We start from the raw sequence: 125,000 nt of genomic DNA, 5'->3' as shown, positions 1-125,000 counted from the left end.
GTCTGGAGGTTATGAAAGCGTGAATGAGTGTTTCTGCAATGGAGGATGAAAGAGTGGGTCGAAGGCGAGCAATGTTACGGAGGTGGAAGAAAGATATTTTGGTGGTGTTCTTGATGTGAGATTTGAGGCGGAGAAGTTGATTTTAGTGCAGTACAAGATTTGGCAGTTGACACAGTGGGGTTAAAGTCTGAGAGGAGGTGAAGGCACTGAGATTGATAATTAGGACAGTCTGATCACTTCCATTTTCTCTCAGCTGCCTGACACTCTGCTCTATAAGCCTGCAAAGATTCGGACAGCGCTGATCGCGGATCGCGCTGGTCTAGTGGAAGGGAGAAAGGGAGTCCAAGGAGTAGGAGAGGGAGGATCAGGGCCAGCTCTCGGCATAGGCGACCTAGGCGATCGCCTAGGGCGGCAAATGCGTTGGGGGCGCCCTCTGGTGGCGCCCTTAATTAGTCAATTAAAATATACGAAACAAACGGAGAAGGGAGGGGGCGCGGGAGCAAATGCTAGGGAGCCCTGAAACCGTCTCCGTAGTACGTAGGACAATGCAACAACAGTTGAGTGCAACTTCTCTGGCAGGATGTTGATGTCGCCCAGGATAAAGAGTGGTGTGCCATTTTCCGGAAACGCAGCTGAGAAGAGCATACATGTCATCGTAGAAGTCGCAAATGGGACCTGCAGGACGATAGATCACCACAATGTAGGGCTTGATAGGAAAGTAGAGAGTGCCAGCGTGAAGGTCAGATGCAGATCTGGTTAGGTATTCCAGTGGAAGGACCTGGTAGGATGAATTTTGCGAGATGAGGAGTTCTGTCCCTCCTCCTCGCCCCGATGGTCTAGGGGTGTGTGAGAACGAGTAGGCGGTGGAGAGGGCAGCTGGGGTGGCAGTGTTCTCTGGAGTGATCCAAGTCTCTGTAAAGGCTTGGAAGTGGAGAGTCATGAGGGATGTGTTAGGGAACCGAACGCGTAGACCAAAGTGCTGGACACAGGGAGGCGGAGACAGGGCGAGGGCAACGGGATTTACTGATACAAGCAAGGCGGGTAGTCAGGCAGGCGGGGGGTCTGGTGCCGGGCGGAAAATCGGGTAGGCAAGGGCTCAGCGATGGACGGGTAGTCAGGCAGGCGAAGGTCCGATAACGGGTAGGCAGGCAGGCAGAAGGAGAACTAGAGAGGGAGAGATGGGATTACTAAGTTAATGATGTGTGGATACGCTGAAAAAAGTAGTTCTCTTAGTTTGACAATATTACATTGTTATTTTTTATAGTTTCTTTGTAGGGAGGCGAGAGACTATCAAGATAAAAGAAAGTCTGTTGAATCTGGTAGTGACATCTGCCAATTGTTGGTTGAGTCGGTTGTATCATAACGTTGACGTTGATTAACGTCTACCTTGAACTGACTAATTGTGTGGTGGTGCTTTAATCTTACTGTAAAAATGTAATATAAATGTTATCCACATAACCAAGTTATATTGATTCAACGCATGGTCAAATTGCTGTTGTGAATATGTGTCGTTTCCTGACATGACGGTGCCCAGACAGCTGTCAAGGTGACCAGTTTTTAAAAAAATGTTTGTTGGACTTTTATTTGACAATATATGTATAAGATGTGTGTAAGGTTGTTACATATACAGGCCACCGTGTGGCGCTGTTTTACCGCGATTTGCAGGGTATACCTCTTGTGTGCCACCGTAGTTTAAGTTTGTTCGTGCAGGTGCCATGTTGTTTCAATGTTTACTCTTTGCTGAATACAAGGTGATCAGTGTTTTAGTTGTCTTGCACAATCTTGGTAAATCTAAGTTTAAAACCACCCATCCGGTCAGATTGTTTAGTCTACATAAGATGTTAATTTACCTGTTGAATGTTATCTGGGATGTGTGCTGGCTTTTTATATGATTATTGTGTCGGGTAATGGTTAGCATGGCAATCCTTGAGATACACGGTAAAACAGTGGTGTATGGATGTCTACTGCTTAATTTAGTGTTTTCGTCCTTTTCTTATTTTATTTGCATCAGAATATATTTTTACTAAAGATAATGTTTATTTCATTATATAGTTTATCGTTTAGATGTATTTATTTTTTTTCCATTTTTACTGTAACACAAGTATTTTATGCGTGAATTTATTTGAGCTGCTGATAAGAGTATTTTCTTCCTCTTGTTTCAGCGCCTCTTCCACAATCCAGAGTCCTGGATTGTGAGTTCCACAATCTGTGTCCTGTGGTCGTTCTTTACCCATAACACCAATACAACACAACGCAGAGTCCCAGGGTTTATAGAGCGGCAGCGGGATATTTGGGTTACATGTACATAACTGCCAAATTGACGTTGGTCAAAAACAGGTCTCGTCGTGGCCTGACGTCGTCAAGACATCGGTCCTGAGAGCAGTTTTTAAAAATGTTTGTTTGCCATTGATTTACAATATTAGTAATATATATATATATATATATATATATATATATAATTTACATATCATCGAGTTTGATATATTTAACATCCAGCGATACTGGACATGACATGACGTCCATGGGACCTGGATCTTCGGCCGTGGTCTTCAAAATGTTTGGTGGGGACCTACAAAGGTGTGGCGTGTGATAGTACTTTTTTTTTCATTGTAATACAATTCATTTTGGCAAATTGGCATTTTGTTTGCCAAGTATCTTCAGAGAGACCATGGGTATGCATGATTTTTTTTGGGAAGCTTTCACAAGCTATAGCAACTTCATCTACCTGTTCATTTAAAATAAATTATGTGGTAGGGTTTGATGAAATCCATTCACTTTGCCTCCAGAAATCTTCAGAAAAATGGAAACTGTTGAAAAACATTATAATTGTCATGGTTCAATTTGAATGTTGTTCTCAACTGGCCAAATATCCCTCGACTCTTGGAGTGAATCCTTTGGTGATCAAATGATATGTCTTAATGACCCTACACATGTTAAGCTCTTTATCTAATACTGATAGGCAGGGTTTATGTTTTAAATGGCCTTATTGTTTGGTATTGACATGGTACAAAATAAACCAAGGACACTTTTTGCCGAGATGGACTTAAAAAATATCTGTACAAATTTAAACACAAATTAATTTTAACAAATATTTTTTTCCATTAAAATACCACACCAAAAAGGTGTGGTCCTTCTGTCTCTCTTTCTCAATACATCCTGCCCGTCAACATTGTCCATGTTGCCATTCACAGCTCTTTCCTTAGAGATTGTGGTTGCATCTGGCCACAGAGTCCAGGGAAATGGCCCAGTCAGAACATTGGCTGACTGTTTTGACCCTGTCGTCATCTTGGAATGACAACATATATAAAGCCCATCCTGCTAGTATCCACTGAGTATACCTCTGCAGCTGACTGATGTAAGTATGCTTCGACTTAATCGCTGAGTTTAAATTTGATAAATAAGCGTAATGGAAATGGTTACTGAATAATATGGTTCTATCAACACTAACTAGTAAGTGATGTTCCTTAAATAGGACAGGTTATAGATTAAGTAGTGATTTTATTTGTAGGAGACACAATAATGCATGGACTGTAAAAACAGTGCAGCAGAGACGTGCAAGTTCATTAGAAATAGATTGAAATACAGTTCCTTTACCTCTTAAGCAGTATGTCATTTTGTTGTTTTTTATAATTAAGTATTAATATAATAAACTATTTTTATTCCTCATTCATAGGGCAAAAAAGTCATGCCAGTTCCCCAAATTCATGAAGCTCTAATGTCATGTTGTAGCTGTTTGTAATTAAATACTGTGGTGTGGCATGACTTTTTTGCTCTCTGAATGATAGTCATTAGCAACTTGTGTAAGCACATATGTTGGGTGTGGATACGATTATAACTGCATATTGTCGTGACTGTAGCCAATACGATGTGCCAGATATTATTATATTATATTATAACAGTCAACCATTAGTTATTTCTCAATGAAACAAAAAGAAAATGCATTCTATTATTTGTAATAGTATATTTGGTAAAGTCTATCAAAGCTTTTCCTGATAAAATATTTGGAGATTGTACATTTCTCTGTATTTATGAATAGAAACAAAACTAACATTTAAACTAAGAAGTGACCGTTTACTAGTGATTGCATGGAATGGATAGAACTGGATAAAAGAGATTCTTCTGTACCACATACGCCTCGTCAACTCGATAATGTAATGATACAAGCTTAGGTCAAGGCCTACAATTAGATATATAAGAATGTGCTGTCTATTTAAAACGCTGGCAAAGGTCTCCAAAATCCTCTTGATTAATGGCAGAAAAATTACACGATACAAATATTTTGATTTTTGATTGTTGATAGCGCATTATTAAATGCGCTATCAACATCTGATTTTTAACCAGTTCTATGACACATGATGTTTCTGCATATCATTTAAATGTCTAATGTATGTTTTGCCTCAGGTCCTTTGCAGATCCCCCCCATCCCCCTACTTTGCTTGTATGATATAAAAATGACTCTTTCAGGTAGCGGAAAGAATGACCTCATTTACTAAAAACCTGTCTCCCCCGGCCCTTCCATTCCACCCTCCTTTTCTTTACTCCCTCCCAGCCTCCCTCATCCCCCCCACACAGGCCGATGGAGCCGGAGTTCTGCTACGGGAATGGCTCGTGTCTGAGGACGGTCTACCCTGTTGCTGTCCGTGTCACCCTCTACTTGACTCTTGGGTCTGCGGTGGTCCTCACGGTGCTGGGAAACCTCTTCGTGATCATCTCCATTTCTCACTTCAAGCAACTCCACACGCCCACCAACTACCTGACCCTATCTCTGGCCATGTCCGACTTCCTGCTGGGGGTTCTGGTCATGTTCCCTGGCATGATCAATGCTGTCGAGACCTGCTGGTACTTTGGGGACATGTTATGCAAGCTATATACCAGCTCCGACGTCTTGCTGTGTACTGCTTCTATATTGAACCTGTCCTTTATATCCATCGACCGCTATTATGCCGTGTGCCACCCTCTGCTCTACCCCCGTAAGATAACGGTTCACACGGCAGTCGTCATGATCCTGGTCACATGGTGTGTCTCTGCTGTGGTCGGCTTTGGGATGATCTTCCTCAAACTGAATATTATGGGAATGGAGGAGTTCTACTATAACAACGTGGTGTGCGAAGGAGGGTGCATTCTGTTTACGACTGGGGTGGCCAGCACACTCTCGGCCGTTATCGCCTTCTACATCCCCGGGGTCATCATGCTGGGCATCTACCTGAAGATCTACATGGTGGCCCAGAGACAAGTGCGCACCATAGCCCTACAGAACAGCCGCTCCTCCAAGCTGGACAAGCAACAGAGGAAAGCCACAAAAACGCTGGCCATCATTATGGGCGTGTTTCTGTCCGTCTGGTTGCCGTTTTTCCTCTGTTTCATAATCGACCCCCTCATCGGCTACTCTGTACCGCCCGCTTTGTTCAACACATTCGTGTGGCTGGGGTATTTTAATTCCACTATCAACCCATTGGTTTACGCCTTCTTTTACAGCTGGTTTAGGAAAGGTTTTCAAATTATCATTTCCGGTAGGATCTTTCGGTCGGACATGTCGGACACAAAACTGTTTGCAGATTGACAGTGGTTTCATGTTTAGGACTCCAAGAAGATGTGGGGCCATGAATTTTGATGTCAACTGATTGGAGGAATTTTAAAAATCCAAACGTTTTTCCCCATTATGTTTACACGTCATTAAAATAACCATATTGTGTTTCATGAAACAACAAATCCTGAAATTTATTGTGGTGTCCTTTTATGGGTACTTTGCATGCTTTGTTACAAAGTGTGAAAATGGTATGATAACCCAAAATTAATAAAATAAATGTCTGATAGGATGTACACAAAGCACTGAAAGGACACAAAAGAGAAAATAAAATACAAAAAAATGTAATACAACATATCCAGTACATTGTCCTGCATGATAACAAGTCCATGGAAGATTATGTCAGAGAAATATATATTAAATATTAAATAACGTTTTGTATAAAAAAAGTCCTCCTCAAAACAGTGAATCTATTTTTGGGGGGGATTTGCTGTCCTGCTCATGAATATGACACAAAAATATAGAATAACTAAAATGCACAACAAACTCATGAGCTACAATTCTACCACATGTTACGGACAATATTGACTGATAAAGCTGTGTGTGTGTGTGTGTTTGTGTTTGAATAACAACAATTGATTTTTAAAAAGCATTTGGTTTGATGGATCATGATCATGGTAAGACACACATAAACCATATACCCATATACTAATCATCTTCAGATACACAATGGGTATACAGGATTCCTAATTCTAAACTTTCCCAAGCAATAGTAACTTAATGTAGCTGTTAATATAGGATCAATTATGTGGCATGGTTCCACCAAGTCCACTCTCTATCTCCAGAAACCTCTAGAAAAGTGGAAACCATGAATAATGGTTGTCTTCAAAACAATACCACTAGGGTACTACTAGAAAAGATTTACATTGATGGAAAACATTGATGTTAAAAATATCCCTTATTATTCTCACAATGTTCATTTCTGCAAAAACAATTTCAGCATCTTTCAAAAACGTACTGTTCTATTTCATTCCTACTGACTGCCAGAGGCAGTACTTTAGCACTGGATGGATCCCTCTCGCACACGCACAGGTCAAGTGTGTATACCAACGTAGTCACGTTGTCCATTTCAGTCTGGATTTTGAGCAAAGCACAGCACAGAGACTGCCTTGGTGAAGGTAACGAAAGACGTTGCCTTCACCAACAGTGTGTCCCACAGAGCCTTTTTCCATCGCAAGCCTGCGCCCCTCCAACTATATCACCGACCTCCTGGAGAACTACACCCCTTCCCGCTCGCTGCGATCCTCATCAGCTGGTCTGCTCAAGGTACCCAAGATGAACCTCAGCACCATGGGAGAGAGAGCGTTCTCCCACACAGCCCCAAAGCTATGGAACTCACTTCCAAATGACAACAGGCAGTGTGAATCCACTGCCCAGTTTAAAGAGGAACTGAAAACCTATATCTTCAGACTAGCCTATTGTCTATGATATGGCTAAATGGACTATATATTCTTGATAATCTTTCTCAATTTCTGATATTTTTTCTCCAATTTGTTTTATCTGTGAAGCGACCTTGGGTGTCCTGAAAGACATTTTTTAATAAAATGTATTATTATTGTGACCCTGGATGACGTAGGCTGCTATCCGCCCAGTTATCCTGAAGTTTGTCCCTTCTCACTTCTTGCAGAATTTCAGGATTACAGGTGAAGAGTAAACAAATCATTCCAAAACGAATAGTTTGAATAGCTTGTAGCTCTTCGCAATAGAAAACCCAACCAGAAGGTTGGGTCTTTGGATAATTCGTCCTCTAGAGGCTGCAACTTGCCAACCAGCTGCGATTATTATTGTTGGTTGGGTTGCTACTGCAAGCACATGTACTGTTCTTCTTAAGTTTTCTTTATTCCGTTTGCCAGTTTTTTGCGCAGTTAACTGCTCCTGCATACTTCGAGCTACAGAAACCATTCAACTATCAAAACGTTCAACTCTTTAACGACATGATGGCTATATCTTGGCGTTTTTCAACTCTTTAAACTTTTTTTTTTTAAGTATTAAGCTTTTTCGGCTTATTTTTTTACATTGCAAGTCAATGGTCAGAGAGATTCTCTGACACTTCAACTTCTTCAGACATGTTTACTTGGTCAATTTTCAACGTTAACCCTTGTTCAAACCATTTAACAAATCAACACACTTGTATCTTCAATAATCTGAAAACCGAATTTCGATGACCTTTATACCTTTTTCAGAATCACAGTTTAAGTTCCATATCGGCTTCAGTTGGTCTCATTGATTTACACTGAGAGCGTGGAGGACGTGCAGGCAGTGTTGCCAGATTGGGCGGTTTACCATTTGCAGTATTTTAGCAAGCACACTATCGCAGTTCGTTAGGACAAAACGCATTCTAGCTTATTATTATTTCCCAGCGGCGGCTTGGCAATAAATGAATGTATCACCCTAAAGGGAACAAGTTGCCTTGGTTTATTATCATGGGCTTTGCTAGAGTGAACACCAGGTAGCGTTGGTCTAGCCCCAGCAGACTGGTAAGTGACTTATTTAAGACAATCGGAGTTGGTGGGAACACCCTGGTCTTATATTATTGACAAAGATAGTGTGGGCTTCTTTAACAGTGTTTTTCCGTGGACTGCAAAAGAGCCGGCTTCGGCATAGAGTGTTCCCCGCTCGTAGACCGTAAGGTAGCCGGCTCGGCAAAGAGTATTGTTGGCCCATAGACCATTATGGTGGGCTTTGCTAGGGTGTTTTCTCGCTTGCGGACCCCCACTATCAGATCTCGAAAACAGCCAGCTTTAGCATCAGAGTGTTTCTGATTGCGCCCACAATCCGATACGGTGGGCTTGGTATTGCTCCCGTCTGGTTATGTTGGGGTACCATTTGGGAAAATCCTGCATGGCCCCACTTCAGGCAGATAATGGCCACGTGGATTGCCCAGTATGCCTCGGTGTGGAACACCTGAGGAAGGGGCTTTCAGACAGGGCATGCATGAACTGCAGTTTCATGCCAAGGGCTATGAAGTTAGCCAGGCTTGCACAGCCTCTTCCTCAGGGTGACCAGCATGCTAACAACGGCCTCAGCAGTGGTAACACTGGGCCTTCTCCAGCTGCGTCCTCTCCAGGTATGGATGAACGGACTACAGTTGGACCCCAGGCAACACAAGCACAGGAGGGTCAGGGTTTCCAGGCAGTACCTCAACGTACCTCCATGCAGGGCGTATCTGACCACGGGGGTTCCCTTAGGTCTGATCCCCTCCCGTCGAGAGGTCGCAGTAACCGACGCCTACGCCTCTGGTTGGAGAGTGGTTTGGTGGCACAGGAAGGTGAGGGGACTGTGGAGCGCACAGCAGAGGCAGGAGCACATAAATGTGATGGAACTTCGCACCATATTCCTGGCTCAGGCATTTTTTGTCCATCCTGAGGGGCCAGCATGTCCTCATCCGATCAGACAACATCTTGGCCGTCTTCCATGTAAACCACCATGGGGTACAAGAGCCACCCTGGCTGCGGGTGGCACGTCAGCTCCTCTTTTGGACCTTTCTTCACCTGGAAAGCTTAAGGACAATCTACCTCATGGCGGACCTTCTCTCCCGCCAGGGGGCCCCAAGTTTGTAGACACGATCTGGCACAGGTATGGCAGGGCAGAGGTAGACCTTTATGTGTCAGAAGCCTCGACTCAGTGCCCACTTTTGTTTTCCCTGAGGGAGACAACCAGCCCCTTCGGTCAGGATGCTGTGGTCCATCCTTGGCCGAGCAGCCTTCTTTATGCCTTTTACACCAATCCCCCTGATATGGCTGACGCTACACAGAGTCCAACAGGGCAGCCACAGGCTGCTGCTGCTGGTGGCCCCTTATTGGCCAGGGAGACTTTGGCTACCCAGGCTGTACAGGCTCATCGACAGGGAGCCATTGGCCCTACCGAGGAGGCGTGAGCTGCTCTCTCAGCTGGAGTGTCGAATTTGGCATCTGAAACCAGAACACTTGCGGCTGCGCGTCTGGACCCTGAAGGGCCAGACCCATTTTTAAAAGAGTGTGACCAAGCAGTGGTCAAGACAATTTTAAACTCGCGGGCGCCATCCTTCAGGTCCCTCTAAGCGAATAGATGGAAACTGTTTTGAAATTGGTGCAGGGTGCAAGGTGAGGGGCTCGAGCACTGATCGGTTCTCATTATATTACGGTTCGTACAGGACCGGTTAGACGGAAAGCTGGCAGTCTCTATCCTGAGTGTCTACGTGGCTACTATTATATCACAGCACGTTAGGGTGGGGAACCAGAAGGTGAGGTCACACAGCCTTGTCACCAGTTTCCTTAAAGGGGCTCAGTGCAGACACCCACACAATTAATGAAAGTTCCCTCATGGGACTTGCCGTTGGTGCTGGAAGCCCTATGTCAAGCAACTTTTGAGCCCTTGGGGCAATGTGAATCTTAATGTTTTAAAATGCTTCCTGCTAGCGATTGCGTCAGCAAAACGGGTGGTAGAGCTCCATGTCCTGTCTGTGAGTCAGGCTTGTATGAGCTGAAACCCTGATAGTTCAGGGGTGGCCCTGTGGCCATTTTTACCCAAGAGGATGTGTCATGCAGGGTCACTATGTGATTACGTTGTATACACACTCAACCTGTACATGCGTAAGAAGGATAAATCCATTACTTTAGAACTTTGGTATCATTCGTAAATCTTTTTGACCGCAAAACTGAAATATACATATTATCCACATAAACAGGTTATATTTATTCAACATACCGTCTGTTCTGAATATGGATTGTGTCCTGACGTGACATCGCCCAGACAGCTGTCCGGCGACCAGTTTTCAAAATGTTTGTTGGACATTTATTTGACAATATTTGTACATAATGTTCACAAAATCTATTAATTCCTATTCAACAAATTGCCAAATTCAAAGTGGTATGGGTAGCATCCTGACTTGACGTTGCCCACATCACGTCACGTCCAGTTTTAAATGTTACAAACTCTAAATCTCACAGGGTTATAAAAACATGAAAGCCTAGAAGTCTAATTTTACATCAATGTAAATCAATATATGCCTACACAAGTGGCTTAGTTCCGAATCTTTGGGCCTTCAGGTTTTTGTGTGTACAAAGAAATGTAATAAAATATTATTGATAATAATTATAAATGTTTAATTGTAAGACACTCAATGGTGGCAAAGTCATTTGTTTTCATTGGGGATCAGGGGAAGACAAACTTGCAGCATTTACCAAGTATCTCCCAATAGATAATGGGAATATATGATTACTTTTGCTTTGACATCATGGGCAGTAACATCAAAGGATTTAGGTCTGATATTAACAAAACTAGGGTCAGGGGACTGATCATTGGAAGCCATGTCTGGAGAGGCCAAGTTTATGTATGCACAAGAATGTATGTGTATGCAAGAATACGTGTGTGTTTGTGTTTATCTGCTTTTCAACTGATTCTGCACGTCTTTGGTCATCAGCACACACCCTCAGACCACCAAAGACAAAGATCCGCACCATGGGCGATCAGGCTTTCTCTACTGCTGCCCCAAGACTATGGAACGCCCTCTCTGACCACCTGAAGGCCCCACAAACTACAGCTGTTTTTAAAAAAAGGGTTGTACTTTGAGAATTCTGAATGTCAAGTGCTCTACAAATTAAATATATTATTATTATTATCATGAATAAAACTTAGTATAACTATGTACATTGTAAATGGATTATATGTCGAAAACACATTTAATACAATAAAAAACGTATTGTAAGGGACATTGTGTTCATTTTATTTTAAAACAACGCTGACAGGCATAAACATGAAAACATTTCCCCAAAGGAAGTTTGTTGTAGTAACATCTCTATGTACTTACCTGATTGGTTCACTAGTGTTCTGAGAGATGTATATATATATCATGCTCTGTGAGGCTTAGACACGCTGCCCTGCCCAGATGTCAGGCTGAGCTGGAATGAGTGTGTGTGTCTGTGTATGTTAACAATGACTGATAGAATAAATCAGGTGGAGCAGCAGCTATGCTACCCGGGCTCCAACACCTCGTGCCCTAGGGCCGAGTTCGATCTGGGGGCCCAGGTGGCTCTGTACACGCTGTTTGTGTTGGGCATGCTGGTCACGGTGGTTGGAAACGCCGTGGTCATCCTGTCTATAGCTCACTTCAAGCAGCTGCACACCCCCACCAACGTGCTGGTCCTCTCCTTGGCTCTGACTGACCTGCTGCTGGGGGTGACCGTGATGCCGTTAAGCACAGTGCTTGCTGTCCAGGGCTGCTGGTTCTACGGCGACACCTTCTGCCTGCTCTACTCCGCATTCGACATGTACCTCACCTCCGTCTCCATCTTCCACCTCATCTGCATCGCGGTCGACCGCCACGAGGCCGTGTGCAAACCCCTGCACTACTCCCGCAACATGACCATGGCCGTGGCCTGGCTCATGGTGTCTGCCAGCTGGGCCCTGGCCGCCCTCTATTCCTTCTGTCTGATATACTCCAAGGCAAACATCCGAGGTCTAGAGGATTATCTGGCATCCATATACTGCCTGGGAAGCTGTAACCTGCTGTTTAACAAGCTGTGGGGGATACTGGACACCATCATTGCATTCTTCGTCCCATGCACCGTCATGGTGGGCTTGTACGCAAAGATCTTCCTCGTGGCCAGAGAGCACGCGAGGAAGATTGACGACTTGGGGGGTCACGGCGGGACGTTGAATGGTAAAGGCACAGGCGGGCAGACCAAGCGTTCAGAGCACAAAGCGGCCAAGACTCTGGGTATTGTGGTAGGAGCGTTCATCTTTTGCTGGGTGCCGTTCTTCCTGAACTCAATCGCCGACCCCTACACAGGTTTCAGCACGCCTGCGGCCGTCTTCGAGGAGTTTGTTTGGCTGGGTTACTTCAACTCAACCCTAAACCCTGTTATTTATGCCCTCAATTATCCCTGGTTCAGGAAAACCTCTCGCCTTATTTTCACCCTGAAAATATTTACCAGTGACTCCTCGTCCATGAATGTGACTGTGAATTGAATGTTAGGGTTTTTGTTAATCTGTCTGCTGTAGTATACATTGTATATTTATTGTTATTTCCTTTTGATTATCCATGTATATTTCTTGGTTCAGGTTGTTCCAGTGCAATGCTTGTCAACCTGTATATCTATTAACAATCGTAATGTATTTATCAAAATTTCTGCTCCTACTATTTAATTGAACCAAGGCCAAATCCTTGCATGCTGTATTTTCTCTATTTTGTATATAATTTTCTTTCCTTTTTTCTAATACTAGGTAATGTATTCATTAATGTATATCTGTTTAAAAGAAAACATTATTGTTGCTGCATGTTTGCTTGTAGATCCAGAGGATTTACTTACCTGTTGATATTCAATGTGCAAGGATGCCTTTCATCGATCCCCGAGAGAAAGTCACATTTGGCGTCTCGTCCCTTTGGTGGGACTGAAATATTTTTGTCCGTTCTTTGGAAGGGACTGCTTCTATTCGTTCAGATATTATATTCAGCACATTGAGTATTCCCTATAACCCTTACTATTAGATAAGATTTGTTAAATATATGTCCTATATTTTCTCAAGGGAACTGCTATTTAAATAACACTTTTGTCATGAGGCAAAGATTGAGAGCAAGTGCTGGGAGAATGGAAATAAATACATTTTGCAGATGTTAAACATTTTGGGAATAAACAAATGAAAACATTGAGAAATAAAATACCTTTTTTCATGAAAATAATCTTTCATTTGCATTGCACAATGACATTATAAAGATTTTCCCCTATATTAATGAGAAGCGTGTAGACATTGTGTAGACATTAGTGTGTAGACATTATAATACTGGATATAAAAATGGTTTCAGTTCGGAATACATATACAATAACAGTTTTTAACAATCATCTACATACATTGACCACAATCTATTACAAAAAAATGTAAAATACATAGGAAAACAGGTAACACAATGACATCACAGCCAGCTTGGAAGGCAGACGAAAGCGTCTTTCACATTTTAAGTTTGTCGCACAATATTAGAAGTTTCTTATGCCTGTGAGTGTGGGTTCACTGTATGCTTTACATAAACTTTAGGTTTAGGTTGAGCATAAGAAAGCGATAATATAAATGGAAATAGGTAGGTTTGTGAGTTAAGTTTTGGCAATGTTTTTGTTTGGTTAAAATCAAATTTTGCCTCTGCTTTATTTGATAGTAATTGTTTAATGAAATAATATTATTATAATATATTATATACAATAATACAACATGAAATGTATCTATCCTGCTTCATAGAAACAAAATTTAAAACAGAAAATCTGTCCTAAAAATCTAAACAATACATATTTAGATAATTTGCACAATCCCTCTGAGTCACACAAAATGTGTCTGAGTCTGAATGTGTTTGAGTCTTTATTCTATATGTTTGTTATTCTATGTTGAGAATTTTCTTATAATTCTATATTTATTTAATAGTATAATTTAACATTTAAACATACGTGTACGGTTATAAGTTTAAAACATTCAAAAAAGAACCAAAATATCAACAGATATTTGAAGAAATTACCTTTTTCAGGTTACGTCAAAGACGTGTGTCGCAGAGATATTTGCTTAAGTTAGCAGCTAGCCCCACTAGCACCAGCCGATATCGTCTTGTAATACAACTTTAATCCTCAAGATGTCACCGCCACTGCAGCGTCCAGTCTGCCCGCAGTCAAAAGTGAGAGGATGAGAGTAGCTTCCCAGAGGGCTTATTCTAACCTCTTGTCCATAATGTCAAAGAAAATAAATGATATAAACAGAACATTGGAAATTAAGACTTAATAGACTTGCTGTTGCTTTCCATTGCTTGAGTAAGCTGTTGATGAGTAAAGGAACTAAGTTTGATGCTGAACTCAATGCAACATTTCTAATAAACTGAGAAGGGGAAAACAGTTAATGGTGCGGTTGGCTATGTAGCATTAGTATATGCTACACGTGAACCTCCTAAGATGGTGCAATTTGATTGATTCGCTATCTCGGGATATTGGGCAATATCCCATGATTGAGATCTCAAACTCGGGATATTGTTTTAACCGCAAAATGTCTGTCTCGTCACGCTTATAAAAACAAATAAATCCCGGCAGAAAGTGTCATCTTGTTTATTTTTGGATTGTCCACGTGTAGTATATACTAAAACAATGATTCACCTTGGGTCTCGGGGGCTATTTCCCACTATTCACTTCGCCTTCGGCGAATAATTGTTAAACAGCTTATGATGGTAGCTACTTGCATAATTGTACTGACCCAATACAAATTTAAAACAGTCAAGTATCAAGAGGGGAGATTGTTAAGTTAAATTAGTTGACGGTAGCAGGTAACTAATTAGTTACGGTAGCAGGTAATCGACTTGTGTGGACTTCCTGGTAACATGGACCTACCGGTAAGGCACAGACTTGGAAAACAGTCTTTTTTAATAAACTTGCGGTACGCTAACTAAGTTGTTGATGCTTTTTATTATGTGTAGGGACCCTAATCATGCTACTGCAGAGGTTTGGTGCTATTTTTAGCAAAATTAAAGTGGTTATAAAAATGCTGATTTGGAAGCGTTCGCGGTGCACCTAACAAATAACATGGAAGCCAAACATTGCGCCGGGCAAAATCAATACTCGATTTTCAAGTATCTGGAGGGCTTATTTGATGGGTATACATGCCAAAACAAAGACCCTGGGTTAATTTTTTGCCGCAATTACACTTTAAGACCCACAATCCCCAGATAGACTGGGGAACTGGACGAGTCATGTGTTGGAGCACACACTGTCTGCACTCCGCCCAGTCTCCTCGGGCGCCGGAGCCTGCTTCCGCACCTCCTAACCTGTCCTCCGTCCTGGAGGAGTACCACGACCTCTGTGTGTTCTTCAGTAAATCCCACGCCCTGTCCTTGCCCCCGCACCGCCCTTATGATTGTGCTATTGACCTCCTTCCCGGGTCCCCCCTCCCTAGCAGCCGCCTGTTCAATCTCTCCCGCACTGAACGTGAGTCCATGGAGGAGTATATCGGGGAATCCCTCGCCGCCGGAATCATCCACCTGTCCTCTTCACCTGTAGGAGCGGGATTCTTCTTTGTGAGTAAGAAGGACCGCTCTCTCCATCCCAGTATCGACTACTGCCAACTGAAAGACATCTTCTTCAAAAATAAGTATCCCTTGCCCCTCATCAGTTCCGCCTTCGTCCCCCTCCACGGAGCCTCCGTTTTTTCAAAATTGGAACTGCGCAACGTGTACACCGTGGTCCGCATCTGGGAGGGAGACGAGTGGTAGACTGCGTTTAGCACCCCATTGGGCCACTACGAATATTTAATTATGCCCTTCAGGCTCACCAACGCCCCCGCTGTCTTTCAGTCCCTGGTTAATTATGTCCTCCGGGACATGTTGAACCACCCCGTCTTCATCTACATTGACAATATCCTGATCTTCTCGAGGTCCATGGAGGAGCACGGGTTCACGTCCGACAGGTCCTGCAACGGTTGCTCGAGAACCTACTGTACGTCAAGGCGGAGAAGTGCAAGTTCCACGTCCAATCCATCTCCTTCCTGGGCTACATTATTAGCCAAGGCCAGGTAAGGATGAATCCATCCAAGGTCTCTGCGGTGGCTGAGTGGCCCTCTCCCCCTACCCACAAGAGACTGCAAAAGTTCCTAGGCTTTGCTAATTTTTACCGCCACTTCATACGCGGCTACAGCCAAGTCGTGGCACCCCTTATGGCCCTTACCTCCTCCAAGAGTCCCTTCTCGTGGACGCCGGGGGCCGAGACCGCCTTTCAGGGTCTCAAGGAGCGGTTGGTATCCGCGCCTGTCCTTGTTCAACCAGATTCCTCTCTCCAGTTCGTGGTGGAGGTCAACGCCTCTGACACCGTCGTTGTTGTGGTTCTCTCCCAGCGCTCCCCCTCCAACCACAAGCTCCACCCCTATGCCTTCTTCTCCCGCCGGCTGTCCCCGCCAAAAAGTAACTATGACATCGGCAAACGCAAGCTCCTGGCGCTAAAGCTTGAACTGGAGGAGTGGCGACATTGGTTGGAGGGCGCGGAGCATCCGTTCATCGTGTGGACCGACCACTGCAACCTGGCCTATATCCAGTCTGCTAAGAGGTTAAAATCCCAACAGGCAAGATTGGCCATACTCTTTGGCCGTTTTAATTTCTCCCTTACCTACCGTCCCAGATCCCGGAATGTTAAGCCGGATGCCCTGTCCCACCTGTACTCCCCCGAGGACCCTTGTCCAGACCCCGAATCTATCCTGCCACCCGCTTGTCTTATTGCCACACTCACCTGGGAGGTTGAGTCCCACGCCTGTCTGACTATTCTGCCAGTTCCTGATCCCCCAGGCGGGGATCAGGAACTGGCAGAATAGTCAGACAGGCGGGGATCAGGAGCAGGCAGGATAGTCCGACAGGCAAGGATCAGAGAGCAGGCAGGATAGGTGGTAGGTCAGGATTTGAATCGCGGGAAAGCACTGTGAAACACAAGAGACAATCTGGCAGGGAATGTTTGGGAGGAAAGGACTGAAAGGAGAAACACAGGTGAAGGTGGTTGGGTTAATTGGGAGTGATCAGGGTGGCAGGCAGGTGAATGGGAAAACCAGGGGCGGATCATGACAGTACCCCCCCCCGGCAAGGGACGGCTCCAGACGTCCTAAATCGAACAGGGAGGGTGGAGGGGGCCCGGAGGAGGGTTATAATTCCTCCGAGGCCTCAGAGATTGCGTCCTCCGAAGAGGAGGAGGACGCGACATCGGAGTTCCTTCTTCCCGGCAGGTCAGAGGAACCACTCGCCGGTGGAACTGTAGCGGGCGGGCGGGAGGACGGGGCAGGTTGGTCAGGCTGGGATCGGTGGAAGTCAGAGATAAGACGGGGATCCATGATGAAGCGAGCTGGGATCCAGGAGCGCTCCTCCGGACTGTACCCCTCCCAGTCCACCAGATACTGGACCCCACGTCCACGGCGGCAGGAGCGGAGGAGACGCCGGACGGTGAACACCGGACCCCCGTCAACGAGCTGAGGGGGAGGAGGGGGCGGAACGGGGGGAGCCAGAGGGCTCTCCTGGACAGGTTTGACCTTGGAGACATGGAAGGTGGGATGGATCCTCATGGAACGAGGGAGCTGAAGGCGTACCGCCACAGGGTTTATGATGCGGATTATGGGGAATGGTCCAATGAACTTGGGAGCCAGCTTGCGATTCTCCACCTTGAGAGGTAGGTCACGGGTGGAGAGCCAGACCTTCTGGCCAAGTCGGTAGGCAGGAGCCGGCGTGCGGTGCTTGTTGGCAGCAGAAGCGTGGCGATCTGCAGCCTTGGAGAGAGCAGTGCGCGCCCGGGTCCAGATGCGTCGACAACAACGGATCAGGGCTTGGGCCGAGGGGCAGGAAGACTCCTTCTCCAGGTCGGGGAATAGGGGTGGCAGGTACCCGTAGGCGCACTGAAAAGGAGAGAGACCGGTGGATGAACAGGTGAGGGTGTTATGCGCATATTCTACCCATACCAGTTGGTCAGACCAGGAGGCCTGGTTACGGTTTACCAGGCATCGAAGGGTGGTCTCCAGGTCCTCATTAACCCTCTCAGTCTGTCCATTTGACTGGGGATGGAAGCAGGAAGATAGACTAATGGTAGCCCCGACTAGGCTGCAGAACTCCCTCCAGAAGGCTGAGGTGAACTGGGGCCCCCGGTCAGAGACGACATCGGTGGGTAACCCATGGAGGCGGAAGACGTGGTGGAGGAGCAGGTCCGCAGTCTCTCTGGCAGAGGGGAGTTTAGTAAGGGGGATGAAATGGGCCAGCTTACTAAACCGATCCACAAGGGTGAGGACGACAGTGTGGCCCTTGGACGCCGGAAGACCGGTCACGAAGTCCAGAGAGATGTGCGACCAGGGACGATGGGGAATGGGCAGGGGGTGCAGGAAGCCGGCAGGGGGGCGGCGAGAGGTCTTACTCTGGTTACACACGGGGCATGCGTTGATGAAGCCCCGGACATCCTCCTCCAGTGACGACCACCAGAAGCGCCGTCGCAGGAAGTCCTGGGTCCGCTGGATGCCGGGATGGCAGGTGAGTCGGGAAGCGTGACCCCACTGGAGCACGTCGGAGCGGAGGGAGGCTGGAACGAACAGGCGGTCAGGGGGACAGGAACTGGGGGCTGGCAGATAAAGGGAGGCGGCCCTTACCTTCTCCTCAATCTCCCAGGTGACAACAGCAACAAGGCAGGAGGCCGGGACAATAGTGGAGGATTCAGCCGTCTCATCAGGGAACTCGGGGAACTGTCGAGAAAGGGCATCTGGTTTAGTGTTCCGAGAGCCAGGGCGATAGGACAGGGTGAAGTTAAACCGGTCGAAAAACAATGACCAGCGGGCCTGTCTGGAGTTTAGTCTCTTGGCGGTTCGGATATACTCCAGGTTTCGGTGGTCAGTCCAAACCAGGAACGGAACCCTGGTTCCCTCTAGCCAGTGCCGCCACTCCTCCAGGGCCAGCTTCAACGCCAGAAGCTCCCTGTTTCCAATATCATAATTTCTCTCCGGGGGGGTTAGGCGACGAGAGAAAAAGGCACACGGGTCGACCTTCTGGTCGGAGGATGAATGCTGGGAGAGGATCCCCCCTACTCCCACACCAGATGTGTCCACCTCCACAATGAACTGACGTTCGGGGTCGGGGATCTGGAGGATGGGGGAGGTGGTGAAGCGGGTCTTGAGGGCTTCGAAGGACTCTTGAGCAGCGTCAGACCAACGGAAAGGAACCTTGGGTGAGGTGAGGGCCAAGAGGGGGGAGGCGATGGAGCTGAACCCTCGGATGAAGCGCCGATAAAAGTTGGCGAACCCCAGGAAACGCTGCAGCTGCTTGCGTGTCTCCGGGGTAGCCCATGATGTCACAGCAGAGACCTTGGCCGGATCCATCTGAAGACTGTCCTTAGCAATAATATACCCTAGGAAGGTGACAGAGGGAGCATGGTACTCGCACTTCTCCGCTTTGACGAACAAGGAGTTGTCCAGGAGGCGACGGAGAACTGAGCGGACGTGGGTGACGTGTTCCACGAGATTGCGGGAGAAAATCAGGATATCATCCAGATAAACAAAGACAAACTTGTCAATCATGTCCCGCAGCAGGTCGTTCACTAGCGCTTGAAAGACTGCCGGGGCATTGGTCAAGCCGAAGGGCATCACGAGGTACTCGTAATGCCCCGTTGGGATGTTGAAGGCCGTCTTCCACTCGTCTCCCTCTCTGATACGGACCAGGTGGTAGGCGTTCCTCAGGTCGAGTTTGGTGAAGACCGTTGCCCCCTGGAGCAGCTCAAAGGCGGAGGAGAGTAGTGGAAGGGGGTAGCGGTTCTTCACTGTGATGTTGTTCAGACCTCGATAGTCGATACAGGGTCTCAGGGACTTGTCCTTCTTGCCCACGAAGAAGAACCCGGCCCCAGCCGGTGACGAGGAGGGTCGGATGATCCCAGTGGCTAGGGAACTCTGGATATAGTCCACCATGGCCCCTCGCTCAGGGATAGAGAGGGAGTACAAGCGTCCCTTGGGAGATGAAGTGCCCGGAAGTAGGTCGATGGCACAGTCGTAGGGACGGTGAGGGGGCAAGGAGGTGGCCCTGGCCTTATTGAAGACCTCTCTGAGGTCATGGTAAATGGCAGGGACCCCGGAGACGTCCGAGGCTGGAGCAGGAGCGAGAGCAACAGGATTCGGTGAAGAGATCCTGAGACAGGATTGCTGACAGGTGACTCCCCATTCTCGGATGGAGCAGTTGGACCAGTTGATGTTGGGGTTGTGTCTGCGAAGCCAGGAGTGACCCAAGATGACCGGCTGGTTGGGTGTGGGCAGGAGCATGAACTGAATGGTCTCCCTGTGACCTCCAGGCAGGAGCATGTACACAGGATTTGTCCGGGAAGTTACCCTCCCCAGCACGTGTCCATCCAGGGCTCTGGCGGAGATCAGCACTGGCAGTCTCTCTGGATGGAGTCCCAGCCGAAGAGCGAGGGACCGATCCATGATGCTCTCGTCTGCTCTTGAATCGACAAGTGCGGTTATGGGATGGGAACCGGAGGGCAACAGAAGCTCACCGGAGAGAGTGGGTCTTGTGGAAGAGGCAGAGTCAGAGATGGAGCTCACCAGTATGCCTCTGGTTACTGGGGAGCTCTGGCTTTTACCGGGCAATGATCGGCGATGTGTCCAGGCAGACCACAGTACAGGCAGAGGTTCAGCCTCCGTCTTCTCTCTTTCTCATCCGGGGAAAGATGGGTGTGACCCAGCTTCATTGGCTCCGGATTCCCCATTCTCAGGGAAGCGGTTGGGGTCTGCGGCAGGAAGGCAGAGGTTGCCGGGAACAATGGGTGAACAGGGCTGCGTGGCGGAACCTCAGAACACCTCTCCCTCCTGCGAGCCTGGATTCGGAGGTCGAGGCGGGTAGCAAGCTCGATCAGAGCTTCCAGTGATGATGGTGGGTCGTAGGCAACCAGCTCATCCTTGATGTACCCAGCCAGTCCTTGTAGGAAGACATTGCGGAGAGCGGCCGGGTTCCAATCACAACTGGGGGCCCTGGTGCGGAAGTCGATGGCGTAGTCCGAAACTGAACGACGTCCCTGGGACAGGGCTAACAACTCCCGCCCGGCCTCGGTTCCCAGAGAACCGGCTCCGAAGACTCTCCTGAGCTCTTCGGCAAAGGAGTGGACGGAGCGGCAGGCGGAAATACCTCTCTGCCATTCAGCGGTGCCCCAAAGACACGCCCGTCAGGAGAGATGATTTACGGCGTAAGCCACCCGGGCTTCTTCGGAGGTGAAAGTGAGTGGCTGAAGGGAGAAGAGAATTGTGCAATTGCACAGGAAGGCGTTGCAGGTGGTAGGATCACCATCGTAGCGTTCGGGGACTCCTACACAAGGCTCACGGAGTAGAGGAGCCGGAGTCTCGGTTGCCGCTGGGGCAGGAGGTGAAGCTGTGGCGCCGGTCTTGACATTCGCCAATTCCTGGCGGATTCAGGTCTTGCTGTCCCTGAGCCGTGACGTCCATCATCTGCTGTAGCGCGCTCTCCATCCGGGAGATGCGGTCGTCTATCTGGGCTGGGTCCATTGTTGGCCAGATTGTTCTGTAACGTGAGCGTTTGGCTGAACCCAAGTGCACAGACTGGCGAAGAGCGTGGAACAGTGTCAATCGTTTATTCGGATTCAGGATCGGCAGGCAGAATAGTCAGACAGGCGGGGATCAGGAGCAGGCAGGATAGTCAGACAGGCGGGGGTCAAGTATGCCCACAACACCCTAGCCAACGCATCCTCTGGTCTAACCCCTTTCGTGGCGTCGCTGGGATACCAGCCACCCCTGTTCCCTGAATTAGGCGCTCGATCGCGGTTCCGTCGGTCCAGGCCCACCTCGCAGATGCCAGCGCACTTGGAAGCGTGCACGCGCTGCTCTGCTCCACGCATCCTCCAAGCGTTGCCTACCGGCTCCCCAGTACTCTCCCGGACAAAGGGTTTGGCTCCGTGCTAAGGACCTTCCCTTGAAGGGCGTCCCCCCCACACTCTCCCCCTATTTAATTGGACCTTTTGAGATCGAGACTGTTATCAACCCCTGTGCTGGCTGTCTCAGACTCCCCCCATCCCTCCATGTACACCCAACCTTTCACGTCTCCCAGGTCAAGCCCGTCTCCACCAACCCGCTGTCTCCCCCCGCTCCGCCCCCACCTCCACCCAGGATCATCGACAACCATCAGGCGTGGACGGCCCATCACCTTATAGATGTGCAGCGCTGCGGCCCGGGGCACCAGTACCTCGTCGACTGGGAGGGATACGGTCCTGAGGAGTGCTCCTGGGTTCCCCGGAGCCGTATCCTGGATGCCTCGCTCATCCGGGACTTCCATAGACATCACCCGTCCGGTGTTCGGCATCCGCCGAGAGGCGTCCATGGGGGAGTACTGTTACGCCGCCTCCGGCTATGACGTCCAATACCCCCATCTAGTTGTCACTTGACTCCAATGGCCCTCATTCTCCCGATACACCTGCCATCAATCTCCCATCTCCACTCCCTACTTCAGCCGGGATCTCCATTCAGCCGGCACCTGTTTGTTGTTTACAACTAACCAGTCAGTATCGGCTCTAGCAGTGAATTGCAAAGATCTGCTGGTTTTCCCTGTTCCTCCTAGTAATCCTCTTCCCACTCCTTTAGTTCTCCGTCCGTCACCCTGCTTACCTGTTGCCGAAGCCTTGCCTGCCTGACTACCCGCCTGTCGGTGAACCCTTGCCTGCCTGACTGACTGCCTGTCGCTGAAGCCTTACCTGCCTGACTACCCGCCTGTCACCGAGCCCTTGTCTGCCTGATTGCCTGCCTGCCGATTAACGAACACTTGCCTGTCCGACCATCGCTTGCCTAGCCCTGGCTAGTCATTTACACCTGTCCCAATAAACCCCACTTCCTTTTAGTCCATCTCCGCCTCCCTGTGTTGAGCATGGGTCCCCTCGTTTTGTCCCCCTAACAACACACAAACTAGTTGGCCTAGATGCAGGTGCATTCATCAAGATTTCTCGATAAAAAGGAGACAAATTGATAACTTTCCATCAAATAAGAAAATTCCCCAGTTGAAAACATTGTATTGGGGGAATAGTAGCCTTTTATGGAAGACCTTAGGATGGCGGGTATGAATTTAGTGCGTTGTGTCTCTGGAGATTCTGTACCACTCACACTTGCTTCATTGATCACATCTCAATGACCTCTTAGTCATGAGGAGCAGGTCACTCCTCTGATCTCACCTGGCGATAGTAATCCCTTAGTTCTGAATCTTTGGGCCTTCAGGTTTGTGTGCAAAATATTATTAATAATAATAACAAATGTTTTATTTTGAGACACTAAATGGTGGCAAACTATTTAGTTTTCATTTGGGATCATGTGAACCTTGCAACATTTACCAAGCATCTTCCAATAGATAATGGGTACACATGATTATTATTGTTTTGACAACTTTGACATCATGAGCAGTAACATCAAAGGATTTAAGTCTGATATTAACAAACCTAGGGTGAGGGGACTGATCATTGGAAGCCATGGCCGGAGAGTCCAAGTTTATGCTTGCACACACACGAATATGTGAGCAAGAATACGTTTGTGTTTTTCTGCTTTTCAACTTATTCTGCTCATCTTTGGTCAAAAATAAAACAAGTACAACTATGGACATAATAAATGGATTATATGTCAAAAAAACATTAAATACAATAAAAAAACGTATTGTAGGGGACATTGTGTTCATTTTATTTTAAAACAACGGTGACAGGAGTACGCATGAAAACATTTCCCCAAAGGAAGTTTGTTGTGGTAACGTCTGTATGTATTTACCTGATTGGTTCACTAGTGTTCTGAGAGATGCATATATATCATGCTCTGTGAGGCTTAGACACGCTGCCCCGCCCAGATGTCATGGTGAGCTGGAATGAGTGTGTGTCTGTGTATGTTAACAATGACTGATAGAATAAATCAGGTGGGGCAGCAGCTATGCTACCCGGGCTCCAACACCTCGTGCCCTAGGGCAGATTTCCATCTGGGGGCCCAGGTAGCTCTGTATACGCTGTTTGTGATGGGCATGCTGGTCACGGTGGTTGGAAACGCCATCGTCATCGTGTCCATAGCTCACTTCAAGCAGCTGCATAGCCCCACTAACGTGCTGGTCCTCTCCTTGGCTCTGGCCGACCTGCTGCTGGGGGTGACCGTGATGCCGTTAAGCACAGTGCGCGCCGTCCAGGGCTGCTGGTTCTACGGCGACACCTTCTGCCTTCTCCACTCCGCCTTTGACATGTTCCTCACCTCCGTCTCCATCTTCCACCTCATCTGCATCGCGGTCGACCGCCATGAGGCCGTGTGCAAACCCCTGCACTACTCCCGCAACATGACCATGGCCGTGGCCTGGCTCATGGTGTCTGCCAGCTGGGCCCTGGCAGCCCTCTACTCCTACTGCCTGATGTACTCCAAGGCAAACATCCGAGGTCTGGAAGATTATCTGGCATCCATATACTGCCTGGGCAGCTGTAACCTGCTGTTTAACAAGCTGTGGGGGACACTGGACACCATCATTGCATTCTTCTTCCCATGCACCGTCATGGTGGGCTTGTACGCAAAGATCTTCCTCGTGGCCAGAGAGCACGCGAGGAAGATTGACGACTTGGGGGGTCACGGCGGGACGTTGAATGGTAAAGGCACAGGCGGGCAGACCAAGCGTTCAGAGCACAAAGCGGCCAAGACTCTTGGTATTGTGGTCGGAGCGTTCATCTTTTGCTGGATGCCGTTCTTCCTGAACTCGATCGCAGACGCCTACACAGGTTTCAGCACGCCTGCGGCCGTCTTCGAGGTGTTTGTTTGGCTGGGTTACTTCAACTCAACCCTAAACCCTGTAATTTATGCCCTCAATTATCCCTGGTTCAGGAAAACATCTCACCTTATTTTCACCCTGAAAATATTCACCAGTGACTCCTCGTCCATGAATGTGACTGTGAATTGAATGTTAGGGTTTTTGTTAATCTGTCTGCTGTAGTATCCATTGTATATTTATTGTTATTTCCTTTTAATTATCCATGTATATTGCTTGGTTCAGGTTGTTCCGGTGCAATGCTTGTCAACCTGTATATCTATTAACAATCGTAATGTATTTATCAAAATTTCTGCTCCTACTATTTAATCGAACCAAGGCCATATCCTTGCATGCTGTATTTTCTCTATTTGGTATATATTTTTCTTTACTTTTTTAAATACTAGGCAATGTATTCATTAATGTATATCTGTTTAAAAAAACATTATTGTTGCTGCATGTTTGCTTGTAGATCCAGAGGATTTACTTACCTGTTGATATTCAATGTGCAAGGATGCCTTTTATCCATCCCCGAGAGAAAGTCACATTTGGCGTCTCATCCCTTTGGTGGGACTGAAATATTTTTGTCCGTTCTTAGGAAGGGACTGCTTCTTTTCATTCAGATATTATATTCAACACGTTGAGTATCCCTATAACCCTTACTATTAGATAAGATTTGTTAAATATATATATATATATGTATTTAAATAACACTTTTGTCATGAGGCAAAGATTGAGAGCAAGTGTTGGGAGAATGGAAATAAATACATTTTGCAGATGTCAAACATTTTGGGAATAAACAAATGAAAACACTGAGAAATAAAATACCCTTTTTCATGAAAATAATCTTTCATTTGCATTGCGCAACGACATTATAACGATTTTCCCTTATATTAATGAGAAGCTAGAGTGTAGACATTATAATACTGGATATAAAAATGTTTTCAGTTCGGAATACATATACAATAACAGTTTTTAACAATCAACTACATACATTGACCACAATCTATTACAAAAACATGTAAAATACATAGGAAAACAGGTAACACAATGACATCACAGCCAGCTTGGATGGTAGACAAAAGCCTCTTTCACATTTGATTTGTGTCACACAATGATGGAAGTTTCTTATGCCTGTAACTGTGGGTTCACTCTATGCTTTACATAAACTTTAGGTTCAGGTTGAGCATAAGAAAGCAATTATATAAATGGAAATATGTAGGTTTGTGAGTTAAGTTTTGGCAATGTTTTTGTTTGGTTAAAATCTAATTTTGCCTCTGCTACATTTGATAGTAATTATTTAATGAAATAATATTATTATAATATATAATATACAATAATACAACATGAAATGTATATATCCTGCTTTATAGAAACAAAATTTAAAACAGAAAATCTGTCCTAAAAATCTAAACAATACATTTTTAAGTAATTTGCACAATCCCTCTGAGTCACACAAAATGTGTCTGAGTCTGAATGTGTTTGAGTCTTTATTCTATATGTTTGTTATTCTATGTGGAGAATTTTCTTATGATTCTATATTGATTTAATAGTATTATTTAACATTTAAACATACGTGTACGATTATAAGTTTAAAACGTTCAAAAATGAACCAAAATATCAACAGAATTTGAAGAAATTACCTTTTTCAGGTTATGTCAAAGACGTGTGTCGCAGAGATATTTGCTTAAGTTAGCAGCTAGCCCCACTATCACCAGCCGGTATCGTCTTGTAATACAACTTTAATCCTCAAGATGTCACCGCCACTGCAGCGTCTAGTCTGTCCGCAGTCAAAAATGAGAGGATGAGAGTAGCTGCCCAGAGGGCTTATTCTAACCTCTTGTCCATAATGTCAAAGAAAATAAATGATATAAACAGAACATTGGAAATTAAGACTTAACAGACTTGCTGTTGCTTTCCATCGCTTGAGTAAGCTGTTTGTGAGTAAAGGAACTAAGTATGATGCTGAGCTCAATGCAACATTTCTAATGAACTGGGAAGGGGAAAAGAGTTAATGGTGCGGTTGGCTATGTAGCATTAGCATATGCTACACGTGAACATCCTAAGATGGCGCAATTTGATTGATTCGCTATCTCGGGATATTGGGCAATATCCCATGATTGAGGTCTCAAACTCGTGATATTGTTTTCATCGCAAAATGTCTGTCTCGTCACGCTTATAAAAACAAATAAATCCCGGCAGAAAGTGTTATCTTGTTTATTTTTGGATTGTCCACGTGTAGTATATACTAAAACAATGAAACACCTTGGGTCTCGGGGTCTATTCCCAACTATTCACTTCGCCGTCGCCGAATTAATGTTAAACAGCTTATGACGGTAGCTACTTGCATATTGTACTGACCCAATACAAATATAGAACAGTCAAGTATCAAGAGGGGAGATTGTTAAGTTAAATTAGTTGGCCACTCTATTATATTTACTACGGTAGCAGGTAATCGACTTGTGTGGACTTCCTGGAAACATGGACCTACCGGTCACGCACAGACTTGGAAAACAGTCTTTTTTAATAAACTTGTGGTACCCTAACTAAGTTGTTGATGCTTTGTTTTATGTGTAGGGACCATAATCATGCTACTGCAGAGGTTTGGTGGTATTTTAAGCAATATTAAAGTGGTTAAAAAATGCTGATTTGGAAGCGTTTGCGGTGCCCCTACCAAATAACATGGAAGCCAAACATTGCGCCGGGCAAAATCAATGCTTGATTTTCAATGAAAAAAGTATCTGGAGGGCTTATTTGATGGGTATACATGCCAAAACAAAGACCCTGGGTTAAATTTTTGCCGGAATTACACTTTAAGACCCACAATCCCCAGATAGACTGGGGAACTGGACGAGTCATGTGTTGGAGCACACACTGTCTGCACTCCGCCCAGTCTCCTCGGGCGCCGGAGCCTGGGACCGCTTCCACACCTCCTAACCTGTCCTCCGTCCTGGAGGAGTACCACGACCTCTGTGTGTTCTTCAGTAAATCCCACGCCCTGTCCTTGCCCCCGCACCGCCCTTATGATTGTGCTATTGACCTCCTTCCCGGGTCCCCCCTGCCTAGCAGCCGCCTGTTCAATCTCTCCCGCACTGAACGTGAGTCCATGGAGGAGTATATCGGGGAATCCCTCGCCGCCGGAATCATCCACCTGTCCTCTTCACCTGTAGGAGCGGGATTCTTCTTTGTGAGTAAGAAGGACCGCTCTCTCCATCCCAGTATCGACTACCGTGGCCTGAACGACATCATCGTCAAAAATAAGTATCCCTTGCCCCTCATCAGTGCCGCCCTCGTCCCCCTCAACGGAGCCCCAGTTTTCTCAAAATTGGACCTGCGCAACGTGTACACCTTGGTCCGCATCCGGGAGGGAGATGAGTGGAAGACTGCGTTAAACACCCCATTGGGCCACTACGAATATTTAATTATGCCCTTCAGGCTCACCAACGCCCCCACTGTCTTTCAGTCCCTGGTTAATAATGTCCTCCGGGACATGTTGAACCACCCCGTCTTCATCTACATTGACGATATCCTGATCTTCTCGAGGTCCGTGGAGGAGCACGGGTTCACGTCTGACAGGTCCTGCAACGGTTGCTCGAGAACCGACTGTAAGTCAAGGTGATGAAGTGCAAGTTCCATGTCCAATCCATCTCCTTCCTGGGCTACATTATTAGAAAAGGCCAGGTAAGGATGGATCCATCCAAGGTCTCTGCGGTGGCTGAGTGGCCCTCTCCCCCTACCCACAAGAGACTGCAACAGTTCCTAGGCTTCGCTAATTTTTACCGCCACTTCATACGCGGCTACAGCCAAGTTGTGGAACCCCTCATGGCCCTTACTTCCTCCAAGAGTCCCTTCTCGTGGACGCCGGGGGCCGAGACCGCCTTTCAGGGTCTCAAGGAGCGGTTCGTATCTGCGCCTATCCTTTTTCAACCCAATCCCTCTCTCCAGTTTGTGGTGGAGGTCAACGCCTCTGACACGTCGTTGGCGTGGTTCTCTCCCAGCGCTCCCCCTCCGACCACAAGCTCCACCCATATGCCTTCTTCTCCCGCCGGCTGTTCCTGCCAGAACGTAACTATGACATTGGCAAACGCAAGCTCCTGGCCCGAAAGCTTGAACTGGAGGAGTGGCGACATTGGTTGGAGGGTGCGGAGCATCCGTTCATCGTGTGGACCGACCACTGCAACCTGGCCTATATCCAGTCCGCTAAGAGGTTAAACTCCCGACAGGCAAGATTGGCCATACTCTTTGGCCGTTTTAATTTCTCCCTTACCTACCGTCCCGGATCCCGGAACGTTAAGCCGGACGCCCTGTCCCACCTGTACTCTCCCGAGGACTCTTGTCCAGACCCAGAACCCATCCTGCCACCCGCTTGTCTTATTGCCACACTCACCTGGGAGGTTGAGTCCGCCGTACACCTGGCGCAGGCGGAGCAGCCAGACACCCGTACAGGTCCCCCCAACCGCTTGTTCGTCCCAGACGCTGTGCGGTCCAGGGTACTTGTCTGGGCTCATTCCTCCAGGTTCACCTGCCACCCAGGCATCACCCGCACTTTGGACTTCATCCGCCGGCGACTCTGGTGGTCCACCATGGACGCAGATGTCCGCTTTTTCATTTTGGTGTGCGCAACCTGCGCCTGGAATAAAACCTCGACCCGTCCCCGTTCCGGTCTGATACGACCACTACCCATCCCCAGCCATCCTTGGTCACACAACATCGCCCTGGACTACGTCACCAGCCTGCCCACGTCCGAGGGCAACATCACCGTCCTATCCGTGGTTGACCGTTTCTCTAAGGCCGCACACTTCACAGCACTCCCCAAGCTTCCGTCCTCAAGGGAGACCGCAGATCTCCTGGTAAGGCACGTGTTCCGCCTGCATGGCATCCCAGCGGACATCGTCTCTGACAGAGCCCCCCCGGTTTAACTCCCAGGTTTGGCATGCGTTCTGCGTGGCTCTGGGTGCCACACCCAGACTCTCCTCCGGGTTCCACCCCCAGTCAAACGGACAATCTGAGCAGGCCAACCAGGAGGGGCTACTGTTACGACGCCTCCTGCTACACCGCCCAATACCCCCATCTAGTGGTCGCTTGACTCCACTGGCCCTCATTCTCCCGATACACCTGCCATCAATCTCCAATCTCCACTCCCTACTTCAGCCGGGATCTCCATTCAACCGGCGCCTGTTCATTGTTTACAACTACCCAGTCAGTATCGGCTCTACCAGTGTATTGCAAAGATCTGCTGGTTTTCCCTGTTCCTCCTAGTAACCCTCTTCCCACTCCTTTAGTTCTCCGTCCGTCACCCTGCTTACCTGTTGCCGAAGCTTTGCCTGCCTGACTACCCGCCTGTCGGTGAACCCTTGCCTGCCTGACTGACCGCCTGTCGCTGAAGCCTTGCCTGCCTGACTACCTGCCTGTCACCGAGCTCATGTCTGCCTGACTGCCTGCCTGCCAATTAACAAACACTTGCTTGTCCGACCATCGCTTGCCTTGCCCTGGCTAGTCATTTACCCCTGTCCCAATAAACCCAACTTCCTTTTACTCCGTCTCCGCCTCCCTGTGTCGAGCATGGGTCCCCTCGTTCTGTCCCCCTAACAACACATAAACTAGTTGGCCTAGATGCAGGTGCATTCATCAAGATTTCTTGATAAAAAGGAGACAAATTAATAACTTTCCATCAAATGAGAAAATGCCCCAGTTGAAAACATTGCATTGGGGCAATAGTGGCCTTTTATGGAAGACGTTAGGATGGCGGGTATGAATTTAGTGCGTTGTGTCTCTGGAGATTCTGTACCACTCACACTTGCTTTATTGATCACATCTCAATGACCTCTTAGTAATGAGGAGCAGGTCACTCCTCTGATCTCACCTGGCGATAGTAATCCCTTAGTTCTGAATCTTTGGGCCTTCAGGTTTGTGTGTAAAATATTATTAATAATAATTATAAATGTTATATTTTGAGACATTCAATGGTGGCAAACTATTTAGTTTTCATTTGGGATCATGTGAACCTTGCAAAATTGACCAAGCATCTTCCAATAGATAATGGGTATACATGATTATTATTGTTTTGACAACTTTGACATCATGAGCAGTAACATCAAAGGATTTAGGTCTGATATTAACAAACCTAGGGTGAGGGGACTGATCATTGGAAGCCATGGCCGGAGAGGCCAAGTTTATGCTTGCACACACACGAATGTGTGTGCAAGTATATGTTTGTGTTTTTCTGCTTTTCAACTTATTCTCCTCATCTTTCATCAAAAATAAAACAAAGTACAACTATGGACATAGTAAATAGATTATATGTCGAAAACACATTAAATACAATAAAAAAACGTATTGTAGGGGACATTGTGTTCATTTTAATTTAAAACAACGGTGACAGGGGTACGCATGAAAACATTTCCCCAAAGGAAGTTTGTTGTGGTAACATCTGTATGTATTTACCTGATGGTTCACTAGTGTTCTGAGAGATGTATATATATCATGCTCTGTGAGGCTTAGACACACTGCCCCGCCCAGATGTCATGCTGAGCTGGAATGAGTGTGTGTGTCTGTGTATGTTAACAATGACTGATAGAATCAATCAGGTGGAGAAGCAGCTATGCTACCCGGGCTCCAACACCTCGTGCCCTAGGGCCGATTTCCATCTGGGGGCCCAGGTGGCTCTGTACACGCTGTTTGTGATGGGCATGCTGGTCACGGTGGTTGGAAACGCCATCGTCATCGTGTCCATAGCTCACTTCAAGCAGCTGCACAGCCCCACTAATGTGCTGGTCCTCTCCTTGTCTCTGGCCGACCTGCTGCTGGGGGTGACCGTGATGCCGTTCAGCACAGTGCGCGCCGTCCAGGGCTGCTGGTTCTACGGCGACACCTTCTGCCTTCTCCACTCCGCCTTCGACATGTTCTTCACCTGCAACTCCATCTTCCACCTCATCTGCATCGCGGTCGACCGCCACGAGGCTGTGTGCAAACCCCTGCACTACTCCCGCAACATCACCATGGCCGTGGCCTGGCTCATGGTGTCTGCCAGCTGGGCCCTGGCCGCCCTCTACTCCTACTGCCTGATATACTCCAAGGCAAACATCCGAGGTTTGGAAGATTATCTGGCATCCATATACTGCCTGGGCAGCTGTAACCTGCTGTTTAACAAGCTGTGGGGGACATTGGACACAATCATTGCATTCTTCTTGCCGTGCACCGTCATGGTGGGCTTGTACGCAAAGATCTTCCTCGTGGCCAGAGAGCACGCGAGGAAGATTCACAACATGGGCGGTCATGTCGGGACGTTGAATGACAAAGGCGCAGGTGGGCAGACCAAGCGTTCAGAGCACAAAGCGGCCAAGACTCTGGGTATTGTGGTTGGAGCGTTCATCTTTTGCTGGATGCCGTTCTTCCTGAATTCAATCGCCGATGCCTACACAGGTTTCAGCACGCCTGCGGCCGTCTTCGAGGTATTTGTTTGGCTGGGTTACTTCAACTCAACCCTAAACCCTGCTATTTATGCCCTCAATTATCCCTGGTTCAGGAAAACCTCTCGCATTATTTTCACCCTGAAAATATTCACCAGCGACTCCTCGTCCATGAATGTGACTGTCAATTGAATGTTAGGGTTTTTGTTAATCTGTCTGCTTGAGTATACATTGTATATTTATTATTATTTTCTTATTATTATCCATGTATATTGCTTGGTTCAGGTTGTTCCGGAGCAATGCTCATCAACCAGTATATCTATTAACAATCGTAATGTATTCATCAACATTTCTGCTCCTACTAGTTAATTGAACCATGCTATGATATCATTTCAAGACAGTCAAGAAGTTTATAAGGCTGTAAGGCCATATCCTTACATGCTGTATTTTCTCTATTTTGTATATATTTTTCTTTACTTTTTTTGATACTGGGTAATATATTTATTAATGTATATCTGTTTAAAAAAAAACATTAAAAAACATTGTTGCTGCATGTTTGCTTGGAGATCCAGAGAATTTACTTACCTGTTTATATTCAATGTGCAAGGATGCCTTTCATCCATGCCCGAGAGAAAAGTCACATTGGGCATCTCGTCCCTTTGGTGGGACTGAAATATTTTTGTCCGTTCTTAGGAAGGGACTGCTTCTTTTCACTCAGATAATATATTCAACACATTGATGATTCCCTGTAACCCTTACTATTAGATAAAAAAAATTAAATATGTGTCCAATATTTTCTCAAGGGAACTGCTATTTAAATAACACTTTTGTCATGAGGCAAAGATTGAGAGCAAGTGTTTTGAGAATGGAAATAAATACATTTCACACATGTTAAACATTTTGGGAATAAACAAATGCAAACACTGAGAAATAAAATAAATCTTTTTCATGAAAATAATCTTTAATTTGCATTGACAACGACATTATAAAGATTTCCCCTTATATTAATGAGAAGCTACAATGTAGACATTATAATACTGGATATAAAAATGGTTTCAGTTCGGAATACACATACAATAACAGTTTTTAACAATCAACTGCATACATTGACCACAATCTATGACAAAAACATATAAAATACAAACGAAAACAGATGAAACAATGACATCACAGCCAGCTTGGATGGTAGACAAAAGCCTCTTTCAGATTTTAAGTGTGTCACACAATACTATAGTTTTGTATGCCTGTGAGTGTGGGTTCACCGTATGCTTTACATCAGGGGTCGGCAAGTTTGGCCTCGGCCAATTTTTTTTCCAGCCAGTAGTTGGCGGGCCAGAACATTATCAAAGGCTAGTTCAAAGAATTGATTGATGAAAGTGCATCTGGAACTGCGACACAGGCCTGTCAGCTGGCTTAGTCATATGCCTACCAAGCACTAGATGACATTAAAATAAGTACATATAAACAAGTGTATGCCCTAAATGTCATGACTGATCACGTTATAAACAGCAAACGCGATTGTGATTATTGCATTAAAAAATAAAAATAAGTTATTTCATAATGTAGCCAAGCGGGGGACATCCCGTTGGTATTTGAATGACTTTATTTGCTGATTTCCTCCCCCAATAACTCTTAGTCCTAACCCTAAATATGAAGATAAAGTGAAAAAGTTGTGCAGTTGTCAGCCTGGTTCTCCAGCGAAGTCTGCCAGGTAAAAGTGTCCTTAGTAAGGGTCTCATTGTATGTATTGGGAAAAATAGTCTGCCTAGTTACTTGAACAGATAAACTGAGACGGAGAGGAGATAAAATTGTCTGCACAAGGGCCTCAGATTTATTTAGTAAGGTGAAAAAGGTTATACTGAGCTATAGAGCGCAAGAGATCGATCGAGCGAAAATGTCTAAGTCCCTCACAGCACTGAGGTCGTCCGGAGCTTCGCCTCTGTAGAGGTTCTGCTTCAAATGAGCATAATGTCCTTCAGAGTGTATCAGTCTTATGTGTTTTCTTCTAGCGAATTGTGTGTTGCGAGTTGTGTGTGTCAAGGCTGGTGTGGGGGTTTCTCGAGAACACCTGCCTGGCCTTGAGCACCCCGGGCTGTGGCCGAGTGTTATAAGCAGATAGATTCGAATGAGTGTGTGCATTGTGTGAGCATCTGACGGCCTCTATTGTTGGGACATGTCTTCACCATGGGCCTTTACGTGTGCCTATATCTGTACTGTATATGTGGTGTGTTTGTTAGGTTATTTTGGCCATCATATGCAAAGGCCACACGTCAAGCCGCTCCTCCTTTCCTGTCGGCATATTTGGCGGTGTATATGCCGTCTTATGCATGCCTTTTTCGCTGCATGGTCCACACGTTTACACTGCCGAGGTAAATTGCCTGCTTGAGCTAGCACCCCAATTTACCCTCCCGGGTACCTACACATATATGCGGTTTATTGGGTTTCATTCTGATGTAAATGTGATCTACGAGAGAGACGCAGAGGAACTGTCCTTACGAGGCTTTTGTCGGGATAAAAAACAAGTGGTCAGCAAAATAAAGAATATGTTGGCGTTTTTACACTTATGAATAGTTTATCGCGTTTGTAGCCTACACTCAGATGTGAACTCATTCTTGCATGTGGGTGTCTTCATTTTTGGAAAATGAAAACATTCAGGAACATACAAATTATTCCAAAGAGGTCTAGACTCCATGTGCAGCCCCGCCTTCTCCAGTGAACCAAGAAAGCCTGCGCCGTGACAAACGGTGGATTTTACCCCTCGGTTTTACACAGGAAACTTGAGATAAGACGGTGAAATCGCCGGGCGTGCCAAGCCTCGACCGGCAAAACGGCTTGGCAGTGTAGAAAGGCCTTATGGTGGAGAGAGGGCAGTAGTGCGCACCTAAAAAAGCAGCCAACTATTCTTAAAACACTTCACACAACACAACATAACACAACACACACACACTCACACACACACCACGGCGGGTGCTGAGTGCACACACACACACACACACACACACACACACACACACACACACACACACACACACACACACACCACGGCGGGTGCTGATTGACTGCGAGCACACACACCCACAGGCACATATACACACACCATGGCGGCTGCTGACTGACTGCGCACACAAACAAACCTCTGTTCCTAGCCTACTCACCGCTAGAAGAGGTGTTGGTGAAGTATCCTCATAAGAGACTCTACTTGCGTTAAACAGCAAAGTCTCAGAGCTTGGCGTCTTAAATGTTTTGTGGACTTTTATCAACAACTCCTGCCTTTCTCTGGCAGTACCACACAAAAATACGTAATGTTGGGTCGCAATGGTTGTTGTATATAGGCCTATAGAGCAGGGTTCCGTTTCATTGAATATTGCATAGTTTCCAATAACTCCCGCTCAGCCCCTCGCAGCTTATGCATGACCATGACGAGTGTGTCTCTAACCTTCCGGGAGTAGTAGCAGGATTTGATACATTTGAATTCAAAAACGTTCACTACTTATTACTTTACTTTCCCGTTTCTTAATTTACTGTAGATACATGGACAAACATCATAGCCCTATCATCACTTAGTGTTTATTGTATAAATCTATACAAAATAGCATATAAAACCCTCTGGAAGAACAATTTCCCTGTCTGCACAAAGAAATACCTCACTGTAAAATCCACAAACAACAGGATAAAGTAGGTCAATCAGTAGCAACACACAAGTTTCAAAACACAGGCTTTGGGAAACATGAGAACAAAAATTAAGTGGTCAATGAAAAATATAAAAAGGTCACTTTGTCCCATACAATTAAAACAGAAATGCACTTAATGCACGGTGACACATGCTGTTACTTTATGTTGTCCAAAGGCTGAATGAACCTGATCTATTTCGCAAGCTATGACATCGTAAGTTTGTCTTCCTCTCACCCTCTTGCAGGCAAGAGCAACCTTCATAAGCAGTTTTAAAGTAATGCTGTCTATCCAGTGTCATTCCTTATGAGGCACCGAAATTTACGTTACTGTTCGATCTCGTTACAACCGTTTACGTCGGAACCGGTTCCCTACTGGAACCGAGTTTCGGTGTTCAACCCTATTCCTAAGTAACTTTTGTTGCTGGCGGACCAAATTTTGTCCGCGGTGGTGGACACATGATTCAGGAAGGATTTTAAAATTATTTTGAGCTTCGATTCCATGTCGGTATAACACTTCTTCAGGTAGGCTAATGGGAAAATATTTTCCTGTCGGATGTTGGCTTGCGAGTCCGGGTATTTTATCTAGTATTTTTCTAAATCTGGGCGACTCAATAGTCGACAAGGAAAGCTTGTCTTCTACAATGAACCCTGCAACCAGCCTGTCTTGCTGTGTCACCAAAGATATTTTAAATGTAATGTGTTACTTTACTTCGTTACCCAAAAAAGTAATACCGTTACTGTAACGCATAAAGGGCCAGCATTAGCGTTACAAAGTAACGCGTTACTTTGTGACGCCAATGCCGAAAAAGTAACGCGTTACTTTGTAACAACACTGCCGGCCCATTACATTTAATCTAACAGATATAGATATTCGATATTCTTAAAAAATAAAAAATAAAAAAACAAAAATGTATATATATATAACTTCAAAATAATCTGGCGGGCCAGTTAAGGCCCACAAGACACATAACTGAACATTTAAGACATATAACTTGAACATTTTAACATTTTTGTAAGATTATAAGTTTAAAAAATGAAAAATGAAAATTAACTTTAATATCAACAGAATTTGAAGAAATAACCTTTTTTCAGGTTACGTCAAAGACGTGTGTTGCAGAGATATTTGCTTAAGTTAGCAGCTAGCCCCGCTAGCACCAGCCGGTATCATCATGTAATACAACTTTAATCCTCATGATGTCACTGTCACTGCAATGTCCAGTCTGCCCGCAGTCAAACATGAGAGGATGAGAGTAGCTGCCCAGAGGGCTTATTATAATGCTGCTATCCATTTGGATGGTACGCTGGTACGTGCAAGTGGAAAGTGGCAAATCTCCAAGCTTTCTTGCGGCATTTCACTAAGGCACGCCCCCTTTTGGTCGTAGTATCTCGTCGCTTTCAAAGTAGAGCGAGCAGAGCTGTACAACTCGCAAAGAAGATGGCTGCGCCCATAGTTAATGGGGGTAGAGATGTATTCTCTTTGTATTTGTACCATGTTGGTGGATTTAATGTCTTTTTGAAGTCCTCTTACACACTTGATTTCATTGTTGCTTTAAACCGGTCAAAGAAAATAAATGATGGAAACAGAACATTGTAAATTAAGACTTAAAGGGGAGCTATGCAACTTTTTTGGCTTAATTTACCTCAACATAACAGGTTAAGAGTCATTGTGATGGCTCTATAACACTTTATGGGTCGATTGGTCGCTGTTTCGACTCCCCCTAGCGCATCTTAGCGGAAAAAGGGAATATGCACATTTCTGCCGGTGACCCGCGGCCCACTCTCGCGGGAGTCTCGGGTCTCACGAAGCACCGAATTGCTTTACAGCACTACAGACCCACAAACTCGGAACCGGCTCGATATAAACACACGTAGCGAAGGGATTGTTACATTCATCATGGATGACTTGCAGTGGCTGTGTTGCTCTTGAAATTGTAAGTACCCTTGGGTGAACTTTGTCCTCTTTCTATTGTGGTTTCTTGATGTTGATAGTCTCTGTAAAAATGTGTTTGCTCGACCATTTTGTTGAGCCCTGTGTGTTTCTAGCTTGCTTGCTTGCTGGGGTGTTAGCGTACTCACTACCAAACACGTTTGTTTTCATGGTTGTTTTGCTTTTCGTCTGTCTCGTCCCCCAGATACAGGCTAAATCCCAGAATTCAGGTTATTGTTTATTTAGATCACTAGACCACTATTCGAATGCCTCCGATTTTTCTAAGAGTGTATAGCCTATATCATGTGATATGTCCGGCTGGCCATATAATGCAGTACCCTGCACGAGAGCTGCTAGTTAGCACATATTCATCGGTAACAGAACTGTTCCGATGCGGGAACCTCCAGTATAGCTTTAGCCATGTTATACCTTTGGTGTAGGTCCCCGCTTGTAAACATGTTTGTAAAAAGATTGCTTTGTAATTTTTCTTAGTTACAAGCGTTGGCAAACAGCATTGTTATGAGGCTTGAGGCTTGATGACCCAAGACGGCTCAGCCTGCCTGCCCCGGTACAGCCACCACCCAAATCCGAACTTGTGCGGGTACAAGTGTCACGAGGAAGTCCAGAGAACCCTCAAGAAGATGTTACACAGCAGCCGTAAGGAAAAAAGCAAACCATGAAGAACTGTCACTTGCAATCTTTCAATATCCAAAATAAATATTTTGCTAGCTGAAGTGTGTATTATTGAACAAATGAAAAAACGTGGTGCAAACATCTGTTATTTAAAAAAATGGAAACATTTTAAAACCATATACAATTATATTTATTTACAATGTTTATTTGCTGGTGTGACCTTCGTAATACTGCTTCTGCTGATATTTGAATTAACCTCAGGAGGACAGGTTGGATGGAGCACTGGACTGGCTTCATTTCTTATATCTGCAACATGGGACAGTAAACACGACCAGTGTGCAATTAACGGAAAAGCCTTGCAGTCTGTTCTTGCGCGTGCCTCAGAGCGAGGACTTACTCAAAACACATCCATTATTACAAGCCTGTATGCCTACTTGCCTTATGTCAGCACATATCACGACTAGCATCTGCTGAAGAACTCGCCTCTTGCGGCTTCTCAGACTCATTTGTCTTCGATTTCTTTATAAATCCGAAATTTGCGCCCCCACGCTTCAATGGTGAGGCCAAGAATTGCATGCAGGACGGTATCTTTATTAAAGGGAAATAGTGATGGATCACCCTCATGCGCAAATCATACATTAAAAATAGCCTAATTTTGCAAATGATCTATGATTATGACAATACAAAAAAAAAGGAAATGCATGGGAAAAAACAGCATTTTGCCAATATTTTAGAGACCCCCCCAAAATTTCACTAATCATGTTTACAGGGGAGCTCATGTCTCATTAAGGGCTCCCCTGTAGTTCGCACCCTGCTTATAAATAAAATATAAAAACATAAAAGATCCTAATGGTCTGTAATAGTGAGTAAAAGTCAATAAATAAATGTTATTATTTGTATTGACAACATTCAGAATTAGCTCAACTTACATAACATTAGTCTAACATCAAAACAGAGCATTCACATTTTTGAGCATCACTCAGTTTTGCAATCACAAGTCCAAAATAAAGCCTATACTGCCACCTCATGGCATTAAAACATAGCAGCCATGCCCAAAACACAAAGAAAAATCCAGTGTAAAAGAGCACTCACATATTAACTACACATAACAACATTGCATATAAAACAGTACAAATAAACATACCTGCAACAAGGGACAGTAAACACGACCAGTGTGCAATTAATGGAAAAGCCTTGCAGTCTGTTCTCGCTCGCACTACTAAAGAGGAGCTTGGCACTAGCATATACAGGTCACGTACACCTCGTGCTGAAAGTAGCTAGCTAAAACATTCCTCACACATGTTGGCAGCTAGCCCAAAGACTATTCACACACTACGGCAACAATTCGTCACAAAGCAATAAAACTACTGGTTTTAAAAATGCCTCATTAGTCAAGCATGTTATACAACAAATGCTGATAGTTTACACCTCATATGAACCGTAGTTTTCATTTATAACTGACTTTATGTCAGAGCGAACAGAACATCAACTTACCCACAGCGTAACAGCATTTTACTTCTGAGCGCAAAACAAAATGCTCAGCATCAAAGGAGACATATTATGATGTTTTCCCAACAAGTAAACATAGTATTTAAGGTTCCAGAAAACATGTTTTTGAAGCTGTTTGCTGGAAATAGCTTTTAGGAAAAAAAAATATTGTCTACCGCTATTCCCCTCTGTTTCAGTCCCTTCAGAATGCGCTGTTTCTGGTGTCTGTAGCATTGATGCAAATGAGCTGCTGCCCATTGACCAATGAGCTTTCAGACTGAACCACAGCATGTAGGAGAAAGGATTGTTGCCGTTTGCTGACTCCTGGAGCTCTATATCTATATAATATAATATAACATAATAATATTGTATACTTTTGTATTTATATAATATATCTAATATCACGGCCAAAAGCTATGTGCGCCTCGGATGATATTATGAATAATAAAGACTGTGTCTGACGTCTCTGGTACTTCCACAAGTAAAGACTCGTAGTGGGGGATATCTCGGCCATGGTTGAGAAGAATTGGGGGGAAGGTATCATGTATTTACAAAGTTATATGTTTTATATTTTGGTAGGCAGTGCAAAACTTGCTTGTCTTTGTCCAGAAAGACCACGTTTTAAATTGTTATTAACTGAATGGATAATATATCATGAATTATGACAAGATACCGTTTCCTTAAATTACAATTGAATGTGATACAATATAATATGATGTAGGTTATTTTTACCACTTTTTATGGTTTTACGATAACACTGAGGCCACATTGGCCAGCTGTATTACAACTAACTTAGCACAGTGCAATTTTTAACCAATGCTACTCCACCACTTAACAGACCAGTAGAGTGAAGTCAGGACAGGCACTAATGTTTTAGAGCAGCATTGTAACAACCAAACATTGAATACCTGGCAAATAAAAGTCCCCGACTTATCCGGGGCACAACACAGATTGAACCCGAATCCGACGGCCTCTCTGTCCAGAGCACACGGCCTGGGGCCCGAGGGGGAGAGGAGGTTGTCCCTGTCGTCAGGTCGGTTCTGGTCCTCTTTTATGTCCTCATCAGAGAACAGCACGGGGTTAGGTCCAACTGTCATGATGGAAAGAGTATGACAACATCGTATTTTAATACACATAAACTAGTTGGCCTAGGTGCAGGTGCATTTTCCAAGTTTTCTCAATAAAAAGGAGACCAATCAATAACTTTCCATCAAATGAGAAAATGCCAAAGTTGAATATATTGCATTGGGGGAATAATAGCCTATTATGGAAGACCTTAGGATGGCGGTTGTGAATCTAGTGCTTTGTGTCTATGGAGATTCTGTACCACACACACTTGCTTTGTTGATCACATCCAATGACCTCTTATTCATATTGAGCAGTTGACTCCTCTGATCTCACCTGGCGATAGTAATCCCTTAATTCCGAATCTTTGGGACTTCAGGTTTGTGTGTAAAATATTAATGATAATTATAAATGTTTTATTTTGAGACACTCAATGGTGGCAAACTATTTATTTTTCATTTGGGATCATGTGAAACTTGCAACATTTACCAAGCATCTTCCAATAGATAATGGGTATAGATGATTATTATCGCTTTGACAACTTTGACATCATTGGCAGTAACATCAAAGGATTTAGGTCTGATATTAACAAACCTAGGGTGAGGGGACTGATCATTGGAAGCCTTGGCTTGAGAGGCCAAGTTTGTGCATGCACACACACACAAATGTGTGTGCACTGCTTTTCAACTTATTCTGCTCATCTTGGTCAAAAATGAAACAAAGCGCCACTATGGACTTTATAAGTGGATTATGTGTCGAAAACACATTAAATACAATAAAAAAAAACGTATTGTAGGGGACATTGTGTTCATTTTATTTTAAAACAACGGTGTCAGAAGTAAGCATGAAAACATTTCCCCAAAGGAAGTTTGTTGTGGTAACGTCTGTATGTACTTACCTGATTGGTTCACTAGTGTTCTGAGAGATGTATATATATCATGCTCTGTGAGACTTAGACACGCTGCCCCGCCCAGATGTCACGCTGAGCTGGAATGAGTGTGTGTCTCTGTGTATGTTAACAATGACTGATAGAATAAATCAGGTGGAGCAGCAGCTATGCTACCCGGGCTCCAACCTCTCGTGCCCTAGGGCCGAGTTCCATCTGGGGGCCCAGGTGGCTCTGTACACGCTGTTTGTGTTGGGCATGCTGGTCACGGTGGTTGGAAACGCTGTGGTCATCGTGTCCATAGCTCATTTCAAGCAGCTGCACAGCCCCACTAACGTGCTGGTCCTCTCCTTGGCTCTGGCTGACCTGCTGCTGGGGGTGACCGTGATGCCGTTAAGCACAGTGCGTGCCGTCCAGGGCTGCTGGTTCTACGGCGACACCTTCTGCTTGCTCCACTCCGCATTCGACATGTTCCTCACCTCCGTCTCCATCTTCCACCTTATCTGCATCGCGGTCGACCGCCATGAGGCCGTGTGCAAACCCCTGCACTACTCCCGCAACATGACCATGGCCGTGGCCTGGCTCATGGTGTCTGCCAGCTGGGCCCTGGCCGCCCTCTACTCCTTCTGTCTGATATACTCCAAGGCAAACATCCGAGGTCTAGAGGATTATCTGGCATCCATATACTGCCTGGGCAGCTGTAACCTGCTGTTTAACAAGCTGTGGGGGACACTGGACACCATCATTGCATTCTTCTTCCCATGCACCGTCATGGTGGGCTTGTACGCAAAGATCTTCCTCGTGGCCAGAGAGCACGCGAGGAAGATTGACGACTTGGGGGGTCACGGCGGGACGTTGAATGGTAAAGGCACAGGCGGGCAGACCAAGCGTTCAGAGCACAAAGCGGCCAAGACTCTGGGTATTGTGGTAGGAGCGTTCGTCTTTTGCTGGGTGCCATTCTTCCTGAACTCGATCGCCGACGCCTACACAGGTTTCAGCACACCTGCGGCCGTTTTCGAGGTGTTTTCTTGGCTGGGTTACTTCAACTCAATCCTAAACCCTGTTATTTATTCCCTCAATTATCCCTGGTTCAGGAAAACCTCTCGCCTTATTTTCACCCTGGAAATATTCACCAGTGACTCCTCGTCCATGAATGTGACTGTGAATTGAATGTTAGGGTTTTTGTTAATCTGTCTGCTGTAGTATCCATTGTATATTTATTGTTATTTCCTTTTTATTATCTATGTATATTGCTTGGTTCAGGTTATTCCGGTGCAATGCTTGTCAACCAGTATATCTATTAACAATCGTAATTTATTAATCAAGATTTCTGCTCCTACTAGTTAATCGAACCATGCTATGATATCATTTCAAGACAGTCAAGAAGTTCATGAGGATGTAAGGCCATATCCTTGCATGCTGTATTTTCTCTATCTTGTATTTTTTTAATACTAGGTAATGTATTCATTAATGTATATCTGTTAAAAAAAAATGGTTGCTGCATGTTTGCTTGTAGATCCAGAGAATTTACTTACCTGTTTATATCCAATGTGCAAGGATGCCCGAGAGAAAAGTCACATTGGTTGGACTGAAATATTTTTGTCCGTTCTTAGGAAGAATGCGTCTATTTACTCAGATATTATATTCAACACATCCATTATTCCCTATAACCCTTTCTATTAGATACGATTATTTAAATATATGTCCTATATTTTCCGGAACTGCTATTTAAATAACACTTCTGTCACTAGGCAAAGATTCAGAGCAAGTGTCGGGAGAATGAAAATAAATACATTTCACAGATGTTAAACATTTTGGGAATAAACAAATGAAAACACTGAGAAATAAAATATTTTTTTATCATGAAAATAATCTTTAATTTGCATTGCACAACGACATTATAAAGATTTTAACTTATATTAATGAGAAGCTAGAGTGTAGATATTATAATACTGGATATAAAAATGGTTTCAGTCCGCAATACGCATACAATAACAGTTTTTAACAATCAACTACATACATGGACTACAATCTATTACAAAAACATGTAAAATACAAAGGAAAACATGACACAATGACATCACAGCCAGCTTGGATGGCAGACGAAAGCCTCTTTCACATTTTAAGTTTGTCGCACAATATTAGAAGTTTCTTATACCTGTGAGTGTGGGTTCACTCTATGCTTTACATAAACTTTAGGTTTAGGTTGAGCATAAGGAAGCGACTATATAAATGGAAATATGTAGGTTTGTGAGTTAAGTTTTGGCAATGTTTTTGTTCTGTTAAAATCTAAGTTTGCCTCTGCTACATTTGATAGTAATAATTTAATTAAATAATATTATTATATATTATATACAATAATACAACATGAAATGTATATATCCTGTATTATAGAAAAAAAATTTAAAACAGAAAATCTGTCCTAAAAATTCTAGTCCATACTTATTTAAATAATTTGCACAATCCCTCTGAGTCTGACCATGACCTCAAATCAACATCATCAGCATCACATATAAATATAATTTTCAAAAGACAGAAAGTCTGTTGGTTTTCAATGTGTTTATGTGCTGTTGGATTGGATGATCGTTGGGGTCACGTCATGTTTTCCTCACAAAAAAGCATCGGTTGCCTTCACGGAAACCTACAATGCAGAAGATAACTATTAAAACTGCAGTCTGTAAAATACACATGCAGATTCATGTAAAACCCTAAAATAGCATTATTTTCACTTTTATCAATTTCAGACAGAAAAAATAAATACAGAAAATACATCTTCCCAAAATACATGTGTAGTAGCATGAAGGAAAAGTGGTTTCATCTGACTTTTTGAAGCCAGACGTAAAGAGAGGAAGCAAGGACAACTGTAACACAAACATTACTGCAGTATCAGGAATCTGCAGTACTTTCAACAGGCCCCACAAGGAGAACCCCTAGGCCAAGGCATATTCTTTTAGTGTTTATGTGTGGGTGGCTGTGAATGTGTGTACATATGCCCAACCTGTGCCTCTTGGGGTCCGTTCCTCCTGAGGTGTTCACCTTCTGTCATCTCCCTCACCAGGAGCTTGAGCGGTGTCAAGCCAGCTTTGACCAATGCCCCCACCTCCTCCAAAGACCTGTTCTCCACATTCTGCCCATCCACCTCCACAATGGCGTCCCCCCGCAGCAGACCAGCCCTCTGGCCAGAGCCCCCCGGTGCCACCTGGGTGTCACGAGGAAGCAGGACAGGAACTCAGGATATAAAAGTGAAGCCAATTGTATTGAATCAGTGGTATGGCATGACACACAAAATGGGTCGTTAGTGTGTTATTTATTGTATACGTTTGAGTCTTCATTCTATGTTTAATTTTATGCTGAGAATTATCTTATATTTCTATTTTGATTTAATAGTATAATCAGTGATGCTTATACTTTTTTTCAGTAACGAGTACTTTAACGCATTACTATTTCCAAACCAGTAATCAGATTAAAGTTACTCATCAAAGTCACTGTGCGGTACTATTTTTTTTTTTTTTTACCGGATCACCGATTGGCGTTGAAAGCGATGGAGTGGTGTGTGTGTGTGTGTCTGTCTGTCTGTCTGCCTGTCTGTCTGTTTGTGTGAGAGTGCGTGTGCGTGTGAAGCGTAAGTCTCCAAAGACTTCAATCTATCAGAGGCGACGGTCGACCTTGACTCTCCAGAGTCCGCGCCACCAGTTGTTATTAGCGGCGGTATTAGTCACGCGGTGCTGCATGCGTGTGTGTGTGTGTGTGTGTGCGCGCGTGTGTGTGTGTGTGTGTGTGTGTGTGTGTGTGTGTGTGTGTGTGTGTGTGTGTGTGTGTGTGTGTGTGTGTGTGTGTGTGTGTGTGTGTGTGTGTGTGTGTGTGTGTGTGTGTGTGTGTGTGTGTGTGTGTGTGTGTGTGTGTGTGTGTGTGTGTGTGTGTGTGTGTGTGTGTGTGTGTGGAGCTGCGTCCGGTGATCGCCCCGTAAAGCGTGCGGGGATATTTTACTAACAAAAAGTTAGTATTGGCAAAACCGGTTGTAATTTTTTATTTTGAGGCAGCAGGGGGTGTTGTCGCAGCTAAATGTAATAAAGTAACTTCTAACTTAGTTACTTTTAAAATCAAGTAATCAGTAAAGTAACTAAGTTACTATTTTAAGGAGTAACTAGTAATCAGTAATCTGATTACTTTTTCAAGGTAACTGTGGCAACTCTGAGTATAATCGATCATTTAAACGAACATGTACGATTAAAAGTGTGTTGCAGAGATATTTCCTTAAGTTAGCAGACGTATCGTATTGTAATTCAACTTTAATCCTCAAGATGTCACTGCCACTGCAGCGTCCAGTCTGCCCTCAGTCAAACATGAGAGAATGAGAGTAGCTTCCCAGAGGTCTGATTCTAACCTTTTGTCCATAATGTCAAAGAAAATAAATGATAGAAGAAGAAATAGAACATTGGAAATTAAGACTTAACATTGGCGTTGCTTTCCAGTGCTTGAGTAAGCTCTTGATGAATAAAATAACTAGGTTTGATGCTGAACGAAATGCAACATTTCTAATAGACTGTTAAGGAAACAACAGTTAATGCTGCGGTTGGCTATGTAGCAATAGCTTATGATGGTAGCTACTTGCATAATTGTACTGACCGTGTTGATAAGTTATTATTTGTTTGTTGATTCGCGTTCAAACTGGTTAGAATACTTGCTGCCCCTATTTGTTTGAAGTGTGGAGGACTATTTCGGCCAAATCTAACATGTTGCACGATAATAATTTACTATTTCCATCTATTTATATTTATTTAAATATTTATGTATTTTGATTTTGTTGGGCAATGGAACCTTGCCCTGTCTGTGTCCAGAAAGACCCTGTGTTAAATTGTTAATTTTCTGAATTAAAAACATACTGACTGAATGGATAATAAAGCGTGGATTATGACACAAAACCGTTTCCTTAAATTACAATTGAATGTGGTACAACATAATATGTTTTTTTTACAACATAATAATAATTTTTTTACCACTTTTTATGGTTTTAAGATAACGCTGAGCCCACATTGGCCAGCCGTATTACAACTTAATTAGCACAGGGCTATTTTTAACCAATACTACTCCACCTCTTAAAAGTCCGGTAGAGTGAAGTCAGGACAGGCACTAATGTTTAAGAGCAGCATTGAAAAAAACAAATATTGAATACCTGGCCAATAAAAGTCCCCGGCTTATCCGGGGCACAACACAGGTTGAACCCGAATCCGACGGCCTCTCTGTCCAGAACACACAGCCTGGGGCCCGAGGGGGAGAGGAGGTTGTCCCTGTCATCAGGTCCGTTCTGGGCCTCTTTTATGTCGTCATCATAGAACAGCAGGGGGGATAGGTCCAACTGTCATGTTGGAAAGAGTATGACCACATCATATTTTAATACACATAAACTAGTTGGCCTAGGTGCTGGTGCATTCATCAAGTTTTCTCAATTAAAAGGAGACAAATCAATAACTTTACATCAAATGAGAAAATGCCCAAGTTGAAAATATTGGATTGGGGGAATAGCAGGCTATTATGGAAGACCTAAGGATGGCGGGTATGAATCTAGTAGGATGTGTCTCAGGAGTTTCTGTACAACATCCTTTGCTTTGTTAATCACATCTCAATTACCTCTTAGTCACAAGGAGCAGGTCACTCCTCTGATCTCACCTGGCGATAGTAGTCCCGCCCCTTTAAGGTGATGGTGGTGAGGCTGACTCTCTGACCGCTCTCCCGGATCTTGTGGACGATGAGCTCATGCGCTGCGGTCTCCAAGGCCTCCCCGTTGATGGCCAGCACCAGGTCCCCATCCTCCAAGCCCGCCTGCTCCGCTGGGCTCCCCGCCTCCACCTCTCGCAGCAGGTGCACTGGGGCACAAGGCAGGATGGAGGGGAAATACCCTTTATTTTCCCTTTTTCTTTATTCTTCTTTTTAGTTTCAATTTTTTTTATTGTTAAGCATATTGTATTACATGACAATATTGTTTATGATTCCAGCCATTTGAACCAATTGCAACCACGCAAAATAGTTATTTCAACCTCGTCAATAATTGCAAGTAAACTTATCAACTAAAGTATGGTAGGCACTAGGCAATTCTGAAGGCTCTTCTTTAAACAATCTCTCCGTAAGATTAAGATATGAACAGAATAAAGTTGATTTGTGCCATGGTGAAAATCTAAAATGTTCAATCGGTGTTGAGTGCAGTAGGAAAGGCACAGGCCACCTCTCTCTGGTATACCTATACGTCCCGAGACACCCAGCTTTTCCTGTCGCAGCAGGAACCCGTATCCATCCGGCCCTTGGACCAGGTGCAGGGTCTTGGGCCTGTGAGCCAGGCTGAGGCACTCTGCCAAGTCCGCCACCACAGGGATCCGCTGCTTGATGCAGACGGACTCACTCTCTCTGTCTATGACCAGCAAGGTCACATGGATGCTGCTCCTCTTAAACTGAGATAGAGGGAGGAACCACATGGGGGAGAGAGTCATGGGGGATTCCAAAAATATTTACGGTCATGTTATGTTCATCTCTAAGTGCTTCAAGTGTCTACATTACGGGCTTCTGCTTTATTACAATTTACAATTTAGTAGATATCCATCCAACACATTAAAACAAATACTGAAAGAGATAATTAAGGAGCAGATATTTGTTCATACGAATTGACCCTTCCAGAAATTGCTATTTGTATTATTTCCTTCGGAATATCCATCAGTTATATCGTTGAAAAATGCCATATTGACATGCCAGTTGTATAAGGCACAGCAACAGTAACCAACAGGGGCAGGACATAATATCTTTGTGTGTGTGTGTGTGTGTGTGTGTGTGTATGTGATGAGAGCAGTAGATACATACTATTTTGTTGAGTGCTGAGAATGTGAGGTTTGCGACTGTGACGCCGTTGACCCAGATCAGTTTGTCTCCGTTGCGGACGCCGGCTCTCTCTGCAGGACCGGCTGTTAATGTGCTCAGGTAGTACATGCCCTTTTGACCTGGATAATATACAATAGGTTACCTTCACCCTCTAGTCTAGACATACAAGCATTCGATGAGGATATTGTTTCAGAGATAGGTTTCATAGAGGTTTCTACGGTGGGGAAGTTTCCAAAACCTGGTTTACATGGTTACCCTCTGCATTTAAACATCTTTATGGATTATACTTATTTCTTATCCACAATTCATAAGCTACAAAAAAGGGTTTTAAACTTTTGAGTAATGAAATGACAAAAAATACAATGTACTCATATCATATCGGACTGACCTCTGCTACAAATGACTGAAAAATAACTGGCAATTCAATGCCCTTTTAAAGACAGAAATGTGAATGTCTTGTGATGGAGATGTCATAGCTGAATAAGGGATGACCTGGGTGAATGCATGTTTATGCACTACCTTGCACATGGCGGATGGTGATGCCCAGGCCCTGCACTGGGTTCCGGGTGACGTGGCAGAGTCTGGCTTTGTGGTCATGGTTGTCGCCCCTGTTAGACCTTGCCACCTCCTGCAGGTCCAGACACCAAGACACAGCCTGCAAAAAGACCCTATAGCGTCAACATACCATCAGTGTGTGAATAATGTATGTATACTGATGACTTATGTACACGGCAAATGGACTAGAGGTGTCATCTACATTACCTGCTCATATTCCTCTTCTCTCAGCACCAAGAGAAAGACCCGGAGGCCACACCGCTGGATCTTCCTCAAAAGCTACACACGCACACATACACATACACAAAAGAAAGGGAAAAGTTGCTCTTTAATATAATTTATTATTATATTATTAATTTATTATATCATATATTTTTGACTCTGTATCTGATGATCACTTAACATTTAAGCTAATCACAATATAGTCCTGTTCTACCAATCTCTAAACACTGCATAGGTGGTTGTGGTTAACCTGACCTGCAATGTAACATTAAACATGAACTACACTAGATGCACTTCCATTTTTAATCTCTGAATCCCCAAAACGTTTTTATCATGTTAAAAACAGCTGTTGGTGCATTCCAGACACAGTATGAGGGACTGTAGGCTATTATGGAGTGAGGGATGGAACCACTTATGTCATCATGTTAATGAAATCATGTGACTTGCAAATCATCGTGAATTAAAGGCCTTACAAAAAGCACTGGTACCACTGTCTGACGCCTAAGTGGCAGGCCGACGAGGCTGAACTAGAGAAGGAGGTACAGGTTACTACAACATCACACTGGTACCACTGTATGACGCCATAGTGTAAGAGCGATGAGGCTGAACTAGAGCAGGAGCTACAGGTTACTACAACATCACACTGGTACCACTGTATGACGCCATAGTGTAAGAGCGATGAGGCTGAACTAGAGCAGGAGCTACAGGTTACTACAACATCACACTGGTACCACTGTATGACGCCATAGTGTAAGAGCGATGAGGCTGAACTAGAGCAGGAGCTACAGGTTACTACAACATCACACTGGTACCACTGTATGACGCCATAGTGTAAGAGCGATGAGGCTGAACTAGAGCAGGAGCTACAGGTTACTACAACATCACACTGGTACCACTGGCACCATCATAGTCTCAGCCTCTTCCTTTCATTTACACCACATCCTCATGGGACCTGTCCTGAATGTCTGATACCGAGAGCAAAATGTTACCATGTGACCCGTCCAGAACCTCTGATATCTAGAGCGCTACGTCACCATGTGACCCGTCCAGAACCTCTGATATCTAGAGCGCTACGTCACCATGGGACCCGTCCAGAACCTCTGATATCTAGAGCGCTACGTCACCATGTGACCCGTCCAGAACCTCTGATATCTAGAGCGCTACGTCACCATGTGACCCGTCCAGAACCTCTGATATCTAGAGCGCTACGTCACCATGTGACCCGTCCAGAACCTCTGATATCTAGAGCGCTACGTCACCATGTGACCCGTCCAGAACCTCTGATATCTAGAGCGCTACGTCACCATGTGACCCGTCCAGAACCTCTGATATCTAGAGCGCTACGTCACCATGTGACCCGTCCAGAACCTCTGATATCTAGAGCGCTACGTCACCATGTGACCCGTCCAGAACCTCTGATATCTAGAAGGCTACGTCACCATGTGACCCGTCCAGAACCTCTGATATCTAGAGCGCTACGTCACCATGGGACCCGTCCAGAACCTCTGATATCTAGAGCGCTACGTCACCATGTGACCCGTCCAGAACCTCTGATATCTAGAGCGCTACGTCACCATGTGACCCGTCCAGAACCTCTGATATCTAGAGCGCTACGTCACCATGGGACCCGTCCAGAACCTCTGATATCTAGAGCGCTACGTCCCCATGGAACTACGTTAAGCCATGCAGAGTCTTGAAGAGACTCGACTAGATTCTCATTGGCTGTCGGCATTGTCACTCATAGGAATGTAGAATTAGCTCCAGGGGAATCAGGTTGAATTAATTGAACACCACTGAGTAATTGCTATTATTGTTATTACTTGCAATCACATTGTTAATGTTGTTAACCTAGAAGAACTGTTCCCGGCATAGGGTCTGTGATTGGTGGTCAATCAAGACCGCTCCTGACAAAGTGGTGGTTTTTCAACCCAGTGAAGCCCTCGTACTGCCATAGTGTCAGAGAGATGAGGCTGAGACAGAACAGGGCTAACTACCTCAGGGAACTCCATGTTATCCACGTATTCCTGGTTCACCTCCAGCACCCTTTGGCCGTCCCTGAGGCCCCCCACCTCTGCCGGGCTGAGGGGCTCTACCTCCCTGACCACGTGCCCACGCTTCCCCTGCACCCCCCGGAGCACGAAGCCAAAGCTCTGGCCCTCGGCACGCTTCAGCTCGCACAGACGAGGCACCGGGCACGGGTTGGGCTCTGGGGGGAGGAGGGGACAGAGGGAAGAGTATGACCTTCAGTGGTTCTGTTCAATACTGAACAGTCCATTGTTAATACAACAATATCTATTAAGATCAGGTAAGGAACGTTGTACTTTATCATCTTGAGTTCAATAGGTTCTGTTATGTTTTAGAATACCTTTTTGAACTAGACTACAGCAGTGTTGAATTGGTACAGATGTTATTATGACCAATGTATGGAATTTGAATTAATTGTTTTCCCCGTATCCTGGAATGTGGTTTGTTGGGATTCATGCCAAAGCCAAGTCTTATAAATGAGACCAATATTATTTTCTTATGATGCGTGCATGACACGTTGGCAGCGGAATTTAGGCCTTTAGACCTTACCCGGGTCGTCAGAGATTACCAGGGCCGGGTTGTCGATCCCTTCCTTTGGGTTGAAGGTAAACCTTTGAAAGAGAAAGATACAAATCTCTTGTGAATTTGAACATTAGTGTGAAATGAAAGTGATGAAAAAGATGATATTGAATAATTCCAAGAATATCTAATAAAAGCCTTGATTTGTACCACTGTAGACTGTGCTGCCTACTTTGCTATGACTTGCCTGTTCATATGGTTTGTTTGTTGTTCGTCAGTCTGACTTGTCCATTTCAATATATATATATTTATTTTTATCACAATCCCCGTTCCCACATGAGGTCTTTGCATCGAGCTAGGCCAATATTATAAATGCATTATAAATAAAGTTTTTTTCTTTCTCAGATTTCTTGGTCAAATAAGAGTTGTTGACCATGATGATGATGAGTTATATCGTTGTTGACGAAGGTAGGACTCACCGTGGATATTCCATCACATCCTCAATACCTGGGGGGGAGGGGTAAAGACAAGAAACGTTTCACATTAAGATCCTTCACTCAAGAAGATCAGGCACTTATTTTACCTGAGGTTAAATCAATGAACAAGGTTTCTCTATTCCCTCCCCCAAACAACTGAGCTGGAAAAACCAATAAACCACTCTTTCCAAACTAATCTCTTCATTAAAACATCCTTCAACAGCACTGCACAACTTGAGGCAAAACACCCATGTGGTAACTTGCATCACAACAACAGGTGCCAACTGCATTTATTTAAACCCGGCGCATATGATGCACCATATCCAGAATGACACACTTACTAAGGTTGTGTCACCCGAACAAACGACTGCACATAAGTCAACCGTACAGCTGCCTGCACGTTTGAGCATTTGTCAATGGTGCACACATAACATCATTTCACTGCTTTCGCTTTTGCCTAAACTCCCACACTTCCTCATCTAAGGAATGTGTTCTGTAACAGGGAGTCGGAGTGAAGGTCGAAACATCTCCCAGATGAGTTTACTCATTCACCCTTCTGTCTCTTCTTTCCTGACACACACATCTAGAAGACAATCTGGAAAAGATGGGGGTTAATGATTCATTCATGCTGCTGTTCATCTCGCTCCCATGTAAAGGGTGAGTTCCTGTATCAGACTAGAAAGAATGGGTGGCAGTGAATCATGGCTGTATAACCATGTTATGGATATCTGCAGATGGTTGTGGCTGGAGTCACCTTCAAAGGCTTCCCACGGCTGACTTGAGAAATGTAACAACACTAGCCAAGTGTTGGATATACTGAAAGAGAGGTGCTCTGGAAAACCCTGGGCTGTGTTTACACCTTGCTACCACCCCACATAGGCTTTATATACACGACAACAGCGCTCACTAAAAGCTTTCTGAAGATTTCCATGACAAGCATATACCAATGCCAAAGACTCCCTTTACCTCCAACCCATACTCATCCCCCCCACCAAAACACAACAACAATACAAGCAATACACTCTCCTCTCTACGCCATCACACCTTATTTAGCTGCTTCAGTAGCCCATTGCATATCTTTACTTTTGCAAGCAGATAAAACGTATAATAAACCAGTAGTATTGTGTGCATAGATGTGTCAGCTGTAAATAGTGGTGGTGAAAGGAGAGCAGAACTGACCTGTGTTGCTGTACTTCATGTTGTGTGGTGGTGTTCCAGCTCCTCATCCAAACACAAACACTGGCTGGGCTATACAGTCTATGGCAGTGTGAAGGTGCAAGGTACACAGTGAAGAAGGGCCATAAAAGAGAGAAAGACCTGATTGTCGTCAACAGGTGAGAATTTGGCCCTGTGCTCTCCTTAGGCCCGCCCCCCAGCTTAATGTTTAATCTAGTTTAGTGTGGCGGAGAAGGCAGGCACAGTGTCAACTCTGAGCCTTTGTCATCTTTGTTGCTGTAGGAGGAGTTTGCAGAAACAAGCTAATTGTGCTTGTGGATTCGAAAAAGTCAAGTAAAGAAAAAGTGTAAAAAGCCTTTCTACTCACTGCCTATGGACTGTTATGTACAGTGGAACAGCATTAGGAATACTCTAATGCTGTAAGAGTAGAGGCTGACACATCAATCAATAATTGGTTAGGTTAACCAAAATGATTTTTTACTTTACTTTATTGGTTAATTACTTGGTAATTAACTATTATTAAATAAATAGTGGCCTGAATAACAATTAAGTTATTACTGTTTATAATCTTAGGATTCAAACTTCACTATTAAGTTAATCATTCATGACTTCATTGATGTATAACATATATAAACATGATATATCTTCATTTAATTTGGCCTTTGAATGACAATTAACATGAATTAACGTCAATTGTTAAGCTTACTCTCACTTACACCACTACTAACACCTACTTCTGTTCTGCTGCTGACTAATCTGTTAAATGGGCCACAATAACTACATTTTGCATGTAGTTTTCAAATAAATAGTTCATTCATTCATAATTTTTTTACCTTCTCAGCCACCACTCCTGGAATTCTTGTTACACAATCAAAGTTAAAACCCGGGGAAAAGCATCCCCTGGTAACACTGCACCACATGCATTTAAAGCTCTGCCATTAATCAGAGAAAGAGGAACAATGCCATGCACTTGTTTGTCAGGTCTTTATTTTATCAGGAACAGACACAGGTTACAGTGTTATATGACAGAACACGGCCTTGAGGTGACACATATTATAGTAGGCAGACAGGCTAATGTTGAATCATCCTAAAACACAACACACACACACACACACACACACACACACACACACACACACACACACACACACACACACACACACACACACACACACACACACACACACACACACACAATTCATTTTTTTTGTTTTATTTTCAATCCAACTTGAATGATGAAGTATTTAATGACAGGCAACAGCTAGGTTGGAATCAAATTGTACATAACACTAACCAAATTAAGATTTTGGTAAATCAAAACATATTTTGTTGAATCAAGTCTTCCAAGTTTAACTTTACGACTTTATCTTATCCAAGACAATTGGTAAAACCATGCAAAAGTGCATCAGTTCCACCTGCCAGTTATGAGATCAGTTCAAAAATAAACATTTCAAATAATAATAATTTGTTCCAAAGGCAAAACCTAATTGTTAAATTATCTAATTTCAGCCTGTTTTCCGTTTCAAGCAAGACAGTAGAGGTTTGACCTCACGTCTATGATGTCGATTAAATGAAATAAAGGCACAACAATTCTGATATGACAATAACTTGATTGATTAAAAACATTTGATTGACAAATTGAGTTTTTTTTTTTAAATACTAGACTAGCTATTAAAGAAGGTGTTTCACACTGCTCCCCATCTCCATCTCCGTTATGTTTGCACTCACCAGCAAGCATCTATATTTAATTGCCACAATTGGAGTCGTGCATTGCTACAGGGTTAAATAGCAAACTTGATGTAACCATTAATTATTTTAGGGTTCTGCACATTTCGAAAACCTAGCAGTAAAGGCCTTATAAAAAGGTATAAAATACCTTTATAGTGATACAGCTCAAAGCAGCTGATTTTTATGATTGCGCTGGCCTCCAAACACAATTGAAAACACAGCTGTGGAGCATGTGTGGTTGAGGGCTAGTTTAAGCAGCCACATCTGTCTCCAGTCAGGCTGATTACTCTAGAGCTACATAAGGCTGCAACCCCTGTGGTGCATCGGGCCACTCAGGGCCCACACAGGATCAACCAGCCATCACCACACAAGCTCTAGGGAGAGCTCTGATACGTCAAGGAAACACCTCCTCTGCATTTACCACGTTGTGACTTGCTAATAAACTGGGTTTGGAAGACATCCACCTGCATCCTGGTCGTCAGAGTAGCCCGGCAAAGCCAGTTAGCTGGCTTGTGGCAGGGTCTTCTGCCACAATAACAGTTAATATAGTCAATATAATAAAAAAGGTATAAGCCAGTTGCATTTGAAACATGCATATTTGCTTTGAAAACAGGTTTTGACACACAGCGCCTAGTGGCCATTTCCTGAATGTTGTCCTTGTTGGTTTGCTTCCCTTGGTGTCCCTTCAGAGTCTAAAAGCCAGGCATACGCAGCCATCCTCTTCCCTGAGCGTTTGTGTTGCCAGGCTGATTTTACTTGGCATTTCTTCGGGATTTAGGGGCAGCGTCTTTGTCCATCCTTTGCAAAACCTCCCTCACCCCTTTCTCCACCTTGCGGAAGTGCATCCTCTTCCACCAGCTGGGCTGCTGCTGCCGGCCCCACTCCAGGTCCCTGAGGAACACCTGGGAGGGACCACAGGGCCGCCACATTGAGCACACAACATATCTGTCCCCCTGTCCCCCTGGCCCCTTCCCACCTAGGTCCTGATACTCGTAATATTAGAGCACTAGGGGCCACCTTGGTTCTAAACACTGGCTGGGTAGAGGAACTGAATGCAGAATTCTGCATGGAACCAAGATGGCCGCTAGGTGTAAAGGTGTTGCACACCACCTCAACAGACACCAACACCCAACTTTAGAATCAGATACCATGAGCAAGGCAGAATGGATACGCATGGTGTACAAATTCTCTATTTAAGCACCTGGACCTGGATTCATCTTCATGACCTCACGTTTGTGGTCATAATTATCTAAATTACATTCCCCGCCACTAGCACGACTTTCTCCTTCACAGAACTTTAGGATCTTTGTTGAAATTGTCAGACACCAATTCGCCTGTTAGTCAAAAAGAAACTTCACCTAAGTTTAATAACCACCAACGGGCACGGTGATGTTGTCTGAAAGCACCTTAAGGGAAACTGTAGGGCTTTTTCCACATAGACCATATTTTCCAATCATTTTGGGTGTAAGGGACTAATGCAGACTAACATTTTTGAGATAGGTCCAGTATTGAGCTAGAACTCTCCAGCTGTAATCCGTGAAAAAGGTTATCTTTTGGAGCAATAGCGCCCGTTGCTTGTTTTTGCCACTGTCAAGGTCTTATTATATCCTATCATTATGGAAAGGATCCATACAGAGAAATAAAAAATATTTATTCATTTTTGCTTGATACAGTCTGTTTGTCATTGTGTCAAACCAACTCTCACTCAAGGGGAAGACTCACTCTTAAATCTCTCTGTTGGGTTGTTGCAGGATATTTCCCTAGTGTCGTTAAAGGCGCCTTCTGTAGTCCAACAAAACTAACTCTCCACTCTCCAACTCTCACTCACGTTTCCACTGTTCTGGTCACAGAACCATGACTGAGTCTTTGTAAGTTTTATTTCTAACCCATAATAGTATATTATAATCGGCAGTGGAAAAAACAAGCACTTTTAGAGGAAGTACATTGATGGGAACTTTTGCCCCAAAGGATCACATTGCAGCCGTTATCGCGGACTACGGCTACAGAGTTTTCGCTCAATCCTGGACTAATCTCATATCCACGCCGTGCTGCTATGTGGAAGGAACAAACATAACTAAACAAATAAATTGTATGAAGCAATCACCATCAAGCTGGGTAAACTGGCTCTGTAAACAAATTAGAGGGATTTGAGGTAACAGACCTCAGGGCATCCATGACTATACCTATATGAGGAAGGACTGGCTGATCCACACATTCCTATTCCACACTGCACACAGACACACACACACAAACACTCACACACACACACACACACACACAGAACGTACCTCCAGCTGCTCGCGCACGCGCTGGCTGTCCCAGGTGGAGGCGTTCTCCGTGATGACACTGAGGATGGGGTGCCAGGACTCGGACAGGTCCGAGCCCTCGGTGACGGACGCCAGCACCTGCACACGGCGGCCGGTGCCCCCATGGTCGGTGGGCAACCCGCGCACGTACAGGGACTGCTTCCCCACGTTGCTAAGGGGGTTGAGGTACAGGCTGGCCACAGGACAAACACAACATAAGGCAGTGTGAGACCCTTTACACAGAGGCGTCATCGTAGGACAAACACAGGTCTCATGACACGCTCGATCTGGTTCACACACACACATGTGTGACATCAGAGTAACACAAATGCTATTTTACTGCCCCATTAAGTTCATAAAGTTCACATTAAGTCCTCTTTCAAACAACACATATATTCATAGTAGGGGTAATAGTGTAGAAAATAAACAAATATTATAGATCTTATATTGTCAATGGTCACCAATGGCCCATTTAAGCTAATCAAAGGTGACGCATGCAATAGCATGTGTTTAGCCTATAGTGGGAGGCAATCTACAAGTGGTGCTGTGGTTTGGTTCTCCTTTTGTATTATCGGGATTCATCGCCTTCAATGGAATTGTGACACATACGTGGTGATACACATGTTTGGTTTCGCCAACACACGCCCCTGATACTGCTACTACTGCTTCTACTGCTACTACTGCTTCTACAGCTACTACTGCTACTACTGCTTCTACTGCTACTACTGCTACTACTGTTACTACTGCTACTCCTGCTTCTACTGCTGCTACTGCTACTACTGCTTCTACTGCTGCTACTGCTTCTACTGCTGCTACTGCTGCTACTGCTACTACTGCTTCTACTGCTACTACTGCTACTACTGCTACTACTGCTTCTACTGCTACTACAGTTACTGCTGCTTCTACTGCTACTGCTGCTTCTACTGCTTCTACTGCTTCTACTGCTACTACTGCTTCTACTGCTTCTACTGCTACTACTATTACTACTATTACTACTGCTTCTACTGCTGCTACTGCTGCTACTGCTTCTACTACTGCTTCTACTGCTACTACTGCTTCTACTGCTGCTGCTTCTACTGCTGCTACTGCTACTACTGCTACTACTGCTACTACTGCTTCTACTGCTTCTACTGCTACTACTGCTTCTACTGCTACTGCTGCTACTGCTGCTTCTACTGCTACTGCTGCTTCTACTGCTACTGCTGCTACTGCTTCTACTGCTTCTACTGCTACTACTACTTCTACTGCTACTACTATTACTACTGCTTCTACTGCTGCTACTGCTGCTACTGCTTCTACTACTGCTTCTACTGCTACTACTGCTACTACTGCTTCTACTGTTACTACTGCTACTACTGCTTCTACTGCTACTACTGCTACTACTGCTTCTACTGCTTCTACTGCTACTACTGCTGCTACTGCTTCTACTGCTGCTACTGCTTCTACTGCTACTACTGCTTCTACTGCTACTACTGCTACTACTGCTACTACTGCTACTACTGCTACTACTATTACTACTATTACTACTGCTTCTACTGCTGCTACTGCTTCTACTACTGCTTCTACTGCTACTACTGCTACTACTGCTTCTACTGCTTCTACTGCTACTACTGTTACTACTGCTACTACTGCTACTACTGCTTCTACTGCTACTACTGCTTCTACTGCTTCTACTGCTTCTACTGCTTCTACTGCTGCTACTGCTGCTACTGCTGCTACTACTGCTACTACTGCTGCTACTGCTGCTACTGCTTCTACTGCTGCTACTGCTTCTACTGCTGCTACTGCTGCTACTGCTTCTACTGCTGCTACTGCTTCTACTGCTTCTACTGCTGCTACTGCTACTACTGCTGCTACTGCTTGTTCTCCTATGCGGTGGGGCTTACTGCACGGTGTGTAGGTTGGGGTGCTCCCTGCAGGCGTCCACCAGGGTCATGGCGGCGCTGTCCCCGATGTTGTTGTAGGCCACGTTGAGCTCCTGGAGCCGCGCGTGGTGGTGCAGTATGGAGGCCAGCTGCCGGGCCCCGGCGTCCCCCAGCCCTGTGTGCATCAGGGACAGGTGCCTCAGGGACTGGTCCTTGGGCAGGGCCTCCAGCAGGGTGCGCACCCCGGACTCCTGCAGGGGGTTGTCGCACAGCCTGGGACCCCAGGTGGGGAGGGGGGGGAGGAGGGTGAGGTGGGGAGGCTTAAAGAGCCGCTATCAGGTTGGTCTCCCCAGGTCATCAATGTAAAGGATGTAGATAATAGGTTTCAAAATGATTTCATGTAATTTGCATTTTATGAATGCTAATTGCTAACTCACATGTGATTCTAATTGCAGTCCACTCTAGCTCTGGTGTTTTTCTTACCAGAAGTGAAGTCATGCTCAAGTTACTCTTTTGGACTGCGCGCACATGATGCTTGACAGAGGCATGTCCGGTTGTAATTCTTAATAATTATTCTATTTTATTATTTGATACACACTTTCCCAATATGAAAGAACTGGGGATGCCAACCTGCAGGTCGCTCTGTTGGATGAAGTGAAGAAACAAATGATGTGTACGAATCATGTTCTGGTTTAGCAATCCAAGCAAGCCATCCACAGATATGCAAAATGCATTATATTAATAGCATTCATGGGCAAATATTAACAGATACATTTACCTACTGTTTAAGTTACTTTTTTCATGCACCTCCCCATGTATGAACACATGTTGTTGCAAGGTTACTTTTTAGTTTAGCACCCATGTATGAACACATTTCAGAGTGAGTGAACTGCTTAGTTTAGATTAGCAAGAGGTGAAAAGGATGTTAGCAATGTCACTAAAGTTACATTTACGGGCTCACATTTAACACCTGGCAGTGGCTTTCCAGTGCTGAACCTCTTAATCAGTAGTGCTTCAGGGCAATCAGGTTTATCCTCCCATTCAACCCAACAGTTTTCTGTCTTAAGCACTTAGCCCCTCCCCCCCGAGAGTATTAGCATATGAAGCACAACACCGCCCCCTACTGCTTTAAAAGTATGTTGATCTATCTAATATTTTACTTTTAATATACTTTATCAGAAACATGTAATTGTTTGAATTTATGTATTTTATGGACTGTTCAAGTAGAAAAGAGATACCAGTCTCAAAAGGTAAAATAAAATATAGGTTTGTGTTTTCATGATCGTATGATGCACCTAAAGCAGCATGTATGTGTAGTAGATACACAATCTTACTGTAGTGATCTAATATCACTCTTGGGGTCAAGCAGAAGGTCGCTCAGGAAGATGCAGGACTCTGGGCCCAGGCTGTTAAACTGTAGACTGATGTAATGGGGAGGGAGAGCGAGAGAGAGAGAGAGAGAGAGAGAGAGAGAGACCACAATCACAAAAGTCACAAACTCACATCCAGGCGGTTAGGAGTGTATGTCATCCAGAGATCATTCAGTGCAAAACAGCAACAGGTCAACAACAAACAAAAATTTACAGTTTACTACATTAGTCACTGGTCTAGCTAAATGGCCCTTTCATATGCCTCCCCTATTTCTGTAAATGAACAGAATAAAATATTATCATTATGAATAAAAGGGACAGATAATAAAGTATACAAAAACCAGATTGCTTCAATCCTGTTCCATAAGACATAGAGGGAGACAAAAGGTGGCCACCGCCATCATGTCAGATCTTGCCCGAAGTAGTAAGGGCTATTAAGGCTTAAGTTCAACTGGAAATACAGAATATTACAGGCTCCCTCGCAATTATTTTGGTAAACAATCCACATGGGGGTTGAATCTGCTGCATGTTGTGACACCACCCAGCTGTAAACTGACAATCTTCATGACCTTTATGCCAGGGTGCACATGCAGCGATACGTGGCAGAACATTTCAACTTGCTATTATATGTGCTCCACGGGACGCATTCCCAAGCGATTGAATAGAATAGTACTTAAGAACTAAATTCAAAAGCATTCAAGTTCACTACTCCACTACTCCAGAAAACGATCAATGTACAAAGAATGAACACTACCCGTGTTGTGGCACGTCAAATTTGACGTGCGACAACACGGGCAGTGTAACATGTTGCACTGTTAAGATCATCTTCCCCAGCAGAAGGCTAAAGCTGGCAGAGCATGCAGCAAACACAATCTTATCTTGAGCAGTCGGCAATATAAAGTCATTGAAACCAACCGACAACTCCGCCACACAAATTCTGAATTGTAAAATATTCAACAAAACCTGCGTGGTAAATCGCATGCTTTTGGTATTATACTCATGCGGGGCACCCTTTTACTTCACAAGCACCCCCCCCCCCCCCCCCCCCCCCCCCCCCCCCCCCCCCCCCACACACACACACACACCAACCCCTCCGCCTAAATCTTCACTGCAGGAGACACAGAGTCAATTACACAATGACTCAATTAATGATGTCCTTCTTACTTGAGGTTATGTGTGTGTCTGAAAGCAGGCCACAGCATCTCCAGCAGATCGTGTGTTAGGTAGCAAGAAGACATGTTCAGCTCTTCCAGCCGGTAGCTGCAGAGAAGAGACCAGGGACAAAGGTACGTGCAATCTGCATTTAATTAAAATGTAGTATCTTAAAATAAGCCTAAACGAAATTTGCTCTATGCAGATGCAATGCAAAATGAAATCATCTTCTAGATCTGAGTCCTGGACACTTTTTGGTATCCTGCATCTTTGCTTCCTTAAACTGTTCCCGCGTCAACAGAGCCAACGTTGCCATCAGTAGCCTCAGCAGTACCTGGCAGGGCTGCAGGACAGCACTGAGCTCAGAACGAAGCACTTGAGGGGCGTCATGCGGACGTTGCAGAGGCGTATGGTTCTGATGGTGGCCAGGATCTCGACCGTGAGCCGGGGGTTCTGGAACTCATAGAGCAGGACCAGCAGGTCCATGAGCTCCTCCGGGGGCTGGGGCTTGTTCAGTTCTATGGTCGGAGAGAACAGGGTTCCTGGGTCAGGTTTGATCGTCTCATTTATAATTGATGCTATGAACTGGATGATTATTGTGAGTTTATTCCTATCTAAAGAAAAATCATATGGAGACAAACAAGCTAGGCTCGTCTATGTACCTGGGAGTCTTGGTACTGGTGGCTGATAACTCCGAATAATATTCAATATCAAACAAGAACAAAACATTTATGGAGACATCAACGATGAAAAAGCCAATGCTGGAGTAAACAACCAACCTCGAACGAGATACTTGCGGAGAGCGCGCGTGATCTGGGACACAGTGGTGCTCTTGATGCTGCAGCCCAGCTGCTGCAGCAGGACGCGGTTGTCATAGTGCAGCAGGCCGCCCATGAAGATGGGGTAGAGCTCGAAAGGCTTCCTCTCGTCCTGCTTCTCGGGCTGCGGGCCGTGAAGCCCCAGCAGGCCCTGCTCCACCTGGTCCAGGACGTCCTCGTTGAAGCTGTCCTCGTTGCGGAACATCTCTGACGCCAGCGTCCTGGCGATGCGGCCCTGGTTGTGACTTTGGACCCTCTCGTACAGTTTGGGGAACAGCTTGAGCAGGTTGAACACTGCAAAGATGCGCAGCGGGATGAACTTGGAGAGGACCACCACCATGGAGCCGACCTCCTCGCTAACCTGGCCGATGGCCACCGACACCTGCCTGGTGAGCTTCTCCACCGCCGTCTTGTTCTCCCCCAGGACTACGTAGAGGGCGGCCAGGTACTCCTGCATTGCCGGCACTGCGAACGTGTAGCGCCGCTCGTCGGCGTCCTGCTCCTGGCCGTCCTTGCTGGGGCAGGGGACCAGGAAGAAGTCCAGCACGTCGGTCCTGAACACGGCGAGCTGCCGCAGCTCCTCGTCCGTCTTTGTCTTCCCGCCGACCCACTGCTCCAGCTCGCTCTCCGAGAAGGAGGTGCGCTTGTTGGTGACGCCGTCGAAGGCCAGCTTCCCCACCGTGCGCACCACGTACAGCATCAGGGAGCCCTGCCGCTCCTGGACCGAGCCATCCGCCCTCGCCGCCGCGCCCGCTCCCAGCACCTCCCCGCCAAAGTTGAGCCGCAGGAAGCTAGTGTAGATGCCTGTGAAGGTGCGGATGGGCGCCTGAGCGTCGGTGAAGTGCAGGAAGTGGAGCGTGGCGCAGGTGAGCCAGCAGTAGGCGGGCAGGAAGCAGGCTTGGGCCAGGCGGCTCTCCCTCTGCAGGTTGAGGTAGAGGAGCTCGATGAGGGCCTCCCGGTTGGGCTGGGCCACGCCGGTGCTGGGCTGCTGCAGCAGGCGGCTGGTGAAGTAGGCCCGCTGGCGCTCAGCACTGTCGAAGCCACAGATCTGTGCGTAGCGGGCCACGTACTTCTGGGGGATGGACTCCACCGCAGAGAGCCGGGTGGTCACCAGGATACTGGCCTGTGGGATGTGGGTACAATTGACAAGTGTTGTGTTGAGGTGGTTTTACACCATGATCCCCTGACCTATCATAGCTGACTGATGAGGTTGGCATGAGTCACTGGGCTGTGTTCACTGCATTCACTCACATGGCCTTTCAAACCACAGGTAGCAGCACGTTAGTTTCCAAAACATCTAGGACATAACCCAGAACAACGAAGGCCACGGGTACTGACCAAGAGTTCTACCCACTTGGGTAATCTAAAAATAATAAACAGAAGACTCGATTTTTTGTCGAACGAAAACAAGGCAACGAAAGACATCAACTTTTTAGCAGGCTTGACTACTGTAATGAATCTACTTCCAGAACAAGTTAGGTCTGCCTCAACACGTTCTTTTAACTCAAACTTTTTCTTCCGCACTGTATTTATTGGGGGTCAAGCAGCGAAGCTGCGAGACAACCATTGTTATTCTAGATTTTCCTATTATTATTATTATTATTATTTACCTACCATGGGAGTCTATGGCAGCCCATAGAACGCCATGGTCAAAAGTTGTGAAATTTGGCACACTGATTCAGGACAGTCCAAGGTCAAAATTGGACATGCATTCATGTTAATAACTTTTGACCCATTCAAAAACAAGGTATCATAGGAATCCTTGGGCCAAGCCAAGTTCAACGCACCCTAGGTCGCCATGATGGATTCTACCCAATTGGTTTATGTCAAAAACGTTCAAAATGCATCTCCTATCACACATAGATTTTTCAAATTTAAAACCGTTTGGCCGTGACAGCCAATAAAATTTGACCGCGAAGCCGCCAAACAGGAAGTAAGACAATTTCTCAGCAGCCCTTTCACACATCATAACCAAACTTGGGATTTGTGCATTTGGTGACCTTTGACCTTTAGGGGGCGCTGTAATTAATGAAGATGTGCTTTAACTCCTCTCTCTTCACATGAGTATACTTAAAACTTATTTCCAATGTCTGGTGATACTGTCAGACCTCTTCAGATGGCTAATTAATTATTCCTCATGGAAACATCAGAATTTGGCCGCCATGTTGAAAGTTGTCAAAATCAATAGTACATAACCACAGGCCACAAATTCTGTCCAATCTTAATGAAACATATATGATCTTCGGACCAAGCTGAACAAATGTGTCAAATGAGCTTTTTCAAATTCAAAACCGTCTGGCCGATACAGCCAATCAAACGTGATGGCAAAGCCGCCAAACTTGGTACATACTCATGGCATCATTCTGGGGACACCCAAACAATTTGGTGACCTTTGACCTCATGGGGACTTCAAACAGGAAGTGAGCTTATATCTCTGCAAGGTCTTTATGTATCCAAACCAAACTTGGTTCATAGTCATTATGACCCTACCCTATCGTATTGAACTGAATCGGTACGGACGTCACGGTTCGGTGCATGGATTTAAACAGAGAATACATATAATGAAATAATACTGGCGTGCGATATAATTAATGTAATGCGGAACTAATGTAAGATACGCAAGTTCTTCAGGGACAACTAAACTGCAGCTCTGATTGGCGCCTAGGTCCATGCTAGGTGGCCGAGCTCCAACTTCTGGCTAGTGCTACAGTTTTTTGTCAGGTTGACGGTTAGGTGAGTCAGTCAGTCAGTCAGAGATAGCAGTGTTATAACGCAAGGGTTGTACACTTCTTTGTTATTTGGATATCCGTTCGGCTGTTGGTGTTATGGCGCATAACACGTCGGGTTCTCTGATGTCTCTGGTATTGCCACAACAAGACTCGTAGTGGGGGTTATCTCAGCCATGGTTGAGAAGGAATTGGAGGAAAGAAACTTTGGCTTTGACTCCCTGAAGTACATGAACCGCGACATGAAGGAGAAAGGGATTGTTGCCCGCGATTGGTGACCGCGATTGTCTCCCGCCGGAGCCCCACTGCCTGCCACCGCGGGGCAGCGGGGCTTTTCGCGGTTCAGTCTACTTCAGATTGATGCGGAAGTGGAATAACCAGAGACGTCGGAAAACCCGACGCAGTCGGTTGAGATTCATAATATCGTCTGGCAGCGCACACAGCTTTTGGCCGTGATAATATATATTATATGATATAGATATCTATGTATAATATGATATTATTTAGATATAGAGCTCGAGGACTCCCGCCGGAGCACCCAGAGTGTTCTAGAATATTTACAGAACACGGCCAAATGCTGTGCGCGCCTCGCCATTGCGATACATCCACTGTAAACACGAGTGCATGGTACCGTGGCCGCAAGCTGCTCAGGGCCACACCCCCACCCTCCACCTTGACCCGCCTCTAAAAAACGGCACGTTTGTGGAAAACTCATTGTGGGACTGGCTCTAGCCTATGTTGCTGTTTTGTTATTATTATATGTACTTTGCACTTTCATAAATAAGACATGCTGCATTTTCAGTTTTATAACTGATCGTCTTATTTTGTTTACAAGTTACGGATGGAGTCTGGAGAGGATGTGGGGTACTTAATGTTTACTGTTTACATCTTAGATTACGCAGTTCAGGCTGTTGCAGCTAGATCAGAGGAGAGATGGACATGCACAATAAAAAAAGAATTGCCTTCTGCATTTTTGTTTTTTTCTTTTCCCTTCATTGTACCGAACCCATACCAAACCGTGATGTCTGAACCAAGGTATGAACCGAACCATGACTTCCGTGTACCGTTACACCCCTAACGCCTAGGGGTGCGTTGTTAGCAGCAAGTCTATTCCGGCCCTTAGAAAGCAACTTCAATGTATTTTCATTGTGATAACCATTTGCCAATAGCTTTCATTGTAGGTGAAATTACTGAGATGGTCATCATGTAGCCACCTAACCGATTATGTCTGTCCACCAAAATTAGTTTATGGAGTGCTATTCTGCTTGACCACCACATTGCTGCTCGCAGCTATATTTCTCTTTATTCTCCATCTTATATATTTTATTATTTGTAATTTATCATTTAAATTATCCTTTTTTTCTTTAAATGATTGTAATTTCTATCTTTTGAAATGTGATTTCTTCCCTTATAAAGCACTATCAATGGCCTTGTGTTTGAATTGTTCTGTATAAATAGTGCTATGTAAATAAACAAAATAAACAGCCCTGCTACATTCATGCTCTCTTTGCTTTTCTCTGCTGAAACAACATGATTCCACTTATTTTCTTGGTCGAACCTCAAATTAATCGAAATCCCCTCTTGTAGTGCATTGGGCTAAAGTCTTAGTTTGAGTGTTCAGACCATTGTAAAGGTCTCTCCCGTCTTCACTAATACAACAATTAAAAATAATAAATTGTCAAAATGGACAAAATGCTTAAGAGTGTTTTGCGTGAACTTGCAAACAAACAACTGGTTACAACAAACAACCGTCGGTCCAAACTCTGTATGGACCGACGGTCATTTATTCCAAAAGATAAAAATGCTCATTCCCAATGTTTGAATTCGTGGCTCCCTTGCATGGCGGCAACAACCAAGGAGGAACTAGAAAAGTGGCGACCCAGGACCCACCTCAGGCAGGAGGTACTTCCTCAGCAGGTTGACCACCACGGCCCCGGAGGAGAGCGCCTCGCTGGGGTCGCTGCACAGCTCCGTGTTCCCAATCCGGAAGTTCAGCTTCATCTTCTCTATCCCGTTGAAGAGGAAGAGGACCTCCTTGGCCTGGTTGCCCTCGCCGCTCAGCAGCGGGATCCTGCGCAGGTGGAGGTACTTCCTGCCCACCATGTCCTGTAAAGAGGAGGCCCTGCGTAGGTGTGTGTGTGTGTGGGGGGGGGGGGGGGGGGGGGGGTAGATCCACACACGTTACAGAATACACAACATCACAACAGAATTACAGTACTACCTTCAATCACCAGGTTACTGTGAACACACGATTATTTACTCAATACACTGATAGATGTGATATTCTCGTTTTAAAGCAGTCAACTTGCACTGAGGGTACACGAGCAGCTGGCGGTTTTGGTGATTTCCCCCACAATCAAAAATGAATAAGCTTGTCTGATGTTGATTTTATGGAAATCCCCATTGACTCTCAAATATGGTCTCAAATATTCAGCAAAGTGGAAGATCTGAGCATCCTCGCTAGGCCCTGTAGCCTGTAAGGTAGCCTCTCGGGGACAAAATGCGTTTTCAAAATTATTTCAAACTAAAAACTGTTGCATATTTTACCTTTAGGACACCCAGGAGATATAATGGAGAACACTTTCAGCATAATAAAATACACTTCACCTTGTCAACTGGGAGAGGTCTTCACAGGAGAAGGGCACCAGCAGCTTGAACTGGGTCAGGGTGGCCCCGGCGCACCAGTCCAGCACCAGCTTCCGCACCACGGTGGTCTTACCCGTCCCCACCGCCCCGTACAGCATCACGTTGAGGCCCCGGGCCCCGCCCCAATCTGCCACCGGCTCAAACAGCTGCTCCATGGTGCGGGCCGTAACAGGGGGGCCCTGCAACAGGGGGCTGGGGATCAGGGGGGTCCTCTTCTCCGCGGGCTCCCTCTCCAGGATGAGGGGGTCCACGTGCATGGTCTCTGGGAAGAAGTAGCCCCCGAACTGCTTCTCCTCCTGGGGCAGGTGGCTGAACCACAGCTCCAGCTTCCTCTTGTGGACCTCGATGGGGTCCGCTGAGGGAGGAGGGACACTTTGTCAGGCCAATGTCCGTCTGCTTAACTTTAATTAATGCAAACCCAGTCAATGTAGAGTATTGATTATTTTGATCCGGCACATGACATACATCGATAAATAGTAAGTAAGTTAATAGTATTAGTGAGTAGTATACATAGTATAAGTGAGTATATTTACATGGAACCCCACTTTCTCAGATCTCCATTTCCAACAGGGTTTTATGCAATAAAGTAGCAGAAAATTAAGCCATTGATTTGGAAATACTCAATATGTGGCATGGATTTAGGTATCTATATTCTCTGATGCTGGTCATTTCAGCCTGAATCATAACTACTGAGCTACTCCTTTCCACAGTGCTTCTTGCACATGGGTTATTGTGCAATGACAACATGACAGTGTTGAGTGTCGAGTCATCTTGTGTATACAACGGTATCAGCCGGGCCCAGCGGGTTGTGTACCGGGGTCATGTGAACGGCTACATAGGGCCCGGGTGTAGACAGCAGGGGGTGGGAGGACCTCCACTCTCCTCCTCCAGCTCCATCGCAGCACCTTCAGCTGTCTTGTGAATTAAACAACAGCATAATCATTTAAAAATGAAGAACATTAATACTATAATAAGAAGAAACTTCACTTATATAGCCCCTTTAAAAACAAAGTTAGCAAAGTGCTTTGACTTTAACAATAAGAGAGAATCCCTTAAACTACTCAGTACTAAGAGCAATGAAGGCTAACATGAGCGGTTAAAGGGCTAAGCGATAACAATAGAATATAACGTGAAATGAAACACAAAAGAGATGAAAGGACATATTCAACTGAAATAAAGTACAAGTAAGGATAAAATAATACAAATCATGAAACATAAAAGGATAAACTCATTATAGTAGTTAGTATAGTATAGTTTCATGGACAGTTCCCTCAGCAGAAACAGCTTTTTCAGACCACAAAGTGACTTAAAATGCAGGGAGTTCCTGGCCAATTCAAGAGCTGTGTAATAAAATCTATTATTCTAAAAATTCTAAAATATATTATTACACGGCTCAGGACACCGAAGCGAAGCGGAGGTGTCCTGTTCGCCCTGTCGATAATGACCGGTATTCTATACATTATCCCTTACATATTTCAGACTAACAGGAAGGTTGATACATTTCTGAGGAAAACGACGAGGCTGGACAAAGAAACACGTAAGAGTAACGAAGGATTGTCATTTTCAAAGTCTTAAAATATGTCTTAATTATGCCTGGAAACCAGACAAATTGGCAAGCTCTTATGTTTTTTCCTTCGGCCATGTGTCTGGTGATTTTAGGCTAGTTAAACTTGGTTCATCATACATACATGTTGAATAAAAAATATATAAATGTTGTCATTCTTTGGCATTCTATGTTGGATAAAAGATGCCAAATACCTTTTAATTTAGTTTACAACAAATCCTTCAATGTCATATTGTTTACAACTATGATTGTACTATTCCAGCCCAAACTGCATTTTTGCAACTGACCTTGGCAGTGAGCTCATTGTAGAGGTGACTGGTCAGAAGGTTATAGTTCACCCCTGAATGACAAACTGAAAGAAGACATTTAAAGGATCAATCCAAAATAAAAACAAGGCACAAATAATTCCTTAATGTATCTTATATAAATATCCATATTTTGTATTTCAGAAACTTCAGTCTTGATCTTAAATGACTCACACAGTCCCAATACAAATATATAAGGTTTATGACTGTCTCATGTTGTTCTTCCTTAAAGTTAATTGTTCCAACCCCTCACTTTAAACAAACTTTGTATTATTCCCCCCTGGAGATATTGTTTCTTTGGTGCATAGAGGAGGTGGACAGTAGGGAATATAGGTCAAAGGATATATCCTCGACACCTGTTTCAGCATACATGCTGTGGCCTGTGGCATAATCTAAGATAAGATAAGATAACAACTTTATTGTATTATTATATAAATATAATATTGATAACTTAATTTATGCTGAAAGAAACCTACTCAAAAACAGTAAGGTTAAAGAGTTATCGACTAAAAGCGTAGGCCTACTGACGCCTACTTTTGATAAGAGACAGAGCAGTTACAATCCGGCTTTTTCACCCGTCCCCACTTCTGCACCGAAAATACCGATACACAAAATAATGAACCTGCACACACCGCGGTGCAGTTAGACATAGGTGGGATATTCGAGCGACATCCAGTTCGGAACCAGCGGCTTCTCTACCTCTGTTCCATCGGTGTTGGCAGCAGAATACGGTCAGCTCACCTCCGAGCGCTCCCTCTCAATCCAACTCAACTCAAAAGTGGTTTCACTTATGGCTGGTTTGTAATATCCTACAGATAGATGGGTTACTGTGATTGGTCAGATGACACCTCATTTGCATATGTGAAGGGTGAGGCGCGAGATGTATCGTTTTGTGTGTCACAAGGAAATGGACGCTCGAATAAAGTACCCTTCATGTTAAATCGGTCCCGTCATTTAACAGCTACAACATAAGAATATTACATGGTGTCAGAGTTATTAAGAACTCAACGCTTACCATTCAGTCGGGATGCATTCCTCTGGTGTTCAGAGCCCAACTTTGGACTGGGAATCTGCTAATTTACCGGAGTCGTGGAGAAAGTTCAAGCAGCATGTGAAGCTAATGTTCACCGGCCCACTGAAAGCCGTGAGCGAGGAGGATAAATGCAGTTTATCCTCAGCCTTCTACTGTGGGTCGGAGACAAAGGTCGGGACATTTTTAACACTTGGACACTCACGGTAGATCAGGCTAAATTGTTGGAGACGTACTACGTCAAGTTTGAGGAATATGTGACCCCAAAAGCGAACCCCATTTTTGCAAGATACAAGTTTCAAGAAAGAATGCAAGGCTCTGGCGAGCCATTTGAGCAATTCGTCACGGATTTGAAGTTGCTGGTCAAGGACTGTGGCTATGCTGACTCGGACCAGATGGTTAGGGACCGGATAGTTTTCGCAACGAACTCTCATAAGGTACGTGAGAAACTACTCAGTCATGGAGCTACGCTAGATCTGATCAAAGCAATAGACATTGCACGCTCGCATGAGCTAGCCCAGGGACAAATGAAAGCCATGAACAGTCGAGCACCAGCTAACGTTGATAGCCACGACATACACGCTGTGGGCCGCGACAAGATGCACAGAGAGGCGCCAAAATACAGCGCTAACTACAGTCAAGGGGGGAAATATTCAAGCAGTGGAGACAGAGCCAGACCACATGGCAAAACGTGTGGGAATTGTGGAAGAGAACAACACAGTGACCGTCAGGACTGCCCAGCTAAGGGCCGACAATGCAACAAGTGCAAACGTTTTGATCATTTCGCCCAGGTATGCAGATCTCAGCAGCAACGCAGGGCCAAGCCAGTGCATGCAGTAGAGGGCGCTAACGCCCAAGACAGCGATACAGACGAACAGGAGACACTATACATTGACACAATTTCAAAAGGCACAGACAAGGATGTGGCCATTGCTGAGATGGAAATTGGACAGAAAAATCACAAAGTCAAATTCAAGTTAGATACCGGTTCCCAAGTCAACATAATCCCAGCTCAAAGATTTCACAAACTGTTTAGCAAGGCAGACATGAAGCCCACAACCCGCCGCCTCACAGGATATGGTGGTGAGCCACTTGATGTAAAAGGGACATGCAACCTAAGCTGTAAATACAAAGGAACTGCTATGACACTGGAGTTCTACATAGTCACCACCAAAGCTCCACCTGTATTAGGACTGAGAGCATGTATTGATATGGACCTCATTAAACTAGTTTTGTCTGTAAATGCAACTCAAACAGAAGGCTGTGATGTGAGGGAGGAATTTGCAGATGTGTTCCAGGGCGTTGGACAGTTCCCAGGTGAATGCAGCATACGCCTGGACCCCACAGCCACACCCGGAGAATCCCGTTCACCCTCCGCAGCCGCCTGAAGGACGAGCTCGATGAGATGGAAGGGGCCGAAATCATCGCGAAAGTGACCGAGCCTACAGACTGGGTGAATGCACTGGTGGTAGTAGAGAAGCCACATACAGGTAAACTGAGAGTATGCCTAGATCCCCGCGAGCTAAACAAAGCTATAAAAAGACCTCACTACCCACTCCCCACTCTGGAGGATGTCACCCCAAGACTGGCAGGCGCACAGTTTTTCAGCGTCATGGACGCAAGGTCAGGCTATTGGGCCATTAAACTAACCGAGGATTCATCCATGCTTATGACGTTCAACACTGTGTTCGGCCGATACAGGTTCCTCCGCCTTCCTTTCGGCATCGTATCAGCCCAGGATGAGTTTCAGAGAAAAATAGACGAGACGTATGAGGGCCTGAAAGGCGTCGCTGCAATAGTTGACGATATCCTGGTCTACGGGCGAACCAGAGAGGAACACGACGCTAACCTGCGGGCCATGCTGGAGAGGACCAGAGAGAGAGGTGTACGGCTCAACCCCGAGAAGAGCAGGATCTGCGTCACAGAGGTCAAATACTTTGGACACAGGCTCACACGAGAAGGTATCAAGCCAGACCCTGACAAGGTGAAAGCTGTAAAAGAGATGGAGCCACCCCAGAACAAAGCCGAACTGGAGACCATTTTGGGGATGGTGAACTACCTGGCTCGATTTGCCCCAAGTCTGTCTGAAATAAACGCACCCCTCCGCCAGCTACTGAAGCAAAGCAGCGAATTTGTGTGGGATGAAACACACAACTCCGCCTTCCAGCAAATGAAGGACCTCATCACACGGGAGCCAGGACCTGTGCTCACCTACTTTGACCCGAGCAAGGAGCTGAGGCTCCAGGTCGACGCGTCTAAAAGTGGTTTGGGGGCTGTGCTCCTGCAAGAAGAAAAGCCCGTCGCCTACGCTTCAAAATCACTCACAGCCACAGAAGAAAACTATGCTCAAATTGAGAAGGAACTGTTCGCTGTTCTCTTTGGATGTAAGCGTTTTCACCAGTATGTCTACGGGCGCCAGGTTGTCGTCGAGTCCGATCACAAGCCATTGGAATCAATTATGAGAAAGCCCCTCGCAGCGGCCCCACCACGCTTACAACGGATGATCCTGCAGCTGCAGAAGTATGACATCACCATCATCCACCGCCCAGGTAAACACATCCCTGTCGCAGACACACTCTCCAGGAAGTCATTAGCCTGCAACGACCACACTCTGAGTGAGGGCATGGATACGCAAGTCCACACGGTTATCAGCAACCTCCCTGTGAGCGACAGAAAGCTTACAGACATCAGAACAGCCACTGAACAGGATCCTCAGCTCACCATGCTGAAAGAGTCTGTACTGTCTGGGTGGCCTGAAACCAGGAAGAAATGCTCACCCACCACTGCCGAATACTGGAACCACAGGGATGAAATATCAGAGATGGACGGAATCCTATTCAAAGGGGAAAAGATCATAGTCCCGCACTCTCTCCGAGCCAGCATGCTTACAGCAATACACACTCCGCACCTAGGCATGGAAAAGAGCAAACTACGAGCGAGAGACATCCTTTTCTGGCCAGGAATGGGGAGAGAAATAGAGGCTATGGTGGAAAAGTGCACCATCTGCCTGCAACACAAGAAGTCAAACCCAAAAGAGCCAATGCTATCTCATGAAATCCCCGACAGACCATGGCAGGTCATTGCAACTGACCTGTTTGCATGGAAAGGAGAAGACTATGTTGTATCGGTGGATTACTACAGCAGGTACTTCGAGATCGAGAGGCTGTATTCCACTACTTCATCAGCGGTAATCCGAAAACTGAAAGCCATGTTCTCCCGTAATAGCATCCCCGAGAAGGTGATCTCGGATAATGGCCCACAATACAGCTCACAGGACTTTAAGAACTTTGCAAACACATGGGATTTCAAACACACAACGACAAGCCCGCACTACCCCCAAAGCAATGGGCTCGCAGAAAAAACTGTCCAGACAGCCAAGATTATACTGGACAAGGCACGGGCAGAAAAGAAGGACCCGTACCTCAGCCTACTGGAATACCGGAACACTCCAGTGGACGGTTTCAAATCACCGGCCCAGCTGCTCAACAGCCGCAGGCTGAGATCCATCCTTCCTACCACAGCAGCGCAACTACAACCCCAGGTCATCAGCCCAACCGCCGCCAGAAGGAGGCGGGAACACATGCAACACCAGCAACGCCGGTACTACAACCGGAGCGCCAGGCCGCTGTCGACTCTGCAGGCTGGGGACAATATACGTTACCGGCAGGATAATGGACTGTGGAGACCTGCAACCATCATGCAACCGGCACATACTGACAGATCGTACCACATCAGCACTAGTGAGGGTCAGACCTACCGCCGCAACCGCCGCCACCTCCTACCGACCAAGGAACCTACACCAGAACACACCGCTGAAGTGAGTGACAGGTCTGATACTCCTGCGCCAGAACACACAGCTGTAATGAATGACAGGCCAGACACTCCGGTGTCTGAGAACCTACCTACGGACACCACTAACATTGGGGGCCTTGCCAGTGATGGGCCAGCGCCATATGCCCACACTAGGTCTGGGCGTCTGGTGAAGCCGAGACAAGTGATGGACCTGTGATATTAAAGTGTAGCGTTTAAAAAAAAAGGAAACATGTATGTAAAGTGAACACTGAAGTTACCTGTTGATAACCTACCTGTTGATAACCTACCTTTTACTTATAGGATATGTCTGAAAAGCTTACTTACCTGTTATTACCTCTGGTATTTGTTATGGAGCCACTGTTATGCGTGTTAGTTATGTTCATTGTTTATTACAAAACAATAACCTTGATAACCTACCTTTTACTTATAGGATATGTCTGAAAAGCAGTTATTACAGTTACTGGACTTACCTGTTATTACCTCTGGTATTTGTTTATGAGCCACTGTTAGGCGTGTTAGTTATGTTCATTGTTTACTACAAAAGAAGGGAGATGTAATATCCTACAGATAGATGGGTTACTGTGATTGGTCAGATGACACCTAATTTGCATATGTGAAGGGTGAGGCGCGAGATGTGTCGTTTTGTGTGTCACAAGGAAATGGACGCTCGAATAAAGTACCCGTCATGTTAAATCGGTCCCGTCATTTAACAGCTACAACATAAGAATATTACAGGTTCAGACTACACATTCTCAGATATTCCTCCACGATTTAACATGTCACACTATACCGTGGTTTCTCAACGGGGGCGGTACTGCCACCTCGCGTTCGCACAACCTAGAGGGGCGCAAGATAGCAAGGAAAAAAATAACAAATTTTGTTTCAGCCCGTTTTCCTCCTTCCTCTTGCTGTTGTTCAGTTACAGCTGCTCTGAGCGTAGTCTCCTGAGCGTAGACTTCCGCACGGCGGGAGTCGCGGTGTCACGGTGAATGAATGTTCAATCCTCTCTCTCTCTCTCTCTCTCTCTCTCTCTCTCTCTCTCTCCTGTGTCTCTCTATGTGTGTCTCTCTCTCTCCTGTGTCTCTCTGTGTCTCTATCTCTCTCTCCTGTGTCTCTGTGTGTGTGTGTCTCTCTCTCCTGTGTCTCTCGGTCTCTCTCTCTCTCTCATCCTCTCTCTCTTCCTCTCGCTCTCTCTCCTGTGTCTCTCTGGAAGTTTAATTGGGTTTATTGCAGTGATGTGTGATGGACAGTGCATGTCATGAATATTCATTAATATATATTTATATCTTTTTCACCAAAACCGACTCAGAGGGCATTCATTGCTATTAGTAACCACGGCAATATCAATGAAAAACGATACAATTACACCTTTAAGCAATAAAACACAAGTGTTTTAGTTGATGTAAATTTTTTTATGGGGGGGGGGGGGGGGGGCAGAGGATCAGGCTAAGGTCAGGGGGGCGTTTGCTCAAAAAAGTTTGAGAACCACTGCACTATTCGATCACAGAGCCAGGAAATCGGGCCTTGTCTCGTCGGAAGACTGGCCACACTACAAGATTCGGGGGTGCGATGCTCTCTACTTTGTATCATTCATGTTTGCAAGATATATTTAGAAAATCTAAGGTTTAGAACTGACATAAATGTTTTTTACATTTTTGTCATAAAGGTTACAGTAGTTTTTATATCTGCTCAATGCAGCAACTCCTCACAGTTGTTGCGTTGCGCGTGACATGAGCGATACAAAGTACCCGCAGCAACAACGTAGCCTAGCAACAGAGCGTCAACGATGGATCCCGAGTACCTAGCACTAGGCATTATGCTGGCGGTTTGAGGTTTATGATAGGTTATGATAGCTATTAGTAGGTCAACAGCTGTTGGCTCCAAACGTACCGGGTAGGTCAACGGGGTCGGCTATTTCTCGCCCGGCTGTATCCCTTCACCCTGTCGTGGAACTCCTTTGTGGACACCTCTGCCACATTTCAACCAAAGTTGTCTCCATTATGTTGTTCCATTTTCTCTCGTTTTCTTTATTAGCATTCTTCTTCTTGCCATTGATCTTATTCATTTTTGTAGTAGTTACTGTGTACTCAACGTAGTGCAGTGAGGTCAGTTGGTAAACACTGCGCGTGTGCTCCAGCTGTTCGTGGGGTTCCCTCATGTCAACAATGGATAGTCATGCGGTTCCCCAAAAAATTCTGACATGCCAAACTTTTCGTCGTGGGGTTTTCGAACGTCGCAGATCGCAAGCATGTCACATTACAAGACCTTGTCTCGTCGTCGTGTACGACTCGCAAATTTGTCTGCAACGAACGAATAGGGGCAAAATCGGGCTGAAATCGTGTAGTCTGAACCAGCCATTAGAGACTGAATTATGATACAATTTGTTTTACTAAATGAGTCTCATGTAGCACACCTATTTTGATTGATAAGGTGTCCTTCATATATTTTTGCTAAATATTTGACTAGAAAATATTTCCCGTTTTTACAATAGCTCCCATGTCATTTAACCCAGTTACTCCTTATCAGCAACAGATAGTAATACAAATAGGACATAGCTATTTTCATTCCACGTTAGTGCTCATTACATTTTATATGAATAGGTTAAAGGGAAATTCATCTTTTTTTTTCAAGCTCCCATGTCATGTCAGATAGGACACCTTCCAGTGTAGTAGGCCTATTAATGTGTTATTGATCCTGACTAACTGTGTCAAATGACACGGGAGCTTTTGGAAAAAAATGCAATTATCTTCTCGATTACGGACATATTAGCAATCAAAATAGCTGTTCTACATGATACCAATTTAGTAAACAAAACAATGTATCATCAAGTTCTCTAATATGATCAACCTTTACCACGAAGTTAATGTAAAGAACAACAATTTTGTGTCACTCAAACCCCTGAAGAACAATAGTTGAGCGCTGCATGCGAGCGTGCGCTCGGAGGTGAGCTGCCCGTCCTCTGCTGCCCACACCAGGAGAGCAGAGGCAGAAGCAGCCGCTGGATCCGGACTGGATTTACCTCGACTGTCCAACTTAAAACTAACTTCACAGCGGTGCTGCACACTGCATGTTAAGTGACTGTACGGCTCGATGAATAAGCTACCGGTGTGGTATTGGCAGTGCTATGCAATAAAATGACCTTATCATCCGTGAAAATGTAATAAAAGATTTACTTACCCCAATAATTCACATTGTAGATTTACAGATTTGTACATTGGACGAGTCAATCACTCTTTGGGTTTACGTAGCCGCAGATGTCAAATGACCTCCGTTGTTCGGGGCTGGAGAACCAACAGCTGTCAACTCACGACGCCGTGTCCGTCCTGCGAGAATCGCATTAAATATTCACGCTGTCTCATTTTACGGATAATAGCGTTGTAGAATGTATCATGCACTGCTCCAGCCGGCAGCGACGGGCGGATCGGCTGAGCGCTAGCCGCCGTTCCCTGCAGTGTTGCCAGATCGGGCGTGGAATCTGGCCCAATCTGGCAACGCTGGTTTCCTGGTCCTTCTGCCGACCATATTCATAAAACCACCGGTTAGTTTCATCCCCCCTGTATGTTTGTACCACTACCGACCCCTAGTGCTATTTTACTGCAGAATCCATAAGGACGTACAATGCAGCAATGCACGAGGGGGAATACAAACTAGTCTTTACTTTACAGTAGAAAATGATCTCGTCAGCAACTGTACTTCAAGGGTAAATGGTCAGCAAAGGGCAGAATACGGGTTTTAACGTTTAAGGTTTAAGTGTTAAACACATCTTACGCACGTTACTCTTAAGAGTAACACTGACACCAGACTGAATTTTGAATGAAGACGTTTGGTTATTGAGACGCTATTCCCCGTTTGCATCACCTTGGAGCTGGACGCAGGCGCACTTCCTCTTCCGTGGCGCGCCGTTAGAGCGCATGTGTTTCATTTCTCTGACTCTGCCTCCCCCTCACAATACTGATTTGTTAGTGGTGCTGGCTCCAGAAAACAATGCAGTGACAGTTATAAATATTAAAGGACAGTCCAAAATGGTGATTATTTTATTAGGGTCAGATAATTGCTGCACAACGAGGAGACATAACGTGCTACATAACGGGGAAAAAAAAAGGCTTTAACAGTTAATAAACAAAGAGAAAATCACAGCCGAGTCAATAATGTGAGTGAAAATATCCCCGTTAAACGTCCATCGTTTTTCTTTTTGGGTTCCCCCATAAGGCCTAAGGCCGTTTAAATAGGGGGATTTTAACATATTGTATTGTTGTTATAATGGGACATAAACATTATTACATGTTTGTTTTTTTGGCACTGCTTGGACCAAATAAGATAATTTTGGTTGAAATAATACTGAATTAAGGCCTATAGGAAATTATGATTATAGAATTAAATGTTGTATGAAATTAAGATTGAATGTATTTATTTTAAGTACGATTGTATAATTACAATTAAAAAGTTGATCACAGAAGTAGAAAAATACATATTCTCCAGATAGTATTACCTGTTGAGAAAAAATATCTCCCTTAGAGATATACAAAAGTTAAAACAATTAAGAAGATTGTATTAATAAACAAGGAGTGAAGACTAAATCTGATTTTTCTTTTCTCTAGCTCAGTAGTAGCCTAAAACAAAAAGGGGAAAAATGAGAAATCACTCAAAAAAGCAACTAGAGTATTAGGCCTTAACATGGTCCCATGAATAAACTAATTTAATTCCTCAAATAACTTCAGTCTACATGTACATTTCTAACTCTCTCACTCTCTTTTGTATGCTCTCCTGTTCTCTCTGTTTCTTCAGTGCAACAGTATGTGGTTAAAATCCTTTTTTTGGCTTGCTTCAGAAAATGTAAACTCTTTCTTATCTGTATTTGGTTCTCTCCACGCCTTATTTATATAAATAGGTAAGTATACCATCAAATTTGGCATAATCTGATGTGGACGGTTCCAGAGATGCAGGGCGACTTTAGGAAAAGTACAGAACAGCACAGCATTCACATTGCCCCCAGGAACGAAAGAAACGTGAAAACATAAGGAAAGGTCACTATAGTGGGTGTGGAATATGCTTTCTTGTTTACAGTAGAGCCGGTCTGCTTTCGTAACACATTGGTGTTTTCCTTTTGAAGTCCAGAGTTGTGAGGTAAAACCTGCCATGCGTTGTTCCAGAAGGACTCCTGTATGTTATTGGCCACGAAAAAAAACATGGATAGCCTATCGCCCAGAGATGGACTGTGCTGCGGATCAGGGTTCTTTATGTTGTGCTGTAAATAGCAGCAACAGTGCAGTATTATTTAAGTGGTCCAGCTGAAGAAACTGATTCTGCTGGGCCGGGTCAGCGCTGGGGGACAGCTGCAGTGAGACAGACCAGAGCCAGGAGGTCTAGGGGTTTCCTTAGAGAGACCAGAGCCGAGTCGGAACCTACCGCTCCGACTTGACCTTGTAGCGGAGGACGAGGTAGGTGGCCAGTCGGAAGACGAGGAAGAAAATCCCCAAGGCGACGAAGTCCATGTAGAGTTTGGCATCCTCCACATCCAACAGTTGGAGAACCTCTTCGGGCCGCTGGAACTTGCACACGGGCACCGGGCACTCCAGCTCGGTGCGATTCAGCCCGTATATGGACAGGATCACCCCTTCAAAGCCATACCTGTGGACACCAGAGAGGGACACATCTAGAGTAAACAAACACTAATATCACGGTTTAGACACAATCCTTCCCTCATCGGAGTATGGCTGTGAGTTAAAATGAAGTTGGTCATTGAAGGCCCAGTTAAAGGGCAAGTCAACCGGTCGAAACCGCAAGTGACAATCTCAGTATTCTTCTTCACTAAAATATAGTGGTATAATGGGGAAATTCTCCAAAAATATGAGGATATCACCCTTTAAAGAGGTCATGGCGGCGTCTACCCCTTGATGCTACATTAATATCCTTCAAATCCTACCACACTACACACCTGACGTAGGAGATGTAGGAGCTCCACTGAAGGTAGGTAGGAATGGTGTCGAAGTTGACAAAAAACCCAGAGAAGAGCAGCACAGGGATCGCTGTGACGGGGCCCACAAAGGTGGCCACCTTTGGACGAAAATGTGTGGGGGGACAAAAGCTTGGTTTACATCTTAACAAATGTCACCATAAGGCAATCATGAGGTCTTTTTCTTTCCCTACCTGAAGGGAGGTGGAGGCGGCGCCGACCAGAAGACCAAGAGACTGGGCCACCAGGGCAGTGCAGGTAGAGAGGGCTAAGAAGAGGAGGTATCTGCTAGCCTCGGGTGGCTGTTCTGTCATCCAATACACTATGCTGCAGTACATGATGGGACAGATCACCTGTAAAAAAAACGCCCACAGCATTTGTCATTTGTCTTTGTGCATTCCAAGTGATTTGTGTGAAATGCTCTCAATCGTCAGAAGAGACCCCTGTCAGAAACGTTCAGATCAAACTCAACTCTATTTTCCCCTAATTGACGGGACGTTGTATATTAAGAGTCATTGCAATGTATAGTATAGATTTAGGTGTTGTATAACTCTTCAGTTGATTTTACTTAAAACAAAGTATTTTAGGGCCCTCGTTTTTGGCACTAAGTTTCACTGGTTTTATGAATTGAAGGACTTTAATGTGCTTGACAGTGAACTGGTGGGAAAGGCTTATCAGATCGGGTACTGGGAACTCACCTGGAATGGAATGTCAGCCATAGTCTTGGCTAGGTAGTAGGCCTTCAGGCTGTACCAGTAGTTCAGATGTTCCCGGAGGAACACAGACATCTCCAAGGGAACTGAGCATAAAGATATGACAATCATAAAAAATAAAGGATAGGACTTAAATAAGAAGTAAAAGAGTCATACTGCTATGACAACCAGACACTTTAATGCCGATAGCTACGTTAAAAGGGACATATTATGAAAACAACACTTTTCCTGGGATTTGGAGTGTTGTTTTGGGTTTCTGTGCTCCCACACGCATACAAACTTCTACAAAAGTCTGTACATGATTTTTTGAGTGAGATATGCATTTCTGAAAGTATCCCGCCTACAGTTACCAAACGAGCGAGTCAGTTTTGGCACCCCTTCCTACGTAGGAAGGGGGCACAGTTGAATATTACCTCCCACTTCCCCACTCCCTTCCAATCAGAGCATAGCTAAGATTTTGCGGACCAGCGGACGAGCAGCTCCGGCAGGGGGAACTCTGCGGCAGCTCAGCTCCGGGAGTACAATCCCTTTCTCTGCTGGCAGCACCGCTGGAGCTGCCGGGATGCCGGCGATGCTTCGGTGGCAGTCCGGAGAAGTACAATGAATTGTACTCCTGGAGCTGAGCTGCCAGACTCCAGACTTTTCAGCACCCGGAGGACACCTGCCGGAGCAGCCAGAAAGCTTCGGCATCAGTTAAGCTCCCGGAGTACACCGCTGGAGCTGCCGGACTGCGGCCGAAGCTTCGGCAGCGGCCGGACGGCTTTGACGGTGGCCGGACTGCCGCTGAAGCTTCGGCGGCAGTCCAGCTGCAGTCCGGCGGCAGTCCAGCAGCTCCTACGCGGGGAGCTCGGCGGCAGTTCGGCATCTCAGCTCCCGGAGTACAATCCCTTTCTCCTCCATGTCGCAGTTCATGGACTTCAGAGGGTCAAGGCCAAAGTTCCTTTTCCCCCAATTCTTCTCAACCATGGCCGAGATATCCCCCTCTACGAGTCTTTACTTGTTGTGAAAGTGCTAGAGACGTCAGACGCAGTATTTATGATTCTTAATATCATCCGAGACGAACATAGCTTTTGGCCGTGATATAAGATATAATATTATATAAATACCCATATATAATATTATCATTATTATATTATATTATATAGATATAGAGCTCCAGGAGTCCACAAACGGCAACAATCCCTTCTCCTCCATGCTGTGGTTCAGTCTGACAGCTCATTGGTCAATGGGCAGCAGCTCATTTGCATTAAAGCTACAGACACCAGAAACAGCACATCTGAAGGGACTGGAACAGAGGGGAATAGCGGTAGGTACGATTTTTTTTTCCTAAAAGCTATTTCCAGCAAACAGCCTCAAAAACATGTTTTCTGGAACTCAAATACTATGTTTACTTGTTGGGAAAACTCCATAATATGTCTCCTTTAATATTTGTTGCTGCTTGCCAGAAAAACACTTTTGATAAAGTGTATGATTTTGATTTAGAAAACAATGTAGAAAACGACGCAGAAAACATATTTACAAATTAATAACAAGCTAGATTGAGGGTTCTTTCTCCTCTTACAGGTTAACACAGTGGGCATGAGCGCTCCAAACATGATGAACAGCATGGAGAAGAAGAGGAATCCAGTGTTGTTGAAGACCTTGCTGGCATCGTTGCCAATGTTCAGGTAGAGCAGGCCTATCAGCACCCCTATGGCGACGTGGGACGTCAGTCTGAGATGGGTCAGGACCTGCCAAAGGAGAAATTATCTCATCCTTCACCCTGACTGAGTGAACTGGCCAGACCAGTTCAGTTGTTCTCCCTTGCCATTGTACTCCAGTGTACCCAGCCCAGCTCCACAAAGATAACACTAAATATCCACACTTCTACTTGCCTTTGTAATCCAATTTTACTAACAGGCAAACCACATCAAGCAGAGGATAGACAGGTATTCTCAACATTTCTAAACTTTAAATTGAAATTGATCAGTAATGAAACCCCAACAGATGGATTGATTGTGTGTAATAATGCTGACCTGATCGCGGCATATAGTTATGAAAGTCCTCTTGAACAGGATGCAGAACTGTGTCAGGGTGCTAGTGGCAAACGTATGGCTTTCAATATGCCCCGAGTCCTGGATAGAAGGATTCATCAGTCCATTAAATCAATAACCTCTCTTTTTCTCAAAACAAATCCAATGTATTTATAGAGCACATTCAAAACAACGAGTGTTGACCAAAATGCAGATGCACAAATTCCTGGGGATAACAGCGTTCCTGGGGATAACAGCGTTCCTGGTGATAGCAGCAAACAAATGACTCAGAACATATCTGAGGAGGCTCATGCATACACAACATGCTAACACAGGCACAAACAGAAAGATCCATCCAGTTTGAAAGGCTTGTGAAAGGAAATGTGTTTTAAGACGAGATTATTGTATATGAATTGTAGGGGCTGCCTTGATCGAGTAAAGAGGAGACTGTGCTCCAGCCTGGAAGCTGTCACTGAGAATCCCCCTTACTCTTCAAAATAAACCACTGAATAAACATGCTACATGGTGCGCAAATTTAGCCAGGTCAGCCACTCCAACGCGGTACAAACCTTGGCGCACTTTGTCGTGCAGACGGACGGACACCTCCTTTCACACTGGTTCCTCTTCTCCTCAGCACACATGCCATCCCTCACAGCCTCAAACAGCACAGGGTTCAGATCTCCGTACTCCCCCGACGCCACTTCAATAACTGGCACACGCACATAACACCAGAGGAGTGACGAGAGGTGAAACAGAATACGAATGAGAAGCTCAGTGTGCAAGGGATATTCTTCTGGCATTATTTGTTAATAAGGAAAGTACTTTGGACAGAAAAGCCATGAAATCAGTGTTATCAATTATTTTGTACATTTTGCAGCAAAAATAGATCTAGTTGCATCATAATATTGTCATGAGCATTTTAATAAATCCTTTTTAGTTTATGATATCTCCCTTATTTAAAGACCAATGAACCTCTTTAATTGAATTGCTTGGACTGGTTTCATCATGATGCAGCTCCTTCAGCAGTATAATCCACATTCAGTCTACCTACTGAAGTCTGCAGGGTTGTGGTAGGTGGGGCAGCGCAGGCCCACGTTCTTGAGATAAGGGATGAGGTAAGAGACGGTTCCTTTGTAGATACACTGACCCTGGCTCAGGATGTACAGCTGCAGGGAGATAAGACCGGTCACATGAGAAGATGATAAAGACCCCCATCTCATCTCCTTCAAGAAGTAAGTTGCCCTTCACAGAAGAGTCAATCCAAATAGCTGACGTTTGGGATGGAGGGAGTGGGGCGGGAGGGCACCTTGTCAAACATCTCGAAGAGCTTGGCACTGGGCTGGTGGATGGTGCAGATGATAGTCCTCCCGCCAAGAGCCAGGGAGTGCATCAAAGAGACCACCTGGTAGCATGAGGAGCTGTCCAAGCCACTGTTAGGGCCGGGGGGGGGGGGGGGGAGATGGAGAGAGATAGACAGCCAGGGCGAGAGAGAGAGAGGAAGAGAGAGAAAGAGTGATTGAAAGGGCGAGAGAGAGAGAGAAAATATAAGGTATGTTTTTTATTTGTATTAGTGTTAGGTCTCCTTGTCCGACTCTGTTTAATCTATTTGAATCATTTCAACTTTATTTCACCAAGATCCTTGATCTCTTCCCCAAAGAACTACCTGACCTGAGGCTTGGAAAATACATCAGAGATAATATTAATATTTCCAATGCTGTTAAACCATGAATGAATGTTTTGGGCTCAGGGCTCAGACCCCCGTACCTGGTGGGCTCATCAAAGAACATGACGGGGGGGTTGTTGACCAGCTCCTGGGCAATGGCGAGCCGCTTGCACTGGCCCCCAGACAGACAGCTGGTGCGCGTGTGGGCACACTCGTGGAGCCCCAGGGCCGTCAGGATCTCGTTCACCTGGACCCAACCAACACGCTACATTACCCACAACCCACAGAGAGCCTCTCCCAACCCTTTCTGTGTTTAAAACTCAATCCTGTATGTGTACCACTGAGCTGGTACGCTTAGACATGAGATCCACAGGCGTATTTGCTAAATATTGAGGAGAGATTGTGGAATGATCGTATATGTATTTACGGATTAACATATGCACACGGGTTGTCAATATATTAAGAGTACATCTTAAAATGCACATTGTAAGTCATCATGTTTACGCAAATAATATTAAGTCAAATCTGACACCATAGGCATGTGACCCAGAGGAAGAACAACATCGTTTGTTCAACAAAGAGGAAGAGGAACTCACAGGGCTTGAATATGGGATGTAGTGTGTAACTGTGTGTGCTCGGAAGGTGTCGATGTGTTCCTCTGACACTCTCAGCAAGAACAAAGGAAAAAGGAAAATCAGAGAGAGCTGGTTCAGATCGTAGCAGTATTACATTCAACTCACAAGTTCTTTCTTCACTTCCATGGATTCATTCAGCTTCAAATTGGCAGAAACCTGTGGTGATAAAACCACAAAAACTTAGTGTGCACGCGCACACATATACGCACACACAAACATCCACACATAAACTTACATTTACATGTTGGGTGGTTTAAGCAGCTCCCCGTTTTGCACACTAGTTGACAGTGCCTCCTAAATCATGAGCCCATTCCGGTCTGTGGTATGGCTTACCACTACCTTCACTTTTCAGTACTTGTTCATGTTGTACGACAAGAAAGATAAATGATGGCCTTGTTTAATTTCTATTTTTTTTTTTTAAATAATAGGACCAATCATTGCTCAGGGGAGGGAGTTTCAGTTCATGATGCACAAGGATGGCCCAGTCTGCCAAATTAAGATGATTATAATAATGGTGCCACCCAAAGAATGTGTATCAATCTTGGAACAATCAGAATGTTCCGCATCAGGTAGAGAATGAATAACAACGTTCAGTGATTAACTGAGATCTGCACGGACAGCTTTTCTCACATTGGAATAGTATTCGCTTTACTTCCAACCTGTTTTGGTAAGAGCATAGAGAGCAAGAGCAAGAGTTTTCTTCCGACAAATGTATTTATTGTAAGTCACTTCGGATAAAAGTGTCGGCTAAATGCCTAAAATGTAAATGTAGAATGTAAAAGAGTGTCAGTTTGGTAGGCTGGAGACTTTTTTAACAATGTAAGGCCATGGTCATATTTGGAAATCAGTTCCTTCCCAGCTAAAGGGAAGGAACTGTGTATTGCAATATTCATTGCAATACACAAATGTGAATATCTGGATAGTATCGCGAGGATACCACTGTCCTTGAGATACATGCAATTAAAAAGGACTGAGTCTCTCACATGGGAAAATTAAACGAATGATAGGCGATTAATGTGTTTTATCACAACATCAGAGAGCAATTTCCCAGGTAACCCTGCAGGAGAAGCAGAGGCAGCTGTGGTGGCCCCCCACTCTGACCTCACCATCATGGCCTCCTGCACGGTGAGGTGTGGCAGTAGCATGTCGTCTTGCATGATGTAGCACGACATCTTGCGGAAGGTCCTCAGGTCCCGGGGCTTCCCGTTGACCAGGATCTGACCCTTCATCCCCGTCTCCCTGCACGCAAACACACACACAGACAAACACATGTACATCAACACAAACCCCTCACACACACACCAAAGTACATCAACACAAACCCTCAAACACATGTGCATCAACATAAACACACATTCACACCCATTTGCATCAACACAAACACACACATGCATCAACACCAACACACATGCATCAACACAAATACAGATATACATGCATGTGCACGCACATACACATATAGACACACATGCATACATCAGCACAAATCCATATTCATGAAGAGAAAAACATATGCATCAACATTTATAAATATATTTATATATATACATACTGCATTTATATATATATATATATATGTAACAATATATACATTACTACTCCACTGTGGCTAAACTGAAGGAAGATATTCTGTATTTAACCTCAAACCATTATAGTCGTCGTAGACATGTGCTGTATTGACAGCTGCTGCGGTAGTCAACGCCTCTGCCAAATCAGACAGACCAAGACTGGACTGTAAATAAAGACAAGTCAATGGTAGTACTGTACATAAAAAAGCGATATGAAGTTAACATTTCTCATTGGATTTCAATGAGTCGTTGTTATATATTGATATTTTATACTTCAATACTCCCTGTATACTAGTGGTTGTTTACAGGTAAGTCTTTGCCTCTTCAATATGGCGGCGAAGTTGACTCACAATCCAAAGGCCGATGCAGTGTCTATGTATATATGTCTAGGATGGTCATGTTGGTGGATAAGCAGAACGCAGGAGCCTTATGATGTTTCCTTTCACCTGTATCCAGCCAGGATGTTCATCAGGGTGGATTTACCGGCCCCAGAGGGCCCCATGATTCCTATCAGTTCCCGGCTGCAGAACCTCCCAGACAGGCACTTTAGTAAGGCTTTGAAACCTGGGGAAGAGGACAACACCGACACAACAAAACGTTATGTTATTAACTCCCACAAGTAATTTTACTAAGGTCGGAGCATTATTTAGGCTTTTGATTTTCCAGCCTTTACACGCCTTTTCAGCTATGACTCAGCCATTCCAGCAGGCCATTTTAGAAAAGCGAATGACAAGTAAAATGTATTTCCTGGTCCAATAGGAACTTCTTACAGTCCCTAGTGGATCCTATGCCCATTGTACTTAACGCAACCTCAACTTTCCAATTCTCAACCCAAACCGTGATAAAGCACATGTTATATAATAACACGATGATCTGAAAATGAACACCATATTGGCAGGCAAGGCAGACTCAGTATGATTGTCACATAATTAGTATGCAACAATGTTCTACAAAACCTTCCCCAACTACTAAGTATCACCCCATTTTCATACAGTAAGTTGGAGGGAGCTTGACATTGCCTGTTGTAATATAATACTCCATGTGCAACACATGCATATTAATGAGGGCGGGGTGGGAACAGATGTACACAGCAGCATCTGGGTGTCTAGAGCCTAACACTGAAGACACACAAACACACATACACACCTCTGAGCCCAAATTACAGAGCAACTGGATTGTACATACCTCAGACCTGAGACACATACATGTGTGTGTATGTGTGTGTCTATACTTAACACTTCCACCCTCCTCTCACAATGTGGAGGACTGTACATGTGTAGGTTGTAGCCATGACTAGATGGTGTAGAGGAAGAAGGGGTTGTGACAGTGCATCCTTCAGATAGTAGTGACTCATCATTTATGGTGCACCACCATTCAAAAAACTCGATAGTCAGACCGCATTAGAGCAGAATATCAATGAAATGAAATCAATGATTAAGCAATTTGATTTTGGTAAAAATGTATAAACATTGAAGTAAAGTAAGCTAATTTTCGATTCAAACAATCTTTAACCCATGGCACAAATCAAACATATTGATCAGTTATAAAAAGTACCCCCATCGACCTGAGAACAGTATTTAGATTGACTCTAGCACTCAGGCTCACTCCCTCTCTCTATCTCACTCTGTATCTATCTCACTCTCTCTATCACTCAAGTCAGCTACAATATTGATATTTGGACTGATTCATCAGTTACTGGAAACAACAGAGTGAACACACACACACACACACACACACACACACACACATACACACACACACACACCTACACGTTCAACCAACACACAAACCCAAACCCACGCGCAAACACACACACACTCTTTATTTACATTATCCATTTTCTAATCATCTTCATTTTGCTCTGCAATAAAAGAGAGCAAAAACAACTATATTCTGTATCAGCTGACATGACTGGAGAATTATGAATGACTCATGAGTTATGGTGGAACCCTGCTGAAGTGAGCTCAACCTAGTCAGCAGCAGGTGCATTATGCATGGTAGTGAGAAAATAACTAGTACGTGTCTGCACATGTTTAGCCAACCACCGTTGATGGTGTCATCACTGAGCTGGGTGGAGGGTGAACAGCCCTGTTCATATCTGACAATGCTGTGGAGAAGATCCCTTCCTTTTCTATCCCTGGTGGGATATGTAATAATAAACCTGGACCTGGCGTCTCCTCCGCTGCATCACCACCCCACATACAGTGGGGCAAAAAAGTATTTAGTCAGCCACCAATTGTGCAAGTTCTCCCACTTAAAAAGATGAGAGAGGCCTGTAATTTTCATCATAGGTATACCTCAGCTATGAGAGACAAAATTAAAAAAAAAAAATCTAGAAAATCACATGATTTTTAAAGAATTTATTTGCAAATTATGGTGGAAAATAAGTATTTGGTCAATAACAAAAGGTCATCTCAATACTTTGTTACATGCCCTTTGTTAGCAATGACAGAGGTCAAACGTTTTCTGTAAGTCTTCACAAGGTTTTCACACACTGCTGCTGGTGTTTTGGCCCATTCCTCCATTCAGATCTCCTCTAGAGCAGTGATGTTTTTGGGCCTTCGCTGGGCAACACAGACTTTCAACTCCCTCCAAAGATTTTCTATGGGGTTGAGATCTGGAGACTTGCTAGGCCACTCCAGGACCTTGAAATGCTTCTTACGAAGCCACTCCTTCGTTGCCCGGGCGGTGTGTTTGGGGTCATTGTCATGCTGAAAGACCCAGCCACGTTTCATCTTCAGTGCCCTTGCTGATGGAAGGAGGTTTTCACTCAAAATCTCACGATACATGGCCCCATTCATTCTTTCCGTCACACGGATCAGACGTCCTGGTCCCTTGGCAGAAAAACAGCCCCAAAGCATGATGTTTCCACCCCCATGCTTCACTGTAGGTATAGTGTTATTTGGATGCAACTCAGCATTCTTTCTCCTCCAAACACGACGAGTTGAGTTTTTACCAAAAAGTTATATTTTGGTTTCATCTGACCATATGACATTCTCCCAATCCTGTTCTGGATCATCCAAATGCTCTCTAGCAAACTTCAAACGGGCCCGGACATGCACTGGCTTTAGCAGGGGGACACGTCTGGCACTGCAGGATTTGAGTCCCTGGCGGTGTTGTGTGTTAGTGATGGTAGCCTTTGTTACTTTGGTCCCAGCTTTCTGGAGGTCATTCACTAGGTCCCCCCGTGTGGTTCTGGGATTTTTGTTCACCGTTCTTGTGGTCATTTTGACCCCACAGGGTGAGATCTTGCATGGAGCCCCAGATCGAGGGAGATTATCAGTGGTCTTGTATGTATTCCATTTCCTAATAATTGCTCCCACAGTTGATTTCTTCACACCAAGCTGCTTACCTATTGCAGATTCAGACTTCCCAGCCTGGTGCAGGTCTACAATTGTGTTTCTGGTGTCCTTTGACAGCTCTTTGGTCTTGGCCATAGTGGAGTTTGGAGTGTGACTGTTTGAGGTTGTGGACAGGTGTCTTTTATACTGATAAGGAGTTCAAACAGGTGCCATTAATACAGGTAAACAGCCTCTTAAAGAAGAAGAAGTTACAGGTCTGTGACAGCCAGAAATCTTGCTGGTTTGTAGGTGACCAAATACTTATTTTCCACCATAATTTGCAAATAAATTCTTAAAAAATCAGACAAGGTGATTTTCTGGATTTTTTTTTTTCATTTTGTCTCTCATAGCTGAGGTATACCTATGATGAAAATTACAGGCCTCTCTCGTCTTTTTAAGTGGGAGAACTTGCACAATTGGTGGCTGACTAAATACTTTTTTGCCCCACTGTATAACAATTTGCAATAACAGGACAGCCCATTTGGTTTGATTCTCACGTATTGCCTGATTTTAGAGAGTGTGTGTGTGTGTGTGTGTGTGTGTGTGTGTGTGTGTGTGTGTGTGTGTGTGTGTTGTGTGTGTGTGTGCATATGTGCGTGTGTGTATGTTTGTGATTACCCAGTCAACAACACGTTACCTCCTCTGTCTCTTTCTCCCCTGCCTCTGACACATGAAGCAAACCCTCTCATGTTGAGTTCTGTCAACATAAAACAGGCTCATTGAAAGACATGCCTTTCATTGGCTGGAGCGACTGATCACACATCACTAATATTGGCAGTTTATGAGAGAGAAAACCGGAACAACGCTACAATGTATTTCCCTTGCTAGGCCTAATATAGACCGCAGTAAAAGCAAAAGACCTTGGGCCCTATTTTAACGGTCTGAAACGCAAGTGAGAAACGCCAAAGGCAAGTAGCTTTGTGGGCGGTTCTATGGCGATGTTGCTATTTTACCGGGGGATAAATGTCTCTTGCGCCCGGCACAAATCTAAAAAGGGTTGGTCTGAGTGCCATCTCCCATCCCCTTTAAAGATGAATTGAACTGAAATAATCAACATCGATATTGTGTTGAATCAATATATTGCTTTTTTTAGCAACAAAAGAAAATGCGTCTTTTAGTATTAGAGCACCGATGACGTCACTGGCATGGTAGGACTAGGTCGTTGCTGCAGACACGCGAACGTCTTCTACACTCCATGGCGGAAAATAGTGATTTTAATATGGCTGGTTACGCGTTTGAGCCTGTGAGGGACATGCCTGTAGTGTCCAACTGCCACCCGGTGGAGAGGGATCAATTTCAGGCTCCAGCTCCACCTTCAGATCGTGTGGGTGCTGCCGGAGCATGGACACTGCCATTGAATCAGTCTGCTGCCGAGAGGTACCAGTGAACCTTGACCATCTAATGGTGGGATTAGGTTGTATAACCATGCATAGGGCATTTCGGATGCTGTGCGGCGAGAGAGAGGTTTTGGAAGTGGCCATGCTCTCTCTAGGGACGTCCGAGCGGAGATACTGGAGCGCCCCATAAATAGCAACCAAGTAACAAGGCGAAAACGATCTTTCCCCCTCCGTTTTCCTTTGATGCGTTTCAGGAATATCTCCGTAAAGACAGACTCATTGCGGAAACGCAACGAGCTGTACAAACGCTGTAGTACCTACATATTCAAGGCGCTGGTTCTCCACAAAAAAAAGTGGAGCGCATCAAGCCTGCGCGCATCCAGCCTGCGCGCTGTATAAAAACATTCATCTCGAGGAGGAGATAGTAGTTGTTTAACCATTTAGATTGAGTAGAAATACTTTTTAATGTACAGTTAGTAATTAAATTACACAGGGGCTGTATTTAAAGCTACAAAAATAATACAAAAGAACACCTGTAACTTTCAACGCATCTCTAACGTCACTTCAGGCATCCACACGAATCCTAACACGAAACCGCATAGGTCCGGTTCTATTTGAAACCACCCTGGGACCATGGACCTATTAAAGAACATGGTTTATTATCTGCCTAATAACATGGTTATTAAAGACACACAAAAAAAATCGGCTCCGGATGGACAGGACCTGAAACACATGTTAGATGCACTTTGGGAGACACACCCGCGGATGAGCATAGATGTGAGGCGAGGCGGAGTCACATTTACTTTAGGTGGATGTTGGAGGTTTACTTTCTCTTGGATGTTGATGGATATTGCACAGATGGATATTGCACATCTTACATCTTACTATGAAACTACTTCTTTGAGTTTAACTCCCTCTGAATCAGCAATCGGCTAGTCGGCGAACATCAGGGTGAGTAGAAAGGGACATTTGTTGAACTTCTGTTTACAGACCCGCCGTGGTTTAATTAGTAGCTTGGAAACATAGATCTGTGATATTGTCAGAGAAATAGTTTATACACCTTATGGTCGGAGTGCTAGCTTGTGGAGATTGACATGAGAGGGGCTATCGGAGGGTTAGTCAGTTTTAAAGCTGCCAGCCATGTATTAAGGGTTGGTTTCCTATTCAAAGGTAGCCTGTGGAAATGTATGATTACCCCAGCTGCCTTGGCCCTATATAATTCATTACTGCAGCCAGGGGCAATGCAATAAGATGATCCTCCTGTAGACCTTGTTGTTTGCTTTTCCATAGCCCTTTCAGCGAGCCTCAGAGCCTGACTCATTACCTGCTATGGCTGCTAGCGCCACAGAGTAGGAGTAGGTTACCATGCCAGTGACGTGGCTGATTGTTGAAATCCAACATGGCGGCGCCCTGTAACACTTTCACCGTACAATTTAATCCCTTTTAGCAAGCTCAGCCATTTTTTGTTATTGTACCAATGAGAAGGCAGACAATACATCTGTTATATCAACTAAACTTCAAATTTCAGTTCATCAGTTCATCTTTAAGAGCCATGAGCGCATTTGAATCTGATGAGTTGATATTTTGACAGCGCATTTGCAGTCTCCGATGAGACAGATGCACATGAATTTCAAACTTCAAATGGCTCAGTTTGTGGCCAAATAATATGGCCTAATTCACACATGGAATAGCGTTTTCTTCCACAACTTCAGAAATACTGAGTCGTCAAATAAATTTCGGCAAAGAAAACTTAACACACATATGATATGCGGTAACTGTGGTTCTATTTAATGATATACGCAATACATTATAAACATTGTTTCTTACCAGTATTGTATGCATTATCGTTATCGACTTGTGTTCCTAACATGCATGTGTCCCCACTTTAATAGACATTGCCATGGACTGTATTATGCGTTACGTGTTTAGTTTGCGTGTGTTTAAACAGATGGACGCACACACGCGCGCCCGCATTCATTAATTATTTTACACATACATACACGCGCGCCCGCATTCATTCATTCTTCTTAACACTTACTTGCGGTAAAACAATGTTTTCTCACGATCAAATACTCATCAATCCTAAAAGTATTGGGCTTGTACACGATGTCTGTGTCAAGAAAATATGTGTTTGCTGTACGGTGTTTGCAGATGCATTGATTTAAAAGTACAACGTATTACCGCTGTATCAGCTGTTCTTTCCCAAATAATTTACCCAGAATGTGTGGCTAGGTAGATGAGAGAAGCAAAGTGTATGCGCGAGGTGCACAAGCAACATTATGCATGCGCCCTTAAAATAGATCTGAAAAACGCGCCACTGACTTTAAACCAGGTATTTCCTGGTTTGTGGCGGAATTGTTTTCTGAAACTGCAAAATAGCACCAGGGAACGTTTGCGCCAGGACACGCCTCCTCCTTTCGCCGAACCGCCCCTTGGGGCGCAAGATCATTCCCTAATTTACCGACGCGTGGCGGTGGAGGGAAAAGAACGCTCTGCGCCAGTTGCAAACTAGCAACGACACATGCCTCGGTGTAGAAAGTCAATTGCGCTGGATGCAAGATAGGGCCCCTTGTATGAATCAGGTGTCAAGTTTTCTGAGTGTGAATCAACCTAATAACCTAATAATGTCGCACTCCTAGTGTCTTTCCAAAACCTTGACGCGTGTGTATGCGTGTGTGTACGAGAGCATGTGTGTGTGTGTGTGTGTGTGTGTGTTTAAGAGAGCGTGTGTGTGTGTGTCTGTGTGTGTGTGTGTGTGTGTGTGTTCTAGGTGTGTGTGTGTGTGTGTGCGCGTGTGTGTGTGTGTGCGTGTGTGTGTGTGTTCCTCCTCACCTCTCTTTCTCCAGCAGGGCCCCTCCTGGATGATGTAGGAGAGGTCGGTGAACTCCAGGTCGACGGCTGTTCTCTTGGGCAGGTGGGAGAAGCGCTGAGCCTCGGTGATGTTGTTCTCCACCTTCTTCAGGTTGGTCAGCAGGGACGGGTCCGGCTGCTGACCCTGGGCCGGGGCCGGGGCCGGGGTCGGGGCCTGGGCCTGGGCCTGGGCCTGGAGAGGAGCCTGCAGCGGCGGGACCAGGAGGGGCTGAACGGCACCGTTGCAGATGACCATATCCTCTACGGAGACCCCCTCACACTCGGGTTCCAACATTTTGTCCGCCATCACCAACCTTGTGTTTTAGGAGAAGGTTGGCAGTGTGTGTGTGTGTGTGTGTGTGTGTGGGGGGGGGGGGGGGGGGGGGCGAAGTGGTTTTGGAGATGAATGGAGATCAGGGGATGGAGAGAAAGGGGAAATAAGCAGAGGGTATTATGTTACATTTTGTCTTAAACACAATGAGGGGAGTGGGAGTTTGGCATTGAACTGGACGAGGAGAGGAGGGGCAAGCGAGAGGAGGTGAGAAAGAAAGGTTTAGAGGTGAGAAAGAAACCTTAACACTGAAATCGAACACGTAGGGAACCCAACAACCATCGTGAAACTCAACATCCCTAGTGAAACACAGGTTGCTGCAATTATTTTTGCACAGCCGCTCTAAGCATGTACATAGACCCCTTAAGCTCCCAGAGCTTCAGGAGAAGGAAAATGCACAGTGCTGCAATGGACGCCTGCACAGTGCTGCCAATGCAGAGGATAGGTCTGTATCTCATGGTGTGTGTGTGTGTGTGTGTGTGTGTGTGTGTGTGTTTGCGTGCGTGCGTGTGTGGTAAAGCAGTAATGGAGCAGGTAGACAGAGAGGCAGCAGCTATACAAAATCAATAATAATATCTGAAATCTAAAGCTATTTCTAAGTAGACGTATTTTTTTCCAAATAAAACATATGTTTGGACTATATGTTAATATTAAATATTAATATTAAAATAATGATGAACAATAATTATTTTAAATAAGAATACACTTTGTAAAATATAATGATATAATATAAATATATCATACAACTGATTCCAACAAGAGCTGCAAGTACCTATAGCATGTCAGGCAGAATACCAAATGTTCCTACTAGGTACCAGCTGTTCTGGTGCAAATGGCTTCGGTGCAAATTGCCATGGACCTGAGAGCAAGGACCTGAAATGGTACAACCATGGCTGTCGTAACAATGTCAGACGAAATTCTTTTCCATTGAGAAGTGTCCATGTTAGGACACTAAGCACCAAAAATATGTAACCTTTCCATCTCTTTCTGTGTTAGTGTGTGTGCGTGTGCACGTGTATGCGTGTGTGTGTGTGTGTGTGTGTTTGCGCGTGTATGTGTGTGTGTGTGTGTGTGTGGGAGGGCAGGGGGGGAGGGTCTGTCTCTCTTTCATAGTGATCATACCAAGATGTGTCTAATGAACCATCACCAAGCAAAGTGATGGTTCCCAAGTCTTAGGTGGTACAGTAATTTGTTTCGATGAATCCCTCATGGGGTCTTTAATCCCCCCCTATGGGGATTAAAACCCACTCTCTGGCCTTGATCTACCCTGAGGGTGATTGAGGCTGCAAGCTTTTTTGCAGACTCAGATACATGAGTAACAGTGAGCACTATATCCAAGCTAATAGCTACAATGCTAATGTCTGGGAAAGGAGTGCTCCACTGTCTGACCCTGCCAACATGACTGCTCAGAAACACATGGATACTCTGGCTGAAGTAAAGGTACAGAACAGGACATACAGTTTAATGTTAAAAAAAAAAGATAATGGGGAAAAAAGGTTAGGAATTTCATGTCATTGTTGCCCAGCCACATGTGTCTCGAAACTTCAACTATATGTCATTTATGACCATTGTTTTTTTGTATGAGCCGGAAAATGAGAGAGATTAACTGATGATTAGAATGAACTCTCTGTTCACCAGTAATTTGTATGAGCTTGAAAAAAGAGAGAGATGAACTGATGATGAGAATGAACTCCATGCCCTACTATCGCTCCAGTTCAGATGATCTGCTATGGCAAGACGTTGATGGCATCTGATTCTGAGACTCTGATGGCGCAATTACAGTAGGATTAAAATTAGCCGAATTAGCCTTATCAAGAGGAATTTATTTTGAATTAACAAATGGTTATAAAACATCCTCAGAAACGCAAACTAAACTGTCCAACCTGAAATTATGATCATCTGCAGACTCTGGGTTAAATATTTCCAATAAGATACAATGCCAATAAAACTATATACACATTTCATGGAATGGAAATGCCATTTATCTATGATGTAATACTTTTATGCCTTTGTGCCTCTATTTAACTGTTTCATTTTTTTTTCATAATACGTTTACACTCTACAAATAATTTTTGGTGCCCAGCAAACAATCAACATAATCCAACATTAACTCTAGCCTACGTTCTGCAAGGGTTGTTTGATCACCACCGACTCAGACACTTACAGAAACCTCGAGCACACAATGTTTTGAATAAACTCTGAAAGAACTCTTAGTGCCCACATACGCGTCCGCAGCACTATTTCTACACAGTGTGGTCTTAGAACGACCCACTACTACTTGTGACAGTCGATATTCAACAGATAAGAACAATGGTACAATGCAGCATTGTTGTGACTCTGTGACACTGACGGGAAATTGCCACTGCTAATAAAGAGCATCACTCATATTACAGGATCTGGACCTAAGAGAAAAATGTTTTCGATATTACAATCTACGATTTTTTCATCAATGAGTCTGTCTTTTGTAGAGCACACGTTAACGAATAGACTTACAATACATCACATATTAAAATGAACACAAATTTATGGTTGTAATATTGCTCAGCAGTGGATCAGTTAAATGGAGATTTTGGTAGTGATGGAAAAAAAGTGGTGTTTCTGAGTACCGATGTAGATTACCCTCTTGCAACACCTTCATGCACAAATCCTTGCTGTCAGCATATGAAAGTTATATCGCAAAAACACACACAACACGTTTACCTTTTCACTGCTGATAGCTAACACGATCCAGACTACTTTACAGAACCAGCACACACTGATCAGTACAGTTTATTATTTCCACCTTATCTCCTTTGAGGCCATCTAGCATGACCTATATGTCCAAAAATAAGAAATGTGCTCTTTATTATCTGATATTTTGGTATGGCTACTGGATGAGGACATAGTGATCAATATGATCTGAGCGTGATAGCCAAGTTTAGCCGTATACCAGCTCATTATCGAGACTCATTGTACGGATATGTGCATTCCAAGTTCTCATCCCTGATACATTCATACCTATTGTTTACATTCAAAAACTCCCCTGAGCCTTTCGGTATCTATCCCTGGCAGATAACCCCTTGATGTTACCTTTTTCAGCAGACATCTTATTCTTTTCTGACTCAACGGGATAGCTCTCTTGTCAAAAAGCGTAAGGCTGAGACGTACTCTAAGTTCCAACTGGCTGGTTCCAATAGCGGTGAGCCAAGAGGGACAGGACCTGGCTCTATGTTAGGTACGCCCTGTGAGGATTTGACATATGAAGACCGACATAGGCCCTGGACCCCCCAATAGGACTTGGCCCTCATCAGAACTTCTTCCCTGGCCTTCTGCCGAAACTTTGAGAACCATGTCTCTTTGCTGATGAAAATCAGCAAAGAGAGATGTACTTAAACTGTACATGCACTGTTTATGTACACTGTATTAGAAATATCTTCCTTGCTCTTTATTAAGATATTTTGAACCACGTTCATAATGGCTAATATTATGTAACTGTAGGAATACAAAAGGCGTAGCTGCTCTCAAGCACAACTTGTGCCTGTTATTTAGTAGAACATAGTGTCTGAGCATTACATAAATGGGGGAAAACTGTTGTATTTCATATCATATACACGTACAAATAAAGATAATTCCACTTAGTAAATAGGGTCAAATATATATATATATTTTTTGTTCTAATTTTACTCTATTTTTTTATTGTAGCATATGCCATTCATGTTCTTATTCTTACATAATGCCCAGGCTCTGTGCTGTGGGGGTTTTCTAATAAGATCAAACCAAGAGAAGTAGGCTAACAGTCTCCCATGACTTTGGGTATTAAGAATAACTTATTCATAGTGAGTCTAGGCTTCATCAGAAAATAATGTAGTTTGACCTACAGAAACACCAATTTATAACACAGAGCTAATGTTTCTGATAGGTGCTTGCCTAGCAGGTCCAGGGAGATCATTATGCTGAAAAGTGATGTTCAAACCCACAGCAATTCATGAAACTCATGTTGCTGCAACAGAGCCAAAATAAAATATTTCACCAGGTGTAAGTGTAGCAATATGTATATGTATGTGTGTGTGTGTGTGTGTGTGTGTGTATATATATATATATATATATATATATATATATATATATATATATATATACATAATAATATACATTATTATTATGTATATGCCTAATAATAAAGGTATATACATAATAATAATTATAATTATAATAATAATAATATATATAGGCCTATATAAGATGATCATTCAAGATTATACTTCCCATGTTGATCATCTCCCATTCATGTTCACTACCTATCACCGATCTGCCGCTGCCACTAAAAGGGCCCGATTTGTTGACGAACTAAAGAACAACCAATACCAGCCCTCTAGTCCAACAATTCGGATCTAGGAGGCTATCGGCAAAACACCAGATACAGTAGCCTACATAACAACATCATTTGACAAAATTCAACCAGATCGAACTTTTTTCTCCCCAAAATGTGCAAACGGTGTCCAGCGTCTCGAAATAAGTTGGTCTCACCTTTAGTGCCGATATCCTGGATGTTGTCCTCCTTTGCATGAAGCGCAGATTCCGTTTCCCCTCCTCCGTGCCGACGGTAGCCTACTGGGTCCGGTCCGCTGCACAGCATCTGTGATGCCGCTGCGCAGCACAGCAGCAGCAGCAGCGATAGGGCGTTCCTCCGCCGGCAAAAGTGACGGCGTAGTTAGAGGGATAGCTGGGGGATGCAGAGAGAGAGAGAGAGAGAGAGAGAGAGAGAGAGAGAGAGAGAGAGAGAGAGAGAGAGAGAGAAGCTGGGGGGTCCGACGAGGTGGCAGCTAGTGACGTTAACACAGAGCCAACAACTATCAGCTTATTAGAGTCACATGAGAAAAAAAAGTACCACCACCGAGGTTTTTCGAGGCAATGGACCAAGCTGATAATCTTATCTTGACGTAACAGGCACGCCAGATGAAAGTGGAGTAGGAGTAGTAGACAGGAGATAAAACTACATATGCAAGCATATTTGTATACAGCAATGGTCAATGTGTCGTATGCTTTAAGGCAGACCGGATACGTGAAGCGCCTGGAGGTAGGCCTACTGGGAGAAACAATGGCATTCCTCCAAACACTCAAATAGTGGTAGTGATGGCAGCGAGCCACGACTTGCTGAAGGGGGTCCTGCATATCTCTAAGAATGAACGACTCTCCTGGAGAGGTAAACGAGACAAGCTGGGGCTTGACGCCAAGCTACATGATGTACCAACTAGCCCCTCCCCCCAAACCCCCACCCCCTGCAAACAAACACACACCCACACACACACACACACACACACACACATGCACACACACACACACAAACACACACACACCCCTCACCAAACACACATGTTTTTTGTCATCATGCTTCCTAAAACTGGCGATGACAGCTTCCCATGAAGCTAAGCACTGTTTTCCAGAGAACACCTGTGTATTAACTTACTGTCTGTTTATGTTTGCATAAACTATTCGTCATTTTGACGAAATGCTGTTGTTTTATTACTGTTTAAAATATATCTGTTGTCCCTGTGCTGTTTTAATTACAATCATGACTAATAATAATAATAAATAATAACAATAATACACTTTATTTGTATGGCACATTTTAAAACCATGTTTACAAAGTGCTTTGGTATCTAACAGGTGGGCTGGGGTGCTGAGGTTCTGCATGTGTGTTAACAGTGGTGTGCCCTAGGAAACACAACCAATGCCAGCAAGCTGACAAGAGGTTGAACACATAAGCACCTGAGGGCGATTCAACCGTATAACAGCTCGACGTCTTCTTCCATTCACCTTCCCAGAATAACGATTGTCCGTGGTACAAAAGGAACACGTGCAACATGCAATCCTCGCGGCGTTCGTTTTGTACCCCTGACCTCCATTGGTGTCCCCGAGAACATGACGTTTTCCTCTGAACAGCCTTTGGACACAGATCTGAGCGTAAGGAGGCACACGTCTATCTGTGGCTCCCTGCTTGAGCAGAAAACAATGTCCTCAAAGGCTGGTCCAATCTTAAAGGGGGGCTGCGGACACTGCCATACTAGCTGGGTGTCTCTATGAAGCTCTTATAGCACCAAGTAACATCTTTAACCATATTTAACATATTTTTTGTCAAATACATAGAGTTGGAAACTGAAAAGTAAATCAGTTAATTTGCATTATATATTTTTTATATTCTTTGAGGCCGAATAAAGTCTGATTCGAGCTAGCAGTGTCCTGTGACATAGGGATTATAGTTTAAAGTTAAATGGCATGACAGATGTTGATTGGCTAGGGGGTACAGGATATTCAACAGCTGCATCTGTTGAATATCCTGTACCAGCTGCATCAGCTGTTGATTATATGAACAGCATCATGTGTCCAACCGTCATAATAAGGGTTGCCAGGACCAAGAAACCATTTGAAAAAAAAAAAAAAACAGAAAGCTAGTGTCTTGTTAATAAAGTGCCATTTAACAAAAACCAATGCCTCTGGCAAACTTTATTATAATTATATATAGAGATTTTTTTTAAATGTGTAATGTTTTTGATGACTCTTGGTGTCTCAATCATGTTATAATTATCCTTGATAGAAATGCAGCTGTTACATAAAGGGTACGCAGGGATTAACCAAGATATATTTACATTTTCTATCTGATCTCTCTTTCTCTTCTGATCCGAGAGCACAATGACACATTTTGCAATTCAAATGCTAGATTCATGCATTCAAGTTCAAATTCAAGTTTATTTATGTAACAAATTTAAAAACAACAGTTGGTTGACTATGGTACTGCACAAAGAACAATCAAAGAAAATGTAGACAATGATGACATGTTGTTTGTGAGAGCAGAGGGCCAAATATTCTAATTTGCTCTCATTAAGTTGTAGGAAGCTGAAGCCAGCTTTTGATGTTAGCAACACAATTGCTAAGAATTTTTAAGGGACATTGATTCATGGGTTTTTGAGGAAGAAACACATTGAATCGTTAACTGAGTAATTGAAGGAGATAATGTATTTGAGAAAGATAGGCCAAGGGAAAACATGTATAGGGAGCCCAGAATAGGGCCCGCAATGGAACCATGAGGAACCCCACAGGAGATCCTGGCAGAGGAGGAGGATGACGAACCTAGATTAATTTAAAAGCTTCTGTCCCTTTGATAAGACGGAACATTAAGTTGATCAATCACCCTCTCCATGACACTTGTTCAACAAGGGCCGTGAAGAAAAACTCAAGATAGAACATGCCATAAAAGAAAGGTGTTGGTGGGATGAAATTAATGTGAATGTGGTTGGTGATCCGGGCGTCTTGGAGGGCCACTGGATTCTAGCTCCACCAGCCATACATCCTGCTCAACCTGGTCTCACAGGAATCCGTGAAATGACCATGGACACTTAACTCAAAATCTGTGGAATCCTCACGGAAACATGCCAATTTCCGTGATATGGCCACGTATTTTGCTCCAATGCAAGTTAATGACATTCATGACACTAGGCACACACACAGATCCCCGTCTCAACGACCGAGTCAACCACGGGCCCTTAACTCAAAATCTGTGGCGGCCTCACAGAATAAATTAATTTGTCTGTGATATGCAAACAGAATTTGCTCCAATGCAAGTTAAAGACACTCATATTCCGTGGCACACACACAGATCCCCGTTTTAACGACCGAGTCAACCTGGTCTCACAGGGATCCGTGAAATGACCATACATATATACAGGGTGCGATTTGCCGGTGGGGATGGTGGGGATTATCCCCCCCTCTGGTTTACACGTCCTACCCTCTGCTGAATTATTTTTATCCTCGGTGGGGATAAAAATTATCCCCCCCACCCAAAGTATTTTCACCATTACATCGTAATAATTAACAACCAAAATACACAGGGTCCGTCTTCATTTTGAAACATTTAAAATGTTTCTCAAAATTATCCCCCCCTCTGGTTTTTTCACAAATCGCACCCTGTATATATATATATATATATATATATATATATATATGAATGAAATTCATATGAACAGTATGGCACTATATCCCTATTCTCGCCCATGCACCCATCTTGAATTTAATAGACCATTTTCGTTGCTTCGAGGAGGTCTGGTGGTCTCTGTATATAATAAATTTAAAAAAAAAAAAAAATGAAATAATGCAATATCTATAAATATGTATGTGTATTTATATATATACACACATACATATGTATACATATATAGGCCTATATATTCATTTATTTATTTTGTTGATTTGAGGAGGTCTTGTGGTCTCCGTATATAATAAATATATATATGAATAGGTATATATATGTATCTACATATATATATATGTAGATACATACATACATATATTTATTTATTTATTTATTTATTTCATTATATACGGAGGCCACCAGAACTCCTCGATGCAACGAAAGTGGTCTATTAAATTCAATATTGGTGGGCGAGAATTGGGATATAGTGCCATACCGTCAATATGAATTCCATTCATAGAATTTCTGAGAGGATGGTCAATGGTCAGATACAGTTCTCGTTATAACAATAATTTGTACAGATGTAACGAGAAAGGATGTAATGATAACGCCAAGAAAATAAAGACTACTTGCTTATAATAATTTAAATATCATTAACTTATAGGCCTAAAGCGTATACCGAGACAACGAGACGATCCAGTTGTGAGCCAGCAGAGGCTGCATTTTACTTATAATATAACTAAATAATTGTATATTTATTTATCGATAATGTATATTTTAATATTTAATGAATTCCATAGGCCTATTAAACCAATGCATTTCAATCGGGAGATTATTTTCGACTTCAGAGGGGAGGGCGGGCTGCGCAGGATTCGTCAAAACAACAATCCGATTCATCAAATTTTTCAGCAGACCCCCTCAAAAACCGAAACTTAAACCCAGTCTCACATCAGATTTTAGTAAAACTGCCCACAGCGGAAATAACATTACAATAACGGCTCTTAACATGTGAGACGCCTACGTTTTTTTGGCCTATTATTTTCAATAGGCCTGCATCCACGTCACGTGACTGTCATGGTTGCTATGGTGGTTGCCATTGACTGCCCCCCATATCTTTCAATTTTCCACAGTTTAGACTTGTAATCAATAAGTAACTTTTGTAATCAACGTGACTCATTTTTTTTAATCACTGTCTGGTGGCTAGTTACGTCACTCTGAGAGATGCACACGGACATATTTGGTAGTGACACAGCCTATAACATATTCGTGAAAGCAAAACATCAAGCTCACTGATTTAATTAGGCGGGGTTATTTGAAATAATTCATTAAGATATCATGTTTGAGAGGTCATTCCTTCCCCTGAGTGTGCATTGACTATTTCTGGTGATTGAAATGCCCATTGCAAGCTTCCTATTTATATCTAGTGTACCCCTACTGTCCACAAGCACCCCTCCCCTCCCCATATGGATATGGAGAATTGTTGCCACGCCCCAGTGGTGGTGGTATCATATATATGAAAGAGGGCATTCAAATATACAACAATGATCAATTAGGAGGCTGAAGCCCTAAATGAATTGATGCAATAGGTAACTTCTGAGTCAAGGACAGTAACAAGTAAGCTATAGAACTGGGGTCTCTTTTATATCAACGGGGGTCTCAAAGGACGCATACGATCATCAACTTAGGGATTCCAGCCCTACAAGAAATGACTCAGCAAGTGCTCCATTTCATTGCACCTCACCCAGCGGCTCGCTTGCAAGATTATAACCTGAAGTTCTTCCCAGACCTACACCCTAGCCATCCAACATGCATATCTGAGAATCAGGCCTCTTTTTAACAATGACAAAAAAAATATGAGAGAAATTAACATTAACTTTTTGTTATCTCATAAGGGGCGTGGTGCCGGCTCCTTTCGACCTTTTGACCCCAGACTTCAAAAACGTGTCCACAGGCCAGCTGTATCTACACACCTTAAGGCACAAATTTACACCTCCATCCCACCAAAAATGGGGACCAGAAACTGGTCTGGCGCCCCTTTTTCCGCCTTTTCAAGATTGCCAGAGATGCCAAAATGTATACGCACATTTCCCAGGGTCCCGAGAACGACATATATGAGATTTGGAGTTCTAACCCTTACAGAATTATTTTTTTTCAAAATGGACAGTTTTTTTGGACAAAGCCTCTCAGAAGTGTTGCCTGCAAGACCTAGTGGTTCAGAATGTGGTGGAAAGTTTTTGAGATAGGAAGGTCCTACCGCCCTGAATCCTGACTACTTTATTCTAGGGCCATAACTGGGAGGTTTTGGGTTAGGGTTAGGGTTAAGGGCTGTCTTTTTTCCAGGTACCCCCAATTTTCAAAGAGTAGTCCCAAGATACACCCTGGTTGAAGGTCTAATGGACAATATTCTATCTCTTGTCAACTAATTTAGATTAATTTCTAGCAACGGCTTGTTGCCAATGCGTTTCAATGGAACATTTGATGATGCTGTGTGAGCCTTTCCTTTAGGGCTGGAGCCCCCCAAGTGATAATCGTACGCGTCCTATGACACCCTCTTTGATATAAAAGAGATTCCAGGTCTATAGCTTACTTGTTAATGTCCTTGACTCAGTCACCTATTGCATCACTTCCTTTAGGGCTTCGGCCTCCTAATTGATCATTGTAGTATATTTGAATTCCCTCTTTCATAGATATGACACCACCACCACTGGGACGTGGCAACAATTCTCCATATCCATGTGGGGAGGGGGGGAAGGGTTGCTTGTGGACAGTAGGGGTACACTAGACATAAATAGAAAGCACACTCAGGAAGAGGAATGACCTCTCACACATGATAACTTAATTAATTGTTTAAAATAACCCTGCCTCGTTAAATCAATGAGCTTGGTGTTTTGCTTTCACTAATAGGTTATAGGCCTGTGTCACTACAAAATATGTCCATGCGTATCTCTCAGAGTGACGGAACTAGACACCAGACAGCGATTTAAAAAGAAAACGAGTCAAATTCAATACAAAAGTAACTTATTAATTACAAGTCTAAACTGCGTTAAATGAAAAGATATTCCAAGGTTTCCTTCTATTTCCAGCGGACCCTAGTATACGACAAAAACAACACAATTGATGGCAGCTCAGTTGCCGCCCTTAACGTTGTTTACGTGGTTTGGAGCGGAGATGTTTGAACTCATGAAGTTGTTTGCAACATGAATGGTGCATACATTGTGTACATTAATGTTCCTCATCACAGCGTCCCACTCCTATCATATGAATCTAGAATCAATATGTTCGGGGGTTTGTTCAGAATATTGTGCATATAACATGAACATGTATTAAATGCAGGATATATGCGTGGATGTTACAGAAAATTAAATAATGGCCCTAGGTCGTAAAGAAGTGGGTGGAAGGGGGCAGTCGATGGCAACCACCATAGGATTGTTGCTTTGATGAATCCTGCGCAGCCTGTCCCCCCTTCTGAAGAAAATAATCTCCCGATTGAAATGCATTGGTTTAATATTGAATTAATTCGATATTAAAATATAATATACCTATATAAATAAAAATACAATTATTTAGTTATAATATTATAAGTAGACCATGTAGCGTCCCTCCAGAAAAACATGATTATGCGATCGCATAATTCAATGCATAGTCAGCCAAAGTCTGCATATTCATGCAGTGGCCGCATTTTTTCAAATATGCCGCACTTTCACCGCACAAATTGCCGATTTCCGCGCAAAATATGCGGGGCTTGCCTGATTTCATAATCCCCGCATTTTTGTTGCAAAAAAGTCACATATATCTTAGCAGAAAGTTGAAAAATGTTGCGTTTACTTCACACAAGAGGAGCCATTTCCCCCTGTTGCCATGGGAACGTTATGAAGCTGCAATTTTTGCAAGTTCCCACAATTTCATATTAGAAATATGCCGCATATTTCATCGCATTTTTTAAGAAAACGTGCCGCATAATCAAGGATTTTTGGCCGCAACAATCACAAAAGAACGCTGCATTTTAAATAATTTAATAAATTATTATAAATATAATGTATGCATATATATACATACATATTTATATATATTTATATTTATTTATTATATACGGAGACCACCAGACCTCCTCGAAGCAACAAAATAAATAAATAAATATATAGGCCTATATGTATTAAGATGTATGTGTGTATATATATATATATACACACATACATATTTGTAGATATTTATTTATTTCACTATATATATTTATTTATTCATTTATTTATTATATACGGAGACCAACAGACCTCCTTGAAGCAACGAAAATGGTCTATTCAATTAAATATGGGTGCATTGACGAGAATAGGGATATAGCGCCATACCGTCAATATGAATTTCATCCATATATATATGGTCATTTCACGGATCCCTGTGAGACCAGGTTGACTCGGTCGTTGAAACGGGGATCTGTGTGTGTGCCACGGAATTTGAGTGTCATTAACTTGCATTGGAGCAAATTCCGTTGGCATATCACAGACAATTTAAGTGATTCCGTGAGGCCTACAGGTTGATCCTGCTCTAAGGTTGAGGCAGCTCCAGATCCCGTCCCTGGTTGTTCCTAACACCTCCTGCAGAGAACTGGTTTCTCAGTGGCTAATTCAAATACTGACAATTGCGTTCCCCACAACTGACAACGTTTGATTGGTCTGACATCCATTCTATTCATGTTTATTTCTGTTTTATCGATCATGAACAAGTGTTAGCTAGTGTAGCTATATGGGTAGGGAATATTATATGTAATATAATGTTATTTTATTCACGTTTAGAATATGATTGTTAAAAGTTGTTTCAGTAATTAAAAGTGTTTAGTGAGCACTGTAAGCTAACATCCTTAAAAATGAGTTATAGATAATCAGATAACCGTTGACCAACAGATAAAATCAATGTACTTGGAAGAGCCTGGATCCCCCTGCATTAGCGCTGGAAGCTCCCAGTTGACTTGTCGTACTGCTGCTCTGCTCTCAGGTCAGCCCAGAGTCCCTCCCATCCTCCAGGACCTGCGTCCTCTGCTTCCCCTGGGTGAGAGTGACGACAGGCAGCAGGTCAACTGCCTTCTGCTGCCTACTGCTGCTGACCAGCTCTCCACTCTCCACATTTTGCAACAAGATGTCTACATGCTGATGTATTAGTGATCTAATACTGAGTATTGATCTGTTAATGATACACATAAGTAGTGTTAATACATCCATTCAAAAATCCATTAAATTATTTTACTGTAAAATAAGTCATCCTTCATTGTTGTTATAATCATGCTTAACACCATTAACAACCTTATCATGGATAAAAATAATGTGTAGGGGCAGGGACGCTAGAAGTGGGGGTACTGCGGGGGCACCCCTTAATGGCGGAGGGCTTTAACTGGGCAAAAAAGGGCAAAAAAGGCAAGAAAGTTTACCAAACTAATCAGTAAAAAAGGTTTTGAGAGAGGCTGTCCATAAAATGTTTTTCGTTAAATAGATGAATTCCACCCTGTTGTTTGTATCACATTTGATTTCAATGTAGAACATTCTATGTATTTTCTATGGATCTGATGCGCAAAACGCAGAGTTACAGTAGGTCTCAAAAAATTTAATCTAACTCATTCTATAAAGGCTCCAAAGCCAAACAGCAAAACCCACAGTCATGTAATGTTATTTTGGTCTGCCAAAGGACACATCTCCTACTTCTCATTTCCAATTCGGTCCTCCCTGCATTCCATCAGTGTGCCTGATATAAATTTCAAGTGACTTGTTCTATTGCTACCCGTACTGCGTGGCTGTGGCTCAGTCAACAATTTATCTATATTCTGTGTGAGCTGTCCATCAGTGAATATGTTACCATGCTGTACCATAAAGCATGTTAGTGTTCAGGTTTACTATCTGATTTAGTGTATAACTGTCTTCAACCGGTTTGTAAGTTGGCCATTTAGAGTTATACATCAATGAATAATATGACGTTATTATACAAACCCCTCAGCACCCCAACTCTGACTTCCACCAACAGCTCAAACAACAACTCAGTATGAAAAGCTAAAACCTCTGGGTGCCAACATGAGTGAATGTCCTGTGTCCGTCTTCTAGGGGGCCCAGTCCTCTAGGCTCACCCCGAGAAGGTGTTGTTCAGCAGGGAGCATCTGGAGAGAGCTCTGTCCACCTCGCCACCCATATTCTAGCTCTAACTTGTGGTTCTGGGCATAGCCTGGCTGGTCCCAGACCAGCTGGAAGCAAGCCTGACCTGCTGGTCATTTACACAAGGCTTACAATTGCTAGCATTAAATCATTGATTTGATTGGTTTCAAAAGTTTTCCGTAGGGGTTGGGAAAATAAATAGCTTGTATTTCACTGTTTCTGAAAGCCTACTACTTAAATACAACATGAATAATAACTAATAAAAATGCCGGAGCAGATGAAACGACACACATTGAATAAGGTATTGTCCACATACTGTTGAAATGATAGCCCATGTGGTATAAACATCCATTCCCATACATATTATACTTATTCAGAGGACGGAGTGGTCTACTATCAATGTGACAATAAGCTCAATGGACTACCATCGCATTTATTCAATAGCTTCAACAAAGTATTCTCACCATTTCCAAATTACTGACCAATCAGAACATGTTTTCCTAGTTTATACCCTGAATGAGCTGAATGACCGGTTCAAACCAAATGCTGGTTGATATATGTTTTTTGTATATTTTGTGGTGTTAAGAAGAACACATTACATTGTTGATGTTACTGATTACTGATTATATATTACTGATATATATATATATGAAATATATTGTAAATAACTTCAAAAAGGTAGCCCAGACTAAATTAATAGTTCCAGGTGAGGGGTTAGGGCCTATATAACGTTCCTCAGCCTCCCTCCGGGCATTGGACAGCTGATCATGTGATGGTTACTGAGGTGCCAGCAGAACAACCTTAAGAGGTAATAAGTACTTGTTTTGATACTGTGTTTTTGGTATTTGATTAAGACATGTTGTATTTACTGCCATAGTATGTGTGATCTTTCATTATGTTACAATTTGAATGTATTATCACTTTTCTTTTTCATTGACATCTTCTATGTTGCAGATCAATTCAATGGCCCATTCAATTTGTCATCGTTCTGTTTGTTCATCCTTCCACCCTTAATCTGCGTGCTGTGTCATCAGTGGTCTCGTACTGAACCCAGTTTTGGTCACAGGTGTAAACAGTCCACAGTGGCCTGGTGGAGGAGGCACAGCCCACTGCAGGCCCTCGTCTGGCCCTCACTCTCCAGGTTTGTCCTGTGGTCCTACTGCCACACTACTTGCACATCTACTGAAAGAGTTTTAGGACTAGTAGAACACATGCAAAAAAAAAACAACGGAAAACCAAATCTTGAATATAGTTTAGGTGTAGAATTGAAGGTTTATGAGAAGGGTTATTTGGGAGGGCTATGTATTGATCCTGATCCAAAATCTCAATTTAATGCATAGTTCCAAAGATTTAGGTTAAGTCGTAAATATGGACGCAAATGCCCTCTCTGGGTTCAAACACTTTTTATGAAAAAATTTCAAGAATTTATATAGAAGGCATGTAATGTGTATTTAAGATATACACACAATTTACTTGATTATTGTAGAAACATTTACTTCTGCTATCTAAATTGCTATTATCTACTGCCAATATGCACTAATGGAACAATGTTGTTCAGCTATATGAGTTACAGAGTTGTTAAAGGTCCTATGGCATGCTACTTTCTTGATGCTTTAATATAGATATTAGTGGGCCAATAACACAGTATTTGAAAACGTTCCCGAATTTCAGCCGTGGTGCAGAATTACATCCACTACGAGCCAGTCGCACATTGAGCTTTCCCCAAACGCGCCGTTTTGGTGTCAGGGAGTCAAAGACAAAGTTCCTTTCCCCCAATTCCTTCTCAACCATGGCTGAGATAACCCCAACTAGTCTTGTCGTGGAAATACCAGAGACGTCAGAAAACCCGACGTGTTATGCGCCATGACACCAACAGCAGAACGGTAACCCAAATAACAATGAAGTGTACAACCCTTGCGTTACAGTGTTTGTATTCTCACACACACACACACACACACACACACACACACACACATTTGGGGCTCGCAGCTCATTGGGCAAAGCAGAGTAAGGGGAGGTAACATGTCCTCGTATGACGACATGCGGAGAAAAATTCAAAATCGGCGCATCTACACCTAACGTCATTTCTAGCTACTGGGGGACCATAGACAGGCTGAGGGAACTCATATTAAGGTTAAAAAAACCTCATGAATTGAAATTGTCATGCCATGGGACCTTTAACAATTAAATGAGCGTGGCCTGTGGTCCTCTGCTGTCCCCTGCTGGAGCTGCTTCATACAGAGCTCAGCAGTCTGCTGAATCTGGTCACAACAACACTGAAAGTAATGGTATGAGATGCTCAACACGAGAAATGACAACTTAAATAAGCTCATTAAAAGGTCTCTACTCTGAAGCAGAGTATAATTATTTGTTGGTTTTAGGGGCAGTTTGAAGTGGATGAGTACCACTTCATCAACAAAAGTTACACCACTTTTCTTAAACTTTTTCCAACAGAGGCCTTAGGAAAAAGTATCCTCTTTAAAAAGATCATGCCAAAGTTCACCAAAGTGGTAATGCAACTTTGACAAAGCAAACTAAACACAAATCAAACACAACATATAATTACATTTATTCATTTAGTCCCACCTTCTGCAATAATAATTTCATTTGTCACAATGAAAGCATTAAATGAAGAAGAAAGCACTGTTTTGTATTTTCTTTAATTGCAAACAGAACATTGACATTTCTTTCTAAAAAAATAATAGGGATGTGGAAGTAGCTGCATCTTTATGATCATTTAAAGAGTAACCAAATACTAAATCTAATGCAGAGAGTACAATCAGAAAAGGTAAGACTGCAAAACCAGATATTCCTTTTGATTTGAACGTATCATGTGTTTTCTTGGGGTAAAGGTTAGAGTGTCAAAAACAGGTCCTTATAAAAACGCATTCAGCTCAAACTGGAAAACAGCAAGATGAGACAGGGTACATGCGATCATAATCCTATAGGTATTACAGGGAGATAATGCATACTGGGCACACATGCTCTGTCTAGAAAAGATCATCTCTGGTGACCAGTTGTGGAATACAACGGAGGGAGGACAGCCTAAAATGTACAGAGTAGCCACCTACACGGGTAGTTAACTGGGTTTCCTTGAAGGTTCAGACTCAACCGTTTGGGTTAACTTTTTTTGTACATATGTATCCCTTCTGTACACGTTAAAAAGGCTTTGTACGGTGCAGAGTGCTCACGAAGAGAAAGAGCACAACCAAACAAATCAACATAAGAAAAGAACCAATAAAAACTCAGATATGTCTCTATAAACAACAGTACATCAGAATTAGTGGCCCGGGGGCCAACAGTAGCCTGTTCATGTGTCCGAACACAGGACCATGTTTACACTTAGAGAGAGGAGTGTGTCCGCTGTTGCAGGTCCAGGCACCTCCTTTAACCCGCAGTTGATTGATTATCTCACTCTCTCACTCTCGCACGCACGCACGCACGCACGCACGCACGCACGCACGCACGCACGCACGCACGCACGCACGCACGCACGCACGCACGCACGCACGCACGCACGCACGCACGCACGCACGCACGCACGCACGCACGCACGCACGCACGCACGCACGCACGCACGCACGCACGCACGCACGCACACACACACACACACACACACACACACACACACACACACACACACACACACACACACACACACACACACACACACACACACACACACACACACACACACACACACACACACACACACACACACACACACACACACACACAATTGAACGGATGCTAGGCAGTACTGAATGTGATTTTAAATACATTTTGGTCTATTTTTTCTGTACAGGTCTTGCACGGCAATTAACAGTCCTTGAAAAATTAAAAGTAACCAAGGAGACAGAAAGTGTACGAGCTGCCATGTGTTGTGGGCACACTCTAGATAGGTTTGCTATCAAACACTTGGCAGACATGAGTAAAATGTATTAAATTTGCAGATTTCTAGATACAATATGTTGTGCTCTTTGACTGGAAAAGGCAGGGCATCCAGTGGCATTATTGCTCACAGATGCCTGCATCTTAAAACTGTGCTTGAATACACAATGACTATCATTAAGGTCCAAAAAAAAGTATAATACATGCTTTACATACAAATATCTACAAGTTTGAAAACATTCCTTAAAAATGGGCTACCATTTTTAAGGTCAAATAAAACGCATTAAGATAACTACTCCAGTCGGAGGTTGGACATGATTACTCCAGTGAAGGAATGCCCTGTTGCACCTTCAATGTACCGCGTACAATGTTGTATGGGTGGCCTCTTTCCCTATTCCCTATTCTGGTTCTTTGAACAAATCATAACCTGGTAGCAAAATAGGACATGAAAACAAGAGACTGCGCACATGTGAAGTCACATTTCTTTGAAAACTGTAAAACTAACCACAGCCCTCCCTCCGTCCAACCTAACCATAAAGTGCATGAGCTAAAACAAACTGAAAACCCAAAACCTCTAAAGGAGATATTCCATTGCAGGCTGTTTTCTGTGTATAGAGCCTTTTTAACCATCTCAGGGTTCCTACCATTAAAATACTTGAGGTTCTTCAAGACACGCAGGAGACACCTGTTCTGCTGAGAAGTAATAAATTAAAAAAAAGTGGACAACTTAAAAAACAGTTAGCAGTTACAAATGTTAAATAAAACATCCATACAGATAGTGGGGTTTTAAAAAAAACTAACTGTTGACCTTTTGAGGCTTTTGAGGCTTCGCAATGTCCAGTCATAAGTTATTGTTTTTTTCTTCAGATAGGGAAAAAAAAGCGAACAATATCCTGAAAGTGGGACTTTATGTAGTTCTGCTTTTGATCTGATGCGCGGTTAGTGTCATACAGTCTAGTAGGAAAGAAGTTGCGGGACAATGCACCTTGTGTATGTCTATGGGTCCATCCGTTTACCCACTCCAAGATCCATTTGGGTAATCTTTGGTTATGAGATTGCACATCAGTCATTTTGTCCAAAATCAGGTACGGTAACACTGTCTGCTGCGTGGTTTTCATTTTACAAAAAATACGTGAAACCAAACAAATGCAAAAAAAGTGCTTGACTTGCTACAAGAGAGAACCAGAGGATTGTGGGTGTTGTAGTCAACAGTCAAAGAGAATGGTCCCTCTGTGACCAGAGCATTACTCGTACAGCGTGACGGTACAGTAGCAAAGGGCGGAGATACGCCGGTCCACACTGGCCTTATCTGCAGGAGGGAGGAGGAAACAAACATGAGCAGTCATCAGTCATCAGTTCATTCGGTAGGGACGCTCGGCCCAGCCCACAACGCTCTCAGGCTGATGTAAAGTGAGGTCACTCAATAGGACCGTTCCTAACTCAAACTCTGTGTGGTTTCACCTTGTGTCACGGTCGTAACCAACCCACAAAATCAAACCACTGGTACAGACCGCAAAACAGGTTATAAACAGACCTAAAATGTCAGCAACCCCCAAAAAAAGCCCCCCAAAAAACAAATAACGTGAATGATGAATAATATAATACAAATTAAAAGCAGGAAACAGCAGGCACTCACACTTGGCCACGTTCTCCACGTCGGCCGGGTCGTTGAGGATCTTGGAGAGCCCCTCCAGCAGCATGGCTGCCTTGTTGTAGCGGTAGGCGATGTCCTCCGTCTGCTGGAACATCTCATCGAGCGCCGCCGACTGGACCTGAACACACCCACAGGGTTCAACGGTCAGGACTTTCATACACGAATGTTCATTTGGAATCTATTCCAGGTTTTAACGACTTTCATACATGAATGTTCATTTACAGTCCCTCCAGGTTTCCATCCGTTGATACAGAATAAACTGTTCTATGCTTTACATTGATATCTATCCCCGCTTTTCTAAGTCGATACACTACGTCTTGTTCTTCATTGACATATAATTGAATATGTTAATAATAATAATAATAAACTGATTACAATAATGCATCTTTCATTGGGACCCATTTTAAGGCACTACAGATAATAAAAAAAACACCATGTCGGCCTATGCCAGGGTGGTCCTCCGTCCACAGAACAGGAGCGACTCCCTGACTCCAGAGCTGTGAGGCGTGGGGGGGGGAAGGGCCAGAGTGTGACCACGTACCATCTCCACCGCGTGGTTGTAGATGAGCTTCTCGGCCGTGACGCTGTTGATCTCGTCCACGAAGCGCTGCTTGTCCGCGAAGAAATGGTTGAGCCGGTCGGTGAGCCGCCGGCACAGCGAGATGCAGCTCTTGTACCGTTCGTTCAGACTCTTCACCACTGAGGAAGAGATGCACGTCGACTCGTGTTGAGGCCGTGTGTATAATGGATACGCACAGAGGAGCGCATCAACATTTTCTAAACACGATTAACATCTCCCAATGCAACGCAATCCTGTTATGTACACAAAGTATTTAAAACAATAATCCCTGCTTATCAACACATTGTCAGAGGGGATGGTTGTCAAAAAAGAAAGGATCAGTAATACCTAGCCTAAACAATAGTTAGAGAGACTGCTGTGGAGGAACTCACCCTGTTTGACAGCCGTTGAAGGGTTGAGCTGGGCGGATTTGATCTGAGCCTTGGCCAGATGGAGGGAGGAGGCCAGGAGCTGAGCACCCTTCATATACAACACCAGCTGCTCCACCTGCCTGTAGGGGGAGACAGTGTTTCATAACATGAGTCACGTGGCCACACATCACCAGTGCAGCAAGTTCTGCAATTACTGTGGTTTTAGGTTCACAGCCTCACGCGTTAAACAGACCTGAATCGTGCATGTTCAAAAATATAGAACATTGACTGAAATTTCTTAACAAATGACAGTCACTATTTGCCATTGGTATGACATGATCTAGGTTATTTATATATTTTATTAAGATATTATGTATGACACTGCAGAGCTTTTCGAAAAGTGGGTCAATAACACTTTCATAACAAATTAGCTTTTAATGTATTCCCACATTGAAAAAATATGCAAACCAGTCTGCAAGGCTAGGCTGGTGGTTCTGCATGAGGAGGATGTAGAGCGGTTTTCACTCCTTAACTGAAATAATGACCTAGCTACTCACTTTGTCTTTCCCAGCAAGTAAAACACTCATCAAGACAGCCAGCTTTCCTTCTGGAAGGGCAACACAGCTACTGATCCTGCCTCCCGCTCCTCCCCAGGCTCCTCTTACCCCCAGTCCCTGCTGAGCTGGCTGATCTGGTCCACCACCACGCTGTCCTGCGGGGGGTAGAGGGAGGCGGCCGACGCCCCCAGGTCCGTCCCGCCGGCCCGCAGCGCTGCGATCTCCAGCACGCCGTCGCTGAAGGACAGCATGGTGCGCAGGTGCAGCAGCGTGTCCGTGTGTTCCCGCTGCCCGGGTGAGAGACAGAGAGACAGAGGCACTCGGGTCAGCCCCACAATGTCACCAAGCGTGGTGGCATTGGGATTCAATCCTCGTAATACCAAGCCTAGCTTCTTTTTTTTTTTCTCTGTTCCATCGCTGGTTGATCCTTTTTTTTTTTTTTACACATATATAGCATACACAATATGTTACATTCGGATTTATATACATTGCATTTGCTATTTTCCTACCATAACGATTCACCCTGTTTAAGTAAGGTCCTGAATCCATATAAGAGCAGGGGGGATTATAGCACCGCGATAAAGTGTAACACGTAACACATACAACGCGACAAGATGAGACACAGACAACAGACGACAGAGGGAAACGATACAGGACGACATCAGAACTCACAAAACGTGACTGGACAAGACAATTGACACACACAATGTACTTAATTGTATAGCATCTACAGTAGCTGCTATGATTGCTTTACACGGGGAATGGGTTAGCCTAGAGATTGTAATACTTGCACTTGGTTCTAAGAACATCTTTACTGTACCGACAGCGATATATTGTTTCACTTCTTATGACAAATGTACCTATTGTAACAAATGCACTTATTGTAAGTCGCTTTGGATAAAAGCGTCTGCTAAATGCCCTAAATGTAAATGTAAATGTAAACAATGGGATGGTATTAAAGATTGGGTGGAGTGATCTGTGATTCACATTAAGTGGTCACGCGTTAGGTGTGTATGCGTCGTGTGTGTTTCATTAAAAAAGTGAATCCCCCGTCATGGAAGTCAACTAATATTAAACTATTACTATTCTTTTTAACCAAGTCCATAAATGGTGATCCGTAATGTTGTTTTGAAAGCTAAACGGTGCCCCCCCCCCTCTCCCCCGCCCACCTCCATCAGGGTCTCCTCTGGCAGCTCGGGGGCTTCGAAGGTGATGAAGCCGTCCAGGCTGGGCGGGGACGTGCCGTAGGGGACGTAGCGCAGGCTGCTGGGGCCCTCCGCCGCGGGGAGGCTACCCACAGAGCAGGCTGGGGGGGACGTGCCCATCGCCATGCTGGGGGGGGAGCCCACGTACACCCGCCCGCTGGTGGTGGAGCACAGGGAACCCGCCGAGCTGTTGGAGCCCACTAGACGGGGAGAGAGAGCGAGAGAGAGAGAGAGACAGAGGCATGAGGTTATTCTCTTCTCCAGAACAGCAATATTATGAGGATATTGTCAAAGTGCTTAATGTTACGCTGGGCGGTTTTCTCCGCTTAGGAGCTTAACATGGACACCGGTAGAAGAATGGGGAAGACTGACACAGAATGAAGAAGGGCAACGTCACATAGGTAGGACAGCAGAGGAGTGCAACAGCACCTCAATCGAAAAGGATCACAAAGGACTTTGTGAAAGGCACATTAGGGAAGCACTGAGAGAAGGAATTGCCGGGACTTCACCATTGCTAAATACTAAATCTACTGCTCTACTCAGGCAAGCCAGGTTAGTAATCAGGGGTTATGAAGCACATGCAGGAGGTATATATCTGAGCATGGCGGGCTGCGGTGCTCGTAGTTGCGGAGACTATCCCCGGCCCGGCCCGGCCTAGCCTACCCAAGCCTAGCTTGGCCGAGCCTAGCCGAGCCGAGCCGCTGTCCCGGTAGCGGGATCAGCGGGTCTCACCTGAGGTGGTGCGCTGTCGGGTGCCCAGGTGGCTGCAGGTGGGGGGCGTGCTGCTGTTGGGAGGTGAGCCCACAGTGAACAGGACAGTCCGGGGACTGGCCCCCCCTCCCTGAGCCAGCCCACTCGAACCTGCAGGGGCTGTGGTGAGGGAGGGAGGGAGGGAGGGAGGGAGGAGGAGGACCGCCATTTAACACACTAAACAGCCAAACATGCGCTCTATATCACACAGTGCTTCACACACACACACACACACACACACGCGCACAATCACCTAAACACGCACACACAGCAAACCAGGGTAGGGAGGGCTCATGCCAAGTGTCGATCTTTTTTTTTTTTTATTACTTCGGAGTCCACCCTTTTAGTTCACTCGTACGATCTTTATTCAAATTGTTTAAAAGCAAAACAAAAGCCTGTGCGGTGAGTTTGTTCAACACGAGCAGGTTGAGAAGGTCGGGGGATGTGTGTGTGTGTGTGTGTGTGTGTGTCCGTGCGCATGTGTGCGTTTATGTACGTGTTTTAGTGTGCATGTGTACCTGTGTCCATGGGTCGCTCCGTGTTCAGGCTGTCGTTGCTGCCCTGGTAGGGCTGTCCGCCCAGAGTTATGCGGCCCGGCTGCTCCGAGAGACGGCCGGTGCTGACTGACCTGTGTGGGGGGGAGGGGGGGGGGTTGGACAACCGCAGCGAGCTCAGAACCAGGACTATCAAAAGCACTGAAGAAACAGTGGGGGTCATCATCGTCGTCGTCATCGTCCTCGGGACCCTTTCCACCCGTGTGTGTCTGAACACGGGACCCCCAGGGCCTGGTGAAACACCGTACCTTCCAAAGGGGGTGCGGCTGGCCTCGGGGGCGGCCTGGCGCCCGCTGGGGTAGGGCCCGCAGTGGTGGTGATGGGCGCAGAGGTCCCGGGGATCTGCCGGCGTCCTGGAGGGGGTCTGGTGGTCCGCCAGAGCCATCAGGTTACAGGACGCCTGTGTCTTGGGGATCTTGAAGGGTGCCGAAATGACCTGAAGGACAGAATATTTTCACAGGGCAAAATGTTACCACACAGTTTTTCCTTTTTACTAAATTGAACAGTTTCGTTGATTAGTTGTAGCACATTAGAATAAGGATACATTAATGAAACATTTCTCAACATAAGTTAATTCAGTGATAAGAATTATTAACAATTAACTAACAGTTAATCAACAGTTGAGTTTTTTCTAATCGGGTAAATTTTTTGTTTACTAGCCGTGTTCATGTACACTAAAGTAATGGTGTTTATGTTAGCTAAGGAAATGGCATTCATGTTAACTTACTCATTTACGCATTATCTTATACTCACCACTATGCTAACCACTATGCTAATGCTATATGATAATGCTTATTACTGCATTAAGGAACTAATGCAGTCTTATTGTTAAGTGTTACCTGGTTGTCCTTTACTATTATGAAGGGGATAACATAGGAGCAAACCAAACTTTAAACCATCCTGGACGTGGTCTGGGTCAGCCTACCCTGGTGGGGGAGCCGATGATGGTGGGCAGCGGGGACTTCTGGAACCAGTCTGAGGTGCGGGGGGACGAGCCCAGCAGCTTGGTGGGGGAGGTGCCCAGGCTGGCGGGGCGGCCCATCTGAGTGTGGCTGGGGGCCGGGTAGTTGGAGCAGGAGGAGGAGGTGGTGGTGGTGGGCGGCGTGGGGTCCGACAGCTGCTTGTGGAGCTGCTTCTGCCGGGTCTGGTACACCTCCGTCAGGGTGGGGGCGCTGTGGAGCCGGGCCCCCAGCAGCTGGGAGGAGGGGACCGGGGAGCCTGGGGGGGTGCGAAGGAGAAAAGTGTGAGCATGAGGTTAACAAACCACAATCATTTTCAAGGGCCCTCCCATGGAATACACAGACAGACCATTCAGAGTGGGCTGCGACATTGTTGGGGCAGCTACACATGAGGACGTTAATCCTTTGCTGGGATTACAGATAAGGGCGATAGCCAAGTGCTAACGCCACCTTCCCAAATAAAAGGTCACCATGACAACCCGACCTCTCCATATAAACACAAACACACCTGTGACACACGGGAATCTTACTGTTGTTGCGTGGGAGTTAATAGAACACCGGATTGAGTGACTCACTCATTGAGGTGACAAACAATGAGCATTCATGTTGACTGTACTGCTGTTCTATTACTGGTGCTTATCTGTTTATTACTAATCTTTTATGAATTATCTTATACGATATAAGGTCACCTTGGGTATTATAAAAAGTATATTATTTATGCTTATAAGAGGGACAATTCTGTCCGTGCATAACCTTAAACTAAGTTTTAAAGCCCAGAGCACACCGGGAGCAAATTTAGGTAAAATCTTGTCGCCTTACCCCAAAAAAGCTACAGAATCATGTTATTTTAAAGGCGCAAAGCTTACAGAATGTAGTGGTCTACTTTGGAGATTCTTTTCATCTGTCCCAACATGGCCATGTGCTTTTGGTTGATTAAAATAAACAATCTATTTTAGGCTTTTCCTTAGACGCAAGTCAACAAAAATTGTATGAGAACTCTGCTGTAATAATTATGGTACAATAATAGTAATAAGGTTTTGTATTAGGAATAATAATAATAAAATATAAATAAAATGCATCATTCACCATGAATAAGAGGGCACTTAAATTGAATAAAGAGAGACAATAGTTACACTAAAGCATTTGTCTGTTATACTTAAGGAACACGGCTATTATACATGACAGCGGTGTGGCGCCTGACACAAACAAGCTAATCCATTGTACACGCTGAGCTACCCTGTAGCGCGGCGTTAGCGGTCAGCGTTGTCCCTGACAACATACCTCCAGAGGAGCTGCGGCTCCGGGACTCGTGGCCCTGGGCGTTGCCACAGCAGCAGTGGCCCAGCTGCTCTGGGATGGTGCCCACTGGGGGAACAACAAGCACCACATTACTTTCCATGGCTGAATTCAGGCGACCCCGTTGACCGGGGCTGACACGCGAGAACAGGAATGTTACCAATGTTCACCGCCGACATTTTAAATGTGCCACGTGTCCCGAGTGACGGAGCTCATGTTGGCATGGCAGTGGCCTTACCCAGCGGCGAGGGGGAATAGGGGCGTGAGCTGCCCGTGGAGAGACGCCGCCCCACCGCCTGAGGAATGTCTGTGGAGCCGGGGGACCCGGAGGGGGCCTTGGGGAACCCCATGGGGCTGGTGTTGGAGCGCCGCACCGTGCCAGACCTGCAGGCCCACAGAAGGAGAGGAGGTCGGGGTTAGCGGCCAGGAGAGAAACCACGAGGGGCCTTCCCCGGAAACAGACCGCATGTCTCGGCCCATAACAACCCAGTAGGGTAGGGACAGGGGGGAAGCTATCCCTCAATATACTGGTATACTTATATATAATTCTGATATAATAAATATACGGGAGAGGCAACTTATGATGATCCGGCAAAACACAGGGAGAGTAGTCGAGAAAGAGCATACATGGTGTCACACTGAATCACCTTTCTCAGAATAAATCAGCTGACATGGACTATGGCCACTCTGGACTGCGTTACCTCACTAGCTCCACAACACAGGGCCACACTGTCTCCAGGAAACTTCCCCTTAATTCGTCTTCCCACAACTGACTTCATGGTCTGCCACAACAAAACACATTCATATGCAAAGTGCCGACAACTTCCTCTGCTTTCCTGTTTCTCCCCCCCCCCCCCCCCCCCCCACAAACACACACCCTGCTGATGTAACTCAATTGAAACATTCACAACTGCATAAATAACTTAAATGTTATAGAGTCATATATATCGATAACTTTGTTTGACTTGTTGATTCGTGTTATGGATATGAAGGCATTCTCTGGAGGCAACTTAACCATAAACCAAACATTATCATTATTCTTTAACTTCTTTGACATCTTAACACAACAACTTATTGTCCTTCTGCTTAACTTAATTTACAAGTTTCCATCAACGTCAAACTTGGTGATCCCCTAACAAGCGATATCACATCCCATGGGGGTGGTCTATCAGGGGGGAGACAAGCTTGCTCCTCCCCCACGCCGGTGCCTCTTACCTGGGGGAGCCGCTCAGCGTGTTGGTGGGGCTGCTGGAGAGATTCTGCTTGATGCGTTGGTAGTTGCGCACCTGGGTGGGCACGGGGATGGGGGTGGTCTCGGCCCGGGGAGACACCATGGGGGTCTGTCCCGGCGTGGGCTGCGGCGGCCTACGGGACAGGAAGGGGGAGAGGAGCACCGCGGTTAGCCAGTGTGGTCGGGGCTGCTGTTGCTGCTGCTGCTTCCCCCAGGGCTTCAGAGCTGGGACTTCTGGGTTGTCAACACCCATGCTCATCCATTACAGTCCACACATGGTAACTGCTAAAACAGTTTTAGTGATTTGTAAAATAATCGATAACAAACCAACTGAAACAAGTACGTTGTGGTTTGTTTTTGTTCGCTCTTTCTTTTCTGTAGCAACGACTGAGTCGGCTTTCATAATGTTTCTCCCTGCTGGCAAAGGGAGAACAGTGTGCTCAAAAAGGGGCCGGCCGTCCATGTAAACACACAAAGGCACGACCAATGAGCTGCGTGTGGGAGGGGGCCAATTCCAGCAGCTAAGCTCTGTGGGCCGGCCCATGGCACGTGCGAGCTGGAATGGGTGGACCCTCTGTGAGCAGCACAGACACGAGCCAAGCAAAACAAGAGGGGAGGGAGACCGAAATGGAGCAAATTTGCACTATTTTGTTATTCAATTGGAAACAAAATGTTCCTCGCCAAGAAATGACTGGGTCACCAAAAGGGGAAATCTGCATATGGAACAAAGAAAGGAGATAGGACAGTGGGAGGAGTCTTGCCAACACTGGTGGGGGAAGGGAAAACTGTTGGAAACCAGTATTATGTAAGGGGGTTAAAAGCAGGGGAGAGAAGAGGCAAGGGGGAGAGAGCCATGCTTGCTGCTCCACGTGAGAGATACTGCTCGGTACACAGGCCAGGACAAAGAGCCCACAGAAAGCCTCCACATGTTCTGTTAACTCGTTGAAATTCTGAGAAGCCAGAATGAAAAAGTGTGTTGGCGTAATCTCCCAGAAAAAAATGAAAAGAAAGCAAGTGTATGTGGAGGGGAGTCTTTTTTCTGTCCTTCAGTCCCAGTTTAACAATACTCTAAAGATAGTCCTCTCTGCCTATCCCTCATCAAGAAGTGAGAAGAGAAAGAACAGCAAAGCTGCAATGTTGCAAATATACATTGCTGTGATACACTTCTTTAAGCGTCTATAAATAAAGACCTATGTCTGTATCTATTTGTGTGTACGTGAGCAAATAGGTTTGGGGTAACAAAGGACCATCCATATAGAATTAAACCAGCATGGAGAGAAAGACTTCAGTGAAAGCAAGAAGAAAAACAAACAGTAAAAACCGACAGGAAAGGCAGAAAGGCAAAGGACAGAGGACTGTTTTGCCTGAGGCTATATGACGAGTAGACAAAAACTGATCGTGGGAAGAACAAGTCTGCTGCAATGCAAGTGGAAGCAAAGTTTCAGTGGAAGGGAGACCAATAGAGAGAGACAAAGAGCCAGAGAGCCAGAGAGCACAAGACGTCACTAAATGATCGTGTTGCTTTAAGAGATGGCAGTCTAGACGCGTGTCCTTTGGAAGGCTGGGTTCGCCGCAAAAGATGACCCCTATCGAAACCAAGAACACAGCGATGCCTTCTTGGGTTCTCAGTGCATGTTGGTCATGACTATAATTATCTCTTGCAGTGGTTCTGCTGTTATTTTAGAGCGCTGATCATATCGCCTTGTTGTTAGTTTTTAAGCCCAACAGCTACTGCAGCTCTAGCACATACAGTAAGGGCCACACTCGCAGATTAATAAAACCATGGTCTGAGAATGATTCACTTCCTGTGTACGACAGGAGGCTGACCACCAGAGGAAAGTAAAGCAAAATATTTATAGCGTCTGCCAGATGAACAGCAGCCAATTCACAGACTGGTGACGCAAATTGTTGCGTGACAAGGGAAACAGAGCAGCCAGCACTGCAGCCAGGGAGGAGAACACAAAATATACACACAGTCATCGGCGGTGCATGTGTGTTTGTGGGTGTGTGGGGTTATTTATGGCTAAATAACCCACCATGATTAATACCTGACACATGTATCACAGCGTCATATTTCCACTGCAGACCCAAGCTATTTTGAACGTTGAATACCATCCACTTACCAATGCTTTACCACTCAAAGTTCTGGTTGTTTTATGTGTAGCGAGTGAAAGTGGGGAGCAGCACCGACGACATGCCGGCTGGTCTGTTTCCTTGTTCACAATTTTTAGTCACATGGGGTGAAATTATATCAACACAGCGGTTTAGCCTACAGGTATATGCACGAACGACCACGGAGCAGGTGGTTTGTGGGCGGTTAGACACTCTGCTTGGACCCAATAGGGATGTTATTATCGGCGCCATCAATGTTATAGAAGGAACAACAGCGTGGCCTCACACTCACCCTCCACACAAGAGAAATTCACCCGATGCC

General features: G+C 44.6%; 8 protein-coding genes across 11 annotated transcripts in view; 4 read left to right on the top strand and 4 right to left on the bottom strand.

Annotated features, from left to right (window-relative positions):
* Positions 1-4,576: 4,576 nt before the first annotated feature.
* Positions 4,577-12,532, top strand: LOC307073768 (uncharacterized protein; the record flags this gene model as incomplete). Its single annotated transcript, XM_079733728.1, has 4 exons — positions 4,577-5,551; positions 8,652-8,823; positions 9,127-9,160; positions 11,509-12,532. The coding sequence occupies 4 exons, from the start codon at positions 4,577-4,579 to the stop codon at positions 12,530-12,532; spliced, it is 2,205 nt and encodes a 734-aa protein (XP_079589854.1).
* Positions 12,533-23,942: 11,410 nt separating this feature from the next.
* LOC307073767 (trace amine-associated receptor 13c-like) lies at positions 23,943-24,977 on the top strand (the record flags this gene model as incomplete). The annotated part of the gene is made up of 1 exon (XM_079733727.1): positions 23,943-24,977. The coding sequence occupies one exon, from the start codon at positions 23,943-23,945 to the stop codon at positions 24,975-24,977; it is 1,035 nt and encodes a 344-aa protein (XP_079589853.1).
* A 6,413-nt stretch (positions 24,978-31,390) lies between these two features.
* LOC307073766 (trace amine-associated receptor 13c-like) lies at positions 31,391-32,425 on the top strand (the record flags this gene model as incomplete). Its single annotated transcript, XM_079733726.1, has 1 exon — positions 31,391-32,425. One exon carries the CDS (start codon positions 31,391-31,393, stop codon positions 32,423-32,425), a length of 1,035 nt encoding a protein of 344 aa, XP_079589852.1.
* Positions 32,426-42,161: 9,736 nt separating this feature from the next.
* On the top strand, positions 42,162-43,073 carry LOC307073765 (trace amine-associated receptor 13c-like; the record flags this gene model as incomplete). The annotated part of the gene is made up of 1 exon (XM_079733725.1): positions 42,162-43,073. The coding sequence occupies one exon, from the start codon at positions 42,162-42,164 to the stop codon at positions 43,071-43,073; it is 912 nt and encodes a 303-aa protein (XP_079589851.1).
* Positions 43,074-43,928: 855 nt separating this feature from the next.
* LOC307073764 (Na(+)/H(+) exchange regulatory cofactor NHE-RF4-like) lies at positions 43,929-53,762 on the bottom strand (the record flags this gene model as incomplete). Its single annotated transcript, XM_079733724.1, is given in 15 exon segments — positions 43,929-43,935; positions 44,389-44,466; positions 44,468-44,511; positions 44,515-44,544; positions 44,902-45,102; positions 47,077-47,259; positions 47,571-47,767; positions 48,139-48,346; positions 48,750-48,886; positions 49,287-49,422; positions 49,530-49,601; positions 51,539-51,750; positions 52,119-52,180; positions 52,568-52,595; positions 53,744-53,762. Coding segments are annotated over 15 exon segments (1,614 nt in total).
* Positions 53,763-54,724: 962 nt separating this feature from the next.
* On the bottom strand, positions 54,725-78,499 carry nlrx1 (NLR family member X1). 3 transcript variants are annotated; one of them, XM_079733116.1, is made up of 12 exons: positions 78,241-78,499; positions 70,203-70,267; positions 69,166-69,266; positions 68,313-68,706; positions 67,596-67,827; positions 62,941-64,102; positions 62,496-62,679; positions 62,174-62,269; positions 60,974-61,060; positions 59,661-59,912; positions 57,757-57,967; positions 54,725-56,370 (listed from the first exon to the last, which is right to left on the bottom strand). In XM_079733116.1, the coding sequence occupies exons 2-12, from the start codon at positions 70,217-70,219 to the stop codon at positions 56,221-56,223; spliced, it is 2,886 nt and encodes a 961-aa protein (XP_079589242.1). In that variant the 5' UTR covers positions 70,220-70,267; positions 78,241-78,499; the 3' UTR covers positions 54,725-56,220. The 3 variants fall into 3 exon arrangements, with proteins under 3 accessions (XP_079589242.1, XP_079589241.1, XP_079589243.1); XM_079733115.1 differs by lacking the exon at positions 70,203-70,267; XM_079733117.1 differs by lacking the exons at positions 54,725-56,370; positions 70,203-70,267 and having other exon boundaries at positions 57,814-57,967; positions 59,661-59,814.
* Positions 78,500-79,100: 601 nt separating this feature from the next.
* On the bottom strand, positions 79,101-100,121 carry LOC307073345 (ATP-binding cassette sub-family G member 4-like). 2 transcript variants are annotated; one of them, XM_079733118.1, is made up of 16 exons: positions 99,970-100,121; positions 95,118-95,449; positions 91,586-91,645; positions 88,054-88,171; positions 87,146-87,278; positions 86,145-86,195; positions 85,506-85,651; positions 85,048-85,171; positions 84,793-84,907; positions 84,311-84,450; positions 83,745-83,843; positions 83,291-83,459; positions 81,715-81,815; positions 81,211-81,369; positions 80,999-81,117; positions 79,101-80,691 (listed from the first exon to the last, which is right to left on the bottom strand). In XM_079733118.1, the coding sequence occupies exons 2-16, from the start codon at positions 95,440-95,442 to the stop codon at positions 80,466-80,468; spliced, it is 2,085 nt and encodes a 694-aa protein (XP_079589244.1). In that variant the 5' UTR covers positions 95,443-95,449; positions 99,970-100,121; the 3' UTR covers positions 79,101-80,465. The 2 variants fall into 2 exon arrangements, with proteins under 2 accessions (XP_079589244.1, XP_079589245.1); XM_079733119.1 differs by lacking the exon at positions 91,586-91,645.
* Positions 100,122-113,191: 13,070 nt separating this feature from the next.
* ulk2 (unc-51 like autophagy activating kinase 2) overlaps positions 113,192-125,000 on the bottom strand; it is a 27,394-nt gene continuing 15,585 nt past the window's right edge. The window contains exons 14-27 of the mRNA XM_079731591.1: positions 124,971-125,000; positions 122,551-122,700; positions 121,574-121,719; positions 121,321-121,404; positions 120,006-120,298; positions 119,329-119,516; positions 119,045-119,154; positions 118,509-118,646; positions 117,741-117,976; positions 116,680-116,858; positions 116,036-116,154; positions 115,626-115,783; positions 115,067-115,202; positions 113,192-114,739 (exon numbers count right to left, since the gene is read on the bottom strand). The exon at positions 124,971-125,000 is cut by the window's right edge and continues 31 nt beyond it. Of these exons, the coding sequence (XP_079587717.1) occupies positions 114,675-114,739; positions 115,067-115,202; positions 115,626-115,783; positions 116,036-116,154; positions 116,680-116,858; positions 117,741-117,976; positions 118,509-118,646; positions 119,045-119,154; positions 119,329-119,516; positions 120,006-120,298; positions 121,321-121,404; positions 121,574-121,719; positions 122,551-122,700; positions 124,971-125,000 (2,032 nt within the window). The 3' untranslated portion in view covers positions 113,192-114,674. The remainder of the gene's footprint in view (positions 114,740-115,066; positions 115,203-115,625; positions 115,784-116,035; positions 116,155-116,679; positions 116,859-117,740; positions 117,977-118,508; positions 118,647-119,044; positions 119,155-119,328; positions 119,517-120,005; positions 120,299-121,320; positions 121,405-121,573; positions 121,720-122,550; positions 122,701-124,970) is intronic.

This window comes from Pollachius pollachius (assembly GCF_949987615.1).
Source record: "Pollachius pollachius genome assembly, chromosome: 3".
Classification (NCBI taxonomy): Eukaryota; Metazoa; Chordata; class Actinopteri; order Gadiformes; family Gadidae; genus Pollachius; species Pollachius pollachius.
The sequence above is the reverse complement of the archived record's forward strand: the minus strand, read 5'-3'. Positions and strand labels throughout refer to the sequence as shown.

Coding starts and splice junctions, on each gene's coding strand:
- nlrx1 (XM_079733115.1), bottom strand. CDS start 78,278: ATGTACAAATCTGTAAATCTACAATGTGAATTATTGGG. Junction 62,680..62,940: donor CCGCAAGTATCTCGTTCGAG/GTTGGTTGTTTA, acceptor CTCCGACCATAG/AACTGAACAAGCCCCAGCCC. Junction 57,968..59,660: donor CCCAACCTACACACCGTGCA/GTAAGCCCCACC, acceptor TCCTGTGGCCAG/CCTGTACCTCAACCCCCTTA.
- LOC307073345 (XM_079733118.1), bottom strand. CDS start 95,442: ATGGCGGACAAAATGTTGGAACCCGAGTGTGAGGGGGTCTCCGTAGAG. Junction 91,646..95,117: donor GCCCTGCTGGAGAAAGAGAG/GTGAGGAGGAAC, acceptor TTATGTTGACAG/AACTCAACATGAGAGGGTTT. Junction 81,118..81,210: donor CCGCCTCCACCTCCCTTCAG/GTAGGGAAAGAA, acceptor TTTCGTCCAAAG/GTGGCCACCTTTGTGGGCCC.